We start from the raw sequence: 144,179 nt of genomic DNA on the forward strand, positions 1-144,179 counted from the left end.
TATTAATGAATTATTTTCAAATAAATTTAAATCCGGAGACAAATTTAAAGGTAGTATGGGATGCGAGTAAGGCAGCTATGCTGGGGGGGGCAGTATTCAGCAAAGCGCATAAAAAAAAAGAGTTGAAAGGGCAAGAAATTTTAAAAGAAAGAAAAAGAATCAATAAATTCCCCTTGAAAAGAGATAGTGAAACTGGATATTAAAATATTGCAAACACAGTTTTCAATTATAATAAATCAAAAAATGGACTGGAAAATTAAATATTTAAAACAGAAACAATTCAAACAGGCTAACAAACCAGGGAAATTATTAACATGACAAATAAAGACAAGACAAGAAAAACCCTGTATAAATGAAATTAATAAAGGAAGTAGAGTTGTGGAAACCGTAAAGAAGTAAGAGGTCAATTTGTGAGTTTCTATATAGCAGGCACATCCAACTTCCAAGCGATTGTGATCTACTCCCAGTATAAAAAAACAGGCAGTGATCTACGCATTTTGGGGGGGAGGGATCAACCCGTGATCGACCAGTGGCACCCTGTGATCAACTAGTTGATCGTGATCGACCTGTTGGACATACCTGCTATACAGAATTATATCAAGCTAAATGGAGAAATATAGATGAAATGCAAAAATATCTAGAGGATAGTGGATTATCTAAAATACCAAAAGATAAAATGTGAACCCTGACTGGACCAGTGACAATGATTGAATTACAGCAAGCAATCTCACAGGCAAAACTTGCGAAAGCACCTGAACCTGACAGACTCTCAGCAATATATTATAGTAAGATGCAAGATTACCAAATACAACCATTAAAGGTCATTATGAATATGACTTTAAGTACAGGCGAGCTGCCAGAATCTTGGAAGAATGCTTATATAACTTTGATTCCTAAACAAAATAGAGATCTTGAGCAGCTAAAAAATTATCGCTCTCTATCTGTTGAATAATAATTATAAACTTTTTGCAGATATATTAGCTTTCTCTCTCTCTCTCTCTCTCTCTCTCTCTCTCTCTCTCCCTCTCTCTCTCTCTCTCTCTTTCTCTATACCGTATATATATATATATCCTCATCCCAAACTGCACAGGGCTCTGCACACCAGCTCCAGCAACTTGAATTTGCCTAATTCGCAGCCAGTTAAAATTTTGTGTTAGTGCACTATGCAAGAAATTTTATTAATGTTTACTGTACTTTGAAATGGGAGATATGTCTGTAAAGCATGGTTGGAAATTCCCATGGAGTTGGAATAAAGCCTACTTGGTTAATCATTAATGGAACTGAGCTGGGGCTATACCTCAGTAGGCTTAGTAACAAGATAATCAGCTCCTTGGTCACATGAAAGGAATTATATTTCAGGTGTATGCATATGTCAATTTGCAGGCATCTATGTTTGGTGCAGTGCTCTTTTTGTTCTATACTACTGAAGAGAATGGATGTGTTTATCTCCAGCTACATGGCCTGAGGCTAAAGAAGTTGCAACGGGAAAGAGATGGAGCTCTGCAACCTGAAGCGGCTGAAACCCGAGGTATGACTGTACTATTATTATTTTTCACTGGCGTGTGACACAGAATCCAGATGAACACCATTTTCATTCATTTTGCCTTTTGAGATGTTCTGGTTTGAGCACATGATACAAAATCCAGAGCTGTAGCTACGGGGGGGGGGGGGGGGCTAGCTGGTTTGTGGGTTTTTTGCACCATTGAAGCTCACAGCCTGTGTGTGTTTTAAGTGCCAAACTGGGTCTTTGACTCGGGTGAAATAAAGCCTAATTTCACCCCTGCAAAATAAAGAGGACATAATAAATTGTACGCCCATCCCACCCTCCCAAAAACCCATGAACGGAGATCTGGAAATTGAAATTTTCTCTTAGGTCACAAAGGAATGTTGTTGTTGTTGTTTTTTAAAAAAATACCTTTCCTCCCAATGCAGACATCTTTGTTAAGGTTGACAAAACCCCAACAATTAAAGGCCCGAGTTTAATCAGGCCGTAAATCGCTTCCGAGTTGAAACAAATAACAACATGTGTGAACTAAGCATATCATGAGGATCGATTTTCAGTGTTTTAGGCGCCAGACAAAAAACGTTCCTCTTCAACCTGGCTTTGGGCTGATTTAACATCCTTTAAAACGTGTTAGTGGGAGGAGGTGGGGGGGCATTGCTTTGTTACTGTTGGGGTTTCGTGTTTTTATCTTGTATTTTTATGTATATTTTATATATATTATACCCTGGTCCCAGAAAAAGACATAGCAACCAGGCGCCACCACGGGGCGAGCGTTCCAACGGCCTGGTCCCAGAGGCCATTTTATTCACCGCCTTCCCCACCTCAGGCAGCAGGAGGCGGGCGGGCTCGGCGCTCATAGGCCGCAGGACCCTCGCTGGGCGGGGACGGGCGTTTGGCGCGCTGCTTCGCCGGCCGGAGGGACGAGCGAGCGGGAGCCGAGAGAAAAGGGGCGTCCCTTTCGCGTCGCCGCGCTCCTCTCTTGCTCCTCCTCCTCCGGCGCCGCCGCCGCCATGTCCCGCCAAAGCTCCCTCCTCAGCTTCTTCCCCATGTCGGAGGCCAAGCGCGACGGCGACGGCGGCTGCAGCCCCCACAGCGATGCCGAGCCCGAGGGCGGGCGCATGCTGTCGCCCAGAGGGTCGGGCATCCGAGGGAGGACCAGGGCGCCCCCCACGGACTGGTAAGCCCCCGCGCTGAGGAAACGAAAAGGCGGCGGTTGGCGGGCCAAGAGCGTGGAGCGCGCAGGCGCCGCTTCCATGAGGCGGAGGCGGCGCGCCTCTCTCTCTCTCTCGCATACTAGGCCCGAAAGCGGCTTCTTCTCAGGCCGGGTAGACCCTGAGGGAGAGAGAGAGGGGGGGGGGGAAGGATGGCGCGCGCGATAGCGGAGGGTGGGTTGGCGAGGCGCGCAGGTGAGGTGGAGGGACGGGCTTCAGGTGAGGCGGGGAGAGGCAGCGCGGGAAAGGGCAGGTTTGAGGGGAGGCCCCGCTTCGGGAGGCCGCGCAAGCTCGTGGGGTATCTCCGCGTGGCGGGAGGCGCCCATCTCTTCCGAGCAGAAGCGGCAGGCTGCGCCGCGATGCTGGAAGGGTAGCTGGTGGCATCTGGCATCTTCCTCCTCCTCCTCCGCGAATTTGCCTCTCAGATCTTTCCGAATCCGTGTCCCTCCAGATGGAGGAGAAATCTCCCCTTCGCTCCCCGAAACTGCTTAAAGTTCCCCGATTTGCAGCTTGGCATAAGTGGGTTGGTGGCCTTTTGTGTTCTCCCCTCCCCCCGATATTGTGTTTCCTTCCCCTTTTCATATGGCAGCACACGGTATAGCCCAGTGCTTTGGCACACTTCAAGGAATGCAAGGTTGGGAATCAGCCATGTGCAACGGTTTCACGGTGATGGGATCAATCAATTTCCTTTATTCGACCGATAGTCAGAAATAAAACATTACACAATAATTATAAACTATAACATCATAGGGGTACATAAATAAGGTAGGGTTAGGGTACTAGACCTCTCACAGATAACCCACATCAAAGCATTCAGTTATACGTTTCCGACACTTGAGTGCCAGGAAAAGGAATTTAGCCACTGACAAAGTTATTTTCCCTGAAGACTTATTTAGCAGATATGCTGTCTGCTTTCCTCTTTGTCGGGAACTGAGCTGGGGTAAGTATGGAGTTATAAGGTACTGTCTTAAATCGTTGTAGAAGGGACAGCTCAGTAAGATGTGCTCTGTGGATTCTACCTCACCCAATGCACAGTGGCATAATCTCTGGTCATATGGGACTCCTCCATATCTTCCCTTCAGAACCGCCACGGTGATCGGAAGTTTTGCTTCTGCACATGACTCTGGCAAACCGCTCTAAGCTGAAGCATTCCTTCCTCACCCACCCTAGAATGTTTAGTTCACATTGAGTTCATGAAACATCGTACCCTGACCTGTTCTTAATGCATGGTTGACCACATCTATGGATGAATGCTATATCAATCACTAGTAATAGTTTAATAAGGAGGTTTTCATACCTGTCCAATTCTGTGTTCCCTTTCCCAACCTTTAATCTATTGATGATTAATGCCTATATGCAACCTTTGCATTGTATTTGTGTTAACCAATCAGCAACAAGCACATATGTGGCAATGCTGTAATATTCAATAAAAGGGACTCCCCGAGACATGCTCGAGAGATGCCTCCCATATGACACTTGTCATTCGTCTGTCGTTTATTTCAACCCAACACACGGAATCGTAAATCACTGAATCAGAACGCAAGGAACCGTGGAGGGCAGCTGTTAAGTAAGATTTGGCAGGGACCCCTGAGGATTATCTAGTCCAGGCACCTTCAGCCCTCCAGATGTTTTGGACTACAATTCCCATCATCCTTGACCACTGGTCCTGTTAGCTGGGGATCATGGGAGTTGTAGGCCAAAGCATCTGGAGGGGGCTGCAGGTTGAGGACGCCTGATCTAGTCCAACCCCCTGCAATGAAGGAACCTCAACATGTGACACTGGATCCTGCTTCGCTTTGCAAATGGACTAGGGAGTTTTGTTGCTGCACCATTCCCAAATTAATGTGAAGGAGTGCTGAAAAATATCTATACTTAAGCATACATTAAGTTTGGGCTATACAAGAGGAGTTAAAAGATTCCTGGTTGGCTAGATTTACCACTTGCTGCAGCGGGTTGTAATTGTGATAGAATGTACAAGAAAGCTGTCCACTTATACCAAATTGCAGTCTTTCACTGATTTTTCATGAAGATAGTCTTTGCATATGCTTTTTAACAGTAAAGCCCATATCCATTTGGCCTTCTTTTGGTGACCACACACCCCTTTTAAAAATTCTCTATCGCTAGTGAGTGTTAAAATATGAAAAAGTAGCTGGTTGTGTCTCAGGAAAAGGCCTCACTTGCAGACATGACTTTCTGCTTTCCACGTAACGTGGAGACATCACTTAAATTGCTTAGTGGCGGTAGGGTGTGTGTGTTTTGTGGCATTAGTGTTTTGAATATGCAAGGATGCATATCTTACCAAGTAAAATGGAGTGAATGTGCATAGGATCTAGGTGCAGGATCATTGTTTGAATGGATGGATGAATGAATGAATGCATGCTTGCTTGAGGGCAAGTGCCCTTGAATTCAGTGCAATTTGTTTTTTCAGGCCCAGCTGCATAGATAAGCATGCAGAACTGCAATGTATGTATGTTTTGTTGTTGTTTAGTGTCCGACTTTGTGACCCCATTGGACCAGAGCACGCCAGGCACTCCTGTCTTCCACTGCCACCTGCAGTTTGGTCAAACTCATGTTGGTAGCTTCAAGAACACTGTCCAACCATCTCATTCTCTGTCGTCCCCTTCTCCTTGTGCCCTCCATCTTTCCCAACATCGGGGTCTTTTCCAGGGAGTCTTCTCTCCTCATGAGGTGGCCAAAGTACTGGAGCCTCAGCTTCAGGATCTGTCCTTCCAGTGAGCACTCAGGGCTGATTTCATTCAGAATGCATAGGTTTGATCTTCTTGCAGTCCATGGCACTCTCAAGAGTCTACTCCAGAACCATAATTCAAAAGCATCAATTCTTCGGCGCTCAGCCTTCTTTATGGTCCAGCTCTCACTTCCATACATCACTACTGGGAAAACCATACCTTTAAGTATACGGACCATTGTTGGCAAGGTGATGTCCCTGCTTTTTAAGATGCTGCCTAGGTTTGTCATTGCTTTTCTCTCAAGAAGCAGGCGTCTTTTAATTTTTGACTGCTGTATGTTTGCTCAAATGTAAATTCTGTTTAAGAACATAAGAGAAACCTACTGAGTCAGGGCAATGGGCAATCTAATCCAGCATCCTGTTCTTACAGTGCCTGATCAGATGCCTGTGGGAAGCCTACAAGATAGGCATGGGGGTGGGACTATGAGCCCTTGGTCCAGGTGATGGCATACCCTGCAACATTTCTCCAGTGAAAATAGGGATGTCCTATTTAATAACAGTAACAATAATACCATTATTTATACCCTGCTCATCTAACTGGGTTGCCCCAGCCACTCTGGGCAGCTTCCAACATATATTAAAAACATATTAAAATATTAAACATTAAAAAACTTCCCTATACAGGGCTGCCTTCAGATGTCTTCTAAAGGTTGGCTTAGCTCTGGGGTCACATAACTCCATACCCTCCAACATTTCTCTGATGAAAATAGGGCCATCCTAAGGAAAAGCAGGACATTCTGGGATCAAATCAGAAACCGGGATGACTTCTGTAAATCCAGGACTGTCACTGGAAAATAGGGACGCTTGGAGGGTCTTTGATGGGGGTAAGCTGACTTTAAAGGAAATGAAACTAAAAGTTCCCCAAACCCTTCTCTCAGCCCTGCATAATGGGTACCTGAGCAAAGGGTCATGACTGCTGCTTGTCATCTTGGCGGCATGATTTTCACATTGCAATTTGGTGTAATGTGTAAACTGTTTCCAAAAAGTTAGAAATACGAAAGGGAAGGTGCTTCAATCTCCTAGTGACACTGATAATCAAAACTAGCACTATGCTATGAAAATCACAGGCCTATAGTAAACTGCACCAGCAATGTATTATGAAAACCATAGGCCCTAGGGCAGGACTTAGTCTATTTCAGGCACATCCAACTCCCAAGACACTGCGATCTATTCCCAGTATAAAAAAACTGACGGTGATCTACCCAGAGTTGTTGAGCTTTCCTGAGGGCAGAACAGACCCTGCCTGACATTTTTCCCGTTAACCTGTGACAAAGACTACCTTTTATGTGGTTAAAGGCGCTTTAAATTCCTATGGAATCAGTTGCCACATGCAGGCATGAGGGTCTATACTCCCCCTCTGTATTAGCCGACAGAATATTTATTGATGATTTTTAACATCAAGGAGAGTGAGGTATTTGCTCAGTGTAAGATACTAGCGGTGAAGCTGCAGGTTCAGGATAGCATGGTGAGGTGCTAGTGGATCTTTCTGTATACTTGTATTTTTACAAGGTTTACTTCTAAGGCCAGAAAAAAACCGTATTAACAGTAGATTAGTTCATGATGTAGCAGCATCTATTAAGGGCTAAAATAGCTAATGTGTTAATGCTTGTCTTGTGCTATGAGACATTCAACTTTCTATTCTAAACGGAACTGAGCGGGCAAGGAGTTTTCTTAATGGGAACTCTGGAAAAGGCTCACTACTGCAAAGCAGGAAAACTGAATGTTCTGCTGGAAGATTACTGGAGCTGTGCATACTCTGCTGACCACAATGGCCGAAATGGGTCATATCAACAGATAGTGAGCCCAAATCTTAACAGGTTATGGGCCAACTGACTTCTACAAGTCTCACATCAGCAACTTTTTCTTTTTTCTCACTCAGCAAGTACTATTTATTATTTTTTTAAAAATTGATTTTATTGATACATCAGAACAACAACAAAACAAAAAACAATATACAGCAATAAAAAGAAATTAAAAATTAGGTAACGGCAATAAAAGTTGCAACCAATGGAACTTAAACATTTACACCACATAAATATAAATAACATAAAGTTTTGACTTCAAGTTGAACCTGTTTTTAATGCATCCAAGTACACGTAGTCTCAACTATTCTGGAGACCGCGTAAAGGCTGTGGCCAGATTGGGATTTAGGTTTGGGGCTGCCTGGCGGTCAAAAGGCAACATCACAAGTTTGCAAAAAATAAAATAATTGAAACAGGAAGCTGCTACCCTCTGAGCTCTTCCCTGCTCTTCTTTCAGTTTTTTACTTTGCCTTGCAGAAAGCAATCGTTTCTTCCTGAGACTCTTGGTGTTCTCCTTTCAGATTGGTTATTTCTTTGTCTCTTCTACCTCTAGTTGAATTTCTCTCTGTGTTTAGCCTCATCATTAGTTCTCCTCCATCCCGGCTCTGGTGTTTTTCCACTCATTTTTCAAAGTCTCTTCAGTTGTTGGCTGCCTTCCTTATCTACAGCCTCTTTAGAGACTGCATTGTCCTTGACTTTGCTGATTTCAGCCATAGTAGCCTCCAGATTTCCCCTCCCCCTCCGACTTCTTCCTCAGTGCAGCTAAAGCCTTTCAAAACCAGTCTGTGGGGTGGGTGGGTGTTAGAGAGTTGCCCTGCATTTTTTGTTAGTGATTAACGATCTGCTATAATTCAGAGAGCTGCATTGTCTACACTTAAGTAGAAAGGCACAGAAGAAATCTACACCCGCCTGCAGCTAGTTGCAGCAGCAAAACCACAGCCTGTAAAGACAATAGAAAATTTTACAGCGAACTCTGCTTTTATTCAAGATTTAGTTCCAGTCCTCTCAGGGGCAGCACTTGTCACTTTCAACTGATATGTTAGATCTTCCCAGCTTTCCAGACTCTCTTGCCCGGTTGCTATTCAGAACATCTCAGAGCCAGATTTGGGGGGTGGGGGGTGGACTGCCCTTCTTTTGGCATTCTTCTAACCATGGAGGATGGTTCAATGGAAGGTCAGCAGGGGGCTCTGTTTTGGCTAAGTAAGGAGGCGCAGAGAGGAGGACAATGGAATCTCTCACCAGGGAGAGATTCCATTGTCCTTCTCTCTGCGCCTCCTTACTTAGCCAAAACAGAGCCCCCTGCTGACCTTCCATTGGTGAAGCGGACGGCAAGATCTTCCTCAGCTGAGCTCAAGAGGAATTTCCGCATCCCTTTGAAACCTCTCAGAGCCAAGATATTCATGCAGCTCACCCTAGCATGAATGAAATGTTAGACCTCATTACTCAACAGCAGAAGCAGTCTCTGCTTCAGAATACAGCATTAATCCTGAATTTCATCCATATACTGCACCTCCTAAAGGAAGCTCTACTAGTAGGTCTGGCTGAGGAAGTAATTTGGCCCTCAACTACCTCTCAGTCTCCAAATGTTCTTCATCAACAGTATCTGCTTCCCCTGCTTCTCCCTCCATCTCCAGGAGGTAGTCTAGAGCACAACCTTCATGCAGGGGTTCTCAGTCCTTACCCAGGCACTTGTTTCCCCTGAAGACCTTGACGCAGCCTTAAGTGCTAGCGATCAGAGCCTCTGCCACAGCCCAGTCATTTGCAAAAGTGGCCATTGCATGGGCAATCCTCCTCAAGACCTGAACGGGCCTCACATGTCCTTGTCAAAGATTTCCAGCGCACCGGGAGGCTTGCAACAACTTGGCCTCTGAACCTTTTGTAGGGGGTAAGCTCTTTGGCGAAGAGGCAATAAAGGACATCCTGGTTGAGTATTGACAAGAAAAAAGAGATGACAAATCTTTCGCCACACTTATCGAGGCTCAGGGTCCTTCAGAGGCAGGGATTTTCGGTCCTCCCAGCCTCCTGGAACAGGCAGTACGGAGGGTTGAAAGAAAATCAACAGTCCTATTCCTGCAACACTCAACAGAACAAACCCCATCTCTCTCGGCGTTGTTGCTGTTCCAGTGGGAGGAAAGGTGCCGCGATACACCCATAGTTGGCAGCAGACCGCATCCGACAGATGGGTGCTGGACACTATCCACAAATACTTACAGCCGTCAGTCTCATCAGACCCCTCCAAGAAAAAAGTCTGTTATACTTACATTTTTCCAATAGTTACTCCATCATATTTTTTCTACCAGAGGGTCTCCATGAATTTTTAACGGCAACCTTTCCCATTGAAAGTCATCTCCCATGCGATACTTGTACTGAATCTTGCTTTTTGGCTTGATATTTAAAAACTGAAGAAGGAGCGGGGAGGAGCTAAGATGGCAGCTTCTTGTTTCAATTCTTTATTTTTATATTTCAAACTTGCAATGTTGCTTATTAACCACCAGGTGGCACCAAACCTAAATCCCAATCTGGCAGCAGCTTTTACGGGATCTAGAAATACCTTCCATAGTAGGTATGACAGGCTTTTCTCTTACATTTCCTTAGACCACCTGAATGGAACCTGTAGCTCACAGATAGCCTGGATGTTCTCAATCATATAAAGAGCTCTTTACAACTGAATTATTTCGTCTTTTCAGATAACGTCCCTGTAGAAAACCACATACATGTATTAGTTTTAGTACTAGCATTATTTATTAAATTTGTATACCACCTTTCATCCGAAGATCTCAGGGTGGTTCATAACTGAAAATATAAAATGAGAATACAAAATACATACAAAACCCCCCCAATAATCCCCTCCCCCAACCACATATAAAAAGCTGAAGAATGTTAAGTCAGCCTGGTTGAAGAGACGTTTTTGTCCCCACCCAGTCATGTAGAGGGAGTCCACCTTCTTTAGACCAGTTTGGGAGACAGCTTGCCGCCACAGTGTTGACAGAAATGGGAGAGGCAGGAAGGAGAACAGGAGGAGGAAAATGTGGCAGCAGCTGGAGTGTTCCTGCTGCCGCCTTGTGGGGCGAGATGGTTGTGGAGTTGTGCTAACACTGGGGTGCAGAACCCGCAGGAGCTGTTTAAGAAACAGAACGAGTAGCTCTGCATTTGCAGTACAGTGGAACCTCCGTTTTTGAACATAATCCATTTCGGAAGACAGTTCGCCTTCCGACACTGATTTAGGTTCAAGACTCTGTTTATTAAGGCAAAGCTATTGTGTTGGGGGAAACGCCCTCATCCTCTTCCTCCCAATCAGTAGGGCTTCTGCTTACATCCAGAGCCAACAAGCTTTACAGGGGGGAAAACACGGGCAAAACTTCAGACGTACAGTATCATACATCATTCTTTTACCATCCATTCCATCTTCATATCTTTTAAGATCATACCAGCTGTGCTGCGAACTGGATCTTGTAATACCTACCCTAACAGTGTTAGGATTCGTAGTCTTATTATTCTTTACCCTCTTTTATAATTCCAAGCTATGTTTCTTAATTGTCCCAGGTTTGGGGAACAGGCCTTGACAGTCAGCGAAAAACATAATGCTTTATATTTGGAGGTGGCCATTCTACTTTTAAAAATTAAATAAAAACTTGAGTATCCTTGGGTAAAGTATGAGCTAAATTCTAAGAGAATTGTGTCTGTAACCAATGTAGATAGTCTTTTGACTTCATAGATTGTCAGTAAAAGATCTGTTATAAAGGCTTTCTTTTTTTTCTCTCTTCTTTTTTTTTGTCTTGCAGTGACTGTGAATTTTCACCCGGTGATCTGGTTTGGGCCAAACTCGAAGGCTACCCTTGGTGGCCATGCCTTGTGTACAAGCATCCAACAGAAGGATCACTTTTCAGAGGCAGAGGAAGATCCTCTCGCATCCATGTACAGTTTTTTGACGACGACCCATCAAGGGGTTGGGTTAGCATTAGATATATACGACCATATACAGGTAAGAGTTGATAACTGAATGTAATAGGTGATAACAGAATATACTATATATAAATAAATGAGGGGGGGGTGAAATTAAATGCATGTCACATAGATATTACAAGCAATGCTGCATCACTCTGTAAATTGACCACATACTGAGAGGCTTGGAAGCACTGTTTGGCTATGATGCCCTTTCACCTTCATTTGAGTAGGATGCAGCTCTTCAATTTGACTTGACTTGGCAGTACAAGGGATTAAGGCTGTACTATTTCACCTAACATGCACCTGTCCTGTTATTGTAGGCAACTTGCAGCCCTAAGCCACTCTTGGCAAAAGCCCCACCCATATTGAGTGAGCAGCATTCGTTGCAGAGGGAACTATAGAGTGCCAAAGATGGTTCTGTATTCAGCCCCAACTTTTGATATGCTATTTTGCATCAAAATAATCATGGTGGGATTCTGACTGTGCGAGTTAAACCAAATTTTTCCCTTCCCGCTGCCCCCTGTATTCTAACAGCAGATAAGTAGTAGTTTATGTGGAATGATTTAAAAAGTCATGCAATTTAATATACATAGTAATTGGAGTAGTGGCAGTTCTAAATAATAGTTCTGAAGAGATATGGGAATAAATGCAGAATCTTTAATTTGGGATTGTTACTGTAAGGTTTTTGAATGTTAGATAATCAAAAACTAGGAGAGACCATGAGCGTGTTTTTGCCAAAATCTACTCTCTGACTGATTCCTTTTTATATTACAGGTTCTTCTGGTAGAGATACCAGTAGGGGAGGCATGTTCTACAGTTCAAGACCTGAAATTAGAAGAGCAATGGAATTGGCAGATGCTGCTTTGCAAAAAGAGAAGAGTGAGCGACTTGAGCTGGCAGTGTGTGACAAACCTTCAGAAAGCGAGGAAGAAGACGATGAGGAGATGGAGGTCACTCTTTATAATTCTTGTTTCCAGAAGCAATTAGAAAAACGGGAAAAGAGGATGCTCATGATTTGTAGGACAGTTCTGTATATGTAGATAACTGCCTTTCTCTTTATTGTTTTGGAACTGTAACAAGTATGCATGTCCACACTCACATGTACACACACTAACTAGAGGTTTGGGATCTTTTGGTAGAATTATAACATGTCCATTTTTGAATATGTGTTTGCCTCTGTTCCTGCCTAAATAAAACTCCTGACACCCAATACTTTTTGTTCTGGGCTGGCGATCATTACTACTACTACTACTACTACTACTACTACTACTACTACTGTTAGTAGTAGTAGCAGTAATATGGCCTATACTCATAGATTTCAGGGTGGTTCACAGCATAACAATCTCTTAATTGCCAGATGAGCGGCCCAGTAATTTTCAGAGGCAAATAGCTTTACATTCAGATTCTTGAGGAACACATTAAAAAAACAAAGCTTGGTTTATCATATGAAATGAAAATGACAGAATGCGTAAATGCTGTTTCAGACAGTAAATTACAATTCAGGCAGGTAGCAAATCCTACCATACACACACACCTTGATCTAAAGAGTGTAAGAATCCCTGCCTATTCTCAAAAGCCTGCAGAGGTGAGCCTGACCATTATGCTAGCAAGACTCACACTAATAGTAAGTTATGAAATGGAGGAGGTGGGGAGAATACCTGTCCTTAGGCATGTGTGTGTTCATTCCGTGTGAGTGCAGAATGAAGATCCTTGGAGCTAGGAGAGCCGCTACCTACAGATTTTGGGGTTCCTTTATACCGTTTTCTTTGTGGAGAAAGGAGGGGACTTTTCAGGTGGACAATTCCTATTGTTTCAGTTGCCTTTCCTCGAGAGTTCCTACCCATTTCTCACTTTCCCCATGTTGCAGATTAAGAGTTTGAAAGACTCATCCTAGTGGGCTGTGACTGAACTGGTTATCTTGGTGTGTTCTCTGTCTTTAAGTTATAATAACATTATAGTGATTGTCTCCATCCAGGTGTCAGTGTGCTTGGGAAATTTGCATGTGCTAACCTTTATGCAAAGTGTGAGGAGTTCAGGATGTTGTCTGAATGCCTTTCAGGGCATTATTTTGATAAGGCTGGTTAAGCAAGGCTCAATGTGGGGATTCTCGTGTTATATTTTAAGTTATGTCACTCTTCTTACTAATGCTATGATCTACAGTAATAAACCACAGAATAAGTTCAGACTGACGCACTGCTATTCACAGCAGCACTTTCTTCTGTGGTTATGAGCCAACTTTCCCGGGGTAGAGCATGGTACTCTGTAAGGAAAGCTTGAAAGAGAACACACCCCATCCTTTATGCTTGTCACTTAATTCAAGGCTATGTAAGTGCAAGTTTAATTTGCTGAAATGGATGACTTTCAGGTCGCCTCAGAGCAGAACATAAATTGGGAGTTGCCTATAGGGGCTTTCCTTCACAATTGAAAAAGAAACCTCTTGGTTGTCCTCCTCTTTCAGGATCTTTAGAACTGATACCTGACTGCTGAAGAACTGTGTGTAGGCTTGAACAAAACGGAAGTATTGGAGACAACTCATTCCAGCATTTGATGCAATTGAGCCTAGCTACTGCTCTGCCATAGAACTCCTAATTGCATACCCATTGTTGCGCTAGTCCAAGTGGAGAGGTTGAAACCTCTCACTCACCTATCACAAATCCGATGAGCAGAGGGAGATCACATCCCCATTGTTCACTGTTCATGATGGAGAAGTTGAAATCTCATATCTGCCCAACAGCCTCACCTGCTGCTTAATTTAAAACAACAACGAGAAGAAGACAGCAGCCAAATTGTTGGGTCCCCCATCAGAAAGCTTGCCTTGTCAAAGTTGTAGCATTAGCCTGTCTTTAAAGCATCCGATTTTTTATACTACTTCTTTTTTGTCTTTGGCAGGTGAGCGATGAGGGTGATGATTTTGGCACATCTGAGGAAGTGAAACGTAGAAAAAGGCAAATTGCAAGAAAGCAACATGCTGAGAAATCCAAAAAGAGAAAGATCATGGATTCCGACAGTGAACGCGAGTATTCAGACATGGAGTTTAAACCTGATGAAGCTAGCAGTGATGAAAATAGCGTTGGAGTTGGTGACAGTGATGCTTCTGAATCGGAGGCTGACCCAGGAAAGAAAGTAAAGCGTCCCATTAAAGTCTCCCCTAAACCAGTGCTGGAAAAGGCATCTAAACCTCCCCAGAATAATGTGTCTGTAACGCCTAGCAGAGAAACAAATCTTTCTGCTGAGATAAAGTATAAGTTATCATCTTTTGCAGCTCCTGAATGCTTTGATTTTCAGCCAAGCATTAACGGAGGAGGAACAGGAGCAGGAGCAGGAGCAGGAGCAGATGGCAGTCCAACTTCATGGGAACATGATAAAATTGACTGGCTCCAGGATGGTAAAAGGAAAGATGCTCGTAGGAGACGGCAAAATGATCCAGATTATGATCCAAATACTCTGTTTGTGCCAGAGGACTACCTTAGAAACTGCACTCCGTTAATGCGGAAGTGGTGGGAGATGAAGAGCCAGAATTTTGAGAGCGTGCTTTTCTATAAAGTTGGGAAGTTCTATGAGCTGTTCCACATGGATGCTGTTATTGGTGTTAACAAGATGGGCCTGTCGTTTATGAAAGGCACTTTTGCTCACTCTGGTTTCCCAGAAATAGCATTTGACAGATACTGCACTATATTAGTCCAGAAAGGTTACAAAGTGGTTCGTGTTGAGCAGATTGAGACTCCTGAGATGATGGAAGCACGCTGTAGAGCCTTGGCCCACCCAACAAAATACGACAGAGTTGTGCGCCGAGAAATATGCAGGGTTATTTCCAAGGGGACACAGACCTATGGTATTCTAGATAGTGACGATTTGGACAACTACAACAAATACCTCCTCTGTGTGAAAGAAAAAGTTGACAATTCTGCTGGCCTTCAGCGTACCTATGGAGTATGCTTTGTTGACACGACAGTGGGGAAGTTCTACCTGGGTCAGTTCTCGGATGACCGCCATTGCTCAAGGTTTAGAACTCTCTTGGCTCATCATATTCCTGTGCAGATACTTTTTGAGCGAGGGAACCCCTCTGCAGAAACACAGAAGATATTCAAAGGCTTACTTCCCTCTACTGTGCAAGAAGGTTTGATTGCTGGCTCTCAGTTCTGGGATGCATCCAAAACACTAGAAACATTGATGGAAAAAGGCTACTTCCAGGACAAAGAAAATCCAAGCAGTGAGCCCATCGTGCCGCCAGTAATCAAATCTATGACTGCGGAAACTGACTTACTGGGACTTACCCCTGGGGAAAATGCTGAGCTTGCGCTCTCTGCTCTTGGCTGCTGTGTCTTCTACCTTAAAAAATGCATTATTGACGAGGAACTCTTATCAATGGGGAAATTTGAAGAATACATTCCTGTGGATGTTGATATTGCAAAAGAACAAAACTTAAGCAGCCTGTTTGCTAAAACAAGCCAGAGGATGGTGTTGGATGGGGTCACCCTGGCAAACCTAGAAATTCTGCAGAATGCAACCACTGGGTCAGAAGAAGGCACATTGCTGGAAAATATTGACACTTGTTGTACGCCCTTTGGAAGGAGACTCCTGAAACAGTGGCTCTGTGCACCGTTGTGTAATCCTTCCACCATCAATAACCGCTTGGATGCAGTTGAAGACCTCCTAGCTGAAGCTGCCAAAATGTCAGAAATCCGTGACCTTTTAAGGAAACTCCCAGACCTTGAAAGGCTTTTAAGCAAAATTCACAGTATTGGGTCATCCCTTAAGAACCAGGACCACCCTGGCAACAGGGCTATTTTATATGAGGAGGCCAGATACAGCAAGAAAAAAATTGTAGACTTTTTGTCCGCACTGGAAGGTTTTAAAATAATTATGGAGATTATCTCAATTTTGGAAGATATTGCTGATGGTTTTACATCCAAAACACTAAGGCAGATAGCAATGGTCAAATCTAAGAATCCAGAAGGCCGCTTTCCAGACATTAAAGCAGAACTTGAAAGGTGGGATGCAGCTTTCGATCATAACGTTGCACGAAAGACTGGTGTGGTTAACCCAAAAACTGGGTTTGACACTCAATATGATAAAGCGCTAGAGGATATAAGCAGCATTGAGGAAGGCCTTCGTCAGTATTTGGAAAAGCAGCGCAAACGGCTTGGCATTAAAGCTGTGATGTATTGGGGAGCAGGCAAAAACCGCTACCAGATGGAGATTGCGGAGGGTTCGGTGCCTGCGAGCCTGCCTGACGATTATGTGTTGAAATCTACCAGAAAGGGCTTTAAGCGCTACTGGACTAAAGACCTGGAGAAAATGCTGAACGAGATCATCAACGCTGAAGAACGGAGGGATACGGCACAGAAAGACTGTATGAAGAGGTTATTTTACAACTTTGATAAAAGCAGCGAAGACTGGCACACGGCAGTGGAATGCATTGCGGTTCTAGGTACAAAGACTTCTACCATAGTATATTCAAGTTGAAAATGTACTATTAATTCGTTAGCGTGTGGGCAGCTTGAGAGAGCTGGGGTTCCGTAGTACGGAATATTGCCATCTAATCCCTTGCAAAGAAACCAGTGTGGAGTGCCACTGTGTATATTAGGAATATTAGCAGGGGGTGGGGGCTAAATGTTAGTATACAGAAAAGGATTGTTTTCCTGCTTCTTGCGCAAGGAGTGACTCTTAGCAAAGGCAGTTGATAGCTCCGTGCAGTGATGAGCATAACGATGCATAATCTTGTAACCTGTGTGATTATTATTACAGTTGCAACAGCCGTCGCTGCACTTGCTCGGGGAGAAACTCTATGCACCTCATATCTCTTCAGACTGTTGAGAAGGGTGTGTGTCCTGTCCTGGCATCCAATGAAATGTGTGCATGTCTAAGGAGGCATTTTCAATAAAGGAGAGACTGAGCCAGGGCAGACAGGAACTGAGCAGGAAAAGCAAACAGCCTCTTGTGCATTTGGGGGGGAATATATACTGAGAGCTTCAGTGAGTGCCATAGGAGGAGGTGCTAGTTGGGTACGCTGGTACCTGTGGGTGCCACACTGGCATCCTCTATCGTATCTTATGAGGTGGGCTGTGTCCCACAAAAGATGATGTGGTATAGTTTTTCAGAGCAAGCCTACTTTAAGCAAGAGTACTCGCAATCTAAATCTGTAGGTAAGGAGTCAGCCTGAGTTCTAGAGAAGCTGAGAGCTCAGCAAAGAGATATCTTCAAAACTGTGAAAGTACCATATTTTTCCTTGTACAAGATGACCCCTATTTTTTTTGAACCCAATATTAAGAAAACAAAACCCTAAAATAGATGGGTGGTGGTAGAAGCCAAGCCAAGAACGGCTGGGGTTTGAGGAGGAGGGGGCGGAGAAAGGAAAGGGTGCTCTCCAGTGGTCGTGCTGGTGGGGGCTTCAGGACGCAAGCCAGTCACCAGCGTGCAGCCTGCAGGGGGAGGAAAGGGACAACAGCAGGAGGGACTGCCAAAATCCTGGGGAAAAACCTTGTCTTAAACATGGAAAAATAGGGTATTCCCAGGCTTTCTGTTTAAGATTGCCATCACCTTCTGTTCTTTTTTGTATAGTTTCAGTCTAATCTAATTAATGGAAACTCTATCCCTCAATTATTTTAAAATTTAACAAATTTCAGACTTCCATATTATTTATACTTTCCTAATAATTGTGCGTTAATTGAAATTTCTGTGTTGGATGTTAGCAGTACGTAGTGCAGTAAAAGCTTCTTGTTTGGTGGCGAAGATGGTGAAAGCTTTGTGACTGAAGTACTTGGAAGTAACTGATACAGTGGTACCTCGGGTTACATACGCTTCGGGTTACAGACTCGGCTAACCCAGAAATAGTACCTCGGGTCAAGAACTTTGCTTCAGGATGAGAACAGAAATTGCGCAGCGGCAGCAGCGGGAGGCTCCATTAGCTAAAGTGGTGCTTCAGGTTAACAGTTTCAGGTTAAGAACAGACCTCTGGAACAAATTAAGTACGTAACCAGAGGTACCACTGTATTTTAGGCACCTGTGATATAGCCCAGTGCTCTGAAGACGGAATACAGGAAACGGGAAAACTGACTGGGATTTTCTCTCCCCCCCCCCCCATAGATGTCCTAATGTGCTTTGCACACTATAGCCAGGGATGTGATGGACCGTTGTGCCGACCTGTAATTGTGCTTCCGGATAGCAACACGCTGCCCTTTTTGGAGCTGAAGCATTCCCGCCACCCCTGCATTACAAAAACCTCATTGGACGATGACTTCATCCCTAACGATATCCTCATAGGTGTACAGGATGAAAAGGCAAATCCGGAGAGCAGGACTTGCTGTGTTCTAGTGACTGGTCCAAACATGGGAGGAAAGTCCACACTCCTGAGACAGGTGATCATAGAACAAGACACTTGGAAGCATGGTTTATCTGTGTAATTCCCCTCTTTTTTCTTATTTTTACAGGCTAACTACCCCATTGGGATTGGTTAAGGGGTTTCTTCCCCCAATCGGGGTGCATGTTCTATTCTTTCATTTGCAACATGCAGGCTAGGTATAGGGCGGTACACACACATATATATATATATATATATATATATATATATATATATATATATATATAGAATAGAGTTCCCATTGCAATCTGGATTATGTGAGAAGACTGGAGAGGGGCTGAAAGTTGGGTCAGGTAGGAAGTTGGGCTAGCAGGACTTTGGGACTCAGACATGTACTGTATAAATACATTGACGTGTACTGTATAAATACATATGAATTCCTGTAGGAAAATAACATGCGCAGGACAAATCGTCCAAATGCTTTTAGCAAAGTAGCATTCATTTAAAATGAGGCTAAACCCAATGTTAGTAACATTCCTGCTTACCTAGATCCTACTATTGAAATAATTAGGCAATTGTACTTGGTTCAGTTTTCTTTCATCACCTGTTTGATGTGGAAATGGATAGTATGTAGAACAGCAGGATTCTGTTGTGGAGGGGGAAAAGATGTGCACTTTCCATACATTCAGTGTTTTTAATACCCTAGATTGCCCAATCACAAGAGCTGTTGGCTGGAAGGCTACTCCTTGCCTAAATGTTTGCTCTTACAGAATGAGGATTGGATCATAACGGAGCATTGTGAGAGCACAAGTAGGAAGCGTTTGTAACCAAGATGGCAAAACAGCACAATTGCTTCCTGTCTTTCCACTCTAAATCCAGGGGAACCAGTTTTACATACCTTGGAAGTCGAACGGGTGGTACCTTGGAAGTCGAACGGAATCCTTTCCGGGAGTCGGTTCGACTTCCAAATCGTTCGGAAACCAAAGCTTGGCTTCCGACTGGAGGCTGCAGAAGCTCCGTCAAACGTTTGGGTTCCAAAGAACGTTTGCAAACCGGAACACTCACTTCCGGGATTGCGGTGTTTGGGAGCCAAAACGTCTGAGTACCAAGGCGCTTGGGATCCAAGGTACAGTTGTATTTCCAAAATTTAGTTTTTCCAGAATTCCATTATCTGTTCAACTGATTTCCATTTCCACAGCAGCAATTGGGGTGCTTAAGTATGTTTAAATCCTTGCTGACTGATATCCATTAGGGCTCTGTCAAGCAGTATAGAAACTCTAAAATAAGATGGAATAATTCAGTATTAAACATCGGGTTGGTGTGGCATGCTCTACTGCCAACTCTTATTTGTGGGAATAGATGGGGGTTTGAAGGTGTCAATTTGTACTGGGCAGTCCAAATGCAGACAACTTCATTTTGTTGGAAATAGCATTGGAGGAGGTAATGAACTGAAGCATATCTTCCTTAGCAGGACAAGCAGGTGAAGCGAGTTCTCTAATGCCTATTGGTTTTATTGCTTTGCAGACTGGCCTCGTGGTGATCATGGCCCAGTTGGGATGCTTTGTACCTGCCGAGTCTTGCAGGCTTACTCCTGTCGACAGAATATTCACCAGACTAGGGGCTTCAGATAGAATTATGTCAGGTGAGTTCTGTCCGTTTTGGGGTTTCCGAAAAAAAATTGCTAAAGCAAAACAGGCGACACGGAACTTTTTGTAAAGTGAAGGAGAAGGGTGTGCCCACCTCAAAATACGTGTACAGTGGTACCTCGGGTTACAGACGCTTCAGGTTACAGACTCCACTAACCCAGAAATAGTACCTCGGGTTAAGAACTTTGCTTCAGGATGAGAACAGAAATTGCGTGGCGGCGGCAGCGGGAGGCCCATTAGCTAAAGTGGTACCTCAGGTTAAGAACAGTTTCAGGTTAAGAACGGACCTCCAGAATGAATTAAGTTCTTAACCTGAGGTACCACTGTATATGAAAATGTTTATACGGTGACAAGCACTAGAAATATTTATGGGAAGGGTGGGAATGGTCTGGCCTCTAGACTCTCCTCTCTCCTGACTATCCATACTTACTTAAGACAGATTTATCCTGAGGGAAGGAAGAAGTGAGGAAGCCCAGACCAAGGAGCCCATGACCACCAGTTCTTGAAGGGACCATCAGTAGCCTAAGAGACCTGGCAGCTCTGACCCCTCCCTCCCCTGTAGCCCCTTAAGACCCATGTGCCCTGAGGGAAGGCAGCAGAGAAGAAGCCATAGGTTTGTGCCAGCAGGTCCTGAAGCTGGCCTGAGAAAGAACCGCTTGGTTCCTAGCCAAAACGCTAGTTCTGGGTTACGGCAGTAAGGGCATCAGTGAAGGACATGCCAAAGGTTCCTTAACTAGGGTGGAAAAGGAACTGCTCCTTACAGATGAAGGAACATTTGAAGGGCTCAACTACCAAAAGCGGCTTCCACTGAGGCAAAAGCATCGTTTTCATATTGCTGAGTGAATGAACTGGGCAGAGCTCAAGTGGGCCACTTCACAGACTTCCTCTCGGAGTTAAAGTTAGGTTTTTTAAGCTGCAATCCTACGCAGTTACCGTATTTTTCGCCCCATAGGCCGCACCTAGTTTTTTTTTTGGGGGGGGGGGAATAAAGAAAGAAAAATATATTTCCCCCCCCCCCCAGGCCTGAGCTTCCCCAGCCCCCAGAACAAGCTGCTATCCGCAAGCCTAGGGAGCCCGCCGGGAAGTCGCGCCGGTCTCCCCAGGCTTGCGGATATCTGCCCGAAGCCTGGGGCGCGCCGAGAAGATAGGATACAGGCATCTCTCCACAAGCCTTGGGAGACCGGCGTGACTTCCCGCCGGTCTCCCACGGCTTGCGGATAGCTTCCTAAAGCCTGGAGAGCGAGAGGGGTCGGTGCGCACCGACCCCTCTCGCTCTCCAGGCTTCAGCGAAAGCCTGCATTCGCCCCATAGGACGCACACACATTTCCCCTTCATTTTTGGAGGGGGAAAAGTGCGTCCTATAGGGCGAAAAATACGGTATTTAGAAGTAAACCCAGATTAAATTCAGCGGGGCTTGTGCCTGAGCAGACATTGCACAAGATGGTCTCCAAGGATGACAGCCATAATATTGATCCGTGGTGCAATGGCTTGAAAGCTTAGTTTAGATATGGGAAGCCCAGGTTCAAGTCTCCACCCTGTTGAAAGTTCCCCGAGTCATCTTGGGCCTGGTCTGAAGGCATGAGTCCACCACCTCACTGGAAGTTAAGCAGACCTGGTCAGTATCTGAAACGGATCCTTCCTGGGAATCACACGCATAGCACCTTGGTTTCATGACGAAAGTGGGGTATAAATGCAAGAATATACAAATTGACAGACTGTGATGCCACACGTTCAGCTGCTGCCAAAATGCATGCAGTTTTTCCTGCCTCTGCTCTCATCATCATCACTCATGCTCCACACTTCCGTGGAGGCTCCTTGCGTGATTTAGAAACCTGCAGTGACCAGGATGTTTTTTTTCCTCCACCAGGGGAAAGTACATTCTTTGTTGAGCTGAGTGAGACTTCCAGCATACTACGACATGCAACAGAGCACTCTCTCGTTCTTATGGATGAACTAGGTATGTAATAACTTTTGCAATATCTGTCTCTTTTTTAAAAGACTTGTTTTGTGCCCACTTACAGGTATGTCAAGTTAACAGCCCGATTGGCAGGCTACAGCTGCCTGTACTCAGCCTGTGGCACTGCACAAATTCCCGACTTAAACACTGTGTTGCAGAGCAAGAGCTTGGTTGCGTGACCTTGTATGTACCAGTGCCATTTAAAGCAAGCTCTCAGCAACTATGCCTGCAGCTATCGTGCCAGCACAGCCCTCCTGGGCTATAGATGCTAGGTGTGCTAACAGAGCAAATGAAACAGCCGAGAGCCCAATTTAAACAAGGCACTGGATGCTGGCAACACCATATGGGAAGTTCTTGCCCACACAAATCTTGTTTTTAATTGGACCCAAGATTCTTCTCGTTCTGGTTTCCAAGACGGCTGAATGTGCCTGGGTCGGTCACAGTGACTTTGCTTAAGCAAGCTAAAGTGCACAAATACAGACATCCCGCTTCCACCCCAGCATCTTGACAATCCCATTTAGCATCATACGAGAGAGAGCGGTCAACTATTACTCAAACCAGTCTGCCCAATAGTCTCATTTGATGTGTGGATAGCTGGAAACAGTGTGTGTTGTGCCACTCTTCGTTTGGAATCAAAAGGATCGTTTTCAGTAGCAGGCAAAGACCATTTTATTCAAGGCCATCTAGTTTGCTTGAGATTCTCTGGCTGTCATCGTGTTTTTATTGTTTTTGAAGAAACTTGCCTAGTTGTTTTTTTACCCATACCACTCGTGCACTAGAAAGGGTATTACTGGGGGAAATTAGGTATGTGCGAGACCAAAAGTTCATCGAAGACTGGGGAAGTTTGTAGAATATCTGAAGTGTATGTGATGTGCAAACAACGCTAGTGGGATTTCAAGAAGCACTGTAAAAGTTGAGATGTATTGTTAAAAAGAAATAGAAGGGGAAGGGAAGACAAATGGCAATACAAATGAAGGGAATGTGTACTGAAGAGATAAATATGGATGATTGCCAGAGAAGCTGAAGGAAGTCCAAAAAGAGATAATTTGTTAAAATTTGGATAAAATTGTATAATTGTGTTGGAAAATTAATAAAAAAATTATTTAAAAAAAGAAGAAGAAAGGGTATTACTGGTATTTGAATGTTGCCACTTCCTCCCATACACCATCTTAAGCCATCTGTGACTGCAGCTGGTGAGAGTCTTAACAGACTTTTACAAATTTTCCTGGCCCTTGCATTTTTTTTAACCTGATCAAAAGTTTTGGAGAACTCAAAAGCTTGCTTTTGTAACAATCTGGCTTGCCTAAGGATACCGTCCCAATACAGATTTTGGAATAAATATTTTTATTAGACTAAGTCATTGCTTGCTAAACAAAGTATCTCACAGCAAGTTCGTTTGAAATTCCCAAATAACTTCACCCAATTCTAGTTCTGAATGTTGAGCCAAGGCTGCAGTATATATACATATAATAGAATGATCACAGGAAACCTCCCATTATGGCAGAGGTCATGATTATTCAAGTTTTGGAAGTTCTGTTCTTTTTATAAAAGGGGTCTTGTTTAGGGTCTCACCTGCATGTGATGGTGAAGCCAGGATGGCTGAGCTACTTAGTCATCCTGCTTTAAAAGTGGTTCAAATTCTCAGTATGCTGTTGGTTGTTTCATAATTGTTTGGAGTTTTTTGGAAAAGAAGGGGAAAGATCCAGCCTAGTGCAAGGTTCAGAATGTATTTCAGCCGCTCTGGCAATGCCTTGGAGTTTTAAACTCAGCTTTCTTTACTTTCCAGGTCGAGGTACAGCTACTTTTGATGGAACTGCTATTGCTAGTGCAGTTGTCAAAGAACTTTCAGAGAACATCAAATGCCGCACCATGTTTTCAACACATTACCATTCTTTAGTAGAGGATTATTCTCACACCCCTTCTGTGCGGTTGGGACACATGGTATGTAACACTTCCTTTCCCTTCAAAAGTGGTCTCGCCTGCAGAGGGCTTACGGGCTGGGACTCCCTTTCTTCAACACAGCCATTCTGCTAATGAAATGAACCCCGCTGTTCCATTACTTTGAAGAGTGGTCAGTGGAAACTTGCTGGTAAACAAAGTAGACCATTAAAGGCCTAGATGAGCTGGTAGGATTTGAACCAAGGGCCATTGATCCACTTTCCTTTGTGCTGTTTTTTCTTTTCAGGCATGTATGGTGGAAAATGAAACTGACGATCCTAGCCAAGAAACAATTACATTTCTCTACAAATTCATCAAAGGTGCTTGCCCTAAAAGCTATGGCTTTAATGCAGCAAGGCTTGCTAACATTCCTGAAGAAGTTATTCAGAAAGCTCAAGAAAAGGCAAAAGAGTTTGAGGCAACTACCCTCTCACTACGATTGTTCAGGTAAGATTTTTCACCATGTGCTTTCCTTGCAGGGCGGGGTGATGTTAGTGTCCTTAAACCAGTGGCTTGCTGCGGAGCTGATGTGATTACACATTACTGTTATATACTGTATTGAGCCTAGCTGGAAGAGCCAGCAGTGTCTGAATATATTAAGCTTGGTATTATTTCCTTCTATTCTTTCCCCTAGTTTTAAACATGCATATGTTGATTGTGTGTTTTCCCAGGAAACAGTGCCAGATAGCTGAAGGAGCTCCACTAGCCAGAGATGAGCTTGACAAGCTAGCCGAGCTTCCTGTGTGAGACAACCTGTAATAAGTTTCTACAGCAGTTTTTGAAGGCATTATGCAAACAACAGTGATCTAATAAACTTTATTTTTTAAAAATGACCATTTTCCATTGTATTTCCTAGGAAATTAAACCCTTTTAATTCTTAGCTACCCCTCTACATAATGGTTATTGAATACTCCACAATATATTAAGTCTAGATGTTATGGTACATGCATACACTTTCAGGCTGTTGATTACCCACTGTCACCAATACACATAAATGGAAAAAAAGCTATGAAACTGTATAGGGCTGTCTATATACTTTTGTCTCATCTTCATTAGAGGAGGAAATTGCAATTTTCAGCAGTTCATAAGAGTTAATGTCCAAGACTGTTCAATAAAACTGTGAACAGAGTAAATACAGGATTGTTTTGAGGAGATGTTCTTACAACAGTGTACTTTAAAACATAGTAAAACCTCTTAACTGCAAACTGTTGCCTGCATACTTTGTTTTAATAGTGCATTATCTCCCAGGAAGCCTCATTAAAACATTGTTTCTCAAAGTGATGTGAAGACCATGGGGGGGCGGGGAAGGGGAAAAGGAGGGATATTCTAACTGCAAAGGATACCAGAAAAATTGCTGGATATAATTTAAGATTAGTGTTCTCTTTCATAGAAAGAACGTACATACTGGGACATGAGTACAGTTACAGCAAGTCTAGATGTGCTAACAAAACAGGACACATTCAAGTACAATAAGATTTGCTTGAAATTAAAAACTACATGAGATTAAAGCATTAAAATCATCTCAATCTGAATAAATGTTTTTTAAAAAAATCAAAATAAATGCAGAAGTGCTAGCTCACATTTTTTACCATATTACAAAAAGCAATTGGTACCCATGTCCGTAAAGGCAGCAACAAAGACTGCTGCTAGTCTACAGAATAGTACTACTGCAAATGGGACTGTGTTTCAATGCTACTTGTAGAAACACCAGCCTTTTGGAAGTTGGTATCTGTACAAAGATGCAGCTTATTTTCTTCACATCTGTCCCTTAGTCTTTGTTTACACAGTAATGCTGAAACGCCCAGTTCTGTTATCCTGAGTCAACATATTGCCACTTTCTTTTTGGTAGGTTGAGCTCCATAGTGTCACCACTTTTACACATCCTTTTTTAAGTCTCCCTCTGCAGAAATGGGCAAGTATAACTTCCTCAAAAACAAAATTAACAGTTACGATAGAATGGCAGGACTTTTTTCTTCCTTTCTTTCTCAAAAGTAATTCAGTTGTGCTGCAGCGTATTAGATTCTATAGGAGGAGCAGAGTCATATAGTGTATCTGTATCATGGGTCGGTTCTCCGGCTAATGTACATGGATTGGAGAGTGTTCCAGCACCACAGTCGCAGAAAAACCTGGAAGAGAGAAGTCTTTGAAATACCGGCAGGGGAAAAAGTGGCACTACGTTTTCAGTCAAGGGTTAGTCAACATACCTATCATGCCTAATAAATTCCACATCATGTCCTTGATGGCACTTCTTAATACAGTTTACGCATATGGCGTTGCGGTCTGTGGTGTTGCAAGTGTGACATCTAAAATGCAATGTTAACAACAATTTAAAACTGATCCATTTTTTAAACATGCAAACGTTAAGCTGTGGGAAAAGTAGATCCCATACTTGCTTACCTATAGAAATCATGCATGGGGTAGCTGGTGTAACTTGATATTTTATATAAACATTGGCCTCTACTGACAGCTTTTTCTATGGCATCTTGATTGTTCATTATTTTGTTATCTGCAATAAAACAGTGGTCAGATTTAACAGTTTACTGCGGCATAGTGAGCCATTCTAGAGTTCATGAGCTATAGTTTGACTCTGAAAACCTCCGATCCAACAGCTGGATTTGATCTAAAGTAAGATTACACAATCCCTTTAGGATTTGAGCTTACACACGATGAAGAGTTTTGCAGTACAGTCGTACCTCAGAAGTCGAACAGAATCCCGTTTGACTTCCAAAACGTTCGAAAACCAAATCACAGCTTCTGATTGGCCGCAGGATGCTCCTGTGGCCAATCAGAAGCTGCTGAAGCCCCGTCGGATGTTCAGGTTCCAAAAGAACGTTTGCAAACTGGAACAATCACTTCAGGGTTTGCGACATTTGGGAGCCAAAACATCCGAGTTCCAGGGTGTTCGGGATCTAGGGCACAACTATACAAGTTTTAACACACTACTTACTCTTCACCAATATTGCTGCACCTGCTGTTCACACAAAACAAATACTAAGAGAAAATACATTGCCACTGCTAGGAAGTGTGTATGTCAGACACATTAATAGTTTTGCACGAAAGAGGTTTGTTTAAACTGAGCTACCAAAACGATCACAAATTGCTAATTTAGAAGCTGTCAAAGCAAGTTTCTAAATGTGAGGGTGCTTTGGGGGTTTCATTTTCATTGGGTATCCCTTATAAAGAGTTTCAGGAACTATTTCAGTAACTTACAAATTACAAATGAGCATAATTCAACATACCTTTCATTGTCACATTGACTCCAGAGGCTAGAAATAAACCTCCAAACCGGTTATTGAAAATCTGATTGCCTTCTAAAGTTGCAGTTGCATGATTTGTTATTTCAATACCTTAAATTAGAGGGGAAAAGGTTAGTTTAGCAGAAAATTTGACGTATTTAGCTGTCGCAACAATTTTTTTACTCTTCTGGTACTATCCAAAGAGAAATAGTATACTAGTTAATTAGCAGAAACTGCACTCTTAAAAAAATATTAAAATGCTATTTGCCTCAGTTACTTGCTACTTGAATGATTATAAACTTTGGAGTTTTCATCTAGAGCAGGCTGCATACTAGACGGGAAAACCACCACCTAGGAACGTCTCAGTCTTAGATGAAGCTTCAGTTTATTGGCCCTCAAATCAATTACCACAGACCCTGTATGACCCCACACTCCACAGTTTCATGCAGATGTTTAATAGCATGGGGAACAGAATCAGTTCCCATACTGGAGAATCAGGGGGCCGAACAATCTCCCTCGAGGACCACATTCTGAAACTGGCTGTCCAAGTAGAATCAGAACCACTGCAATATGGTGCCCCCAATCCGCAACTCAGCCGGTTATTCCAGGAGGATTCCAAATCTGATGGTATTGAAAGATGTCAAGATCATTGCATTCTCTGTCTCTCCCAACACAAGTCATCATACAGGGTGGCAACCAAGGCAGTTTCTGAGCCAAAAGTAGGCCTGAATCTTGATTGAACTGGACTTAAAAATGTTGACAACCACCCTCTCAAGGAGACATCTGCCGCTGGCCTAAAACTAAGTCAGGTTTCTTCAAGAATGGTCTTATTGCCACCTCTCAAAGCAAAGCATAAATTATTAGCCTGGCCCTACCCACTGTCTCCTCCTTGCGTGATTTTATAGGCTAACAGTAGCTGCACAAACTGACAAAGCACCCTGTACACGTTCTTGGGCCAAAGCAACTGAAACCCACCCAACAACAGCAGACAAGAAAAGTGTTCCTTACACCTCTGTAGCACCTGCTCCAAAGGTGGAGTCCAGATCGCAGCAGATCCAAGCAATTTTATGCTCGTAACACCTCGCTAGAGCCTGTAAGTGTATAGGCCCATGGCTATTTGGAACAACTCCACTGAATGACAAACAGAGGAAGCAATGGAGGTGAAGTACGCTTTCTTCACTCAGATCCGGCAGTGAACCCATGTTTGACTGCATTTGTTGGGGAGTTTTTCTCCCCCTGTGCTCATCACCTCGCAAGCTTGCTTCATTGTTACAGCTCCAGGATATATCATGGAGCTGTTTGTATTGTGGCATGTTACTCCATGTTGTCTCTGCCTAGCAAAGACGCTTTTTTCTTTAAGATTTGACATGAGTGAGGAAGCAAAGATGCATTGTCAGCATGCTTACAGTGGCCAGTTATTCCTTGAATGGTTAAAATAATAATAAAATTATTACATCTGAAGGCAGCCCTGTATCAGGAAGTTTTTAATGCTTGATGTTTTACTATGTTTTTATATATGCTGTAAACTCCCCAGAGTGGCTGTGGAAACCCAGCCAGATGGGTGGGGTATAAAATTATTATTATTATTATTATTATTATTATTATTATTATTATTATTATGCTGCCACAGAGGGCTGTGCAAAGTGATGACTGAAAATGCATCAAACAATAATTAATGAGAGTGCTTGGGCAGATACTACGGTCCTATGAGAAATTACAGGCTGCCTTGAAGTGATCACCAAAGTAAATCCTTCCTAAAAATTCTGCTTTTCTATGGCCCTTAACCACTGGTATAAAATAAATGATAATGCACAGTGAAAAAATGAAATGTAACTAACAAGGCCTATGCATTATTTACAAACGCTTGACATGGTTTAAGGTGGGAGGAGGAAGAAATACGCTGAATGTATGAAAAGTTATAACTTTTAAAGAAAAATAGACACAAAGCTTTACATTTTTATGAAAGTTTTGAAATATAAAGGAGCTTCCAAAATGATTTAAATAAAGTCCAAATCTCCAACAGTGAAAGAAAAGAGTTGCCTATTAAATTACTAATTCAGGAATTCACTTCTGGCAAAATATGGTCTCTCTTCCTCCTGTCTAAAATGTTGGCCATTTAAAACATGGGTGGCCTGGCTAACCAGTAGTTTTTAAGGGAGAAAAAAGAAAACCACCGCTGATATTTTGGACAATACAAAAGTTCACTGGTGATTTTAAGACATTATGAAATATCAGAGTATTTGCAAATGACTGAAACACTTCTAGATCTGATGTCTTAACACTATTCTGAGATAAAGACAATATAAATCAAATACAAACCAGCAGCAAATCCATCAAATATTCTATTTTTTCTTAACACAGGATGACTATTTGTGCTGATAAGGACCCCAGCTTGTGCATTCCTAAAGATATCATTCTCTTCAAGGAGACCTAAGACAGAACAAAAATAATCAGTCTGAAATTTGTTTTGTTTACAAGCACAGAAAATAAATAAATACTGAGTACAGTAATTGTGCGGGGCGATGGTAGATATATTGCTTTTTAACACTTGGAATATAGACATATTCAAATACTAACATAAATGTTTTCTGCAGAAAGTGGGAATTAGCTGAACTCCAACAGCTATTTGAATTAGTAAAATGTAGCTTGGTTATCTGAACAGGAAGAAAGGGTTTTACATATTCTTCAGCCACAATTTGGAACTCTCTCAGAAAAGGCCACAGTTTAGCTAGTGAAATTTTGATCCTGCAATGCAGACATATTCTTGGTGGCTAAATAGAGAATTACAGCTCCTTTTTATATTATATATGACTAAACAGCTTCTCAAAGGATCAAAATATGGTCACAGTGACAGTTGATTAAAGAGAACAAAGACTTCATTTTATTTTTAAAAGGCATCACTCTGGCTAAAAATAAACATTATAAAAGTGAGTGGACTAGTACCTCTGCCCCCATTAAATATACAGATGCCTCCATCTCTTCCATCATGGATTTTGTTTCTTCTTAATGTGGGATTGCTGTCTGTCTTAATCCAAACTCCAGCCATTGCGTTATCAAAAATTTCATTGTCTTCTATAAAGCCGAGCCCTTTCAAACATAAAATAAAACATCAATATTTTGCATTAGGGTGAAACAGCCTCATATTTTAAATTATAAGAATGAAGTAGAGGGGAAGCTTACCAGAATTATAAACAAGAATCCCACCATTCTGGCCTCCCCAAATTTTGTTGCGCCTGATTTTGGGGTTGCTTCCAGTTCTGTACATAAGCAAACAAAGAGGTTACTCAGAAATAGCTTATTATTTTGTACAGGTGACGTGAACTACATTTGATGATTTAAAAAGCACTATCAGCATTGTACAATCAAGAAAGATTTAAGTACCTGCATGATAAGCCTAGAGTACGTTAGGCACTCATACATTTCTTCCTATATACCTTCCCCTCTCAGCATGTATAGAAAACAATCCCATAGACCACGAGATCCCCGTTTAGCTGAATGCAGAATCTCTCCTATGTTATGAACCAAATCCAGACTCACAAAGTAATGTTCTGGCAGATAAAGGTTCTGAAAGTACATGGCTGCACCAGATGTTCTCTTCTTTTTATTTTATTTTTTAAATAGTGAAGGGGCAGCTTAAATTCTTAATTAAGGTGCAATTCTTTTGGCTAGCATTCCCACACCCTTATAATATTACCCACTCCTTTTCAATATTACTGGAAATAATTGTGAACACCCTCACCCCCACTCTTTTAGTCTCAGCCCTCGTGTACATCTGAACACATCTAGTATATCTTTATACTGTAGTATAAAGAACAATGGATATAATGGGGCTTATATGTCTACAATTAATTTTTTATGGCACCTCTCATGTTCTAAAGTGACTCTATACCACACCCTGAAAAGTTGAGAAACTGAAGAGTATTTTTAGCTATGGAAAAAATCTTTCAAGTATGCTCTATGATGAAAGTTAAGAAACTGCTTGTGTGCACGAAAGGACTTTGCCATTCTTTTTCATCAGCCTGCAACTCTTCACTGTGTTTAAAAGGGAAGGGAAAATATAATTCATATGGCACACTTGGTGAACTAAGTGTGTTTTAATTTTTTGATGAAAACCAAGAACTCTGCAAAATGAACTCCTATTTTGCAGATAGAAAAATGAGGATAAAAGACAGGGACTTACTCTGAGGTCATCCAATAAAGCTTTGACAAATGTTAGATCAGAACAGGGGTTGCTAACCTCCTTGGCTTGAGGCTGCACTCACTCATGGCCAGCTCTCTAGGTGTGACCACCCAACATTCATTCTCTCTTATATGCCCACAGAGGTAGCTTAATTATCACACCATCCCTTCTCATCAAATGATTATTCTGATGACCAGGAACAGGGTGATTTGTATCCTCACCAGGACACTGGACTCTAGCCACTCCAGTGCTGGCATCTTAGGAGTTCAGAGGAAATTGCTTTTCCACTCCTGGAACAGAATCTGTCTCCCAGGCCAAATACAAAACTAGTCATTGAAAGACATGGGTCTGACACTTCCAACAATTTCAAGCCCAAGATAAGAGCTACTACCACATAACAATCTTGCCAGTGGACAGGAAAGGAAAACAGCCAAATCTAAAGTAACATATGTAGTGCAATTGTTAAGATGGTGAGAAAAGTTGACAATTCACTGACTGGTTTATATATTAAAAACATTTTGAAGCAAAACAAATGAAGATATGCTTTACCTGATTTGAACCCCTGAGTACATATGGTTATAGATATCATTGTCCTCCAGCACTCCATGTCCATTGTCATAGAAATAAACACCAACCTGGAGCATTAAAGAGACATTGGGAAATGGTAAATTAATTTTTATATCATGGCAATTTAAAGCCATGATTTAAACCAGGAAGAAAAGAGGTTGATTAAATCAAGTATCTCACTAATACTACTTCATGTATTTCCTAAACAATAGTGTAAATCTGACTACTAGTAAAACAGGTAAAATAGTTTTATTTACACTTTTATTTTTATAACCAAGCCTCACATTTTTGTTACTCTGTATACATTTTGCATGCTTTCCCTTTTTTTAACCTGTAGAGAGATTGTACTTAAAATATCCCTATACAGGATCTTTCATAATTATGACCAGCATCCCATACATAAGACTTGGTAAAGTTAAATATGGGAATATAGGAACCAACACACTGGGGATTTTCTTTTCTTTTCTTGTTCCCAGTGTTGCTCCTTTCTGCTTATTGAGCAAACAAGAACAGTTTGTTTTCATCAGGTAAAAATGAAATGCCTGTGTTTGGGAGGCATAGTGTAAATATTCATATCTGAGAAATGATCAAACTGGTTTTTCAATTAGAAAGAAAAGCCTCATTCAACATGAATCTAATACAGACACCAATTCAGTTTAGATTGTGATTAACTGTAGAGCTAACATGCTTACATCCACATTGCTTAACAGTGGCTTAAGAGAATACTGGGTTGTATTGTTATATCTATTCATATACTGCTGAATGCCAAAATGGTTTCTAAACCGTTTACAAAACAAAAATAACCTACTGTACAACACTGTTAAAATACAGAATTGAAAATACACCACATTTAAAATACACAAACAATGCCATTAAACAAAATAAATGTCCATGATTGAAATATGCAATGAAACAATCCCAAACAGCTGCATCTTCTGGAGCCAGAATGCCAACACAGATGGGGCCAACCACATTTCAGCAGAGTGTGCATTCCATAACACTGCGGCCACCTGTGAAATAGCCCCCTCTGCGTCACCACAAGCCAATCACCAGGGTGCGTCGGGAATAGGAGGATTCCACACCTGTTGAATTTAATGCCCTTTCTGGGCAATGGAGGGGAAGCCAGTCTTTCTGGGTGACCTGGTCCAGAGTCTTTAAAGGTTTTATATCTAAGTAACAAGAGCTTAAAACTTGTTCAGTGGCTAATATGCAGACAGGGCAAAGTCCCTTAGCACTGGCATGGTATGTGCCTGGTAAGCAGCCCCACTCACCAGGTGGGCTACAGCATCCTGCATCAGCTGCAGCCTCCACACCGGTTGTAAGAGGAGCTCCACACAGGGCATGACAGGAGCATAAATGTTAGGCTACCAGTGCATTAGTCACAGAGGCCAAGCTATCTATGTCTAGGAAAGGGCACAGTTGACATACCAACCAAGGCTGGTGATAGGTGCTCTTCACAATGGAGACTGATGCAGATGGTTCCAAGAGGCCTTCTAAACAATGTGCCTGTTCTTTCAGAGGGAGTGCAAATATATCTAGAGCAGGTTAAGCCCCAATACTTGGACCTGGGAACCACTTGCCCACAGTGTCTCTGTCTAATATCCAATTAAGTCAAACTCAAGACAAAAGTCCACCAAAACAAATCGACTTGACTAACTCAAGAACATTTATTTCAATGGGTCTACTCTAAGTAGGACTTAAGTGGATGCAACCGATAGTATTTTCACTTTTTAAGAAACCATGCAATTTGGAATGCAAAAAATCCAAATGTTATTTCTTTAAATTTCACATTTTTTAAAAATCCAGCCATACGGTAAAGAGTTTGAAATCAGTATTACTGCCAACCACATAGTAAGGTGGGACGTACCTGTTTACCACTATGTATTCTATTTCTTCTCAGCACTGGCGTGCTTCCCGTTGTCACCCAGACTCCAGCCAAGGTATTACTGTAAACTTCGTTTTCTTCAATCACACCTTGGCCTTTTTCATGCTGAAAGCAAAACAAAAACTGGTAAACAAAAGCAAGACCTGCAAAAAAAAGGTTTATTTTTAAATGTTCCTACTTCCTTTTGTTAGCTGCAGCCCCGTCCTTCAACTCTCTTTGTAGCCAGTTAATTTTTCTTTTCCAACTGTAACTCACCATTTGGTGGTTACTGAGCATGCATAGTCCTCACTGGGGTGTTTGGGGATCACCCAGTAATTTTTTAAAAAGTTATGTTTGTTTTTTTACTTTTGCAACCCTCAAAGTTATACCAAGCATGCAGGTATTTCCCACTAGTTCCTTAACGACATGTTTTTGCCTACAATCTCAGCAGCACTCCACATCTTAGTTCACTATTAGAAAGAGTGAATCTGCTTCAATGCTTTAATTTATCAAGGTCACAGTTAGCCAATGTTGGGAAATATGAATGCAAGAGCCACCCTGCTGGATCAGACCGAAAGCCCATCTGGCCCAGGATCCTGTTCTCATAGAAGCCATAGCCAGATGCTAGGTGAAGCCTGCAAGCAGGTCCCAAGTGAAACACTCTCTCCTCATCAGCACCTCCCAGCAACTGATATAGAGGCATATTGCCTCTGACAGTGGAGGTAGAATATAGCCTTACCCTCCATGAATTTTTAAAACCCTCTTTTAAATGCTTTCATATTTTCATATCTTTCATATTTTCATATCTTTCATAAGAAAGAAAAGTGCATTATCAACAATCTAACTTATGCAGGTTGACAATCAGGCCCTAACCTAAATCTGTGGCCTAATTATGACTTCTTCATTTTGAAACAAAACAACAACAAAAAAATTCCTTCCAGTAGCACCTTAAAGACCAACTAAGTTAGTTCTTGGTATGAGCTTTCGTGTGCATGCACACTTCTTCAGATACCACTTCTTCATTTTGGTGAGACTTAAAGTGTCCCAGTAACACAAGACAAGTTTTCAAACGTTTAGGGGTTAAAGATGCCAAACTGCCAACACTTTCAAGCAAACATTTTTTAAAAGCCCTTCCAGATTAATATGTTTAACAAGCTTTCCCTTCCAGGTTCTTTCCCCAACCACACGTTTACATTCCACATTTTGAATGCCTGAAAAGGGCTCCAGCGAAAATATTTCTGAGTTCACATCAAAACCACACAGAGATGCTCACCACATAAATACCGCCATGTTGGCCATCGTGAATCTTGTTGTGTCGAACAATGGGACAGCTGTTAGTCCGAATCTGTATCCCTGCTAATGCATTTCCTGTTAAAAGAGGTTAAGTATGAAGAAAAATGTGGCACAAGGACACAAGGAGTATCAAATGCAGCAAAGCAAATATTCATTTTTTTACCATATATGTCATTTCCTTCAATAAGGCCTCTTCCATCACCAAATATGTAGACTCCACCTTGATTCCCATTGAAAATTGCATTACCCCTAAGGTGCAAAAGCCAGAGAAAACAGAATTTGTCAAGCACCACATAATCTAAACGTACATAGGCTGTACAGTATACAAAGAACTGTGGCTTCTAAAGACTAATTAATTTTTATTACACATAACACTGCTCTTCACTCTAACAGCTTAGAATGGTTTCTATGACGTTCCCAGGTAGTCCCCATCTAGAAAGCTTACGGGGCTGGACTTGCATGATGGCTTAGAAATCAGATGATCCTCAAATATCAGTGGCAATGCACACTACAATGCCATCCATGTTTCCTTTGATGAGCCTCTGATATTTCCTCTGAATGCAGTACTTGCATTTGGTGCCTTCTAAATTTGATTCCAAATGCAGGACCTACTGGAATAGGGTCAGAGCTCTCAAGTGGAACCAATCCCCAGCAAAAAATAAGGCTTGAATTCTTCTTTTGGCTGGAATCTTCGGTAGCCACAGCTTGAATTCAAGCTGGGGCTACAGAAGAAGAAATGAAGAATCCAGAGAGCACTTAAAGAGTGCACTGCTGATTCTTCAATTGAAGTCGAATTACCTGATGTCATATGATACCAGGTGACTGACAGGTGGTGACGCTACCCATTTGTCAAAAATGGCCCACAGAGGGTGGGCCAGTCCCCACTTCTGTCCAAGGGCTTGAGAATCTAGGCCAAAATACAGACAGGTACCTTATTGTTGGGTCACTGTTTGAAGTAATCCATACACCTGCAAAATTGTTTGCATAGATCTTATTTTCTATAAATTGTCCTCTTCCTTTTTCATGAACATAGATTCCTCCAGTTTGACCATGGTGGATTTCACAACGAACTACTGTAGGGTTGGCATAAGCTTTCACTTCAAAACCTGCTATTCTATTTCTATGTATGTTGCAGCTTTCAAAATAACCCTGAAAACAAGGAAGAAAATGGGGAGTGGTAAGGAAATATAATTGGTTGGGTTTTTCCCCCCCTCCCAGCTACCTGACATTATAATAAAGATGGTACTGCGCAAAAATGCATTTAGACTGTTCTATTATTTCTTTAAAACTGCAAGTGCTCATGTTGGCTTACAGAGTAATTTTTAAGAGACAGGACCACATGCTCCATCTGAACAACTGTAAAAGCACTTCAAGTATTGCACTAGAAAACAGGCCCATTTCTTTGGTTGCAAAGTTGGACATAACAATAGCACATTGTTTCAGTGTAACATAACCACAAACTATGATTTAGCACAGACTTTTCCAACCTCATGTCCCCAGTTGTTTTTTGTATAACCCATCATGCCTGATCGTTGGCCATGTTAGCTGCAAACGGTGTGAGTTATATGGCTCACATGCTACCCCGTCTGTAACAACTATGGGATAAGAAGGCTTTAGACTGAAGTTGCGTGCTTTTCAAACCCTAAAGGTAAAGGTACCCCTGCCTGTACGGGCCAGTCTTGACAGACTCTAGGGTTGTGCGCTCATCTCACACTAGAGGCCGGGAGCCAGCGCTGTCCGCAGACACTTCCGGGTCACGTGGCCAGTGTGACGAAGCTGCTCTGGAGAACCGGCACCAGAGCAGCACACGGAAACGCTGTTTACCTTCCCGCTATAAAGCGGTACCTATTTATCTACTTGCACTTAAGGGTGCTTTTGAACCGCTAGGTGGGCAGGAGCTGGGACCGAACGACGGGAGCTCACCCCGCCGCGGGGATTCGAACCGCCGACCATGCGATCGGCAAGTCCTAGGCGCTGAGGTTTTACCCACAGCACCACCCGCGTCCCTACTTTCAAACCCTACACTGTGGTTAATCTTCCCTATAGTTAATAAAAGCAAGCCAGTTTAATGAGCTGTGGCTTTATTTTGCCTTATTTCTACTAGCCATAGATTAACCAGAGAATCATAGAATTGTAGTTGGAAGGAGGATCATCTGAGGATCATCTAGTCCAACCCCATGCAATGCAGGAATATGCAGCTGCCCCATATGAGGATCAAACCTGCAGCCTTGGCATTATTAGCATCACACTCTAACCATCTGAGCTATCCAGGTGTCTCTGGTCTTAGACCACACAGCAATAGGAGGTTAATCTAAAATGGGAGTGAAAGCTTTTGAATTATTGTGGTTGGTTTGAAGCAGGAGGGGACGGAAGACTCACCAAGGTTCATCCTCATAATCCGAAACTATGGCTTAGTGTTAAATCTGAACCAGCCTAGAGTCTTGCAGAGAATTGTCAATGCCAAGGCCACATTCTCACATTAAAGTTCAGTGTTACAAAGTCAACACCTGGTGATTTTGCCACATTGATGCCTCATGGCAAACATCTTCTTTCATATGGGGCAATTGCCCTTGTACACAGATCCGAGGCGGAGCTTTCTAAAACCCGTTTGTACAGGAAAGTGGCTGCTGAGTAACAACAATGCTGTAGTGACACATAAGAGGTCTTTTTGGCTCTGGTGGCAAAAAAGGAGCTGTAAATTGTAAGGAGAATTCAGAGGACTAAATTGAAACTCAGTTAGTGTAGCCATGGTGGTTCCTCTGTTATCGCCTCTCTCATAATTTCTAGTTACTATTTTTATTTGAAGTTGTTTGTGTTATATTTTATACAGTATGTGATTGTATGGATTTGTCATGGCCTTTGGCTAGTAAAATAAACTTTAACAAAACTAAAACAAATAATAATATGTCAAGTATATCCTGCAAATGTAAATCAGCCCTAACAAGTACTAACGCAAACACTGGAAAACAATAATTTCAGAACAAAGCAGCAGGTGAAGGGCAAGCTGAAAATAAAACATCAAGAATCTCTGCATAATTGGAATTCTGTTCCCAGTTTTTGAAATATGTTGTGGAAAGGAGCTGAATGTAATGCACCAACCAAAGATTGAGGGAGGTCTCCAAAGAAAAATGATCTTGTGATCATCATTGTTGAAGATGTATGAAGAGACAAGTGATGGATAGAAGACACTTTTCCCTATCAATCCTACACCTAACCTCCAAATCCAATTACAAAACCTAGCCTGCGGGGCGGGAGGTGGCATGAATGTCAGAATTTCGGTGGCCTGCTTTTGAGGAGGTATCGTCCTTCTACTTTAGTACCAATTTTTTGGTACCTAGTGTGCCAAGCGGCTGACATACACGAAGCAACTGAAACACCCATTCTAAACCCTGGTTTAAAAAGTAATGGTAGCCAGCACTTGTGAAGATGTAGCACTTCGCCAAAGATTATGCTAGTAAGGCAATGGAGGCAGGCATTCACATGGATGAGGGAACCTGCTACACATTCCCAGTCTTCTAACCAGGCATTACTTCTGCTCTGGGTCCAATAGTCTCCAATGTACATTATTTACTTGAGGGCCATGCAAAAGAGAAACCATCAACACTGGAAACAGGTGGACAAAAACAAGCTGCTTTAACACTCACTTTCCCCACAGAAATATGCACACCCCACAAGCTCCCCTCAAAAGGAAAAGTATACATTACCATGCCGTGGTCAAACGTGAAAACACCAACATCGCGCCCATGGTGAATATGATTCCTTCTAATAATAGGGTTTCCGTGGTTTTTGACCCAAATCCCAGCTAATGCATTATTGGAGATCTCATTGTCCTCATATATTCCCTAAAATATCAGAAAATAGTGTGAATTGAAGATGGATCAGGCAATTTTATTTTTGCAAGGTGGAAAAAAATGGGGGGGGGATGGGAAAGGGTGTTCACCTGTGCGTGATCTGTAATGTAGAGACCAACATTTTCACAATCACTGATGTTGCAATGCTTGATAGTGGGACAAGCTCCTTGACCACTAACACAGACTGCAGAACCAACTGAAGAGGAAACAACATTTACATTTTAAAACTGGAATTAGATCTGCCTTCTTAAGAGACCTACAACTTGCATCATCCATTAAAAATAATAAAAGAAAATGAAGTAACATGGAAACACTGAATAAACTTGGCTAGGTTCTTGCCAATTATCTTGGCTTAAGCTTTCAGGATAAACTAGATAGTAGGGGCATGAAATGGCTTCAGATGAATCCTGAGCCAAAGCAGAGGGCTTAGGATGGGTTGTGTGGCCAGTGCATGCCCTTGGCCAAGCCAGCTAATTCATTACCTCGCTTGCTCACAGCTACACCATGTGAACAGACCCACAGAGAAACAAGGAGTTGGGGAGCGGGGGCTGAGTTTGCACCATCCTGGTCCTTGCCTTATTTGCTCTTCAAGTGTGTGTGTGTCATCTGTGTGTGAGCACGTTACAACAGCTGTTTGTCCCGTGTATCATCTAGCTGCAGGTAGGAGTGTTTGTGTGGATGCAGGTGTGGTCTAGGGCCTCTGGAGTTCTTCCTTAGTGGAAGAACAGGGGGAGAGGCAGAGGGAGGAGAGTAGCTAGGAGATTTAACATCTACTTCTGATGGTGTGGGACATGTGTAGTACTGGGTCTTAGTTTACTAATCTGTGGCCCAATCCCCTAGCTGCATATTGGGTGAATGGCGGTGGGTTAATGATTCTGGGAGGGCAGGTAGAAGGGTGTGGTCAAGATGCCTCCCAATTCCAGTAGTGATGGGCAGGAGAAGGCACGGCTGGATGGCTGATCACGATCGGGGGCAGATGCCTAGTTGTTTGGTCTCCAGCCCTTGTGCATCTTGTACACCTGCTACTTCATGACAGTTTTAACAGAGAAATTACTAACCTGTACAAGTACTTCGAATAATACAATGGTCTATTATTGGGCTGCAGTTAACTGTAATCTCTAAGCAGTGGTGAGCATTGTGATGTTGTGCAGATTTATCATCAGGGTTAAACTGAAAGTAAATACAATAAAACTCATTACAAGCCATCCATTTCTTTCAACTCAAGTAATTTCAACTTAAGTGCTTGCTCCCATGTTTCTTACCCTGATTGTCATATAACCAACGTAAGCATCCTCAGATCCCTCCATGAAGACAAAGGTTGAATCTCTTGTGTTTTCTATAATGACCTTATCTGCCACTTTCCCGGGTGCTGGCGGGGGAAACAATAATAAAGCTGATGGTTGAAAATGCACAGCATATTTCCAATACAACCTACAATTACGTTGTTCCAGCAATAAGCTTTATACTTCCATTGTGACTCAGGATAACAGCTCTGGCTCTTTAAGTACAGACATTCAGTCTCAGATTCATTCAGTAAGTTCATTTTACAAGAAATAGAAGGATCTTTCTGTTAAGTTTTCTCAAAGTCAGACCAACTCCCAACAGACCAACTCTTCTCAACAGACCAACTCCCAGGTTTTAGATGGAAACATTTCTTCAGTTAAAAGCTAACAGAATTAATAAAGTGTCAACTGTGATTTCTAGAACAATCATTATGTATTTACTGAAGAATCTGCTTTAATGCTATACTTTAAATTAGACTCATAGAATTATGGAGTGGGAAGGGACCTTGGTGAGAGCGCCAAATCCTGACCACTAAACCAGGGGTTGGCAACCTAAGGCCCATGGGCCACAAGCAGCCCACGGGGGTTGTTTAACTGGCCCACAAATTGAGCCACCCACTTGGTGAGTCCCCGCGCGCTGCAGTAAACCAGAATAGCGGGGCAGGGACTTGCTTCCGCGGTGCCGGAAATTGCATCTGCGCATGCGCAAAAGCCGGAAATCGTGGGAACATGCGCTTACAATCCAGCCCTCAGAGGGATCTCCACTGAGTGATCCGGCCCAGGCGAGGTAAACCATGCCGACTCCTGCACTAGACCATCAGGGATGTGCAGGGAAGGGACCTTGGTGGTCATCTAGTCCAATCCCTGCTCAGTGCAGAATACTACTAAAGCATCCCTCACAGACAACAGATCCCTGTTTCTATTTATAACTATGAAGCTAAAATATTAGCTTTATTGAATAAACTGCAAGACATTTAATGCTAGTTAATGGCTCTTTATTTCTCCAAAACCTTTTTACACACTTCTTCATTACTTTTTTAAAAGGCAGTTTACAACAAATGAACACCAACATTTACTAGTATCCAAATTAGTGTAAACCAATATACAGTCGTACCGAGGTTGCTGAACACCTCGGAACTCGTACATTTCGTCTCCCGAATGATCAAAAACCGGAAGTGAGTATTCCGGATTTCAAATGATTTTCAGGTGCTGAATGTCTGGCATGGCTGCAGTCAAACGGACTTCCGGAATGCATTCTGTTCCAGAACCAAGGCACGACTGTATTGAGTTGGTTGAAGAAGTCAGATGTTTTTTCAAGAACACGTGTGCTATTCTTAAGAAGCCAGCAGGGGGAGCAGAAAGCCACAATCCAACATTCTCATTTTGATGGCGGAAGTGCAAGTTTGCAACTTAAGTATCTGTCAGAATGAAAGGACCTACAAGCTAGATTCAGTATAGAAAATATTTATTTCATGCAGCTTTAGAATTTCTCCTCTTAATACTTGTGAGCAAAGTGGTTATAGTCAATCCAAACAAGATGTAAATACTGTTGATTGCCCCAGATGAGTGGTATCCAACTTGTTTTGGAGGGGGCTGAACTTCCCCCAAGAGACAAACAAAATTTGGACATAATTTGTTTACAGGAAACCCACATTACAAGATTACACAAAAAAATTTAATAAATAAAAGATTGGGCCAAGAATTTATTTCTTCTGACAAAGTCAAAAAAAGAGGAGTGGTTTTCTATGTCAAAGATAAACGGAATCCAAAATTTGCTTTCAAAGATGAGGAAGGAAGATATATCGCAGTTGAAATTTCAGCACAAGGCGAGAAATTTTTGGTATTAGGAATCTATGCTCCTAATGATGGCAAAGCGGAATTTTTTAAGAACCTGGAAGCAAGTCTGCTGGAATACTTGGATTATAAAATTATTTTGATGGGGGATTTGAATGGCGTTGCATCTACATTGATGGACAGAACTCAGAGATCAAAGGTTACGAGCTTGCAGCCTGTATTGTTGCTGAAAGGGTATGTGGTCTCAAAGCACCTCGCATCATCTTAGGGTGACCTACCAACTGCATCTTGTAACAACTTGCTTGGTTTACTGTGGCTGCACTGCCTCTGAACATGGTCCAGAAAGTTCAGATTATCAGACACAGAGCAGGAAAGCTGCTCAATACGCTCATCTTACACAACTACTTCGTCGTTTGCACTGGCTTCCAGTTCATTTCTGGGCCAAATACAAAGTTATGGGGTTACCTCTGCTCACAAATACCTGCACAGATCCCAAGACCATCTTCAGAGGCCCTTGTTGAAGTGTCCCTGCTGCTCAAGACAAGGCACATGGCTAGCAAAGAGAACTTTTCAGTGGAAGCTCACCTGACAGTGTGATCTTTTTGGTGTGTGGTGAAGGCATTTTTATTTCGCTAGGCACCATTTGAATGATTTTAGACCTTGGGCCCTACTGGCTTTATTCTGACATTGTTTTAATCAGTGTTTTTCTGCTCATGTTACGATTATTTTTATTTTATGGTTTAAAAATATTGTGCACACTTTCTAGAAAAATGCTGCAAATAAATAAAGCAGAACAAGCTAACTACTTTAAATAGCTGGTTAAAAGGGAATAGGCATGCACACCACACAGACACCAACTAATAGGAAAAAAGAAATCAAATACCAGAGTTCTCTCTCAAGGAAGGAGCTCTTTAACTGACAAGCTAAGAGAGAAGTGAGCAAAGATACCTGCCATTCTCCACCTACCCCTTATTTCTGGGCAGCATGGCTGGGCTCCAGATTTGTGGAGAATCAGGGCCCTGCTGCCACAGTAGTTAGTTCCTGTACGCCTGCTGTCATCTAACTGAGAGAGTATTTTCTTTTGATTAACATTGTTTGTCTGCAAGTAATCGCTCTAGTAATTATATATCTTTCTACAGCATTAGATACACACCTTATGTATCATCACCACAGACAGAAGAACAAACACATTCATTAGCTGTAGATTGGCATTCATTCTGTTTGGGCAATTGTTCTGTAGTTTGTGACCTTTACCTAAGCAGAAACAAGTCAGCTGCACCATTCAGGGCTGAGAGCGAGTTTTCGCCATGATCTTTGGGGCTAAACAAGTTGAGGCTAACCTGCTGGGAGCCGGAAGGGATCTGCCCTGCCTCTTTCCACCTGGCTTGGGGCAGGGCCTGACTGGCTCCATAAAGGACTGTTGCTGCTGCTGCTCGATAGAGGGGGCTCCTTTTTAAAATAGTTTTTATTTTTTATGTCCTTTAAAATTGAATTTTTCCCCCCATTTGGTTGTGTACCTTTTGATGTGTTTTATTTATTGTTTATGACTTTTGTTATGTTGGTAATTATGTAAATCTTGTCATGTTGTAAGCCGCCTTGAGAATTGTTCTAACTATGGAAAGGCAGCATACAAATAAAATGATGATGATGATGAAGAAGAACTACAGCATGACATAAAGGAAGTCCCATAAGTTGATACGCAAAGTGATAGGCAGTATAATAATAATAATAATAATAATAATAATAATAATAATAATAATTTATTTATTTATTTATACCCCGCCCATCTGGCTAGGTTTACCCAGCCACTCTGAGCAGCTTCCAACAAAATATTAAAATACCATAGTCTATTAAACATTAAAAGCATCCCTAAACAGGGCTGCCTTCAGATGTCTTCTAAAAGTCTGGTAGCTGTTTTTCTCTTTGACATCTGGTGGGAGGGCGTTGGGCGGGTGCCACTACCGAGAAGGCCCTCTGCCTGGTTCCCTGTAACTTGCCTTCTCGCAGCGAGGGAACCACCAGAAGGCCCTCGGCACTGGACCTCAAGTGTCCTGGCAGAATGATGGGGGTGGAGACGCTCCTTCAGGTATACTGGACCAAAGCTATTTAGGGCTTTAAAGGTCAGACCAACACTTTGAATTGTGCTCGGAAACGTACTGGGAGCCAATGTAGGTCTTTTAAGACTGGTGTTATGTGGTCTCGGCGGCCGCTCCCAGTCCACCAGTCTAGCTGCCGCATTCTGGATTAGTTGTAGTTTCCGGGTCACCTTCAAAGGTAGCCCCACATAGAGCACATTGCAGTAATCCAAGCGGGAGATAACTAGGGCATGCACCACTCTGGCGAGACAGTCTGCGGGCAGGTAGGGTCTCAGCCTGTGTATCAGATGGAGCTGATCCAGCTGCCCTGGACATAGAATTTACCTGTGCCTCCATGGACAGCTTTGAGTCCAAAATGACTCCTGGGCTGCGCACCTGGTCCTTCAGGGCCACAGTTATCCCATTCAGGACCAGGGAGATCTAATACAGATCTTGGGAGATTATATATTTTTATTTGGGCAGTAGGTAATTTGAAGATGCTCTTCCCCTCCCTCCAAAAAATCCAATAAAAAGTGCTCTGTGAAACAATGGAGTCACATCATCCATGCTTCCTTTTCTTTCCCTGCTATCCAGAAACATTCAAGAGAGAACAGAACTTTATATACTGAAACTGGGATGCCTTTCAAATTAAATACCTGCACCAATCATGGTGATTGGAGATTCAATGTATATCCACTCGTCCGTGTATATGCCAGAATGAACAAAGATAAGTCCATCAAAGTGAGCTTCTTGAACCCCACCTAATGCATCTTCAATTGTGTCATAATACTAGAAGAAAACAAGAAGTAGTTGTAAGACAAATAGCCACAGGAGAGGCATGTCAATATTCACTTGAAGTGATTCAGAAAAACTTACCAACATGTTTTCTCTTCCTTTATATCTTGCTGGGTTACTGTAGAAATGTTCAGCAAATCCTGGCTTTACGTGAGCTCCTTTATACTGAAAATGGAGGGGGAAAGCATTTTGAGGTAAGCCTACAATGAAGCACGACCTATGGGTTACATTTTAAAAGAGAGAGACAGACAGCACGCACAAGTGTAGCATTGCAAAGCTCCTCAAAAGAGTTCAGAGCACTGATATTAACCATGCTCAGTAGGTGGATCTGGAGTCCAAGATCTGTCGCTTGCTTCAGGTACAACTGAAAAAGCTGCACTTTTGCCAACAGAAGGGAAACTGAATCTTATTGAAGACTTTGTCTTCCAATCAAATCTGTAACTCTGAGCTAAGTTATTTCCCTCAGTTTCTACACCTCATTCTAGACGATGACAAACATCCAGGAACTACATTGCTAAAAAGCAGGATGGGGCGTACACAACACAGGGAAAATGTAGATCCACCATGTTTTGTAGATTACAAGATTGCAGCAATCTTGGCACATCCTCATTTTCCTTCAGATACTTTGTTGTACTTGATTCAACACTCATCTCCTCATTCAGTGATTTAAATGACTTCTGTCCCTGAAATTACGCTTTCTGGTCTTGATTGTAATTATAGACAAACTTAGTTACAGTCTGTATTCTGTCTCACCTTCCCGAAATGACTCTGGACAGTGGTGGCAGTGTCTGAACCACTCATGGTGCTAAGTCAGACAGCACAAGTCGGCCTCTTGCTTGTTTCATCCGCAGTACAGTTGCACCAGGAGTGCCCCAGAAACTTTTGACCAGGATGCAATTCATTTACATAAAACCATAGTTTGTTTTTAAACTATGTTTACTATGACATGAGAATCAGGCCAATGCCTCATTCATGCGGAGAAATCTTGCTAAAGACAGTTGCACTGCTGAAGCATGAGGAGTCTTATGGCAGAAGAATAACAAAGTGGAAGAACAAGGGAAGATGAATTTGTATGGGAGAATTAAGGTCAGATTAGAATGAGGAAGTATAGTTGGCACAGAGAGCTGGGGAACCTTAAATGTAAATAATTTGAGGTGCTGATTTTTAAGCAGAGACTGAACTGAGATCTCAGTGAAGACACTCTAACTGAAGTGGGAAAAGATTCCGAAAAAAAGGAGAAGTCCAAATGCTCACCAGGCCATAAGGAGGAAAAGGGGGAATTACCACATACCTCCCCCCTCCACCCCCTTCAGCATTTGAAACATTCTAAAACAACATGAAATACAATGAGGAAGCTTTTAAAAAGGCATTCATACCAGTTGCTGAAAGCTTTCCTTCCAGGGATTTGGGTGTTCATACTCTTCTGGATTTATCTGATAAAATTTACCAGGTTCAGGGTGCATCATTGGACGTGTATACTCAAATACTTCCATGTAGAGTCGTTTCCTAAACAAAGACACCCAGAATACAGAAGTGTGAATAGACTTTAACAAAACAAAGGTATAAACCGGATGGATCAAAAATTACATTAAAAAAATGGAAACTTGAAAGTGGTACTTTCAGCAATGTTCATGCTGTTGCTAACTGTCTATTTCCCATTGAACACAGCAGACAAGCAAGAGAGCTGCCTATTTTAGACAAGTTTGGGAATTATCACTTAAGATAAAAACATAGTAATTAAGAGTAACAATGTTTCCAGATGTGCACTGTTATTTGGGTAAGTGTCTAGGTGTGAGCAAAGTTTTAAACATGTGCTTAACAGCATAGAAGGATTTTGCTGAACAGCGTCAAATTTAGCACCATTTCTCACTCTGTGACTTTTTAACAGGAATAACAACATCCTTATATAAAAACGAGCGATGTGCTCCATCTGGCATCCTTAACTGTATCCAGAGATACTTGACCAAGCCATGTACTAGGGATGGGGCATCAGTTGCCCTCCAGATATAGTTTGACTCCAACTCCCATCAGCTTCAGCCAACATGGTCCATGGTTAAGGAAGATGGGGGCTGTAGTCCAGCAACATCTGGAGTGCCATAAGTTCCCCATCGCTGCCATATATTAAGCACACATATAATGGTATATGAAGGAGTGCGTTCTGCAAGAATAAATGCCTAGGCATGCTCCTTAGCTGCTATTTGGAACCTACCCACCTCCTGCAATCAAGGTCTGAACAGCAGCCCCAACTTGGCATTCTATCCCACATGTGGCCTGGCTTGCTATGTGCTGGGATTCCTTAAGCTTGTAAGACAGGTACCTTTCTTACCATTTTAGGTACAAGGTGAAATCTGTCTTATTACCCCAGGCTTTTAGAGGCTTCTGATCTATGTTTTAATCTGCTCACCATTTTTGTGTTTTGTTTTAATGGCCCCTGGTTTGTTAATTTTATCTTTATCCTCCCTGTTGCTGTTTTTATTATGCTGCTTTATTCAATTCTTAGTTACCTCGAACCATTCATAAATTGGAGGATGTAAATCCTAAGACAAGTGTTTCTTTGATGAGATAAGCAGGCTTTGACTGTTAGGTGGGAGGTGTCCCATTTTTAGACTTTTCTATTCATCAACCCGTCTCCATCAGTAAAATCCAAGTGTTAAAGAGATTGATGTATTTTAAATTTACTTGAACAAACATGCCTGATTCTAGAGCTTTTAGAGGGAAGAAGTTGGCAAGGAGTTGCATGGTAGCAGTAAGAAACGTAAAGCATATATATGGCTGGTATTATTTACAAGGCTTGGAGCATAATTGGGGGTACGGAAAAACCTGAGCCAAGCAAAACAAACAAGCAAAAATCCACTTTGTGAATGGGAACATATGGCAAACAACATCTGCATATTTTTAAGTGTATTTCAACAATTATGCAGGCACAAATCAATTGTGCCACCTGCAAGCAAGAGAAGACTTGCCTCCATTATGGGCCGAGTGAATTTCACCTGCTCATCCTCAAAGGGTGAAGGGCAAGACCAAGGCTGACCAAGGACAGGGGCAGGGAATATCACCTTTATAATCCTGGCACCAGAGGGACACCACGCTATTTCTGTTCCTGATGCCAGGCTTGAACTGTAACTTTTATTACATCTTTTGTAAGATGTTTTGAGAGCCTCTTCAGACTTTAATGTAGGATGTAAAGTATTCTAAATAAACAATTTTTGTTGTAAGATGGCAGATTGCAAGAAGAACCCTATATAACCAGAATCCAAACAGGAGGCATGAGCTACAGAAAAATAATAGTGCAACTTCAGGTGAGTGCAACAGAAATGTAATTCAAGTACCTGCTTTCGTTCAAAATAATTAGAAAACATATTCATGAATTCAATTTTTCTATTGTGTATGGCATATATAACATACTTCAGGATAATCAAAAATACCTTTTCACTTACCACAAAATTGGATCATTAGCCAGCTCACTGAAGCGCTTACATACACAAGCTGCTCTACAAAGATCTTGCTCCAGCAAGTATGAGAAGATTTTCAGAACCACTTCATCGGGCAACTTCTCTTGAAGATATTGTTCTGCAGGTGCTGCTATTAAATATAAAACATGAATAACATGACTGATGTTCACAACCTGTCTGGGGTATTTCCACCAAAATAGATCATGGACTTTCTGTCTCTCAAAAATCAAGTGAATTACCTAAAACAGATTTACTTAGGCAGAAGTTTGACAAAAATCAATGTTATTCAAGTTTTCCATTTAAATAATACACATTTCATTTTCTAAAGAAAGTTAGGTTCGCAAGCTTTAATCAGTTTGGTAAATCAATCAATAAAAGTTTAACAGCACATTTCTATCCTTTCGTTACTGCAACTGGATAAGGATGTGCCAGAACATATCACTGCTGTAGTAGATTTACACTTGTATGGAGATGCTACTGCAGAACGCTATACTAACATATACAGGCAATGAATGATACACGTCTGATTGACACGTGACCGCTACATCACGTATCACAACGACCTGGAAATTGCTGGCAAAGAGGGCAGAACGGGTTGGAGCAGGCTTATGTGCACTCAGCCAATGCATGTGGGGATCAGAAACATAACTACCATGCAAACCGGTCATTGCCTATACTTATGTCAGTGGAACACTGCTGTCGCAAGAGGCAAAAATAAGAAGTAGGATGAACATAAAAATTTAAGAGGAGTCTGCTGGATCAGGTCAGTGGTCCAGCATCCTGTTCTCACAGTGGTCAATCATATGGCTATAGGAAACCTGCCTAGCAGGACCTGAGCACAAGAGGACTCTCCCCTCCTGCAGTTTCCAGCAAATGGTATCAGCTAGGAGCCACTGATAGCCCTCTCCTCCACAAATGTTGAATCCTCTTTTAAAGCCATCCTACTTAGTTGCCATCAATGCTTCCTGTGTTAAGTGAATTCCACAGTTTAACTATGGGCTGTGCGGAAAAGTTTTTTGTCTGTCCTAAACCCTCCAATACTCAGCTTCATTGGAAGCCCCTGTTTGGCATCTGTCCGTCTTGGGAAGCAATGGGAGAGTCTACCTTTGGGGGTGAAGTTCACACTTTATTTTAAGGACAGCTTCATTTCCTGACTTTGGATAAACATTTCCCCAATAAAACAACAAAACTGATTTAACTTTATGTACACTGTGCTGGGTACAATTACAGATGCAAATTAGAATTCACGTTAGCTTTTCTATCCCTCAGTTCACTCCTTCTCAACATCTGCAAACAGGTCAAGAGACTGGGCTAAAAAACAATGAGGGTATGCTGTGATGTCTAGGCTGATATTTAGTGAGCCTAGATGAATGTAAAAAACTTAGCACGGGTCAAATCTGACCATTTTGCCTATTCAATTTCCAATATGTATGTGCAAATGATTCAGAAACTACTAAGATGCAGAATGGAAGTGAAAGGGCAGTATTGTGTATTTTGGCCTTACACTCTAGCTTACGTTTCCTCAAACGTGGCCCTCCAGATGTTTTTGGCCTACAACTCCCATGATCCCTAGCTAGTGGTCAGGGATGATGGGAATTGTAGTCTCAAAACATCTGGATGGCCAAGTTTGAGGAAGCCTGCTCTAGCTACTCCCTGAAGTCTAGCATGAAGTCTCTCAACTGTGATCTCTCCCTCTTTTTTTAAAAAAATAATACATGTTAGCCTTCACAGTGGGATGTTTCCTGTCTCCATAGCAACTGAAGGTAGACAGGTTCTACAGCCTGAAGGATAGACTAAAGAACTGTTCCTTATGAAGAACGTCACTTTTTTCTAACTACATATATTTACACGTAAACTCAAGGAAACTGAGTTTAAAAGAAATTATATAGATACAAGTAGGACCTATTGTTCCTATTATTTAATGAAAAGAATATGCTTTGCAGGAGGATTGCAAATTCTAATCATCACCATCCTAGTTAGCAATATGCTTTCAAGGAGTTCTTGGCATGGCTGTCAGGAATACACAATATTAAGTACTTCTGAGGGTGGGAAAGAAAATCACAAATATGGCAAGAATTTGGTTATTCATAGAAGTACTCATTACAGGAGTGTGATTGAGATACAACTTTTAATAATTTACCTCCACTGTAGAATTCTACTTAATTTTTCAAATGCCATTTATTTTAGCTGAACACTAACTAATTCACACGTGTAAGAAAAGAATATCACTGTGTCCCTCTGCTATACTTGCAGCAGCAACCATCAGATCAGTGTTAGAAACTGAGATATGAAAGCCAGGAGCTAAATGGCACCTTAGACCACCCCCCTAATATTTTTAAGAGTGTCTCTTCTCCAGTCTTCAGAGAGTGGCTGGAAGTGGGGAAGCAGAAAAAGGTCCTCCTTTCCTTCCACTCTGCAGACAAGCCCTGGATTCTTCCCACACAACTTTCCTTCATATAAATATATCTTTCCGGCACCACAAATTAACACGTATTACAGGCCTATACAACTGATGGCAGAGACACCGTGAGTGTCCAGTTCGCAAACAAATTTTGGAGTGCAATCACTGAAGGCCACTGAAACCTTCAAAGACCCCACTCCAAAATTTGTTTCGATTTTAAGCATCACTGTGAGAGTCTGAGGTAGGCAACAAGCACTACTTAAACCATCATAACTAACTGGCTAGTATATTTCAAATTAAAAGCACATCATACGTTAAACAAGACGACTAAAACCTAAACAAAACATGTAGAGTTTAAAAGAATACAAAGAAAGTTTTCAGGTCCCCAACCCATGCACGTTTTACTTGGGAAGAAACCCCATTGAACTTGGTTGGGATTTAATTCCAAGTAACAGACAGATCCAGATCAGGGTTGAAAGCAAAGATTTTTTCCTAAACAATGCCCAAATAGCTTCTTTTGTGCTTATATATTGCATTTTATTGTATTGCAGTTTGAATTTCTTAACACTGTAAAGCACAGTGCATTACAGTTGCTAAACAGACAGAAAAATCATTAAGTGGTCCACCAAGATGCTCAGCAGTTTTCAAATGGACTCTGGATGGGAAGTTCTCCTTCCATATCCCATATGTGTGAAATTCCACCCAAGGTTTAAACTCTCCTTACCCAGCCCCTTATTGGAGCCTCCCCTTCTGCACTGAAGATGAGAGAGAAATGCAAAAACAAACAGGCTATCACACTGCATGCTCTCTCTCTCTGCAAGCAGCCACCGGATTTCTCCTCTTTTTCTCCTCCTCTCCGGATACCCTCCTCCTTTGCAGAGTGTCCCTGACATTTTCAGAATCTGCTCCAGGAGCAGACAAGCCCATTCCTCCAGCAGTTTCAAGGAGGACTGACAGGGATGGGAGGGAGTGTTTCACAACTCACTTGAGGAAAGAGCCAGGCAAGGCAGTGTGAACTTTGCTCCCTGTCCGTTTTCAGTGGATGAGATGATGATGGGAACGGGATGGAGGGAAAAGATAGCTGCATTCCTAGCCTAAGGGCAGCCGATCTGAGGGAAACGCTGCCTTTCTGCAAGGCCAGCTGAGAGGCAGCACCTAATAGCTTGCCGGATGCTGCAGCGATCTCTTGGAACTCTAGTGGGAAGGAATTTCTCCTCCCACACCCTCAGTGCCAGTTTCAATCTTAAATCTTAGGCGCAGTACTGCACTCAGAAACTGCTAGCACTAATGAAATTTCCTGTCACAAAACGTGCCTAGAACAAAGGGAGTTTCAAACGTTGCTTTAGATGTTCTGCAAGACTTATCCTTTCCCCAGGCTTTCTCTGACCAGCAAGGCCAGGTCCTGTTTTATATGCCAGAATCCCCCGAATCCCTGTTTTATTTGTTTTTATATGCCTTTATGCTGCTGTTTTATTGGTTTTAGGTTGTGTTTTATTTTTATTTTTTTTAAAAAAAAATATTGTACACAGCTTACAGCTTTTTAAATATTAAGCTGTTTATAAATGCTTTCAAATAAATAAAGATTATTACCACCTCAGATTGCAGAGGGAGTATCATGTTTGGTCACTCTCCTACATAAATCAACTCACTCACTACAAGTCAAAAGTAAGTATGTCAAGGCAGTGGCCAGACTAAAACATTTCACCTCAACACACTAGTTTTCCATGTGTAAGGATTTTCCTCACAAAGGAGTTCCCTGACAACCTGCAGTGTCAAACAGCACAATTCACCTTTATTTTAGTGTGACAGCCGCCTGAACTCAGGCCTCTTTCCTAACCCTGAGTTACATACAGAGTCAAGCTATGTAGTTTCCCTTCCAAAACTAAGGCCAGCTGTGGGCAGATGGACATGGCTTGGGAAAAAGTGTCTTGCGGGTCAAATTAGGACCCCTGCCAGATCAAATAAGGCTAGTGAGCCTGAGATCCTATAGCTTATAAACACTCCCTGTTAGAGACAAGTAAAGCATTTAAATATCATCAAACCTCTTAGCATAATCCAAAATGTTTCTGATCATCCAAACAGGGACAAAGTTATTTGTGAAGGTGCAGTGGAATACAGTAACTGATCAAAGGACCACAGGTAAAATCACACATGCCAGAAACACTTGCAGAGGGACACCATGTAAAATAATGACAGAATGGAGGAGCTGAAAAGCTCAGTCAGATGGGTGGGGTATAAATAATAAAATAATTTATTATTATTATCATCAACATCATCATTGTCTCTAAGGAACAAGATATAATGGTCATAACACAAATCTTGTATATTTCATTCATTCATTCATTGCATTTATCGTCCACCTTTTTCTCTGAGGCGCTCAAGGTGGCATACATGGTTCTCCCAATCCTTATCTATTCCCACATAACAACCCTGTGAGCAATACATATCGTATTGGAAGGGGTAATCTCTGAGTCACACAGTACAGGTTGTGGAAGGTTTTACAAGTCACCAGCCCCTTGAACGGGTCCACCTACCCAGAAGTGTGCAGGCAGGAAAAGTAGCTACCCAAAGACACCACTTTTAATGGTGTGTAGAAATGGGACTACCATTTTCCTATCTAGTTCAAAGTCATTGTTAGGTTTCTCCTGCCTACAGCTGGTGCCTCCCCTGATCTAGCCCCAGGTGTCAATTAAAAACCCCTCTCCTCTTCTGCAAGGTGAAATGGAAATAAGCCTGTACATACATCCATACACCCACTGCCTCCTCAAGTAGCACAACAACATGACGTATTCTTCAATGAAACCATTTCTGATAAAAATCTTTTTGAGACCATAAAATTCACTTATGAAAGTCAAATGACAGTAGACAAGGAAATAAGATTACCATTACCATCCCAATTACTTTCTTAAGTTAAAAACTGTTCAATTAAAATTAAAATAGAAAGTTGGGAGACTTTCTTTGCCCTCTCCCTCAAACAAAAAAAGACATTACCTGACAAATCCTGTGATTTTCCAGATACTCTAGCACGTTTTGCTCGATGACCAAAGTTCTCTGTAGCTGAAGTAGAGGCACCCTGAAAAGTTTTAGAAAAGTAAATTTAGATTACACAAAGTTCTTCTAATGCATATTGCACATGGTCAATCCTTACTCCTTTCCGCTTGTGCTAACCCCACATAAAGAATCCTCCACGGCCACCACTGGCCTTCTCCCCATGAACTGTATTGTGCCTGTTGTGCTAGGCAATTACTTCAGAAGGGAAAGCATGATTATTAATTTTTAAATACCTCCATACTGCTCTTTGTAGGGCAAGCTGTTCTTTTAGGTAAAAGAGTTTTTCTGCGAAGTTGGTATGGACTATTTTGTGCACCAGGACCAGATTCTTCTGCAACCATATCTGCAGGTACATCATCATCTATCAAGAAACAAAAAAAGAAAAAACTGTTACAAGATTGCAACTGACACACACACAATTTCATTCAAGTCACATCAAGCCAAAAAGGCACAGTGAAAACTTTATATACATCTTGGTGAAATATGCTATATAATTACATTGCTATATATTATTTTGTTGTCAGGATCATTTTAAATTTTCCCAAATTCTTATGTAAGTATGCTTTACACATTAACTGTGAAATGGTTCTCATAAATACAATGAAGATCATTTAGTGGAAAAAAACAATCTCCAGAATTTATAAGTACTACATACTAGGCTTGCCTTTTCCATCAAACTCAAGGTAATTGTGCAACATAAAAACACAAACCTTCCCCCATGGTGTCTTTAAAATACTGACAGCTATATTTTGCAGCAAGTGCAGCACAAGTCAAGAATAGCGACAAGATAGAGCCACTCTAATATATTGTACACAGTATGTGTTGCCAACATGGCACCTGCAGCTGCCATGGCAGCCATGAGGACTTCCCCTGGTGTCTCTGAATCCTCTAAGCTCCCACCGTCTCATTTTCCCCTTCTCTGTGAAGAAGCTGATGAAGATAGCTACTGTTTCCCCCCTTGAAAAGAATATAGTAATGAAGGAGTAAGCTGGAGCACTGATAACTCTCCTGCACTTCGTCCAGATCTATGTCCTTTTCAGAATTCAGATCAGCAGCTAAAAAGAAAGAGCAACTAAGAAAGTAGAAGGAAAAGGGGGGTGATATGGAAGGAGGAAAACAGATTGGCTAAGAGGGAGAAATTAGGATGGAACAGGATCAGTGAAATGGAGAGGGATAATGTGAAAGAGAAGGTAGGTGCACACACAGTTGGATCCAGTAAAGTTGATTGTCTTGAAACTGCATCATTTATTCACAGACTCCTCACCCTATAAACACCATCAAATCACAGATCACACCTAAGTCCTCTGAATTGACCATAAAATCATGACCTGGTGCATTCCACAGTTGCTATGGAACAAAAGCATGGATGAAGGATATTTATGGACCTTTCTAGTTTTTATCACCATAAAATTATGGGTAATCTTGGTGTCCATGATGTGTTCTGTGAATTGTCAGTGGTTCTGTTGTCATTCTATGTAGAAATTATGAAAATCCATGAAGATGTGTGTGCCAGGACAACATTTTTGTATTACTGGCAAGAACTGAAATCTAGGGTTGTTGTTTTTTACTGTGCCGTCTGCCACTGCAAGTTTTAAATTGATGGGGCTTTTTGGGGAATCCCATGTAAAGTCATGCTAATTCAAATAATCCATTTTAATTCTACTGGATCAGAACTTTACCTAGACTCCTTAGAAAAGTGAAGCATGTATGTGTGTGAGAGGGCTCTTTGCTGGGTGGGAGAGATTGATGAGGCGGGGGGAAGCAAACAGAGGACAATGCCCACAGACCTCCCCCCCAAATTTCAAGTGTTCCTACGGGCCCAAAAAAGTTGCTGACCCCTCCACTACTGAGCTGGCAAGCATGCAGGAGCACAAATTTTTATTGCTCACATCCACATGTGCTACAAGTCCCTGGTGTCTTTCAACATTTGTGGGGAACATACTACAATTTACTGCTTCTGCCTTAAAATTAAATAACATTAATTTAAAGATAATTGGCCTTCTAGCTATTTGCACGACATACCTTCTCCCAAGAAAAGAATGAAAATGAGGGAAACAATTAACTTTTCTTGACGGTGAGATAAAGGTATCTACAGTTAGTTGCTATACTAAAGATCAATAGCTCTAGAATAGGTACAAATCTCTGAAAAAAACAACATAGCATTTGACTTAAAATTAGCAAGCTTCCCAACTGAAATGCTTTATCTAACAATCTTTCTATATTGAATTTCAGTACCTATTCTTTCGAGTACAAGTTTCATATGTGTACTCTTTTCTTAAAATCATAAAAACTACCAATCTATTTGTGCAGCAAGCTAATCATAATAAAATTAATACCTAATGAAGCTTTAACAGTCATTTATGCATCTTAAATGACTGAACAATATATTACTTTTCAGTAGTTATACCTGTTCTGCATGGCCTATTAAATCATCTAGGTTATCAATTATCAAGTTCAAACCTTTGTTCAATCTCCCACATACATTTACTTAGCAGCAAATGCATGTGTGTCACTAAATGCATCGCAGAACAGCCAATCTCAGTGCCCAAGTAGTGATTTAATTTTTCAAACATGTTATCTGCATTCATATTTTGCATTAGATATATTATGTAAATACAATGCATTTCATAAGTACATATAAGAACTCCAGTATATTATGACTAAGTCCTTTGAGAAGGGGTCTGAACATTACACTAATGTACAGCAGGTAACAGAAGACTCACAGTCCAGGCAAGCACACAATCAACATTTCCAGCACTCTCCACTCCAGGACTGGGATGTGTGTAGGTGGGAAAATATCTCTGCTATCCTGAACTCATGTTTATCTATTTCTCTTAACAAGAACCAGTGCTGAAAAGAGCCAAGCTTCTAATTCTGAACTTTGAAGCTCAAAATCATGGACTTCATAAAATAGAAGGTTTAAGTAAACTATAAAAAGCTTCTTAATTGTATGTATTTTCAAGCATTCATCAAATTTATTTTATTTAGCAAAGACAACAGAGGAATCCAGGGCAAATGAGAAGAAAGGATTCGGTGGGCTTGTCACCGCACTGGAGGATAAATATGCTTGGCATACTCCCAGATAACCCATGAAGATGTTCTGAAATCTGCAACATTTGGAAATACTTTTCTACCATCAAGCCCTAAGAGTGGGTCTTCTGTAGCAGTAACTAGCTAAATGTAGTAGCAATGCTATCATCACTAAAATTACTACCTTTGAATCTTTGTGAATTGGCATTAAGAATATTATTTTAAAACAGAGTTTATTTTTAAAATGAAGCATTTCACATATTTTGAAAGACAATATATTTATTAAGAGGTCTGTCACTTTCCCTCATAATTGCCCATTTTCCCTGCTATTTTTAAAGTTCTTTCTCACAAGTTAGCCTGGGGGAGAAATAGGGCATTCACATATCTGTGTATGCTATAATAAACTTCCATTACATCATCCAGAACTGGCCATTGTACAAAGCCAGAAAATACTTTGGTGGAATGGGAAGGGTGGAGCAAGAGAGGATTCTTCTCTGTTAAGTTTTTCCAGATTCAGCAGAGGCATAACATGAAACACAGGCTAGCCAGAGTTCGCATTTAAAATCTGCTGTAAACCAGAGAGGCAAGGATTTGGGAGAAGACAGGCACTATGTCTAGACTAGAACCAGGGGACCAGCTGAACACAGGATTCCCAATCCTGCGGGGTTGCCTGTAACATGAAAAGCAGAGGCTGGAATACATTTGCAAGGATATATCTCTCATTGGTATTTTCCCTTTGAAATCTCTCATTTGGCTCCTTTCACCTATTAGCTGCAGAGAAAGGGTTGCAGAAGAAAACCAAAAGGCAGGAGAAGCAGCTAATACTACCTCCACAGTTCCCTACAGAAAATGTTCTGCTACACTGGAGGTAACCAGGTGACAGGGAATCCCAAGTTGTCTGCCAAACGTATCCTTCTGCCTTCATATCCCTTGCCCAGAGTCAAATAATTTTGTGCTGATAAGCCTTTTGATTAAACCAGGTGCCTTAATGATTATGTGTGTTTTTAAAAAATAGTATTTTCATATTATAGGCACACATGACCTAACAGATTTGTGATTTTTAACCCTGCAGATAGCACAAAGTTGCCAGGTTAGAAGCCTTCAACGGTGCTGTTGATAAGAGTATTGGATTCAGTTTTAAGAGTGTTTAAGTATGTTGGTTTAAATCTTTTTTTAAAAAATGCATGTTCACTATCATTCATTTTCTTTTAAACAGAATTAAAATTTTGATATATAATATATATATATATATATGCACACTTTGTGTTTAGAACAGTTATCATTACCTGGTTATCAGCACTCCTTATAAGCATGCATTGAGGGATGGGGGGATATCAGTTTTTATTATTTTCATTTGAATACCACAGAGGTCTTAGCATGTTATCTAATATACATACTAATATTCGTCCAGTTACCATGAGATGACTAGCTATCTTTTACATGTGGGTTACATGTGGGTGTGCTGCAGGTTGTGTTCTGGGGTTGTGACTTTAAAACATGACCCAGTGTTGCTGCTATTTTATATTGGAGGGGATGTCTTCTACGTAAGCAAGGCCCATAAGAAGGAATTGTCATTGTACACGATGGGCTGTAGATGACTGAGAATATGTATGAGTGGTTTTCGCTAGGAGCTATAGGCAACATCAAGTAATGTTCTTTCACTGCAAGTCTGGTCTGTTCCATAACAGATTACTTCTGAGCACCAGTCTGTCTTTGATAACATGCTGCTTCACTTACACTGGGTAGGTATTTTAGTGTAAGAAATGGCTTGTACAAACCCTTAAATTGTAAGTATGTCTGATGCATTTGAACAGATGTGGTTGTATGGCTTGACCAAAGACTGGGGATTAGGAACCTGTTACCTTCCAGATATTTGACTACATTCCCATCATTCCTGCCCACTGGCCATCCAGGCTGGAACTGATGGGAGTTGGGAGCCCAATAACCTCTGAAGGACTGCAGGTTCCCTATTCCTGTTATACGACAATGGATTTTGTGGCGTGTTCTCTATGAGAGCTGGAAACATGCAAGCTATCTGCAGGTGGTGTTTACATATCCATTATGTATATGAACAGTCATCTCAAGAAAATGAACCTGCAGCATGGCCTGGTCTAGGCTCGGACTGATGGCACGGTGAAAGTTACTGAAGTCCCGGTGGAAGTTTTAAGGAACCTCCATCCATGCATCCAGAGGATATGGGTATCATAAATGTATCTCAGGTGGAAGACATTTAAGGGACAGACCCAGCAGAGCAACTCAGAATTGCAGAGGATTGTTTCTAATCTTCAAATTGAAGTTTAGGATAATATTCTGGTCACAATCTCCCTCTGTCTCCCTTAAGGCCAGCAACTAGAAGACACCTTGCAATAAATTAAAGAGTTTGCTGCTGGAATACAGAAGTTTTGGAAGCACTAGGTACATGAGGTTCTCTTTCAAAAGAAGAAAAACATATATTTGAAGAGGAGAAAACAAGGTTTCCATGTTGTAAAATTTACTAATTGTTACCTATAGCAATATGTGATATAGAGTATCAAAATGGAATAAGCAAGCAATGTAGTAGGCCTCTAGGCCTCCTGTCTAAGTTTTAATTTTAACTGATTTCTAAAAACCTTGGGGAGGCAAGCGTCCTTCTCAGAGGCATTCTTAGAATAGGACAGAAAGAGGACAAGGCAGCTAGAACTACGACTCTACTTTCCAGGGTGCCAAGCTAAGCTGCCTATTGTGAGTGTGAATATGGCTTGTTATTTTTAACAGATAAGCAGAAGGAGAAATAGGGGGGCACAGTTGTCTTATAAGGTTTTGTGGTGTTTTGTTTTGTTTTGTTTTGAAGGGGGGAATGTTGCCTAGGTTGGTTATGTTTTTTTGAGAAGAGGAAGGAATGCCCATGACAGTTTCTTTAAGTTCAAAATGTGCCTATAGGGCCAAAAATGTTAGTGACACCTGAACTGGATATGAAGTTGGCTTTTAGCAACTTAGACCACTGGTCATTTAGCACTACCCATCCCAACTGTCAGCAGCTCCCAAGGTACACCCCAGAGCTCAAAATAATTTTAAAAACCCTTCCCTTCTCTTTTAAGCATGAAATATTTTTTCCTATTTTCCTTTAGAGGTTTGATGCATTTAAAAGCTGCATGATAGGTATAGATGACTTCCAATTAATTTGCATGAGGATTCCCACTTATATATTTAACTGTTTTTATCACATTTTGTACATCTCCTTGATGTGTGGAAGGCAATTAAATAATAATAATGTTATTAATATTATTATGCTCCTAAAGGCTTATAAGATCTATGTTTCATGCCTTGCAGTAGACACAGTGGACTTTGAAAGATGCAAGGATATGGTATCAAGCAGCACAAAAATATACTTGATAGAGGAGGTATAAGTATACCCCTGTTTGCTAGAGTAGAAAGACCCAACTAACCCTATGAGTGGTATACCCACTCAAATTAATGAGAGGGTATCTGCCCATCACACAGCTTTTAAAGGCATCAAGGTTCTGTAAGGTCAAAAGTGATAAAATGGAGGCAAAGAGGGACAAAAAATTATATGTAGCACAGAAATTTAAAAACAGATTTTGCATGAACAACGTTACAGAAATCAAGGATGGAATTTTTAATCAGATTTATGGTAATCAGGAAATAGAAGTCTATGCTACAGAATCAATAAGTGCTTTGATTCCCCACAACTTATCTCCCTCTTCCCTTGCCTGGCTTTATATTATTTCAAACAATATTTTATATTTAGAATGACTGTTAAATGTGCTGGTACAGGTAAAAAAAAATTAATTATTGTCTGAGGTGGAATGTGTATTGTATTATATACTAATATGTAGACCATGAATATACTTATTATTAACTCTGCTAACCTTAAAGTTTAATTAGTCGCAAAATTCAGCGCTGATAAATAATAATAAAGTGTAGGTTAATGAATGAACAGTCTTTAAGTTATGAGTATGTAGGTGCTAAAGTTGAAAATAATCTTTTACCTTTGAAAGCCCGTTTTCGAAGTCTAGATCTAACACTCCAGCCTTAAGGTCATTTACACCCTAATGCTATGCATATTTCTTCCGATATTAAGTCCTACAAGACAACAGGGTTTAGTTCTAGGCACAAAATTGCTGCCCTACCTGGGCATAAGTAAGTATCATGGAAATAAATAACAAACTTATTATTATCAATTTATAATGGGGTGGAAGGTTCGCAGGCTAGCAAGGACTTGCTCACAAATTTATTGACAACTGCACAAATTACTATAGCCAGGAAGTGGAAGAGGCAAGGTGAATATAAAATGGAAGAATGGTATAAAGAGGTGTGGGATATAGGGGTTAATGATAAATTAACATGTGCAATTAAGGTAGGACAGGGAATATGCAGAAGAAATGCTTTTGAGGAGATACAGAAGTATTTGTAGAATTTGTACTGTTAAAATGGAAAGGGGTCAAACCATTGCAAGAGGTGTTGAAATTTTGGGAATTTTAAATTTATTTATTTATTTATTATTACTACCTTTTTAAAATAAAAATAAAAATTGGAAGAAAAAGCTTTTAGTAGTAAGATACCAAGCCAGCTCTTTTGTTGCCAAGAACACAAAGACCAGAACTGCTGCAAAGCAGTGCTCCAGAATAAAAATCTGTGCTCAATGGCATCAAAAGTTGCTGAGAGGTCAAGGAGAATTAACAGGGATGTATTTCTCCTGTCTCTCTCCTGACAAAGGTAATCATACACAGCAGCCAAAGCAGTTTCTGTGCCAAAACCAGTCCTAAGACCCGAGGACTTCCGGGTCAGCTCCATCGGCAATGGCGGAATTCCTCTGACTCAGAGGAACCCGCTCCGTGAAAATCGGGTCTTGCCGCCGCGGCGAAGGCGGAGACCCTTTAAAAATCCCAGGCGGAGGAAGCCTGGGAACGTGGGATTCGGCTGACACCAGGAGCGCCTCCCCTACTTGCAGGGAAACCCCTTTTTTGGGGATCCGAAGCGACGTGGGGTGAGCAGCGCGGTGTCTTGAATCGACCGCTATTCTTACAGAGTGAAGCCACACAGCCGTTGCCGGAGAGCGCTGACTTTTTCCTGTGGACAACTGGACTCTAAACAAGTACCCATGAGTAGAACGGAAAATTGGATTAAGAAACACTTTAATTTGGCATTGAAGCGGGAAGGTCTAAACAGGAAGTCCGCCTCCCGCTTTTTGAATATAGACTGAAGCAAAAATTGTGCAAGCCAAAGTCTGGAGAGTTGTATATAAAGATCTAAATTTCCCTCATTTTTAACCATCAAAACCCCTCTTGGAAGCAGGGGAAAAGAGGGGGAATTTAGATTGTTTAAGCCTGCGGAGAGAGGATAAAGAAAGATAAATTTCCACCGTCTCAAACCTGGGAACGGGGTGTCAGAGACAGAAACCTTTGGGGAAGCCCATCAACTGTGAATGGAATGTTTTTCGACAGATAGTTAAAGAAGAGAAACAAACTGATTCCAAAGTTACCTTTTGCACTTAAAAGAAACGAAATTTGAAAAATGAAAGTAACTTTTTTTTGCTGGACTTGCCTTCAAAAGATGGATACAAATGGAAATTGTTCCCTCTAGAGGGAGCTTGTTAAATTGTTGCTGGAGTCGGTCTGGGGATTTCACAGCTGTGAAGATTAGGATCGTGAGACCAGACTCTGACCTTGAACAAAAATGGATATAGAAGAAGTTTTGGTGCTTGCTTTTTGCAAGACAAACGCTTTGCTGGAGCAGATGCATGAGAAGATGAATCTGATGACTGTTGCAATTCAAAATTTTGGACAAACAGTGAATTCTTATATAGAATCCACTCAGGACCCAACCCAGGAACCTGTTTTGACAGGGCAAGTGCAAATGCAGAAGACAATGGAGGAGGTTGCTGTTGAACCTCAAGCAACACAAATGGATAGAACCGAGGTCCTGCAGGAGCACAAGCCGCTGTTTTTGAAGATTGAACCTGGAATGGGCCAGGGGGGGTCTGGAGTTGTGGGGGTCCTTAATTTTGGAGGGACTTTGAAACATGCATTTAAATATTTTCTGGACTACCCAGTTGACTGTGGGGAATGGGACTGTGGGGAATGGGCTGATCTGATGAGGGGAGAGGGAGATATTTTTGGGTTGGAGTTTCCCCGAGACCTACTCCTCAATGAGAAAGGAAAGAAATTAAGAAAGAGACTAATAAAAGACAAGGCAAAGGGCTGGTATAAACAAGAAGAAGAACTGCAGAAGGGACATGGAAAAGACTTAAGAGCCTCGGACATAAGGCTACCAGGTTGATGGACTAGATGGAAAAGACAGTAAGGTCTGACATAACCCGAGACCAGGAAGAAGGGACGTTGGATGAAGATTGGAAGAAAGTTTTAAAAATTTATTTTGGGAATTAGGGTAAAATCTATTTTGGGAATTAGGAAAAATGGTGGAATGAAATTATTTGGCTTTAGCAGAAATGATATTAGGAGATATGTATAAATTAGTATTAAGTTCTAGGATTTAAGGTATTTTATCGTAAGATAAGGTTAAAATAAATTAAGGTAAATTGAATGATAGAATATTCTGAAGGATGAAAAGGATTTGTTGAGTTAATTGATAGGCTAGACTGTTAAGATAAATTATCCAATAAAAATTGAGAAAGATGGAAAGAATTTGCTGAAATAATTAAATTAGAATACAAAAAGGGAGGTGTGAGGAGGTCGATGAAACAAGTAAATGAAAGACAAAGAGATGGAATATTGGATGTGTGTTTTATTTTTTCTCTTTTTATTGTTATTGCTGTATTTTTCTTTCTATTTTTACTTTTTTCTTTTTTCTATCTATTTTTTTTAATATATTGTAATGTATATGTTGTTAATTTTTTGCTGTTTGTTTTTTGTTTCTCTTTTTTTGTAATCTTTAAACTCTTAATAAATATTATTTTTTTAAAAAAACCTGTCCTAAGACCCAACTGAAATGGATCTAAAAAATCAGTTTCCTCCAAGAGCACCTGGATCTGGTACTTTAAGGATGTCATCTGAACTGATGTGTTATCCCAGTACCAAAAAAAAAAAAAATGCTTAGTGTACAGGTGTTTTATTCCACTGAATCCTGTTTTACAACTAGGCTTTCTGAGTTCAGAAATGAACAATTAACATTCTATGATCAATTCAAGAGTGAAAGAACACCATAAGAGGAGAATTACAGCCACTCTCACATTGGATTATTATTTATGAGATATCAATAACAAGCAGATAATAGAAACCACAATACAGTAAATACTTCTTTACATTTTATCCCATGCATAACCCAGCTTTCCTATTTGTGTTTTCCTATATCTGCTGTACATCAGGAGTACAAACTATCTGGGATGAGTATCAACCACCCTAGGCAACCACCCTAGCATGTGAAAAGCTCACAAGCAAGGTATGAGTTTACCTTCATCTACTATCAGAGGTCTACTGCCCCATTCCATTTTCAGCTACCTCTCCCCTCTCGCCGCAAGTTCTTCATTAAGCAGTCCTTCCAATCATGAAATTTGATATGAATCATATAGATATATTTAATATTAAATAAAAATGGCTGCAGAAAAACTCATTTCATTTACCATTGCGAACCTTTTTGTCTCTTTGACTGTGGTTTCATGCTTCTAGCTGCAGTGGCTTCCCAACTCTAGCCCAGAGCTTTCCAAACTTTTCATGTTGGTGACATGCTTTTTAGACATGCATCATTTCATGACACAGTAATTCAGTTTTACTAGCAAACCAGAGGTTAAATTAACCCCTTCCCAGCCCCAGGAGCAGCATGGGGAGCTTTCATGCGACACACTTACACACCGTAGCTGACACAGTAGCATGTCACGACACAGAGTTTGGCAAGCTCTGCTCTAGCCCCTTCTCCTTCAACTACACCCTGCAAGGATTATCACTGATATTCATCTTCAGCACATGCAGTCAAGCACAGAACATACAACAATCACTTGAAACTCATTTATATCCTGAGGGGACTTCCAGTTTTTATATCTGGATCATATTTTCAAAAGATAAACTCATCGTTTAGGAAATGCCTTTGAGGATCAGCAACACCAGGGATATCCTTGCAGAGAATGCAGCTACAAATTAAAGAAGGCAGTTTCAGAATCCCAAATTTGGAATTATATTACTATGCTTACCTACTGTCAAGTACTAAATATTGGAATCCCACTGCTGGCCCCAATTTTCCAGTGTGGGCAACCCTAGAATATATGTACATAGCATCTTTGGTTGGTTGGACCAAAGGATCAAAGTATTTGAAATCTCAGGTGACTCTGGAAACAATTAAATCATTTAGAAGAACATGGAATATATTGGCTAATAGAAACAAATCTGATCCATTTTCACATACTAAACTTACTCTGTGGGGAAACCCCATACTAAGAATTGCAAAAAAGATGATGATATGGAAAAATTAGATAGAAGCAGGTGTATTGACATTAGACCAACTGATAGATGGGGAAGATGAATTTTATACTTTTGCTGTTTTAAGACAAAAATACCATCTATCAGATGCAGCCCAATGGCAGTAACTTCAATTACAACATCTCCTAACAAGTGTGTTTGGGCCATCAGCCCTTTCAGCTTGCGAGATAACAGAGATATTTGAGCAATTGGACAACTCATTCAAAAATAAAAAGCCAGCAATTATTTTTATAGATATCTATTAACAATACACAAGTTCAATATGCAGACGGTAAGAGATGATTGGAATAAAGAATTGGAACTTTCAATATTCCCCAGACAGTGGGAAAATGTATTCGCTTCAATAGCTAAGGTGTCACTAGATTTAAAATTAAGACTAATACAACAGAAAATAATATTTAGAGTTTATTGGACTCCTTTATGGTTGAATAAGAAAGGATTAGCTAAGATAGCTCAGTGTTGGAGATGTGGCAAGGACAATGCCTCTCTGAAACATATGTTTGTACAGTGTTCTTTACTTAACAAGTTTTGGGAGAAAGTGTTCGACAGTGTAACTATGACTCTGCAGAAAAAGTTAAATCTTTCAGCGGAGAATATTTTACTGAACTTTAAACCTGCAGTATGGAAATTATCAATGGGATAACGGAAATGGATTTTCCAGGCCCTAATGGTGGCCAAGAGATTGATATTGAGCAACAGGAAAAATAAAGATACAATACTCTTCAATCAATGGACTGATATGACATCAATCACAATTTAGGAACAGACTGCTTACAGACATAGATTCTGCATGGATAAAAACGTTAACACTTGGAATGAGTTTATGCAAAATGTAACAGGATATTAACATTTACATAAGCACTAGGACAGTAACACCATACCAATTTATACAAGAATGTATCGGAATATTGTATATTGCTCTCTTTTTTTGCATATTTTCGCTTTTATATGTATCTTTGTTGCTGTTGTTTTTCTCCCTCTCACTTTTCCTTCTTTTTTCCTGTATTACTTTATTTCTTTTATCTAAAATCACCTTAATAAAATATAATTATTATTTTTTAAGTATCTCATCTGTTGCCCACTTATTCCCCAACTCTCTCCTTCTGGCAGCTTCAGGCAATTCAGAAACAGAAAAATGCTACTGCACTCATGCCCAGGTTGTGGTTTTCCCAGAGGCATCTGGTTAGTGCCTGTGAAAACGGAATACTGAACTACATGGATCTCTGGTTTGCTCCAGCAGAGCTCTTCCTATGTTCTTAATGGCAATTAACTGTTCTTAGCTGCTGACCACTTGTGATTTAGGCATCACTGGCTCCCCCATATTGTGTTTCCGGCCCTTTCATTCAAAGAGAAAGAAAATTGAGACTCTGAGCAAGGCTGCCCTCGGATAAATAGGTGAGGAGTGCCCCCCCATGGTTAGTTTTGTAATGTTGACAAGTTTTGTGGCTTATGCGGGTTAGAAAAACCAAACAATGATAGTGGCCAACCGCATTTAGACTTTCCAAGCAAAGTTCATAAAAGGGGCCCTAGTGCTACCTCTCTAATTCAGGGTGAACAGACTTCAGGCTTGTGGGGTCAACTTTGGTTTTTACTAGAACCCCGATACCCAACACCCAGTTAGAATTAAAGAATTCCGAAATACAGTTAGAATTAAAGAATTCCGAACAACGTAATTTGTTCAAAGTACCAGAACTGAATTGAGTACACCGTCCTTCCACACAAAAATCCACTCCTTTTCCTTCCTAGGTTTCATTAGTTTTGGCTGGTAAATCTTGCACAGTGGCGGTGGCGGTGGGGTGTACTGCTATTATTAAACAATGGAGAGCAAAAAAACTACACTGATCTACTGGAAGTCACACTAGAGCAGGGGTGTGATGAAGGTATATCAGCATCAATGGGTAGATTTGCTGCTTTGCTACCACAGAATGCTTTGTTACATGGTTCTGGACAAATTATTTGTATTTTTGATTTTGAAAATATAAATACAACATTATCCAGTTTTGAAACTTGACCTTTCATTGCCTCAGTATCAAGCTGTGTTCGGCTGATTTCTATCTAGAACAAATGACGAAGTAAAAACTGAGAAAGAAAAGTTAAAGGCATGCTACTGCATTTTTGCTTGCTTTGCCCTGGCTCACTTTAGATGGTACACGCAACACCAAGCTTAGCTCAGTGTCCCCTTCATTTCAACATGTGAGACAGCTGCCTACACTACCACCCCTAAGGCCAGCCTAGATTCTGAGTGTATGAACAAATCTCTTAGCAGCACAAATATACATTAAATGATTTGGAGCAGACATTCCATTATGAAATTAAGGTTTAAAATCCCATCTTATATTTTAGAAAAGCAGCATAACAGTGCAATTCTAACTAGGCAAACCAATGTAAAACCACTATATAAGATCTTTAAATATGATTTTTCAGCTTTAATATGTAACCAAAATCAAGGGTCAGTCCCTAAAAACCATAGTTAAGGAAGCAGGCCATTGAACTATGTGCTTCCTGGCCACCGCCCTAAACCATGGTTAATAGTTATGCCTAGCATACAGTAGTACCTTGGGTTACAGACGTTTCAGGTTACAGACTCCACTAACCCAGAAATAGTACCTCAGGTTAAGAACTTTGCTTCAGGATGAGAACAGAAATTGTGCAGAAGCAGCAGCGCAGAAGCAGCGAGAGGTCCCATTAGCTAAAGTGGTACCTCAGATTAAGAACAGTTTCAGGTTAAGAACGGACCTCCAGAATGAATTAAGTTCTTAACCCGAGGTCCCACTGTATTGACAAACTGTCAACATTTTCATTGTCAAAAAATGTCACACATTTTAAAGCATCAGCACTATGTAAACAAGTTAATCAAATTGGTTTGCTATTATGAAACAACACTGACCTGAATGTGTGACCAGGGTTCATATGTACCCCACCAATATTTGATCAGTCAATTAACCAGAATGATAATTCAAGTTATTTCTGCACCAGTCTCAAGCACATTCACTTCTAAACTGGATTTGCAATTAGCTTGGGTGGCATTAACGAAGCTGGTATAATCCTTGATCAGGCACGCTTTTGCTACCCTTGTCATATTTCAGAAATAATGCAAGTCCCCCCCCCCTTTAACTTGTTACTTTATCTTACAATGGGTTTTGTTATGGTTCCTTTGGGAAGTGTAGAAAGCTTTACATGGAACTCCCAGATAGTCTCCAATATAGGCATGATTAGGCAAAGACATTGTTGGCTTTAACAGTACTGTATAATAATATCACTTGACCCCAGATGATTCTCTTTCCAGATCAACTGAGACAATTTCTACACTAAAAAGTTTCTCCATTGAGAAGATAATCTGGACTATACCAACTGTACAGTTTGCTGTAGCAGACTGCACAAACAACAACCAGCCTAGATGGATCCATTGTAGGCTATAAAGAAGCAATGTGGGAACAAGGATAGTTTCATTAAAGTCAGCTAGCAAGTAAATATTAGGAAGGGATTATCAGTTTAATGCATAGTAATTACTTAGAGGTGCTATGTCATTCTTAGTCAGTTTGGATACCTAGGCATCGGCAAAGGTCTACAGCGCACCCTCAGAGGTAATACCAAGACAAAAAGAAATGTTTCTAGTGTTTTCTACCTATAGCTGTGCACAGTGCTTTTTCTTCCTAAAAAAATGTTTAGGGGTACTCTCATTTTCCTACTCATATTGAAATACTGCCCCTCAATGAGGCCAAACTTAGATTCACAAAATGTTTAGGGGTATGCATACCTCTGCATCGTCGTCCCCCCCAAGAAAAAAACACTGCCTGTGCACATGAATGACAAAAGATGCTTGAGTGGGAGGAAGGATTCCATTCCTTTAGGCTTCTAAAGCATATAATATGTGAATGATGCTACAATTTAGTAAATTTGGAAAGTTAGTGTTCATAAATTCAAACCTTAGGTATTATAAAACAGAAGTGACACGTTCCAATATTCAGAATTTCACAGCTGTGCTTTAACTTTTTACTGTTCAGTTTAGAAGTTTGATATAAAAATACCAATGCTTTATAATCATAAAACTGTAGCCAGACAGCCAAAAGAGGGAAGGCAATAATACAGAAATGAGGCAAAAATATAATTGATTCAACCCAATGTGTTTCAAATACACTCTTTGTTAGGGGCACTAGGAAAACTAAGTAACACTTTATTTTCTATGTGCTGTAGTACACAGTGATTCAAAGTGACATTGATACAGTAGTACCTCAGGTTAAGAACTTAATTCATTCTGGAGGTCCATTCTTAATCTGAAACTGTTCTTAACCTGAGGTACCACTTTAGCTAATGGGGCCTCCCACTGCCGCCACCATGCAATTTCTGTTCTCATCCTGAAGCAAAGTTCTTAACCCAAGGTACTATTTCTGGGTTAGCGGAGTCTGTAACCTGAAGCATCTGTACCACTGTACTGCACATGAAGGTTGGGTTGAATACATTTTATTTTGGTGTATCTACAAGGTTCTCTCATCTCATTTCAGGTATTAGTCTTGACATGTATCTGATTTAAGTTTCCACTAATACCACCATGCTCTTTATTTAAAATTATACTTTTACATGGGAACATATTTAACACTCTGCTCTTATTTCTCTAATTAGCCGACCAGGCTCCTCTCCCCAGCACCACACCAGTAAAAATGCCTAACTATGCTCAGACAGCAAGTGTTCCTTCTCCAGTCCTCAAGCAGAATAGCTGAAAACCAAGTCTCCATCTACATTCCACATACAATTTGGCCTGTATGCTAATTCCTATAAAGTACATGGGCAAGTGCAAAAGCTGTAGGTAGGTGAATTAAAGGCTTTATGGCACAGCAGCACATAGGTCATACTGAATCAACATCAGAGCAAGATTTAAACCACAAACTGTGTTTGTACAGAACATTAAAATATCATGTGTAAAAGTACACGCATGAGCTGGAATAAGACCAATGAAGTTGAGCCTCCCCTCATCTAGGGGGACTTCCTCAAAACTTAAGTTTCCTTTTAACAAAATAATGGCTTGTAAAGAATGAACCAGAGATCACGTTTTTAAAAACCTTTAGTAAATTTGTTAAAACAAACTCTGGTTAGTTTAACAAACCTAGTTTTAAGCAGCTTGTTTTGAAACTGTCCAGAGACTCTTAAAAACCAAGGTCTCTGCATTCATAAGCCACGATTCTGTAAAAGCGAATCTTCATCCTAGTAAAATACTTTTCCTAGCCATGCAGAAAAGAGAATGAACCAGTGGCGACCACATGAGTGCAACGCTTCACTCAGGATCATTCCAGTTCATGTATTTAGCACTAAACCATGGTACTTTAGCATTACTGTACATGCTAAGTGGACCAACTTGTCTTTAAGGGCCAAACCAGACACAAAAGTGTTTATTAAAAACAACACTCTCACTAGTTCAGCAATAAGAGGGGGTGGACACTCCTTTTAGGATTATAAATCAGTCTTTGCACACCTATTTTATAGCTGAACCATCAAACACATGTTTTGACACCACACAAATGCACACCTTGTTTGGCCCTAACTTTTAATTCTAAGAGAGACTGCAGGAGCCTCCTGTAAAGCAGTAGAAGCATGAACAAAAACATGCTTTGAAGAGATCTGTTAGCACATTCCAATATCCTCCATGGACAACGCCAGACCACGCTCACTGGATTAATAGTAGATCAAACCTTTTTCACAGGAGTCAGGTGACATGATTCATTCAATGTCCCATGTATAGCAACGCAAACACCCAACCAGGGAGGTGGGGGGGGAGGCATAGTAACAGGGAAATCCATGACTAAAACAGCACATGTAAGAGAAGGATGCAGTAAGAAGACACTGGATTATCTACAAAGTTTTTAGTTGCAAATTAATTTTAAAAACAATTGCACTTCAATAATTTTTATGTTTTTATAAGCCATCCTAGGCACTTTTTAGTGGAATGTAAGGAATGTTCTGAAAGCACATAAATTTAAGGCAAACTAAGGACTCTGCTAAACAGCTGGAAATAAAACGTTTTAAGTGTGTTGTAAAGTGCAATACAAATGTGACACTAGATGGCAATGGCGAGCTATGGCAAATTCAATATATATATATTTGTGTGTGTGTAGATTCCACCTAGGTCTGGTCCAGCCTGGATGGAAAATCGCTTAGGATGCTTCTATATGCATGTGTGTTGTGTGCATGCATGTATACTATACACACACATATATATTTGTATATGTTGCATATAAGAATTTCTTATTCCAGCCTCTGTCATTCTTGACCCCAGATCAGGTAACAAATGCATAATGTAAATCTAATACTAGATCAAACCTCATCATAATAAGCATAAGGAGCAGATCAGTTAATTAATTTAAATGCTTCAGAACAACAAATACTGTTTATCGTACATCATACAATCTCAATGGGATACCAGGAAAATAAAATTCACAGAATCTAAGTTGGAAGGGGTCATGAGGATCATCTAGTCCATGCCCCCTGCAATGCAGGAATATGCAGCTGTCCAAAATGGGAATCATACCTGCAATCTTGGTGTTATCAGCACCATGCTTTAACCACATGAGCTACCCATGTTTTGCCCTCAAAGGTTAACACTGTAGATGCCAGCCAAACCTCTGAGAGGAAGATACTTCACATTCAGGGCCCACCACTGAGAAAGCCAGTTCTCAAGTCATCACATAATGCACTAGCCCTTAATGTAGGACACAGAATGACCTCTCCTTCAGATCTTAACATCCTTAACAACCTGACAGGACAATACTGGGAGAAAAGCTCCTGAATTGTGCAGCGTTTTATAAATCAACAGTAGCACATTGACTCTGGAGCCACTGAAAATCCCATACAATTGCAGTAATATGATTCCAGGTGTCTGACTCACTTATCAAGATTGCCACTGTGTTGTTCACTAAAGCTTTCAAACCAAACTGTGGCCAGGTCTGACCTCAAGAACTGGAAGCTGGGCAACTTGGTTTACAGCAGTGGTTCCCAATTAGCTAATTACTGAGGAGCCCCTATTTTTCAAAAGCCAAGTCACAGACCCCCCTGCTTTTGAAAATTTTGATATCTTTATGGTAGTTACCTGTGCAAAGCAATTCTTTGAAGAAAATGTGGGGTGGCCCCTAATAAGCAAAGGATTTTAGGTATACTGCACTAAAAAACAAACCATAAAATTTGTGATATTATCACAAAGTGCCTATCTCCAGACAGTAGGAAAAACTTGTCTCCATTGCTCCACTACAACTGAATTAAAAAAAAAGAAATTGTGCCCCTAACTTCCAAGTGCTCTATATGCAAAGGCTTTTTATGAGAGAGAGTATTCAAACATGCTATTCCTTACTTGTAATCTGTTATGGTACATCTTAGCAAAGCTTTGCAGCATATGGTTCTGCTGAGGGATCTTGCACCTTCAAGACATAGGTGAAGGCTTGGTCAGGGCTTGTATTGGTGAAGACTGAAAACAGCTGGGATTTTGTAATGTTGATAATAGTAGTAGTAGTAATTTATTATTATTTAGTCCTCCTGTGCCCAGGTTTAATATTTGGCTTAAAGAGATTAGTTAAATACAGTACTTATATGGAGTGAGGTTTTTATTTTTGCAGATTGCCCAATAGGAACAACCAACTTCTGAATTTATTAGGCTTCTGCCTTACATCTGTTTCCACCCACCCCAAAATGTATCCACATAGCTTTCCACAGAAAACAAGGGGGGGGGACAACACAGGCTGCCTTTTGCACTAAATAGGCCTGGGCGATGTATTGATAAATTCCTCAAGTGAAACCATCACACCCTTGTCTCTCTACAGCTGGTGCTGGTAGGAGAGGAAAGGGTGGATAAAAATCAATGGGTTTTTAAATAAATAAATAAAATAGGATTTTTAAAAAAATTTAAATTGGATTTTAAAAATACAGTAAAATGCTTTTGAAGAAAAAAATCTTTCTAAAGATTGTTTTCTGTTTAAGTTACGTTATAGTCCAAAGGCTAATCATCAGGAAATAAGGTTTTAAGTTTTCCATGTGTTCTAGAACTCAAGCCTAAGTTTTTTTTAATTGTTTCACCACATCAGTTAACGAACATGGATACATAGAGGAAAGTCAGCTTGCAGGAGCAAACTATAAATATACAATGTAATATAAAAATATATGTATTTGAAGTATGAAGTATATAAAACTAATAAAGATTGTAGTAAAAAAACACAAAGATGGATACATATGCTATGTTATTGTTTTAGTTAAATGAATTGTTTAAATTGTTATTAAGGAAATGATTAAAATACAGCAGAAAAGTTGTCCAAATATGCACATTTAACTTATTAAACATCACAATAATTTCATAATTATCGGTCTAATAGTATAACCAAATCAGTAATTTTTTATATAACTGTAAAAACTACTCTGAAAATTTATTATTCAAAAAATGAAACCTTCCTCTGGTTGTCAATATTAAGATTATACCAGCAAGAATGCGTCTTTCTGTTAAAAAATGATTTAAATCAAGTCTTACTGACTAGTGATTTAAACCGTGAATTAAATCGTGATTTAAATCGATTTGATTTAAATCAAATTCACCCTGGCAGAGGGACTCAGGAGCAGCAGCAGTTTCGCCAGCGATATAGCGCTGAGTGAAGCCGCCATCCCACTCTGCCCTCATACCAGCAGAGGGAGAAACAAGCTGTATTGACGAGGCGCTGATACAGCTTGTTCCTCCCTCTGCTTCTTTAAACTCCTTGGCTGAGGAGCGCATGGCTGCCCTTACCTCAGCCAACCAGTTTTATGGAGCCCCTGCCAAGCTGGTGGCAGGGTGGAGGCTCCATGAAACTGCTCCGCTGAGGGGTGTGCAGTTGCTGTTCCCCTCAACCAAGCAGTTAACGGAGCCCCCAGTCCACTGCTGGCTTGTGTGAGCCGGTGGTGGGGTGGAGGCTCTGCTAAAGTGCTCCCACCTGCCCACCCCATTTGTAGGGAGCCCCGATGCTTCTCCTGCTCATGTGCAAACCAGAGAAGCATTGGGGCTCCTCAGCTGGAAAGCAGGGTGCCTTCTAAGGCATCAGAGCTGTTCAGCTGGGGCGGCGGAAGGCCTCTTTAACTCTCCTCCAGCTGAGCAGTTCAGCGAAGCCCCACTTGAGCCCGAAAGGCATCAGGACTCACTATGTAGGGCTGGGCCATATACTGGTATTTCGCTGCTGAGATATCACAATGTTGAAAACAAAGTATTGCCCAGCTCTAGCACTAAACTAAATCATCAGAGGGTGATCTGTTGTGCTAATCACAGTGGTTATTTGCTTAGCTATTTCCCCGTTGGACTTCCAAGATGAGACACGAATCCCAAACTCAAAGGCAAGATTCACTGAAAACCCTACCACAAGCAGTGGGAGAGTCCTCTTAACTTGATAGTCCTTGAAAGCAATTAGAAGTTCTTTTCAGTTAAAAAGCAGAGGGCAAGGGAAAGGGATCCCTTACCATTTTTGTGAACCTGCCCCATGGAGCAAGCTGTTTGCACTCTGTCTCTGTGCCCCCTCTAATCGTAGGAGCCCTAAGAAACTGTGTCAGAGGTTTTTGCCCAATCCCAGTTCACTTGCAATCCAGCAACTCTTTCACAAATTTTGCCCCTGCCAGCAAGCAGGCCTTGGTCGCAAGCAGAGGATCATCTTTGTGGCTTTCACTGTGCAATTAACAAGATAAGTGAGTCTCTGGCAGGGGATGGTGCCACGGACCCCCTGGGTGTGTTCCGTGGATCCCCAGGGGTCCCTGGACCCCTAATTGGGAACCAATGGTTTAAAGGTTTTACAAAGGATTTTGCATTCAAGCAGCATGATGTCTGAATTAAATGATAAACTGTTTAATCATATCTGTCAAACTTATCTGTTTTTCTTCTTATCCAACAAAAGATGCATCTCAATCCTTGTATTAAGAAGAAAAAGTAGAGAAGTAAACCTCAAAGCAGCACATGAAGGAATGTTAACTGGTGCAACTACCTTTCCCAGTACAATTTTACAAGTCACCTTTAGGGACATTTACCAGTTCTTATTTCAGATCATGCTTCCTCACAGTTCTAACTCACAGCCTCACACTCAAACTCTGCCAAGGTGGAAGAAGCAAAAAGAGGGTCAATCTCTCTTGGACCTGGTTCTCACTAACAGGGAGGAACTGATCAAGAAAGTGAAAGTACAGAAACATTGGGAAGAAAAGATCATGTCGTCTTCAGTTTCACTATTCACAGGCAAGGGAAAGCGGAGTGTAGTCGGACATGCTCTCTGGACTTTAAGAAGGCTGATTTAAAAACAGCTTAAGGAACAACTGGGTAGTTTTAACCCATTCATGCATTAATTAGACTTACACATGTTGGTTATATGAGGCTGGTTATCCCACACATTTATGGAGTAAGAAGCATGTTCTACACCATGATGTCAACTTGAATAAAATATTGGGGGGCCAAGGTTAAGCCCCAACCTGCATATTCGATCACAAGACATGGCACACACACACCATTTGATTGGCAATGCTCATCAACTTTTTGGGGAAGCCCCCTCAAATATTTTATGGGGGGAAGAGATCTCAGCCCTAGGAGTTGGCTTCTACATTATATACAATGTGGATCAAGTGCAATGTGGTTCACTTTGCTGAATAAGTCTGCTGAGGCAAAAGTGGGGGGAAATGTTCAGTCAAAGGTTAAGCTATTGGATAATTTGCAGTAAGATAACTGTCAACTTGAAACATTCCAAATTATGATCAGTGAAGTTTTCTGTCCAGGAAACTTCAGTATTACTGTTATGAGTATGGTTTCTATTATGAACAAATATTGGCTGGAACTCCAAAGGTTCTAATATTGTTTACTAGCTCTCCTCTCCTATTGCTTTAACCTCATCTACTGAAAATAATTCAAATAAAAATATTCTTAGAGCAATTCTGAAAAATGCTTAGGTTCAGCCTTTGGTGACCATCAAAAACTTTGTTAACCACAAAGTAGCCACAGAAGACACCTCTCTACAGAATTATAAGTACTTAGGGTATGGTATTGTCAACACTGTTGACTCAACAGGATGCTCCTAATTTATCTTTTGAGGTCACAATGGAACATAGAGAGGTAGCAATTACTGTGATAAATAGGGCAAAAGGACTGAGCACACAAGACCAGTACACTGAACTCCACAAAAAGAATTTCACATGGCTGAACATTTCAAAATTGTAGGAACTGTGTAGCTTTGTAGCCTCTCTCATGCAAATGCATTGCCTGAATTGTCAATACTGTATTGCATTGCTTTGCTTGGATTTAAGGAAGCAAATGGCCTGAATATCGTTGTCTATCCCAAACACCAACTAAACTACCAAACTAGCCCTGTGCCCCAAAATAAAATAAAAATCCCTTAGGTACTAGTTATGGTTTCTTCAAGATTAGCTCTTATAAAAATCAAGAATAATCAGCTCTGACCAATCTTTTCACTGAAGGCTACAAAAGGCAATATTATGTGGTCTTTCCCACAGGACAGTCTAACAGATATATTCATTTTTTGCTAAATGCTGTGCATTAAATGTTTATGCAATAAACATTTAACTAAATATGAATACATGGAACTTCATATACATTAGAAACTGTATGTTGAAGAATTATCTAGAGCAGTGATTATCAACCAGTGTGCCGTGGCACCCTAGGGTGCCTTGAATGATAGGGGTGCCGCGGGTTCATGTTCACCTTTGACCAGTCTCTGCTGGGCCAATAAGAATGGGGGCATCCTCTTCGCAGGCCCCTGGGGGGCAGTGTGAGCAGGCACCTCTCTTTGGGGCAGGGGGGTGGCTCAGAGATTGAGGTGGTGGCTGCGATGCCCTGATGGCTCCCAAGAAGACAGGAGAGGAGAAGACGCTGAAGGAACACTCCACAAGGGAGGGGCATTTGAAAAGGGGTGAGAGGCTGCTGGCTCTGCAGGCAACGGGTGACATAACCAGGCTTCTGAGGCTTGGAGTATGTTTCCCCACAAGGGAGCTACAGAAGGAACGTAGTTGGTGAAGGGAGCTATGGACTCAAAAAGGTTGAAAACTTCTGATCTAGAGATTCTAATTTAGACAGTGAATATATATCACTATTATTATTATTATTATTATTATTATTATTATTATTATTATTATTATTATTATTTTATTTTTACCTGTCCATCTGGCTGGGTTTCCCTAGCCACTCTGGGCAGCTCCCAACAGAGGACTAAAAACAGAATAAAACTTCAAACATTAAAAGCTTTCCTGAACAGGGCTGCCTTCAGATGTCTCCATCAGTTATTATCCCAATTCTACCTAGAAACTCCTACTTTCATCTTAGGCACCAGGCAATTTTTTTACGTAGTGCACACACACATTGTGATTCGCAGTACAGTGGTACCTCGGGTTAAGTACTTAATTCGTTCTGGAGGTCCGTTCTTAACCTGAAACTGTTCTTAACCTGAAGTACCACTTTAGCTAATGGGGCCTCCTGCTGCTGCCGTGCCGCCGGAGTATGATTTCTGTTCTCATCCTGAAGCAAAGTTCTTTTTTTTTTTTGGATAATATTTATTCAGAATTTTGAAGATTACAAAGAGAAAAAAGAAAAAAGGTAAAAAAGACAGAAAAAGTACAATCATTTTTAAAAAGAGAAAAACAAAAAACAAAAAAAACAGATTAAACCTTTACATAACTTTCTTCCTTTACTTATTTCCTTGACCTCCTCACACCTCCCATTTTTGTATTCTAATTCAAATTGTTATTTCAGCAAATCATTCCAACCTTGTTTTTATCTTAATAATTTGATTTAATATATTGTAGTTTTATGTTCACTCTTTCGTCAATTCATTTTTACTTAATCCTTTATATCATTTCTACCAAAGCCATATAATTTTCTTTTTCCAACATCTTTCTAACAATCCTTAATTTTACAATGTTTTTGAAGATATACTTTTAATTTTTTCCACTCTTCTTCCACCGACTCTTCTCCTTGGTCCCGGATTCTGCCAGTCATCTCAGCCAATTCCATGTATTCCATCACTTTCGTCTGCCATTCTTCCCGGGTGGGTAGATCTTGTGTCTTCCAATACTTTGCGATGAGTATTCTTGCTGCTGTTGTGGCGTACATAAAAAAAGTTCTATCCTCCCTTCGCACCAATTGGCCAACCATGCCCAGGAGAAAGGCCTCTGGTTTCTTCAGGAAAGTATATTTAAATACTTTTTTCATTTCATTATAGATCATCTCCCAGAAAGCCTTAATCCTTGGGCACGTCCACCAAAGGTGGAAGAATGTACTTTCATTTTCTTTACATTTCCAACATTTATTACCGGGCAAATTATAGATTTTTGCAAGCTTGACTGGTGTCATGTACCACCTATATATCATTTTCATAATATTCTCTCTTAAGGCATTACATCCCGTAAATTTCAAGCCTGTGGTCCATAACTTTTCCCAGTCAGCCATCATAATGTCATGTCCAACATCTTGTGCCCATTTAATCATAGCAGATTTAACCATTTCATCTTGTGTATTCCATTTCAACAGCAAGTTATACATTCTTGATAAATTCTTAGTTTTAGGATCTAACAATTCTGTTTCCAATTTTGATTTTTCCACCTGAAAACCAATTTTCTTGTCCAGATTGTAAACCTCCCTTATTTGATCATAGTGAAGCCAGTCTCGTACTTTATTTTTTAAACTGTCAAAGCTCTGCAATTTCAATTTATCTCCCTCTTGTTCCAAAATTTCCCAATATTTCGGCCATTTGGCCTCCATATTGAGTTTTTTCAGAGCCTTAGCCTCCATTGGCGACAGCCACCTTGGCGTTTTACTTTCAAGCAAGTCCTTATATCTCATCCAGACATTAAACAGTGCTTTCCTGACAATATAGTTTTTAAAGGCTTTATGTGCTTTAACCTTGTCATACCACAAGTATGCATGCCATCCAAAAACATTATTAAAACCTTCTAAATCCAAAATGTCCGTGTTTTCAAGAAGCAGCCAATCTTTCAGCCAGCAAAATGCGGCTGATTCATAATAGAGTTTAAGGTCTGGCAGGGCAAATCCACCTCTTTCTTTAGCATCAGTTAAAATCTTAAATTTTATTCGAGGTTTCTTGCCCTGCCAGACAAATCTAGAAACATCTCTCTGCCATTTCTTGAAACAGTCCATCTTGTCCAAAATTTGCAATGTTTGAAACAAAAACAGCATCCTAGGCAATACATTCATCTTTATCGCAGCAATTCGGCCCAGCAGTGATAACTTCAGTTTTGACCATATTTCTAAATCCTTTTTCACTTCCATCCAACATTTTTCATAGTTATCTTTAAATAAATTCACATTTTTAGCAGTCATATGGACCCCTAGATTTCCAATTGCACTACCTTAGCTTCCACAGCGGCAGTTTTTTCCTGGGTCAAGGTCGATTCTTGCAATAATTTCTGAATAGATTCTGCATTGCTGTTGACCTTTTTCCCCAGACTGTCTAATGTTTCTGTATTTAAATCAATTTTTTTATTTGCAGTATCAACCTTCCTATTGGTCTCTTCGACCCTCTGAAGCAAAGTTCTTAATCCGAGGTACTATTTCTGGGTTAGCGGAGTCTGAAACCTGAAGTGTATGTAACCTGAAGTGTATGTAACCCGAGGTACCACTGTATATTGCCACGTCGAATATTATGGAACCGTTACCATGATGCTGACATCAAACCAGTTTTGGACAATGTATTGATACATCACCCAGCCCAATTATAAAGACGAAGTTCCACACAAAACAGAACAAAAATCCAAAATAATAATAATCAGCAAATACTAAATTGCAGTTCAAGATTGAAAGGAAGTTCTTCACTCTGAGTAAGGACCGGTCACACTGCTACTCACTCTTTTGCTATGCCACCTTAAGATGTAACTGTAAAGGTGGAGTTAAATGCATTGATTAGAAAGGTTGGCCCACTACTGCCATATACTTCTCTGCTTCACAGATTTGTAATGCAATGCTTTCTGCGCATACACTGAGTTCTATGAAGCTTACTCCCATATAAGCAAGTATAAGACTGGAGTCTAATATGGAAATTTGAAACATGCAGTTAAGTGGCCATTTCTCAGCAACACAAAAAACACAGAAAAGTGACAACAAACAGCAAATCCTAAGTAGTACTAAGTAGTGTTAGAAACTGGGATAGAAAAGCCAGGAGCCGAATGGCTTCTGGGACCTGGGTTGTGGGCGCCAAAACAGAATGTCTAGTCACCACGGGAGGTGAGGGGTCGGCAATACTTTTTATTTATTATTTTGATAAGCCTTAACTAATACGCAATTCACTCATGTGACACATTGTTAATATCACATTTTTAGCAGAAATTGATAATATATGTTTAATTAGGTGTTTACAATAAAAATGTTGGTACTATACTTCAGTTTTCAAAACACTCTATTGTTAAACTCTTTAACATATTGTCTATCCTTAACGTATACTTTGAGGCATCAAAGAACATACATTCCAGGAATCCTTGAGTGTCAACCAGGCACAAAAAATGGCACCCAGACTTTTTGAGGCGCTCGCGAATGGAGAATCTTTTGGCGAAAAATGTGCCTAGCGCCCTGCTAACTGAGTAGTACCATTCCTTCTCATGTTTCTGATGAATGCCCAAACACCAAAATGGATAATATACTACTGTCATCAGCCATGGACTCACTCATCCATTTTGCAGCATTTGTTCAAGTTAGCAAACCACAACTTCAAGTCTAAAAATGTTGAGCCCAACAAGTAATGCCCATGGTTACAAAACATCACTGTAAGTACTTCCAGAGTTCCTAAATGTAAGATGGTGCACATAAGCTATATTTTTATTTCAGAAAAGGGACACTTTCAAAATAAATCAAATAAAGGTTCCTAACAGGTTTATAAGAGATTTGAAGTAAGAAGAGATTGTTTAATTTTCTTTGTAAATTTGAAGCAGCCCAGGGAACTGTAGAGGCCACAACACACTCAACTGAGCTGGTTTCATGGGTTCTGATTTAAATAATGTTATTTTAAGCATTGTTTTTAACCTGCTGTGCATACCATGTTAATTTTGTTAATCCTGTACAACCTATCAATCCCTGCAGCCAGGCACTGCCACAATTCCAACTGCATGTTCAGAGATACAAATATATTAACTACATAAACATCTGAGACCAAAAATATATGCTATACAGAAGGCATCTCTCTCTTTGGTTAAATACACTGAGACTTTAGTCTGAAACACGCTTTCTGTTGTGTATTCCCCAGGCATAGCCAACATGGTGCCCTCTAGATGTGTTGGACTCCAACCCCCATCAGTCCCAGCCAGCACTGCCAATGGTAGAAGATTATGGGAGAAGTAGTTCAAAACACCTGGAGGGATGCAGGTTCCCCAGTATACCCCACTGAACACAGCAGCCCTAACTCTGAAAAGTCAAGCATTGTTATTCTGCAAAACATTTTAACTAAGCATAATCTCTAGAATCTTCCTTCATAATTAAGGAGCACACTAGAATTATTTAAGAAAGTATATTGACAACCTTCTCTGTTTTTTGTTGCTCATACCTTCGTAAGTCATCCATCAACGCCCATTCACAAATGCTGAAATTTAACTGCGCAGAAGTTTGTGTTTTTCCATGAACTGGAGAGTACATTTCCATGGACGTAATGGAACCAAATACCCATTATTAGAGATCTAGACGAATCAGTTCTCCAGGAAAAGAACTATGCAAAAATCATTATTTCTTTTACAATCTGAGCTTTAGGGAAACACACATTTGCCTCAGCAGGCAGTGAAAAGACAGTTTCCAGCAACATCTCCCATAATCAGTCCTTCTGAGACGGAACCCTACCATCACAAGAGTGTTACTAAAGTCATTTGCGATGCAATCATTTTTTGCCTGCCACAGAAAAACTACAAGTTTCTAAAAAGCATATGAAGAACAGACTTCCAAGTTCAGAATATAATCAATACACAAAAACAATCCAATTAGACCCCCTCCCCCCATAATAAAGACAGTTCAGTGCTGCGATACATTGCCATAAAAAATGTGCTTTCATAAAAATCAGAGTCTGAGGGGGCTTTCTGACGATCTGTTGCAGCCTTCCCCAACAGAGGATCCCAGATGCTGTTGCATTACAAGAACCATTGGCTAGGACTGACTGGGACACTGCAACCCAATACCATCAGTGCCCAAGACTGAGGAAGCCTAGTCCTATTCCTGATGGAAACAGGAAAACCAGAATTTCAAATGGACTTTTTAAAACCATGATGTCCAACTTATTCAGTAATTTACATGTCAATACTGAAAATAATGAAACTTCTCCAACTCTAAAATATAATTCTACCTTAGCATAAATCTGTTCACGTTTAACACATTTATATCCAATACAAAATTTGGGCAACAAAACTGTTCAAAGCTGTTCTATAAAACATTGCTCAAAGGCACAAGTCTACAACAGAATGAAAGACTATGAGAACATGCACTCCTAGATGCTGCTGCCCAATGGGAAATGGAGCACTTTTAGGAAGCAGAATCCAGTGCTCCTTCCCCATCTTTCCTGAGGGAAGGTCAGGTTGGGAAGGTCAAAGGGATGGAAAGCACCTTTGGATGGCTCATATAACATGTTTCCCTGCTCACCTTTCCAAGTCTTACATAGGAAAGGCCAGCAGGTGGAAAGAGGTTACCAGTTTTGCCCTGCACAGACAAGGCTCTTTGAGGACCTTCACTGTGCAACTGCAAAACAATCCCTATCCTTTCTCCAAACTTTGGAGTTGAAAGGCTCTTTATGTGCTTCCCACAGGCACCTGGTTGTCTACTGTGAGAACAGAATGCTGGATTAGATGAGCCACTGGCCTGATCCAGCAGGGCTCTTCTTAAGTTAATATGACTGCATGACAGATTCAAAATATGCATTGAGTTTTTCCAGTCTCTGTTGACAAAAAAGTCTGTGCTCCTGGAAAGTAGCTCTTGAAGGGTAACCTCTCCATACAAGAACATCATTTAGGGCAACGTGAGAGGTTACAGGTAGAAAAGGAAACCTAGAAACTCATGCTCCTCTGGTATAAGCACTTCCCATTTGTAAACAGAGTGGGAGAATACTTTGCCAACCCTATTCTTTGAGTTGAAAATGCTCAGTTAGAAGACAAGCCTGTTAAGTTTTAAATTTCTTGATAAAAATCAAAGCACTTTACACAAGTTTCCATATTGATGCAGTCTGGTAAACTTAAACATGTAAAGGTTTCTAAACAGCTGAAATTAGCTGAAACTTGTACAACAGTCTATACTCAAAAGGAACAAGCAACTCAACTACTATTAATGACTAGAGTATCTAATTGCTATGATTATATTGGCTACAGTCAGTCTTGCCCCATCTGAGCTACTAATTATGACAGATTTAATTCAACCAGTCATCACCACTCTCTTAATATTCATCTGTATGCTACAATTCTATTCGTTACAATAAATCAGTGGCAAAAGGAGACTAAGTGAAGGGGATATTGATCTCAAGAATTGTCATTGTTAGATTACATTGCTTGTCACTGTTGCAGTAACTAAAGTTTCCAAGGCCACATTCTGGCTTGGATAACAGCATGTTCATGGTTCCTCATGTTATGCTGCCTTGGAAGCAATACATGTTGAATCAACATAGCTAAGAACAATTAACAGTAATACAAGATATCTCAAGCCATACATTTACTAACTCCTCCCAAGCCTCTCTTGGCATAGCACCAGTAGTTTCATGGTTACATTCCTGTAACCCAGTATTGATTTGTTAAGTACAATTTGGCTGCTTTACTCAGACCAACTAAGTCATGATTCCACTCACTATAATCATGAGTTATAACAAATCGTCACAGGCAGCAGAAGAGTAAGTATTTTCAATACCAAAAGCATGCATTTTTAAATTTGAAAATATATCAACTGCATTATTACATTTATATAGCTATAAGCCTCAATTACTTTCTTCTATCTCTATATTTTTAGCAGCTTTAAGTAACATCTAGAACAGCTTAAATAGATAATGTCAAATCAACCAAATCTACGAAAAGAAACATACAGCACTGCTCTGACACAATACACAGCACTGAAGGTTACTGGCTTCTTTAATTTATGCACTGCTTCACATTATCATTCCAGCATTCAAGTCTGTACATGTGATATTGCACCCATGGCTCATGCACACTCCCCCACTGCACTTAGAAACTTCTTAAACTGGAGTCTATGCATGTAACTCCCTATGTGAGTAGGCATTACAGTGGTACTTTGGTTTACGAACTTAATCCATTCCGGAAGTCCGTTCTTAAACCAAAGCATTCTGAAACCAAGGCGTGCTTTCCCATAGCAGCGGCGGACTCAATTTACAGATGGAACACACTCAACAGGAAGCGAAACACATTCTTATTCCAAGGCAAAGTTCACAAACCAAAAGACCTACTTCGGGTTTGCAGCGTACTTAATCCAAGTTGTTCATAAACTAAGCTGTTCTTAAACCAAGGTACCACAATACTCATATGGTCCTCCAAGTTTTCTCCACAATGGACAGAAAGGTCAAATAGCTAGTGGAAGTATGTTACGAAGGCAGAACATTACAATAGGATATCACTATTGTACTTTAATGAGCTAAAATCATTCCAGTTATACCAGCATGATTAAAATACGCTTTAATAACACAAAATGCACCTACCATTTCATTTTATACTATGTTTTTATAGTACTATTAATGAAGTGCTGTATGTGACCAGTTTATGTTTATTCCTACTGTATATCAATATTATAACCTGTTGATTCCCCCCCCCCCAATATTCTCCTGTGGAGAAAGAATACATCCATTTTTAAATATGGTACCTCCTATGCCTGAAAAAAGAACACATCAATTCTTCCCTACTACAGCAAATTATCCACTTTTCCAACACAATCCTACTCAACCTGTCTGTCATCCTGAGTACAGTACCTTTATATTGATGCTGGGCTAGTATTCTATTTGTTCATTTGTTCCCTCTGTGGTTCCCAGTGAGTTCTGTTGCTGCTTGGTTGCCATGTTTGTAGACCTGCTCTGACATCTTGCCATGGAAACAGTTCATAGGATGCAGACTCAGGCAGAGAGTTGCATCAGGGGATGGGGGTACTTTCTTCATAAGCATACAAAGGGATGTATTGAGGGGGGCAACTGTCTGTCTCTCACACAAATTTTCTCATTCTCATTTTGTGTGTGTGTGTGTGTGTGTACAGGCAGAGAAATGCAGTATGAGAAATTATTGTGAATTCAAGTTGACATCCCAAACTTGACCATAACTGCTAACATTGCCTCTACCAATGTCCCTCCCAAACCATGTTCTATTTCAGCCTCTGCAAGATCTTTGTAGGTAGAACCTTACACAGGTGGTACAATCAGGGCTCAATAAAACACAGCCAAAAATGTTGCATAATATAGAAATTTCACTGTGTTCAAAGCACATTTAGTATTGCAGCCAAAGTCTAACATATACAGAACTAGCAAAATGTATATGATGGTGAAACATCTAGCCTACTTCCGAAGGTAATTCTAAAAATGGTTCTTTCCTATTAAGCCTACATGCAGTTGTTTTCCATATGGAAATCTCTAATCCTAGACTAATAATAATAATTATAATTATACTCTGCAGATCTGGCTGGGTTTCCCCAGCCACTCTGGGCAGCTTACAACGTATATAAAAATGTATTGTACTTTCTATACAAGACTGAATTCTCAAAACATCTGATAAGCTGCTGGTAAAAATAAATAAAGAACTACTACACAAATGAAACCTGTATAATTACTTTCAAAGCATTGCACAAGAGCTAATCTTAACTGGTTACAAATTTGAAGTACTGGATTCATTCATGAGAGTCAAGAACCCTGTTTTCTTTTAAAACCCACACCTCATCTTGTTCACTGAGACACAAATAGACAAAAAACTTGTTTCTTAAAAATAAAACTTTTCAAAAAGATCAGCTTCCTATGTGAGGGCACCTTTAAAAACAAATTGGAAACCTTTCAATCAATCAAGCTGGTCAATCAACTAGACACTGCGGCTCTAACTTTATCATCTTCTTTCTCCTTTTAACAAAAGTACAAACTTGCCCAGAATTTCAACTAAACAGAACAGTAGTTTTCAAATTATGTTCCAGGAAACCTTGGAGTTCCTTAGAAACTTTTCAGAGATCCTACCTACAAGATGATCCCTAGTGGTATAAAAGCTTCTCCAAAAGACTGCCTAATACTGCTGCTATCTTTCTCTACAATGTGTAAATGCAGGAGTGTGTTTCTGAGCACACACTCAAGAGCAGTTTGTACACAGACCTAACCAGTAACCTAACTGAACTAAATGTACACCCAAGAATATGATAATAGTCAACAGGTGAGAACTCCCAAGAGGCAAAGTGTCTGGAATCTACTGGAGTAGAAGACTGCATCCCGAGACTAACAGAAGCTAGTTCAAGTGCTACAAGTGCACATTACCATGTACTAGGAAAAACTGACCACATCAATAAATCCAAAAACCTGTCATCATAGTATCTTCCTGCAACTCCAATATACCATGATTTTAACATTGTATAAGCGCAATATAATATTCCACATCCTATACTAAGTTAGCTTAGTCCAACCACTATTTGCTAGTTCAGCAAATATTGGAAACAGGCTGAAAGACTATAAAATATTAAAGATACATTTAAAAATATCTACCTAATGGAATCCAACACCCTTATATTGACAGCTTTACCTTTCAAAAGTAATATACAAAATCCTGGTTCTGCTGATGATAAGGACATTTCAGCAGAAACAGGACTGCATCCCCAACCTGTAACTGTTCTGAATTAAAGTTTATCCTCTCGGTTCACATTTTTGCTCTATGCCACTGTATTTATTCATTGTTCCACCTGGCATGTTGGAAGTCCTCTTTAAAACATAACTATATTTAAAATTAAATGTGTGGTAAAAAAAATATGCAGTTTGTCTACATATATTTGAGAATGATATGTGAGTACAAGCAGTATCACCGGGTTATATATTAAAGACATACCTCATAAAATCAAACAGAAAACAGTCAATATTTGTTTCGAAAATAAGCAAGTAGTGTCTCACCATCAAGGACACAGGCAGCAAACTTCACCACTTTCCAGCTTTTCTGTAGCTAAAACTAAGCAGATATGACCACAGCTACTTTACAGAGGTCATCCCAGTTTATGAGATGCCATGATGTCACACAGCACAGTGTCAATCTATCAAACAAAATGGTCAGTGCTAGGAGACAAAAATATCTACAAACCAGCACATGCCACACATTGTATAGGCACACAAAAAAAACAAGCAGTGAGCAGCAAAGTGGCCTCATAAATTTCCAACTCAGGATCAGGTATATAAAATTATAAAAATATAAAATTTGGTGGACGTGCCCAAGGATTAAGGCTTTCTGGGAGATGATATATAATGAAATGAAAAAGGTATTTAAATATACCTTCTTGAAGAAACCAGAGGCCTTTCTCCTGGGCATGGTCGGCCAATTGGTGTTAAAGAAGGACAGAACTTTTTTTATGTACGCCACAACAGCAGCGAGAATACTTATTGCAAGGTATTGGAAGACACAGGATTTACCCACTCTGGAAGAATGGCAGATGAAAGTGATGGACTATATGGAATTGGCGGAAATGACTGGCAGAATCCGAGACCAGGGAGAAGAGTCGGTGGAAGAAGATTGGAAGAAATTTAAGGACTATTTACAGAAACACTGCAAAATTAACGAATGTTAAAATGATGCTGGAATGAAACGAAGTGGTTTTAGTAACAATGTTAAAAAGGAGTATGTAAAAATGATTTATTAAATAGATGAAATTATAAGGTTACAATATGTCAAGATAAAGAACTAAGATAAAAACAAAGAGGGAAAGGATTTGCTGAATTAACCATTCGAAATGGAATACAAAAAAGGGAGGTGTGAGGAGGTCAGGGAAACAAGTGAATGAAAAATAAGACATTGAAAGATGGACTTATTTTTTTACTGTTTTTTATTTTCTTTTTCTTTTTTTCTTTCTATTCTGTATTTTTTTATTGTTTCTATTTTTTCTGTATTATTTTATTATTTTTGTAAACTCTTTCTCGAAATTTGAATAAAATATCATTTTTTTAAAAAAAATTATCAGGATAGATATGGGATCTAGACCCATGACAAATGCTTTAATTAGAACTAAGTCCATGGAGTTTCTTGAATGTGAGGAAGACATTTCCATATGTGCAAATGTGGACCTCCTATATCTGCCAGTTCTCTCATACAACATTCTGGAGTGTCTCCGTAGGCTCAACTCTTTGGCAGGATTGAGCAGTTGCAGTAGGAAGGGTGTAGGAATTTACAATACTTTGAATACAAACTTTCATTAATGCAGCTTTCTTAATTTAAAAATGTTTCCAAAAAAAATGAAAATCAGTATTATATTATGAGGAATAGAATGACATACCTATAACTGCCTTAGGCAGTTGAATGAAATACACCTTAGTTTTAAGTCACATGTTGATTAGTTCTGCACAAGGCCTGCTGCCTATAATAATTTTAAAAGTGCCAGTATTGTGTTTTTCACCTTTTTAAAAAACATGTAGTCAATAAATCTGGTGGGATGAAGAGAGATTATGCAATTTAGCATGGGCAATACAGATATAGAAGCAGATTTCTGTGCTTAGTTCTTGGAAACACTGTTTGCAGGAGATTGTGAGGTTTTCTGGTAAAGTTTGGAAACCAAACAAAATTTGCCTTTACCTCCCCTGCAGTGACTGGAACAGAAGACACAAGCTTTACATGCCAGTGGCTACTGGGAATCTGGATTCTTGCACACTTACATACAAACGAGTGCTGTGTGTGGTCTCCTGTAGCTGGATCATAATAGCGGCACTCAACACACATCTGGTTCTAGCCACTGGATCAAGTCCACATGTATAGCACAAGATGGTCACCTTTTCTACAGTATGTGGAAGCATGTCTTCACCTAAACAGGTTATTGCTGTTGGGATAGCTCGGTTGGTACAGCATGAAACTCAATCTCAAGGTTGTGGGTTCAAGTCCCACATTGGGCAAAAGATTCCTGCATTGCAGGGGGTTGGACAAGATGACCCTCACGGTCCCTTCCAACTCTACAGTTCTATGATTCTATTATAAAGGTGACAGCACTAACTAATATGATTAGTAAACTACCCTGCCATAAACAAGCAGCATTAACCATGCATAGTGGAGAAGGTGTATCTAGCAATCTGGCACACAGTCTTAAGTAGACTTCAACTTCAAATACATTGTTGATGTCAGCATTCAGCACATGCCTTCTCATTAATTAACTCTGGATTCATGTCTGATGTGTGGTAAATGTAACATATATGAAAGGCAAGGATGAATATTTCTGACCTTCAGTAAAGTCCACCACATATCTGCACTATTTACAAATTAGTCCACATGAACTCAACTATACAGTAGAAGCAACAGTGAACAAGGTGCATCAGGCCAGACTATCCCACATATCCTTACACAACTAAAGACAATTAGCAAGTTACTGTTATATTGAGACATACAATTCATACAAAGAGTTTGTGTTTTTTACTAGATCATTTGCTTAGTTGTCCAAAAGCAATTCTTGAAGTCTATACTCATTGTAAATAACATGCTTGATGGTATAATTACATAAGAATCAATTTTAAGAAATTAACCAGAGAAGTCAGATCACACAACTGTTTTTAAATCAATGTTAAAAGGCCTAATTTAAAAATCAATCCATATTCTATTCCCAATATCACCCTAATTCAGCTGAACGGATCCATGTGTGGAAGCAAGATCCTGAATGTATATTGCTTGCTGGATCAGGAACTATGAACACAAAAGTCCACAACAGAATGTGCATCCATCTACCCCCACTGCATTGCTTGCAATGTTATTACATTATTTTGTAACAAGTTATATATAAAAACTGCTTAAGTCACAACTAGGTCTGAATTAGGTAGAATACATAGACTGGGATTCAGCAGGTATCATTTGCCAATTTAAATTATTGTCATGATAATGCTTTTACTATAAATCCCTAAAATGGAATTCTACAATATACTACAGGAGACAAAACTATGTACAGTGGTACCTCAGGTTAAGCACTTAATTCCTTCCGGAGGTCTGTACTTAACCTGAAACTGTTCTTAACCTGAAGAACCACTTTAGCTAATGGGGCCTCCTGCTGCCGCTGCACCGCCTCTGCACGATTTCTGTTCTCATCCTGAAGCAAAGTTCTTAACCTGAGGTACTATTTCTAGGTTAGCAGAGTATGTAACCCAAGGTACCACTGTATATTAACTTGAACATATTTCCAAGAGATAAAACATCTAGCATTCAGTCTAAGAGCCATATTTCTAGGATAGCACTAGAAAGCACCATAGTCAGGATACAAATATACAGACAATACTGATGGCTAAATAACTGGGTCTGGTGACTAACACCTGGGTTATTTCACTAAGCAGTGAGTTTCTCTTCCAAATTGGCTCCTAAATGTTGCCCTCCCTCAAAAAAGAAGTTCATCTTGTAGTAAAACATTGTAGCACTCCAACTGGAAAGCCAGAACCTTTTTAGAAATATCATAAAACTAATTTGAAAATAACTCAGCTGAAGTGAATAGCACAGATAGATATAAATTCAGTACTGCACGATTCACTTCCTGTTTTGTACAGTACTGAGGATTGATTCACACAACTGCATTTTCCCCAATACTTGTAGACTTTTCTTGTCTGCTCTGATTGCATGCTTACACAAATTTGTTCACCATGTGCACAAACCACTGGCATTTCTACAATGAACAGTGCATGTATAAGCACACCTCATCACAGAGATGCTTGGAAGCAGTGCTCTTGTTGAAGAAATACACATTACAATTTGAACATTCAAATCAAGCATGCAAAAAGTATACAGATCTTAAACAAGTCTAAATTTGTTATCATATGACTTATCCCTAGAATTCACATTTTTAAACCTAGAGTGCTATTATACTCATTGCCTCATCTAATAGGTCTCTACTGTACTTCTGTTTATCTTTCTAAAGTAATTCCTAGCATCTTACATATGAACGGACTTATTTTCTCAATTGTTTTATAAGGTTTCTTCTAAATACAAAATAGATACATATTGCAAAGAGCAGATATACCCTTGGTACCTTAAAGTCTTGTTTGTTTGGTTGACCTGCCTTTGTGACCATGGAAGGCCAATGACTTTGGGTCTTCAATCTTAAACACTTAGAATTAATACTCTTCTCTTAGTGCCATTTACTTCTGAATAATCAGGCTTATTATCCCAATTTAAAAGATACTTGAATCTTAGAACACCCAGAAGAGATCCAAAATTAAGGAAGAACAGATGAATATATATTTTTTAAATGGTCAATTTATTAAGATCACATTGAGGAAAGATATTACCACTGACCTTTAAAAGTCTGAGTAAAAAAACTCAAGCACACCTTCATAAATATACTTTCCTTGGTGTTTCACATGAGTATAGAACTGGAGGAAATTTTCAGGCCCAAAAATCTGTCAGCCACCCTAATAATTCTTATATTTAATATGTAAACACGAAAGGGCTTATCATTTATTTGGCTGCAGAACATCTCCTGCTGAGATTAACTATATATCTTCTTAGTTGTCAAGTGAATATTTATATTATGCACAAACATCTCAATCCTAAAATTTTGTATTAAAATGAATGATATCCAGAGGTAAGAAATTAGTACTAGCAGAATAATTAAGCCTGGACTGGTGGTTAACACTGAGAACATTTATGTTGTTTTCTTTTCATGTTTTACATTTATAAGCCACTTCTGATGGACATTGCCCCCAAAGCAGCCTAGAAATATTTTAAAATGAAAACTTCCAGTTCAGTAATTAATAGAAGTATTCAACAGCAATCTTCCCTTTACATTTTCCTCACCTGTCACAAAACCTTGCTCAACTATGTAGAAATTGTCAACACATAAGCTCGTAATTAAAAAACCTCCATGCACATGTAACACAAGAGGGCAAAAATGTACAATACAGTACATACAAAAGGAGGAAGTGAACTCCTTAAAAAAAAAAGCATGATCAGTAATTATGTAAGTGATGTGAGAAAGATTTTTAATGGTTTACACAAAAGCCATAATTGGGCATAGGACATCACATCCTCTGAAAATACACAGCTATGTGGTTTGGGCAACATTCTTGTGTTGACCAATTGGGTGGGGGGAGGAAAGCCATGGAGGAAAGAAAGAATTAAAAGCGTTTCAGCAGGTTACTGTCCCTTTGTTTAATGAGTTAATGGAAGCCCGTTTTATCTTTTTTTAAAAAAACCAAAAACTCTTTGAGTTTCAATGCAGTTCTTAAGACTACAACATTTTCCCCTCTAACGTATTATCCCCACACTCTCAAACAAAAGACAACAACGGCTATGGGTGTTTTTGTTAAACGTCTTAACCACCGTACCACAGGTCATTCTCCTTTTATCATGCGATAGGTGCGACACCGGCGCATAAAAAATAAAAAAAATCCAACCCACCAGATAATAAATGCAAAATGTCTCCTTCGATCCCACCCCTGTTCTCCTTTAGAAAATAACCCTGCGACGACAGCACACCAACACAGGGAGAGAACCCCAGCCAATTAATATGGCAACAGTTATGCAGCTGAGCGAGCGATCACCCTCCCCGCCGCGGGCCGCCCAGTAATAGAAACCCCCAAGACCCTGTTTTTATTTATTTGCACGATGAACGTTTAAAGCCTCCATTACGGGAAAAGGAAGGAAAGAAAACAGGGGAGGAGGGGAGGAGGAATAAGAAGAAGAAGAGGAGGAGGATTCCCTACCACGACTACATTCCCAGTTCTTTCAGACAATGGTGCTTCCCTGACTACCTCCAATCTGACAACATTTTTACACTAGGCCCAGGACCAGCACGCACAGGCAGGGAAGCGAAACCTTCGCACGCGCGAGAAAAGGAGAAGGCTCCTCGGCTGCCAGCCGCAGCAGCCTGACACCAGGAGCAAATATTTGTGGGTTTTTATTTAGGGCGGTGGGTGAACTGGGTGGTGGTGGTGGAGGGGAGAGAACAGGCGGAGGGGGGCGGGTGGAGGAGACAGGAGGCAGATAAATAAATGGCCGATGATCTACCCGGACAGAAAACGGTCTGCGATCCCTCTCCTCGGTGCTGTGCTACCCCACCGAACAACACCCCCTCCGCACACACACAAACCCTCCCGATCTCGCTCGCTCTCTCTCTTTTTTCCTCCGGGCCCCGGGTAACCAAAGCCACACTGAATGCAAACTGCGCAGCAAAAACACTGGGGCAGGGCGAGGGAGGGAGGGAGAGGAAGAGGAGGAGGGGGGGGAGAAAGAGCAGTTCTTGTCTCCATGAGACACCATTACAAAAAGAGGGAGAGAAAAGAGGGGGAAAGAGGGAGGGAGGCAAGCAGGGGGTGGGGGCTGAGAGGAAGAGTTGGGAGGGGACGGAGAGAATAAAAGGAAAGGTGTCAACACAAGTTACTGGGATACACGCCGTGTCCCGGACACGGGGGGGGGGAGGAAGGGAAGTGGTCTCCCCACCCTGTGGCCAAAAGAGAGAGAGAGAGATCCTGGGCCTCTCTTCTCTCCCCCCTCCCTCAGAGGGGAACCGAAAGGGGGCGCTATGCTCTCGGACCCCCCCCCCCCACTTCCCTACCTGAGAGGAACCCACAACGAGCTTATTTTTTTAAAAGGCACCCAGCCCACCCACAAACCCCCAATAGGGCCCGAGCCAAACAAAGCGCGGCCTGTACGCCTTGAAAGGAGAGGGAAGGGTGGGGGAAACAGCGTTGCCTCGCAGTTATATGAGGGGGGACCCCCCCACCCGGTTCGCCTCCCCCCACACACCCGCTGCCCCCCTCCCACGGTACCCACCCCCGGCCTCTTACCCCTTTCCCCAGCGGCGACGGCGGCGGCTGCGGCAGCAGCGGCGGCGGCGTTGTTGTTCCTCTCCGGCGGTGGCGGCGGCGGCGGCGGCAGTTGCAGTGGCTGCTGCTGCTGCTGCTGAGGCGGCTGAGCGGGAGGAGGCGGCGGCGGAGGCGGCGGCGGCGGCTGCTGCACCGGGCGCGGCCTGGACACTCGCCTGGGTCTCCTGTTGGCGGCTCGGACCGAGTTCATTTGCCGGCTCGGGCGGGGGGAGGAGAGGGGGTCGCTCCTCCGGGCTCCGGTACTCGGGGTGGGTAGGGGGGGAGGAGAGGGGGTAGGAGGGGGGAGAGGAAAGGAAGGGACGAGGGAGCCCCCCCCGCCGGCTGAGGGGAACCGGCCCGACTGAGAGCTCGCTCTCTCTCGGTGGAAAAGAAGGAGCCTCCTCCTTGCTTCTCCTCAGTCGCCGCTCAGGTCGCTCCTCCGCCGGCGGCGGTTAACGAGGTTGCGAGAGGGGGGGGAGATGCTCGTGCCGCTGGTGACCCCCCCTTCTCCTCCTTCCTCCTCCTCCTCCTCGTTCCCCTCACGAGCGCGCGCTTTCCCCTCCCTCCCCCTTCCCCCAGCCTCAAATATCGCCGCTTTCGTGCCCCCCCGTCTCTCTCTCTCTCGAGGGAGTCGCCCACAGCTCCCCCTGGCCCGGCTTCGGCTTAAGCCCGTCGCCGCTCCGTGGCAGGAGGAGCCATTGACACTGCCAGGGAGAGAGAGAGAAGGAGGGAGGGGGGAAAAAAGGCAGGCAAGCAAGGCAAGGCAAACTCCCCCCCACCCTCAACCCCGGCGCGCGCGCGCCTTCCTCCTCTCTCTGCTCCCCCTCCCTTATTCCCTTCTCTCCTCACTCACCACACATTATACACACACACATACAACTCGCTCTCGCTCTCGCTACGGGCAAGGCGGGCCTCGTCGTCCTCCTCCTCCCACCCTCACCCAATCCTCGCCTCCCGCATGGAAGGAGCGACGCGGCTCGGCCAATGGCGCCCTAGCTTGCATGCCGCGTCCGAGGGGCGGTGGGTCCTGAGGAGGTGGAGAAAGGGGGGGGAAAGGCTGCCGCTTGGTGGGAGGGGAGATGGCGGGGCGGGGTGGCAGGAGGAGGAGGCCGCATAAAGGGACGTACATATAAAGGGCCGAGGCTAGAAGGAGGGAGGATCAGCCGAGGGACAGGGAAGCGTTGGGAAGAAGAAAGGGGGGGGGTGCGCGCTTGGCTTCAGTTTACCTCAGAGATTAAAGATTTGAAACGCGCCTGCCTTTGGGTTGTCAGTTGGCGGCGGTTTGACGGGGAGGGGTCCATAAAGGATTTTCGAAAGTTATTAAACGCTCCTGTAAGGATTCGAGTTGCCTCACGTCGGAAGTGCCCAGCGTCTCTGAGGGAACAGGGGACTTGCTGGACTAGATGGGCCGCTGGCCTGATCCAGCCGGGCCTGCATTCTTATGCATTGCGATAAAGGGCCTTTATCCCAGAGAAAGATTGGGGAGGGGGTTAAAAAGAGAGAGAGAGAGAAAGGGTTCTTCTCTTCTCCCCCCGTCCCCGCTTAGGTAGGAGGGAAATTTAAGGAGAAGGGGTGAGAAACGGGGCGGGAATAATATTAGCATAAATTATTACGACCGGTGATCTCATGGAGAGAAAATGATTAATCTGTTCCTGGGGCGCGCGGGGGAGGGGGCTGGAGGAAAGACACGGATCTAGTCAGGCACGCACGTGCGCACCGCGGGTCAGTTCTGCAAGGGGAAGAGCGGACCCGACAGCTCGGCCCTTCTAAGGAGAGCCCGATTTTTGCTCCTCATGCTGGCTGTGTGGCATGTGGGAGCGGAAACCTCTGGCTCGTGTGGGCACCAACCAACTGTGGAAGCAGCTGCAGAGTAGAAAGAAAACCTTGGTGGAAACCAGGCTGAAGAGCGCGCACGCAGGGCGCGCGGAAGGGTAGGTAGGTGTGGAGCCATTTTTGGAAGCGCATTGTTGCATTGCTCCAGATCCATACATGTTGTGGTCGCCCCTGCTGCTCCTTACCCTTCTGTGCAGTTTCTCGCTCCTCTCTGTTGCCTCGCTGCTGCTTCAGAGTGAAGAGGTGTGGGGTTCTTTTCTTGCTTCTGTGGAGGGAAATGCTATGCTTTCCTCTTTTGATGCTACACTCCATACATAGGGTTGTGGTGGTTTCTACGATCAGCAGTAGTTCCTATAGTCTTGACAGCAGATACTGTCATCTCATAGAGTAATATAATGTGAAGGTGGCTGAAATTGAATCAAAACCTAAAACCTAGAGTCTAATTGGAGGGGGGTATTCCTGAAACGTTCCCTAAATGACTCAAACTTACTCTGAAAGCCTTGTCCTGAAACAGGATTCAGTGGACTAAAACCACCTGTACATTCCAAGAATTTGTTCGTACTGCGATGACACATCAGATGACATCCATGAAATTGCCTCATGTTTCTTGTGAGTATATAATATTTGTTGCTAAAACCCACTGTGGTTCCAAAGATCTGCTCTGGGGAATGAAATTATTTTGCATACCACTTGGAACTAGCAGCTGTTGTACAAAATTAGGATCTGGCTCTTGAAAAAATGGCAGATTATTATTATTATTATTATTATTATTATTATTATTATTATTATATGTTGCCTATCTGACTGGGTTGGACGCGGGTGGCGCTGTGGGTAAAACCTCAGCGCCTAGGACTTGCCGATCGCATGGTCGGTGGTTCGAATCCCTGCAACGGGGTGAGCTCCCGTCGTTTGATCCCAGCTCCTGCCCACCTAGCAGTTCGAAAGCACCCTTAAGTGCAAGTAGATAAATAGGTACCGCTTTATAGCGGGAAGGTAAACAGCGTTTCCGTGTGCTGCTCTGGTGCTGGTCACCGGAGCAGCTTTGTCACACTGGCCACGTGACCCGGAAGTGTCTGCGGACAGCGCTGGCTCCCGGCCTCTAAGTGAGATGAGCGCACAACCCTAGACTGTCAAGACTGGCCCGTACGGGCAGGGGTACCTTTACCTTTACCTTTATCTGACTGGGTTGCCCCAACAAGTTACTATAATTTTATTGTTTCGTAGTGATGTGGCCAGATACTTTCAAGTTACCTTTATTATGAGGACTAGAAACATTTCTGTAGCGAGAACTCAGATTCTTGGGCAAAAGCTGGAAAAGAGCTGGAAACTAAAGTAAGTTTTCCATTGTCAATTAATATGCTTCCGGAACAAATTTGTATAGTCTTTGGCTTCAAGTGTCCAAAATTTTCCAGAAGCAAAGGGTAGTGTTTACTGTGTTTTCTATACGAGATTGAAAACAAATGTCCATGTTGCTTGGTTGATAGTCATAATATTGAAAACTTTACAGAGCTCAGGTAATTGGAATACATAAAATAGGGGTACTAAATCACCACATGAACTCCAAATAATGTTGTGTGGTACACAATGGTATCTCCTGGATTTTAGCACCTATGATGAAATACTAGTCCCTGGATCCAGGAAGAAGCATGCTTTAATAAATATAAGACATAACATGGTTATTTCCAGCAGGCCATATACTTCTCAGGACCAGGTTACAGTATTCCTTATACACCTAGTAGATCGCAATGGTCTGTAGGAGAGTTTCTCCTCCCAGTTTCCAAGATTTCAGAAGCGTACTCTGCAGTAACTCAAGAGCAAGGCTTTTAGTGTGGCTGCTCCTATTCTGCAGAATAGCATTCCTGTCAAGATAGGTAGGACAAGCACTATTTGCCCTTTCTGGGAAAGATTGAAAAAGACATTTTTGTTCTGACAGGCTTTCCCAGCTGGATAAATGGGTATTTACCCTGACTGTCCACTTGTTAAGAGATTTAGTCTTATTTTAATTGTACTTGCTTTTGTGTTTTTTAACTGTTTTTAATTATGTATAAATTGAAACGGTAGTTTACAAGGTGATTATACTGATAATACTAATAATCCTCTGTACACTACTTTGCTTGGTGTTTGTTTTTATTTCTGCTGACTGCTTATATGCTGCTCTGCTGTATCATGATGTAGGAATGTTTTTGTTTTAATAGTCTTACTGTAATTCTTTAATCTTTCTGTAAGTTGCCCAGGTAAGCTGTTAAAGGATGGGATGTAAATCAAATAAATACAATGCAATACAATATGTTTGTTTATTTTATTTTCTTCCTCCAGGGAGCTGATGGTTGTATACACAACCCCAACATTTTTTCCCTTAAAAAAACCCTTATGTGATGGGTTTGGCTGAATGGTACTGATTTTCCCAAGGACATAGCCCATGCAACCCTATACTTAACCTACTACACCAGATCTGGAGATGTGGAAAGGGCACCAAATTGTAAACATGCTCAGCCTGGGAGGGGAGCAGTTTTTAAAGTCTTTCCCTTCCAGTAAAAGTCAACAGGAGGGAAATCCCTTACAGTGGGTCTGGGGGCTGGGGTAATGTTGCACCATCGCTGAAGGTTGGCCATAGCTTGAAGGGTATCAGATTTGTTATGTGTATGCTCTTCCCCTGTGCAGCCCACACCTCCACTCCATGTCATCTGCTGGTGTATGGGAGGATTTTACCAGCTATCTTGTCATACTGGCGGCATATCTCAAGTTCTGCCACTGTAACAGCTTCCTCTGATTCCTGTGGGCCATTCATCAGATCTCAATAACGTTGCTTATGGTGAGTTCCATGGCAGAGGTGATTGCTGAGCTCTCTAGTCAAAATCCTATACACTCTCCACCATAACATGGAGTGGTGTTGCACTGGTTATTTGTTTCAGCGCAGTGGCAGTGTCATTAGCATTGTTCTCTGTCCTCAGGGTTAACCCTACTGCAAGGGGTACACCTGTTCATAGGTATTACAACATAAATAAAAATAAGAGAGAAACCTTCAAAGTAAATGGGGGGGGGGGAATGTCAGAATATTGCTGGGACGGGGTATCTCATACTTTTCCCATCACTACCTGCACCCTCCATGCTGAAAGATATATGTAGTAGAAAAGTGCTCAAAACTTCTAAAGTTGCTAAAAGAATAAGTTATTTTTAAAAAAAACAACAAAATTATGCAAGCAGAGGTTGTTGAATTGCTTACTACCAGTTGTGTCAATAGCACTTTACACAGAACTCCAAAGTGTAATAGGTCTTCCAGTTGTGAATGTGGACATGGAATTTACACTTTCTTAATGACAAAGTGCTGTGGCTTGATAAATGGGGCAGTGTGACAGTTCCTACAAAAGACCCTATCTTGAAAGAGATCTGGGTTCCCAGCAACAGGTGAATAACCAATATGCACTTATTTTAGAATGTATTTATCTTTATTGTTAATCGCTTCAGGATGTTTCACAGGAAGTGATGCATAAATTAAATAGTAATAGAAGCTGTAAAGCGCTTAATAAAAAGAACCCCTATGTAGCATGCATAAAAACAACGCAAAACAATTATCAGTAATATACACATTAAATCAGAAAGTTTTAAAAACCAAGTGCATAGTTAATTAGATTATGTCCTGGTAGACTTACCAGACCAATTAATTTTTTAACAGGCATCTGAAGCACTACAACAAGGGTGCCTGCCTCATGTTAATAGGCAGGGAGTTCCAAAGCACACTGGAAGTTCAACTCACAGCTGTGGAGTGAATATCATATGGCATTTTTAAAAGCTCTAGTTGACAAAGCTGGATCCAGGAGCACCCACACACTGAGTGTTAAGATCAGAAGAGGGAACCCTCTTGGTAGTTCCACCACCCTCAGAGGTTTGGGGAATGGTAATGCAGGAGAGGTCATTCTGTGTGGCAGATCCAACATTGTCAAATTCCCTCCCCACAGAAGTAGTGTCCTGTACTTTCATTCTATGGCTGAGGCTGTAGCCCACCCTGGAACTTTCTGATGAAGAGTAGGTAACAAACAAACAAACGCCTTCAGAAAGGAGCACAGTCCCATCCAAGACTAGCACTTGGCCTGTTTTTTTGACACAAGAGCCGGTCACCCACTCCACTGGGATTTAAGCTCAGTTTAGTTGCCCTCATCTAGAAATGGTTAAAAAAAAAAAATCTAGAACAACCATGGTGTCCAGGCACTGGTGCATAGCCTACAGAGTCAGTGTAGGAGAATGCCATGGTCATTGCTATCAAAAGCTGAAGTGACACTGAAGGAGCAAGACTGCACTGTCCCTTTTCTGCTCTCGATAGAGGTCATCCATAGGGTAACCAAGGGCAATTCGGTCCCATAGCAAGGCCTGAACCCAGATGGGTTCTAGAAGGAATGTGTCTAGAATGATAACAAGTAGCAGCAAAGCAAGTGGAATTTGCAATTGACTGGTAGGTGGTCCAAACCAATGCGTGTAGGGCTGGCGTTTTTAGGACTGGCCACACCATTGCCTCTTTCAAGGTGGCAGAGACTGACAGGCATCAAGAGGGTATGTAGTCAATCAGAGAATAATGCATTTTATTTGTGTCACAAGAGTGCATAAACTGAAAGGGATCCTACAGGGCATTGCAAGAAATGGCATTAGGCACTTCAGTTGGAACTGCAACAACTGCGGAGTCAAGGTCTCTCTCCAAAGCCGAGCAATTTTATTCTAAAAATATGCAGTTAGTTGGTTACAGCAGGTTCTTGAAGGCTCCAGGGGTCCCTCCTCCACAGCAACCTCTGAATACTCGAAAGAGCTTAGCTTGCTGGCTGCTAGAGGATGCAGTACAGGTTACAAAGTATGCTTCTTTTGCTGCCTATATTTTCACATGGCACACACAGTTCTGTGCCCTAACCAGTGTTCAGCTGACCTTAGAACAAGCCTTGAGCTTTTCCTTGCAATTAATGAATATTGATCACTGGTATAATACAGTCTGGCAAACAGCCTTAATGGAAAAGTTGTACAAACTGAAGAGGGCAAGGGGAGAGAAAAAAACAAGGTAATTTTACACAGTTTGAGTATGATTTTATTAAATATACAAAGGGAGCAATACGTGGATGAGAAATACCTACAGCATATATTGCAATATGGCATAGATAAGCAGGGACTACTCATTAGCTCATTCCTATTCCTGTGTGTTTTCCAAGTTGATTTATTGAAGAGTTCATTGGACTGGTATACTGTAATCACCTCAGTAATATGTACTGTAAAATAATATGTTTAGTATTTTACACACACACCCCGTGACTCGCTTTTTGTCAGTCGTGTCATGTCTTGTTATTTAAAGGTAAAGGTACCCCTGCCCGTACGGGCCAGTCGTGTCCAACTCTAGGGTTGTGCGCTCATCTCACTTAAGAGGCCGGGGGCCAGCGCTGTCCGGAGACACTTCCGGGTCACGTGGCCAGCGTGACGAAGCTGCTCTGGCGAGGCAGCACCAGCGCAGCACACGGAAACGCCATTTACCTTCCCGCTATAAAGCGGTACCTATTTATCTACTTGCACTTAGGGGTGCTTTCGAACTGCTAGGTGGGCAGCAGCTGGGACCGAAAGATGGGAGCTCACCCCGCCGCGGGGATTCGAACTGCCGACCATACGATCGGCAAGTCCTAGGCACTGAGGTTTTACCCACAGCGCCACCCGCATCCCTGTCTTGTTATTTAGGTGTGTACAATTTTGTAACAGAAAGAATAAATATATTAGAACTATAGAACAAGATCTCTAGTCTACATCCATATTACTTCACAGTCCGTAATTGGTTCAGCTCTACAACACTGAAGAGGAAGCCCAGGAGCAATTGTGCCAACTACCTGTCTTATCTGAGCAGTAATAATAATAATAATAATAATAATAATAATTTTTTAATAGCCCTCCCATCTGGCTGGGTTGCCCCTGCCACTTTGGTTGGCTATGAAGCATGGTGTCAAATTGGCTGGAAAAAGACCATGGCCTATCTCAGTATAAGGCATCTTGTAACATGATTACACACTAGATTATAATTTGGATTGTGTTGTTTTTCCACTGTTCCTTCAATGAGGTGAGAGTGATATATGTGGTTCTTCCTGCGGTACTTTATCCCAACGTTCCTGTGAGGTAAGTTAAGCTGAGATGTAGTTATAGCTCAAGATAACCCAATGAGTTTTATGACTGCCTGAGTAGAGATTTGAAACCAGCTCTCCCAAATCCAGCACTCCCAACTGCCATGCCATACTGACTCTGGCTCATGTATTTGGCTGTTTGCTGATATCTGCCTGTTTCTCCATGTTATGGGAGTGTGAACTAGTTACAAGCCAGTATTAACTGGATACACATATACATAGATAGGAAAACATTACTTTCTCTGCCTGTCATAGGAAAACATTAATTTCTCAGCAGATGAAGATGATGGATTTTATGGCGCTGGCTGATCTCACTGGGAGAATCCGCGACCAGAAAGAAGAGGAATATCAAGAAGACTGGAAGAAATTTAAATATTATTTGAATAAATATTGTAATATTAAAGATTAGTAGTTACTTGAAGGTAATAAATAGGCCTAGGTCTAAATTAGGATTAAATAAATAAATGTGACAGAGAATGTTAAGAAATTTGATTATAATCGGAATACTGTTTTTTGAATAATGATATTGGAAAACTGCTATATTCAGTTACAAGGAAATTCAGATGGAAGAGATTAGAGAAAGTCAAGTAATATGTTTATGAAGTTGGAAGTTTAATTCATTAATTAATTTTTATTGTCTTTGTGTTGGTGGTTATCATTTGCGATATCTGTTTTATTTCTTTTTTTCTTCTTTTTTGTTTCATTGATTGTGTAGTTTGTGTTGTATTTGTATGAAATTTAATAAATATTATTGGGGGGGGGGAGAAAACATTAATTTCTCTGCCTGTCATAGTCTTGCCATTCTCCAAATTTAGCAGATGTATACCTCTAACCAGCAGATACTGGGCATAAACGGGAACGGCTGTTGCACTTTTTTCCTGCGGTATTTGATTGGCCTCTTTTGGAATAGCAGATGGAGAAAGACACTTCCCCCCTGAAATATACTCAGAGTCGCAAAGTGATTTCATGCTCTTTATTCAGCTCATAGTGGTGAGGAGGAATGAATGAAAGTCCCCTCAAAGCATCTGCTTTATATACATTATTTACACATAATTGGCTAATTCCGGAATTCTACTGTAAGCCAATCAGGTTGTGGATTCACTTCTATCTGGAGCACGATTGGGTGGTTCCTGCCAACCAATCATACTGCTGCATTGTTCTAGGACCAATCAGACTGCTGCATTCTGAATCCTATTGTTCTAAGACCAATCAGACTGCTGCAGTTTGGATCCTATTGTTCTAGGACCAATCAGACTGCTGCAGTTTGGATCCTATTCAACTCAGTACATAACACCCCCTAACCATATCACACTGGTGTGAGGATGAATGGGGAACATTGCCTAGTGCATTGAACGTTGACGAAAGCACATTGATTCTTGACACAAACTATTGCTTTTGTAGCTCAAGAACTAAAAGAAGCAAAGGAATTCCTGTCCCCCTATGATATAAGAATGTTGTGACTCGTATTCAACAAGGGAAAAAAATTAGGACTTGTGAGTATTACTTCGTCAAGATGATTATCCTAGCCTGCATGGCCCAGCAAGTGGTGTGAAGGAGCTCCATGATACAATTCAGCAACTAAATCTAAGAAAATGTAACCCTGAGCAATGCCTGGAAGGGGAAACCACCTTGAATCTATATATAAGCTGCTCTGTGCTCCTGAGAGGAAATGTGTGTAAGTGTAAGTGTAAATGTAATTAATGCACTATTTGTTGGGTTGATAGCCAATCATGTATTGATACCAACGCTTTTGAAATGTGGCCTCATCGTCTGATGAAATCTGATTAGGCTCACCCATAATATAGTTGCTTCTCTCATTGCCACTCACAAAATGTCAAATTGTGGGATCCACTTTTCCCTTTCGGAATCGGTGTAATAGCTAGGAATGCTGGAAGAAGTTCACCAAATCCAAGTCTCTTATCTGCCCCTTGAAATGGAGTTTCCTCAAGGAGCTTACTCTGCTTTCCAGGGTGAATTTGGATTCTGTGTACCGGTACTTGTTCGTCGAAGGATCACTTGGTCCAAGTATAAAGCCATATTTTTAGTGGTATGTATTCGGCAGTGAGAGATTTTACTTTCTTGGGCTCCATGATCACTGCAGATGGTGACAGCAGTCACGAAATTAAAAGACGCCTGCTTCTTGGGAGGAAAGCAATGACAAACCTAGACAGCATCTTAAAAAGCAGAGACATCACCTTGCCAACAAAGGTCCGTATAGTTAAAGCTATGGTTTTCCCAGTAGTGATGTATGGAAGTGAAAGCTGGACCATAAAGAAGGCTGAATGCTGAAGAATTGATGCTTTTGAATTATGGTGTTGGAGGAGACTCTTGAGAGTCCCATGGACTGCAGGAAGATCAAACCTATCCATTCTGAAGGAAATCAGCCCTGAGTGCTCACTGGAAGGACAGATCCTGAAGCTGAGGCTCCAATACTTTGGCCACCTCATAAGAAGAGAAGACTCCCTGGAAAAGACCCTGATGTTGGGAAAGATGGAGGGCACAAGGAGAAGGGGACGACAGAGGACGAGATGGTTGGACAGTGTTCTCGAAGCTACCAACATGAGTTTGACCAAACTGCGGGAAGCAGTGGAAGACAGGAGTGCCTGGCATGCTCTGGTCCATGGGTTCAAGAAGAGTCGGACACGACTAAACGACTAAACAACAACAATTCAGTTTTATGTTTACAGTGCTTTCTTATCTAGACACACATGACTTGCACCAAAAAACAGACTCCCTTTTATTTGTTTCTACCTGCCTCATTTATGTTTTCTGTGGGTAGCTTGCAGAAATAATACTCTGTCACCAGTAGTAAGCAGTAGGGTGGGATGCAGACACTGACCTTACTCCTAGCAGGTGAGTCGATACTGCTTCCTGGGAGGGAGGGCGGTGTGATGCAAATATGAGCCACTGAATTTGTTCCACTAGAGCATTTTCATTGTAAAACAATGTGAAACTTCAAAACTGAATACAAGTAGTCTAAAAAACTTGAAGTTATTTAATTTATTTTATAAATCTGTGCCTATGCAGATTTTTAAGGGGAAATCCTTTAAAACCTATGCAGAAGCATCAAGGTAAAAAATAAACTACCTTTGAGGCAGTGCTGCTTCTGTTCTTGTAAAAGCTACTTATTGCCTTTTAAAAAGTCCAAATATAGATCGTCCTGCTGCCCACAGCCTGGTGTGGCTACTGCACGAGACTCCTTGCTGCCACACAATTTGACTGCATCACTCTCAGGGAGAATTTTATGGAAAAAACACAGCTGCCTCCATGTAAAAACTCGGGGCAACCTCATGAAGGGATCGTCAGACTGCAGATTCTGAAATGGACGCGTGATCTGATCTGATCCACCCAGATCAAATCAGGCAAGTTTGCTTTTGAATCCAAGTTTGACAGGTCCTTTTCTCATCCCTGCACAACATTTACCCCAGTCAGTGCCTTGGCTCTCATTGGCTAAAATACTGAAACGTGAACATTTGGGCAGAGATACCTTTAACATTCATAAGTAAAAAGGGTTACAGCCTTTTTAAATTTGTGATAATTGAGACTCCAGGGAGGAGTCTTATAATATCTTTCAAACGCATGATCCATTGTGAAACCCTCTTCACAATCTATCAATTAATTACAGCTAGATGATTGTTAGCCTTTATTAATCAGAAATATACTTTGGTTGAGAAATTGGACTAATCACTAAGATGATGCCTCTGTAGCAAAGTGAATTGATTTAAATCAAGTTTTTCATTGATTCTTATATTTCCTAAACAATGGTGCAAATCTGACCACTAATCCACAACTAAATAGAGTATTAGTTACATTGTCACAGTCTTATAATGAAGCATTGCATCTGACAGACCATACAATTTGCATGAGCTTCTCCCACCCTTTTCCCTGCTATAGAGGGAAGGTGTTTAAAATATTTCCAAATAGGGTAATTCTTATGACCAGCAACTATGACGGTGTTACCACATTTGGGCACCATACTAACCACAGTTTAGTGTTGCATGAGCAAGCCAAAATGGGCAGCAGTGAGCCTCTTGCTTGTGCAAGCCCTCTCTTCCCTTCTCTCCCATGTAGTTGGGAGGAGGAAGTCAGAAGTTTTCACTTCGCCTTTTGCTTAACTGTGGTTTGTGATTTTGTCCACACCAACCAACTATAGCTAGCATTAACTCATTTATTTCTAAGAAGCTAGCTTTAAAGCTGTAGTCTCTTTCCCTGGACAAGTCATATATCTGAGAATTAAGATCTTCCTTCCTTTCATGAGATCGTGAAATGCCAAGAGCACAGAACCAGCAAAGGAGTGTTATATAGTTCCTGTGGGTCTTCCCACTCCTACAGAAGATGTTTTATGACCTATTACTCCCGTGACTCAATCTGGAAATCAGATCCTTTGTCTCCTCACTAAATTATTTCTACTTAGCTTTTTGGAGACCATGTATGTTATTTTTGGGAGAAGCCTTTCATATACATATATCTTATTACTTCTGTGTATAAAACAAATGATGATTTATGCCTTAGCTTCTCCAAAGTCAGGAATTTTCTCTAGAATTTTACAGTCTGCTAAACTTGTATTTAGATTTCTTCCATTTTGAAAAAAATATGAATAAATTGCAAAGCAATTAGCACATAAACCACCAGATTACCTGTATTTTCCTGTGTATAAGACTATATTTTCCCCCAAATTTTTAAAGTTTAAAATTGGAGGTCGTCTTCTACATGGAATGTTGCAATTATTTATTTCTTAATGTTGGGCTCAAAAAATAAGGGTCGTCTTATACATGGGGTGTCTTATACACGGAAAAAATACGATAATTTTCATAAAGCAGGTGAAAATACTTAATGTTAAAATACCATCTTGTCACTAAATGCCAGTCAAAGTAAAAGAGACTTGCAATGTTTCCAGATTTCCAGTTAGAAAATGAGCATGTCTCTTGGGCAACAGAACTGTCACCTAGCAGTAAGAACTTCCCAGGCAATTTATGTTGACTGTGCACACACCATACATGTGTCTTAATGCACTTTATTTGATTGTATCCTTACCGGTTCCTGGAAGAAATTGCTGTATATAAGAATGTGAAGTACTGGGTGTGTGGGGGTGTGCTTTTTTAATATTTTTAAATTTTATTTCTTAATAAATGATACAGAAAATGAAAATAAACAAACAATGCTGATTAAAACAAATACATACACTCCCTGCACTGTAAACATAGACCCTACAAATACAGAAAACAACTTCTTTACTAAATTTGTCAACTTCCAAAATAATTTTCCAAGCTGAAATTAATGTGGTTTCCACTTAATCTTTAATTCCCAATTTTGCCACATTAGATCAAAGGTGTCTTAGAAGACACGAAAAAAATACAATCCTATAAATTTAATAACAACAACAAAAATTACCATTGTACATTGATGGTGCTATATAAACAGTCCATCTTCTTTTGCCATTCTAGCCTAAAACAATTAACAGTTTAGTGGACCCACAAGAATCTCAGTGAGACACTTAAACACAATTGCGACAGATCTGTGCAAACGTTACAACTTCTTAGCAACGGTATCTGGAGAGGGGGACCTCGGACATATACTCAGATCCTAGAACTTCCTGAAATTGTGATTTGTTTGAGCTGGAGCTTGAAATTCCCTTCCTTGGAAATATTAATTGGAAAGAATAATTAAGGGAACTAGACTACCTTAATTAACATGAGTTCCCAAGCCAACATTTACCCAGGTAACACCAATACAGGATTTGAAGGAATATCTATAGATAAGTAGGTGACGTATAAATGCCAGGCCAGACCTTTTGTTCCTTAGCCAAAGTTGCTTCCAGTTTTTGAGCCTAGGAAAAATATTGCAATTGACTTGAACAGAGGGCATTTGCAGGTAAGAACTGGTGGTTTGGAAAGGCTTGAGCACTCCACTCCTGTCTGTTGACTGTCCCCTGCAAGTATCCTTGCATTTGTGTACTTCTGTCCTAAGAGAGCAACTCTGAAACAATCAAATGGGAAGTTTTGGAACAGTTTAAATTCACTGATGGGTCAGTCATCTGATACATAGTGGACAGTCACGCCTCTCAACTTCTACAGAATCCCCAAAGTTGTATGCCATGTGGTAGCTCAACAGCGCAAAATATTGAGATGCCTCTCTAAGTAATACAGTCATACCTCGGGATAAATACGCTTCAGATTGAGCGCTTTTGGGTTGCGCTCCGCGGTGACCCAGAAGTAACGGAGCACGTTACTTCCAGGTTTTGCCACTCGCAAATGCGCAGACGGTCAAAATGACGTCACACGCATGCGCGGAAGCGGTGACACGCCAGACGCACTGTCGCATCTTACATTCTGTTTGGGATGCGAATGGGGCTCCAGAACGGATCCCATTCGCATCCCGAGGTACCACTGTATACACAAATAATAAAAGTATTCCTGCAACCTAAAAGCAGAGGAAGGGAGGGAAACATTCTATCTCTATGATGATGTATAATCTAGAACAGAGGTAGGCAACCTAAGGCCCGTGGGCCAGATGAGGCCCAATCGCGGAATCAGCGTGTTTTTACATGAGTAGAATGTGTGCTTTTATTTAAAATGCATATTTTGGTTACTTGTGGGGCATAGGATTTCGTTCATTCCCCCCCCCCAAAAAAAAATATAGTCCGGCCCCCCACAAGGTCTGAGGGACGATGGACCGGCCCACAGCTGAAAAAGGTTGCTGACCCCTGATCTAGAACACAGCATATAAGAAGAGTTAACCCTTTCTTCTCCTGCCAGTAGCCCTATTAATTCCCTCTCTAGCAGTTGCTATTAGTTCTTGGAGGGAAGCGATATTAACTTGCAGCAGGGAAAAGCAATAATAACTGAGGCCATGACATGGGGGGGGGCGTGTTTAATCCCTCAACCCCCACAGTCCTTATTCTGATCTCTCCCCCTGTTACTTAAGATGTTAAAACTAGACAAAATGCAATCACACCCTTAATGTCTCATCGAGTTTGGCTCTTGCTCTGCTTTAAAATAAAACAGCAGGGCTGCCCTTATGTTCTTCTAAGAGACAAGGAGATGTGCCTAGCTGCTGAGTATGAACAGGAATAGTACTTTATTTGCCCCTGGTTTTTGCTTGTAACATACCACTGTTTGAATATCATGAGGTGATTTAAAATTGGCGGGGGGGGTCTTGTCTCAGGATGGAGGACTAAATTACATGAGCCATGCAGTCCAATCTTGTGCTTGTTTACATGGAAGAAAGTCCCACCATATTCCCACTGTATTACTCTCAGACAAGTGTCCGCAGGATTGCCTTCATCTTTGCACTGATGTGCCTTAGGAGCCAGACATCCCAGCACTGTGCTATCATGTTACACAGAGCTTCATAAGTAATTTCCTGAGACACCCTCTGAATACCTCCTCTTTTTATTCCCTGCTTCCTTTTTCAGATGCAGACTGCAACATGGCTGCATTTAACTCTCCTGTTCCATTTTTGGCTGTGCAGAAGAAGCCGCTCTGCTCCTTGTCATCATTTTTTAATTCGTCAGGAAAGCGTGGGGAGCAGTGAGTAACTTCAAGATCATTCTGCACCTTTGATCTTAATTTCCAAATCCTGTAATTTCTTTAAAGTACACACACTTTTCTCCCTCTCGCCACCAAACACACAGACTTATTTGAGTGTTAAACAGGATTTTAATGAGTCCCGCAAGAGAGTGGGAAAAGCAGCTGTTCAAGTTAGTTTCTATAAATAATTCTATATGATCGTTGCTAAACTTTTAAGAGCCACTGCTGGAGCTCGCCTGTTTCCCCTCATATCCTTTGGAAAGCAGGAGTGTGCGACTTTTCGCCCAAGATCTTGCACATATATTAATCACAAGGAAAACGCTGTACTGTGTATCACACGATGCTCTCAATTTAATTATGTTAGACACAAAGTATTTCTGAGTGTGAATACCAACTAGGCATATCTGCATGGTGCTTAAAAATATATATATGTATTTTAGTGAAAAATGAGTATACAACAAAACACATCAATGCTGTATTCAAGACTGGACCTTCCTACGCCCAGTTCATTCTTTCAATAGATGATTGAGCCACAGTTATCCATTCTATTTTAGTGTATTCTTTAGATAATTTAGTAACACCCAAGCTAGACTGTAATGTATTGTATATAAACCTGCCTCTGAAATGCAACCACAACTTCTATTGGTGCAGAATGGGATGGCCAGTTCATTAAATGTCAACACATTGAATGCAACTACAACACTACTCTGTGTTTAAAGCATTAGTTATGCAGCAAAATGGGCACCCCTCCCATTTAACTCACAATTAGGGAGTTTGAGAGGCATGGGCGTAGCCTGGGGGGTGCAGGGGTGCAGCTGCTCCCCCCCATCAAGTAAATATAAATACTTAACTAACTGACCAATTGTGTTGCAGAAAACTTGGTTCTGCCCCCCCCCCCCAAGTCTGGCTGTGCCCACGTTCAGAGGTGGCTTTAGGGCAGCTGCACTGGTCAATTGAACTCAACAGCAGGCGGCGGCGGCAGATTTTTGCCTCGCACAGGGCGCCACTGAAAATTGAAAGGCCAAAATCTGCCCTGGCAAGTTCCGTAGTTGATCAAAGGCTCAAAAACCTGAGAAGTTCTCCTGCACAAGCCCTGCTGAAATTAACTGGAGCCATGCAGGAGATGTTTCGATGGGGCTTGTGCAGTAGACATCTCATAGAGTTGTTGTTGTTTAGTCGTTTAGTCGTGTCCGACTCTTAGTGATCCCATGGACCAGAGCACGCCAGGCACTCCTGTCTTCCACTGCCTTCCGCAGTTTGGTCAAACTCATGCTGGTAGCGTCGAGAACACTGTCCAACCATCTCATCCTCTGTCGTCCCCTTCTCCTTGTGCCCTCCATCTTTCCCAACATCAGGGTCTTTTCCAGAGAGTCTTCTCTTCCTTCTCATGAGGTAGCCAAAGTATTGGAGCCTCAGCTTCAGGATCTGTCCTTCCAGTGAGCACTCAGGGCTGATTTAGAACACTATAAAAATGAAGAGCTTTCACACGTGGGTGAGGCCACATGGATGCTTTGTGCAATGCATATTTGTTCATTTAGGCCTGCGTTCTCCAACCTAGTGCTCTCCAGATGTTCAGCATAGACTGGTGGAGGGTACCAGGTTGTGGGAAACTGATTACAGGATCTAAAAAAAAGGTAAAGGACCCCTGACAGTTAAGTACAGTCACGAACGACTCTGGGGTTGCGGCGCTCATCTCGCTTTACTGGTCGAGGGAGCCGACGTTTGTCCGCAGACAGTTTTTCCGGGTCATGTGGCCAGCATGACTAAGCCGCTTCTGGCAAAACCAGAGCAGTGCACGGAAACGCCATTTACCTTCCCACCGGAGTGGTACCTATTTATCTACTTGCACTTTGACGTGCTTTCGAACTGCTAGGTTGGCAGGAGCTGGGACCGAGCAGCGGGAGCTCACCCTGTTGCGGGGATTCGAACCGCTGACCTTCCGATTGGCAAGCCCAGCTTGGTTTACACCACAGTGCCACCTGCGTCCCCTTGATTACAGGATCTACTACCGTACTAAAAATGTTGTGAGCCAGAATATCAAGGGTCCATTCACCTGCTTGTCTTCCACTGATATGTTCCACCCCTGGCCTGTTACATTCCTGCTCTGTCCCCTTTCAGCACCAAAGAAGCACATATCTTCACAAGAATATTACGGGGGTCTTTGTCAAACGCCTTCTTGTTAAAAGACAAAAACAAGAACCATCGTTCTAAAAGGTGATGCATGCCAGTTCATCCTACTGTGCCCTTGGGTAATGAGAAAATTTTGTCCGTAATTATTACACATGCCTGATCATTTTCATATCGTTTATTTATCAAGTGTGCATATCACTCAGGATGTTACGGTACTCTGAATTATCCTCACAATGCAGGATGAGAGATTCTTAGAAGACTGGAGTAAATATACAAACTATTTGAAAAGTAATTGTAATGAACAGATTACACTAGTAGGATTGCAATAAGTTTTGTAAGGATGATTATTTGAAATGTTGCAAGAAAGACTATGAGGAGAATTATTGGTTAATGATAATTAAGAGTAATAGAGAAATTAAGAAATGCAGAATAAGTGATAAAGAATGGAAAATCATCAGAGGTGTTGACGGAAGTCTAAAATATTGTATAAGATAAGAAGTTATGTTATATGATTGTTGGAAATGATATGTTAAAAAAACCAATAAAAATGTATAATAATAAAAAAGAATAATTATCCTCACAACGACTCTGCGTGGGAGGTTAGGCTGGGATGGCAGTCTGCTCACCCAAGTCTCCCCAGTGCTAGTCTAGCACTTTGTCCATTAAAACTGCACACTTTCCTTTACATATTTAATTGAACTTAAAAAAAAAAAAAGTCCCAGGGGCTCAGGCAACTGGCTCTGATAAATGGATCTCAAGGTCAGGTCTGGCCCCAAGGGTCAGCAAGGTTGGGCACTGACTGAGGGTCCCAAGGCCTTGATTACACTGATTATAGTGTTGGTAGGGACCACGAGGGTCATCTAGTCCAACCCCCTGCAATGCAGGAATTTCAACAAAGGCATCCATGACAGGTGGCCATCCAACCTGTGCTTAAAAACCTCCAAGGAAGGAGAGTCCACCAGCTCCCAAGGGAGTCCGTTCCACTGACAAACAGCTCATACTGTCAGAAAGTTCCTCCTGGTGTTTAGTCGGAATGGGGTCTAGCCTCCAGAGCAGGAGAAAACAAGCTTGCTCCATCTCCCATGGGACAACCCTTGAGATACTTGAAGATGGCTATTGTATCTCCTCTCAATCTTCTCTTTTCTAGGCTAAGCATACCAAGCTCTCTCAATTCTTCCTCATAAGCCTTGGTTTCCAGATCCTTGATAATCTTGAATGCCCTCCTCTGTGCACTTTCTATCTTGTCAATATCCTTCTTAAATTGTGATGCCCGGAACCTGACATAGTACTCCAGGTGTGGTCTGACCAAGGCAGAATAAAGTGGTACTCTTTTACTTCCCTTGACCTGGACATTATCCTTCTGTTGATGCATCCTCAGCATTCTGTGAGGTAGGTCAGTTATTATAATACCCACTCGGAACCGGAGGAGTCTCAGTCTGCATCGGATCCTTTGCCTAAGGCATCATCTGAACCAAGTCTGGGGCCTGACCCTGAAGTGTTCCAGTCTGCACAGGTTCCCCTGCAACAAACACCAGCTGGGCCGAGTCAGGGGCCTGAGCCTGCCCTGGCTCCAGATGTGGGGATTAACTTGTTGCCTTCAGCTGGGCCATCACTTACAGCTGCTCCACTACCGGTTGGGTCAGGGGAGGCTGAGGCGGCCCTTGGGTCTAGTAACCCACCGACGTCTCCCGAGATGCAGAGACTAAGATCTGAGAGAAGGAGAGACTGAGTACTCGCAGGAGGAGTGCTCGCCTTCGGGCAAAACAGGGAGGTGAGTCGCCAGGGGATCAGGACTGGCCGTTACCCCAACAAAGGTAAAAGGCTGTCGGACCCTGCCCCAGGTTGCGGGAGCAACATTGCTGTATGCCAGATCCTGTACCTGTCCTTTCCTGGTTTCCTGCCTCGTGTCCTGCCTTGGCCTTGTCGGACTGACTCCTAGCGGAACCTTCGGATTCTGGACTGGTCCTGGACCGCGTTTCACGGGTTACCCCCGGGCCTAGCACACTAGCTAAGCATATATCTATCATCTTCTTCGGCGATCACTTGTAGCTGAGTAAGATGAACACGGTCTTAACAGTGAGTCTGTAAGTGACTGTGGAGGCCAATTCTGGATCCACACGTCCTTCCACAGTGGGGACATAGGTTTCAGGGAGGGAGTTGATCACGGTGAGGGTTTGCAAAATATGCCTTCCTCTTAGCTCGTGTTTTTCCTTATCACCATGAGTTTGTGCTTCTTCAAAGTCCATGACACTTTTGATAAAGGCTGTTCTCCAGTTGGAGCACCAGCAGGCCAGTGTTTCCCAGTTATCAGTGCTTAAGTTACATTTTTTAAAAATTGCCTTGTGAGCATCTTTAAACCTCTTTTGTTGTCTACTGGTATTTCGCTTTCCATTCTTGAGTTGGGAATATAGTAGTTGCTTTGGAAGACGATAATCAGGCATCCGAACAACACATCCAGTCCAACAAAGTTGGTGTTGAAGAATCATTGCTTCAACACTGGTGATCTTTGCTTCTTCCAGTACACTGACATATCTAGTTCTAGATCAACATCTATCTATCTATATGTTGGTGGGTATAATGTGACTTGGCGCAGGAGCTTCTCTGCACAGACTCCGAAACAATATGTCCCATCAGCTCCTGTCTCCAGCACATGGTTGAAATTTCCAAGGAGAGAGCAAAAACATTGTGGGAAGGAAGTCCTCTGCCGGAAGATGTTCTGTATTCGAAGGAGGCCTCTATTGGAAGGGCCCTCCGGTAAAAGTCTAGTTTCAGACAGTAAACATCTTGATAGCAGGCAGAGCAGGCACACAAGCCTCCCTAATGAAGGTGAAGTGCATTACCTTTCTGTTTAAATTATAATAATATTTTCCAAATAATTATAATGAATAATGATGATGAATAAGAAGTCCTAAGTTTGCATCTGTACATGGAAAATTAACACATGCACATTTCATGCAGATCTTGAGCCCTTTTTTGGAGTGATGCACTTTCTCTCTTTCAGCAATGCGCTAAACGACCTCCCCAGCACCTGTGCAGATTAACAGAGTGCAGCTTCCAAGACTGGGCTTGGCAACTGGAGCCTCGACTTGCGTTTACGAGCCTCTGTAAAGCAACTGCACAGAGACATCCAGTGGACAATTGAGAGCAGTGCTTGGCGAAAGGCAGGGAAAAGTTGACACAGGCCTGTCCTACAAAACGAAAAAAGCTTGTGTTCCTCGCTTATCTAATGTCCTCTATACAGTGGTACCTCGGGTTACAGACACTTAAGGTTACAGACTCCGCTAACCCAGAAATAGTACCTCAGGTTAAGAACTTTGCTTCAGGATGAGAACAGAAATTGTGTGGTGGCCGTACGGTGGCAGCGGAAGGCCCCATTAGCTAAAGTGGTACCTCAGGTTAAGAATGGAGCTCCAGAATGAATTAAGTTCTTAACCAGCTTTTGCCAACCTGGTGCCCTCTGCCAAGAGACCAAGGCCTCCTACCTGAGCTTTTGTTCCCTAGAAAGTGGGAGCCACCAACTCCACTAGCTTGCAAATTCCCAAGGGTAATTAAAGCTAATACTTGGAGCACGATGGCTCTATAAATAAAAAGCATTGCTAAGATCATTAAAAGCAGGGTAAGGTAAAGGTAAAGGGACCCCTGACCATTAGGTCCAGTCGTGACTGACTCTAGGTACATCCTCCTTATTTTAGCCTTTTACTGTAAACATATTTTTCTTGTATATTAATAAAACAGGATGGATCAAACGCCAATAGTCCATACAAATATAATATTTTCTCTTCTCTCCTAACGTTCCAATATCGTAATATTAAAGCAGGCAGGCAGATAGCCATAGCACTGGGACATGTTCTCTGTCTTCGTCCAGTCTGATATCTTAAACCATTCTGTCTCTCTCCCCCACCCCACTTCATAGCTATGGACCTTGGTTACTTGGCTACTATCTCACTCAGGAACTCAAGCATGCCAGCAAGGCAAGGCTAAGCTGGTGGTTCTCACAACAGGTGCCAGGATATCACTTGAGCTTGGCAACCTCCCCAACTTTCCCATAAGATCCGCATTGTTCACAGAGGGCACCAAAATTGCTTTTCCTCTGGACCGTCCTTGGAGACCTCAGTGCTCTGTTAAATGACAGGATGGAAAGGTGGACAGTCAGACCTCCAGCTGCTTTGGACCACAGAACCCAACAGCTGGTGGACACCAGGTTGGCAGAGAGGCTGATCCGCACCAGGAGCACCTGATGACATGTCTGTGCATCAAAGAGCCTCATGTCCTTGGTTTTAGGGCCTACCGTTTATTTCAAGATGACTTTTTATGAATAGAAATTACATGTGCAACTCTATGAAGATTCATTTCCTCTAGTCCGTGATGACCATAGTAACCTTGACACTGAATACGTCTTGTCGTTCTCATCTGTAATATCGTTCAAGCCCCTTGTGGTCATTGCTCTTCAGAAGGGAACCTGGGTTAGATGTGGATCCTTAATTATTTAATATTGATTTTTTAAAAATGCAAATATATTGAAGAAAAAAGGGGGAAGGGAGAAAAGGGGGGAACAAGGGAAAAAAGACCAATAGTCACCTTGTTAGCAGATGCCGTAACTCTCCAACAGTTTGATTTCCTCCCCGAAGGGTGCAATCTTCAATTGCCTCCCAAGACAGATGGATGCCAAACCTAAATCCATCTTATTATACACACACAGATCAACATATGCTGTCCTAATAGGTACCCAGGCAAAGTTTAAAAAGTACATACAAATAGAGTACAACAAGGGCATTAAGGTCCTCTTCTAAATTACATTCTTGGTGACTTCAAGGGTGCTGATTTTTGCTTCCTCCTCTCCCAGACCCTGAGAGCAGTATTGGCAAATGGATTTTTGATTCTCCTCTAAGCCAAAGGTGTCAGTCTGCAGAATGGCAAAACTCTCAACTGCAAGGGACTTTGCCCTAGTTCCGTAGATGTTCCAAATGACTTCTAAACTACAGTACCTCTTAGGCTCTGCGTCAACTGCTTGATCTGGCAAGAGTTGTCAGACAACTGAAGATTTGGAGCCTCCAAGCCCTCCTCCGCCTTATTCCCGGACAGCATGTCTCTGTGAATTTCCCTCCTTATATAAAACTATTTAAGAACTTCTGCCAGCTGGCAGCGGGCTCTTTTCCCACCCAAATTGGTAGTGCTTGATGCTTTTATGACTACTGCTCCAACAAGTAGTTAGATGTGCCTTGCAGGGAGATTTTAATTTCCATAGATTTTTAATTTCCAGTTTCCTTTTTCCCCTCAGAACTGTTGCATAAGAAGAAGAAGAGAGTTTTGCCTCCCCCAAGCGGACTTTCTAGTCAATTGCATCTAGGAGCTGAATTGTAGTGTTTTGATTCATTGTAAGCTGTTTTATCTTCTTTGTTTGAAATAATGAAAAAACTTTAAAGGCAAATAAAACCCCAATCTCCATTAAAAAAAAAAACGACATGTTTCCCCCACAGACTGTTTTTATAATTAATTTTTTTTAGTTAAGCACTGGTGTTTAGAAAAAGATAATGGAAAAGCTTATTATGTCAAAGAAGATAAAGGAAAAGCTTATTAAATATATTATATATATTCAATGTTTTATTAGGAAGTTAAAATAAGAATCCAGTAAGGAATATAAAGTAAAATAAATTTAAAAAGAAAGAAAGGAAAAGGGGAGAGGACCAAATAAACCAGGTTTCACAGCCATTAACTCATAGAATGTTTGTTTGATAAATATGTATACCACTTGAAGGGGGGTGGGGGAACCCTCAAAGGGATTTACAAAAAGGTAAACCAGAAAATCAGAAACAAACAACGCAATACATAAAGTACATTCTCAACAGGCCCACAATGAATTAGACGTTACCACAGGAATCGTGACTCAATGCAGAAAGAGTACAAAACCAATGTTATTAATACCAAATAAAGCCATATTTCATCAGGATTGCCTTCCCTGTGATTGGCCTGTCATACAAGCAACAAATGGCTGTCAGATGGGAAGGTGATGCTCCTTCAAAGACTAGTATCCCATGCCTTGCTCAACGGGTATATTATAATATCATAATGTATATTTATTTTTATTTATGAATCGCTTTACACAAGGCATCCCAAAGTGGTTTACAATACAACAAAAACCATACAAGTAACAACTGCACATAGACATAAGATAGATTTCTTAACACCACCTACATAAAACCAGTTCAGATTCTGTACAAATACCAACTGGGATAAAGGTCTCCGCTTGGAAGGTTGTGCAAATAAATATATTATGAAAGGCACACAAAAACCTCTGATCTTTTCTCACAAGGAAACTGGTCTAGCAAGGCCTGCTTCTGGAACTCTGTTACTAGAAAAAATGGGCAGCTTGAAACCCTGATATTTATTTTCTATTATTATTATTATTATTATTATTATTATTATTATTATTATTGATCATCTATCTATTAGGGGTGCCAACTTGAATAAAATAGGGGGGCAGGTAAGCCCCACCCCACATAATCATAAGACACAGTACATACAAACCATTTGAATGGCAACGCCCATTAACTTTGGGGGGCTGCCCCCCCATATTTTATTGGGATAGCCGAAGGGACCTTGTCCCCTAGGAATTGGCTCCTATGCTATCTATCTACATCTGCCCCATATGAGGCGATCTCTAGGCAGCTCACAAATACATTGTTTAATTTATATCTAGTTTATTATAGTTTTGATGTTTACAAATGAGAAAGTGTTGGAAAATCTATTGCAGAAGATCCCAGGTCTGACCATAGAAATGTGAAAGCAAACTAGGCAACTGTGGCCTTTCCTCTCCAGATATCCAAATGGAAAATAAATGCACCAAGGAGCTGCTCTGTAGATGGCTCTAGATGAGGCACATCATGGATAATAACATGACGGTTAGGAACAGGAGCTACGTTCTCTCTCCCCTGTCAGAGGCAGTGTGCCTCCAAACACCAGTCACTTGGAATCAGTAGGGAAAGTTCTGCTGCACATGGTTCCTGCTCAAGGGGTTTGCAGTGGCATCTAGTTGGTGACCATGAGAACATGATTCTGGACTAGATGAGTCTTTGGGGTGGTCCAGCAGAGCTCAACTTCTTGTTCTTCTTTTTCCAGACCAAGTGTTCATCTTTCCGCTAGATGGCAACCTCTTATTTAAGATGATTCAGAGTATGTGGTTCTCTTTTTTTACTCCAGCCTTACGTCAGGGATAAGTGAATGTCCTCAGCCATTGTGCAGTGCATCGTACTGTCCGGCCTGCCAGCCACCAAGTACAGACTTTTGCCCCTGCTCAACCAGGCTGGTAGTCAACCCAGGGAGTGGGCAGTCAGTTGAGTAATTTTGGAAGACGTCCATGAGTGACAAATTGCTGAGATGTGAAAGACAAAGCCTGGGACAGGTGCTTTGCTGGAGCAGATAGCAGGTACCCCTGTGGCCGCTTGAGGTCATTTGACCCCTACAGAGCCGGTAGCTGCAATACCACCTTCTGTTGAGTCTGAGCAATGGTTCATCTAGTTCAGCCTTGCCTACACTGGCAACAACTCCTCATGGTTTCAGTTGTAGGACATTCCCAACCCTACCTAAGACTCCTTCCACATTACACAGGTCTCTCTTCAAAGACAGAAGTGTGATTATTCAGTCCTAAGTGACATTGACTGGTTGAACGCAGAGGAATAGAGGGAGGAACCAGCTGGGGAACCACCAAGGGAAGAAGGCTCGGAGCCAGGGAGTGGTGGTGGGAGAACAATGAGTGTTCAGAGGGAGAAGACTGGGAGGAGAAGATGTCGGATGCTGAAGAAGCAACAGGACTTAGTGAGCTGGGGAAGTCTCACTAAGTCCAGAATCAGAGTCAGAAGCTGAAGCAGGTGAGTGAGGGGAGGGAGGTCAAGAGGCAGAGATGAGACAGGATGGTGAAGACTCGTGGGTTTCTCCCCCTCCTGCTGCGACAGGATCCCCTCCCCCTCGGGCTCCCAGAACCAGGAGAGGAGCAAAGACAGGTTACATTCAGGCTCAGGCTCCGATTGTTTGGGAAAAGCCCTAGAGAGGAGGAGACACAGATGGCTGCGGGGAGGCAGGGACCTTTAGTCTCGACAACTGCTTTCATGGTGAAAGACCTATGGGGAATGAGCTGCTGCCCTCATTAGGCCTGACCCTCAGCAAGTCTGTGTAGATAGTGTTTTTGATAATAAATAGTTAACTCCGATTTTGAACTGTGTGTGGTTTACTGGCTGGCTCGCTATGGCACTAAAGGCCTTTGCTCACCCAACGCTTCAAGCAGCTCATTTGTTGAATGGTTGTATTTGTTTCTCAGTTAAGACAAGAGGGGGTAACTTTTTCCAGGCCAACGGCTGCATTCCCTCCTACAGGGTCTGCATGCCAGTGGTGGGTGGGACCAGAAGCAAAAGTGGATGGAGTCATTTCCAGCACACACACACACACACACACACACACACCCGCTGTACCTCTGTCTCTTAGCATCTGCCTAGGTCATCTCACCTCCCACCTGGGCCCCAAACCAGGCAGTGCCACCCACTTTGGGAGCCACTAAAGCAATGATGGCGAACTTGCACCTCCTGGCAAACAGAAGGGGAAGAAATGGAGGCAGTGAGAGATTTTACTTTCTTGGGCTCCATGATCACTGCAGATGGTGACAGCAGCCACGAAATTACAGTAAAAGACGCCTGCTTCTTGGGAGAAAAGCAATGACCAACCTGGTCAGCATCTTAAAAAGCAGAGACATCACCTTGCCAACAAAGGTCCGTATAGTAAAAGCTATGGTTTTCCCAGTAGTGATGTATGGAAGTGAGAGCTGGACCATAAAGAAGGCTGATCGCCGAAGAATTGATGCTTTTGAATTATGGTGCTGGAGGAGACTCTTGAGAGTCCCAGGAACTGCAAGAACTCCTATCCATTCTTAAGGAAATCAGCCCTGAGTGCTCACTGGAAGGACAGATCCTGAAGCTGAAGCTCCAATACTTTGGCCACCTCATGACAAGGAAGAGAAGACTCCCTGGAAAAGACCCTGATGTTGGGAAAGATGGAGGGCACAAGGAGAAGGGGACGACAGAGGACGAGATGGTTGGACAGTGTTTGTTATGTACTGAGTTGAATAGGATCCAAACTGCAGCAGTCTGATTGGTCCTAGAACAATAGGATCCAAAAGGCAGCAGTCTGATTGGTCCTAGAACAATAGGATTCAGAATGCAGCAGTCTGATTGGTCCTAGAACAATGCAGCAGTATGATTGGTTGGCAGGAACCACCCAATCATGCTCCAGATAGAAGTGAATCCACAACCTGATTGGCTTACAGTAGAATTCCAGAATTAGCCAATCATGTGCAGCCCATTGTGTAAATCATGTATATAAAGCAGATACTTTGAAGGGACTTTCATTCATTCCTCCTCACCACTATGAGCTGAATAAAGAGCATGAAATCACTTTATGACTCTGAGTATATTTCACTGGCGACGAAGGTGGGATCCCGCTGAGCTGACTGCCACACACAGCACAGCAGCACCGCCACCTGCCGCACCGCTGCCTCGCACCGTGTATCCAGGCTTCAGCTCCAGGACACAAGGAACTCAGAATGGCAACCGACAGCAGCTTCTCGCCGTTCAACCCAGCATCTGGAGACTGGGAAGCGTACGCCTCCCATTTCACCTTCCTCCTAGAAGCCAAAGGAGTCACCGATGAAGAAGACGCCAAGAAGAGGGCAATATTCTTCAGCGTCTGCGGAGAGGAGACGTTTGAAATCGCCCAGGCTCTCCTTGCGCCTGAAGACGTTGCTACTGTTCCATACAAAACAATAATGGAACAGCTGAAGGGGCACTTTTCGCTACAGCCCTCAGTGGTGGCTTGTCGAAATGCCTTCTACGCCAAGCGGCAAGCCCCTGGGGAAACCATAACTGGGTTTGTGACCTCTCTCCGCCAAGCTGCCCGGTTCTGCAACTTCTCAGAGCTGGAGAACATGCTTCGTGACCGCCTCGTTGGTGGCCTGAAGGATGAGAAGCTGCAACGACGCCTCTACGCTAAGAAGAACCTAACGTTCCAGGTCGCTCTAGAGGAGGCCCTGGCAACGGAAGCTGCCGAGAGGTCGACGCAAGAGGAACGGCCGAGTCAGCCGTCCCAACCGAGGGTCCACCACGAAGACCTCACCGATGACTCAGGATCCAACAGGGAGGAGGTGCACCGAGTACAGCAGCGCACTCAAGCAGCCCACATACCACAGCTGCCTCGACGAGAAGGAGGGAACTGCGCAAGCTGTGGAGAAAGTCATGAGAGGAGGACCTGCCGTTTCCGCAACGCAGAGTGCAGGCAGTGCAGAAAATTGGGACACATCGCCCGGGTGTGTCGGGCTCGGCCCACCCGACGCCAGGCATCAGATTACCAATCCAAGAGCCCCAGGTCCCGGGGCCCAACGCACCAAGGCAACTCGACGGAGCTCACGGACTTCCAGGTATACCAGTTGCCCCACCCCAACGTAGAGAAAATTTATGTAGAGGTACAGATAGAGGGGGCCCCATGCTGCATGGAGCTTGACACGGGTTCAACTCTATCCATAATCTTGGCAAGGACCTTAAGGAAACTGTGTCCTACTGGGGGTCCCAAACTCAGGCCAGCCCCATTCACCCTCCGGGACTTCCAGAAACGTAAGGTCCCCACAATGGGGGTGGGGACCTTCAGGGTGCAATACCGAGGGCGGACGCGTCAACAGGACTTGCTTGTGGTCAAGGGCCCCTACATTAGCTTACTGGGATTGGCATGGTTTGGACCACTGGGGCTAGCCGTCACCGGGGTGAACCACACGAGCTTACAAGTGGACGTGGACGCCATATGCAAGGAATTTCCGGGGGGTTTTGATGGGAAATTGGGACAGTATACGGGCCCCCCCTTTGCTCTACAGCTTGACCCCGCAGTACGACCGGTCAGGCTCAAGGCCCGCCGGGTCCCGTTCGCTCTGAAACCCCGTATAGACGAGGAATTGGACCGACTCGTGGAGCAAGGAGTGCTGGAGCCGGTGCCTAATGCCCCCTGGGAAACCCCAATCGTCACACCCGTCAAGCCTAATGGTTCGGTCCGCATCTGCGCAGACTACAAATGTACCATAAACAAGGCCCTCACGGCCCATGCATACCCAGTGCCAGTGGTCAGCCATGTCCTTGCCACCCTGGCTGGGTCGAAAATTTTTGGCAAGCTGAACTTGGCCCAAGCATATCAACACCTGCCAGTAGATGAGGCCACAGCAGAGGCACAGACGATTGTGATGCACAGAGGAGCGTTCAGGGTAAAGCGGCTGCAATTCGGTGTCAGCGTGGCACCAGGCATATTCCAGAATCTAATGGACTCTCTTCTTAAAGGGATTCCTGGTGTCACCCCCTTCTTCGATGATGTGTTGATTGCCGGGCCCACACCAGAGGAGTTTGAGGACCGCCTCTGCACCGTTCTGCACCGTTTCCAGATGGTGGGTCTCAAGGTGAAGCGGGAAAAATGTCTACTAGGAGTGCCTCAGGTGGACTTTCTGGGATTTATGGTGGACGCAGAAGGGGTCCACACGACTGGGGACAAGGTACGGGCCATTTGTGATGCCCCAGCACCCAAGAATAAGACTGAACTTCAGGCCTTCTTGGGACTATTGAACTTTTACCATTCCTTCCTTCCCCACAAGGCAGCGGTAGCGGAGCCCCTACACAGACTCCTGGACAAGCGGGCCCCTTGGGTATGGGGCCAGCGCCAGGAGGCCGCATTCCAGGCAGTCAAGGACTTCCTTGTCTCAAACTCGGTCTTGGCACATTTCGACGAGAGGCTGCCGGTGGTGCTAGCATGCGATGCCTCGCCCTATGGCATTGGCGCTGTCCTGGGACACCAACTCCCGGATGGAAGAGAGGTACCGGTGGCATACTTTTCCCAGACACTCAACGCAACCGAGCGGAACTACTTGCAAATCGACAAGGAGGGTCTGGCAATTGTGAAGGGAGTAAAAAAATTCCATGATTTCTTGTACGGGCGGCCCTTCACCGTGGTGACTGACCACAAGCCGTTGCTTGGCTTGTTTGCCCCCGAAAAGCAGACCCCCCAAGTGCTGTCTCCTCGCATCCTCAGGTGGTCAATTTTCCTTGCCAGCTACCAGTATGCACTGATTCACCGCCCTGGGAAGGCAATGGGCCATGCGGACGCCCTCAGCAGGCTACCACTACTGGAAACAGGCCCTGACCCAGCACCTGCACAAGAGGTTATGAGCCTGGAGCTGCTTCCCGACTGCCCCATTCAGGCACAAGAAGTTGCACACCATTCCAAGAAAGATAGGGTCATCTCCCGGGTCCTGGACTGGGTGTGGAGGGGATGGCCCAGCAGCAGCCCCGGGCCAGAATTCGTCGGCTACACGACCCGCAAACATGAACTGTCGGCCCACAAGGGGTGCCTGTTATGGGGAAGCAGGGTCGTTGTTCCCCAGCCCCTCCGCAAAAGGGTCCTCACAGCCCTACACGAGACACACCCAGGGGTAGTAAGAATGAAGGCCCTTGCCAGGAGTTATGTGTGGTGGCCGGGGATCGACGGAGAGATAGAGGCCTGGGTCAAATACTGCCAGGCCTGCCAAGAATCCCGCCCAGATCCCCCAAGGGCCCTAGTCCAGTCCTGGGAGTCCGCCCGAGCACCATGGTCACGCCTGCATGTGGACTTCGCTGGCCCCTTTCAGGGGAAAACATTCTTCATAGTGGTGGACTCCTACACCAAATGGCTGGAAGCCGCACTGGTACCGTCCACTTCTAAGTCCGTAGTCATCCGGGTACTACGCAGGCTGTTTGCAACCCACAGGCTCCCTGACACTCTCGTCTCAGACAACGGGACTGCATTTACGTCAGGAGAATTCCAAACCTTCACAGCGCAGAACGCCATCCGCCACATCCGTTCGGCGCCATTCCACCCTGCCACCAATGGCCAAGCAGAACGCATGGTGCGGACCACCAAGGACACCCTTCGCCGCATGATGCAAAGGGATTGGGAGTACCGCCTTGCCACATTCCTTCTAGCACAGCACCCCCAGCTCAACGACTGGCCGGAGCCCCGCTGAACTACTAATGGGTTGGCGCCTTGCAATCAGATTGGACCGCCCTCACCCCGTTAGAGCTCAGGATGAGGTAGTGGTGGGGGAAGGCAGGAACCCCCGGACCTTCGAGGCCCAGGACCCAGTGTACGCAAAGAATTTTGGGGCAGGCCCTGCATGGGTACCCGCCACAGTCACCAGGGTCACTGGCCCCGTGTCGTACGAGGTGCTAACAGATGGGGGGCAATGCTGGTGCCGCCACTGCGACCAGATACGGCGACGATTCCCGGGAGAAAACCAGGAGGAGGAGGACAGGTCAGAGGAGTCGCAAGGGAACAGTGGGGCAGTGAGGCCCATAGAGCAGCAGGGGCAAGCAGGAGAGGCAGAATCAGTAAATACAGAGAGGACCCGTGAGGCCGAAAGCACACCGGAACCAGAACCACGACTGAGTGAGCCGGTTGCGCCAGACCAAACAGCCCCATCACAGCCAGCATCCTTGGAACACGAGCCAGAACCTGAACCCCAGACCTGGGAACACCCCAGGCCGCAACGCATACGTAGGCCGCCGGCGTACCTTGAGGGCTATGAATGCGACCTCCCGGGCAGGACTGGAACTTAGAGGGGAGGGGTGTTATGTACTGAGTTGAATAGGATCCAAACTGCAGCAGTCTGATTGGTCCTAGAACAATAGGATCCAAAAGGCAGCAGTCTGATTGGTCCTAGAACAATGCAGCAGTATGATTGGTTGGCAGGAACCACCCAATCATGCTCCAGATAGAAGTGAATCCACAACCTGATTGGCTTACAGTAGAATTCCGGAATTAGCCAATCATGTGCAGCCCATTGTGTAAATAATGTATATAAAGCAGATACTTTGAGGGGACATTCATTCATTCCTCCTCACCACTATGAGCTAAATAAAGAGCATGAAATCACTTTGCGACTCTGAGTATATTTCAGTGTTCTTGAAGCTACCAGCATGAGTTTGACCAAACTGCGGGAGGCAGTGGAAGACAGGAGTGCCTGGTGTGCTCTGGTCCATGGGGTCACGAAGAGTCGGACATGACTAAACGACTAAACAACAACAACATGTTGCTGGACTTCCATCAACCCCAGCCTGTATGTCTGATGGTGAGGGATGATGAGAGTTTGAATCCAACAGTTGGAGAGCCACTAGTTCCCCATCCCTGATCTAAAACTCCCTCAGAAGGATGCCGTGAAGTGTCAAAGCAGCGTCAGCGTCACAGCGATTTCATTTTTTTTTTAAATACATATTTATTAAAGTTTTAGAAAACAAAGAATTCATCATTTCAAAATGTATCATTTCCATACATAAAGCTCAAGAAAAACAACAATATGTGACAGAAAAAAGAAAAAAATGAAAGAAGAAAAATAAAAAAACAGAAAAAAGAAAAACACTCTTTCTTAAATTTGTAAAGTTCCATGCCCCTCTGTCTTGACCTCCTCACATCCCCCTTTTTTGTGTTCCACTTTACTCCAATCAGATTCAGCAAATTCAAAACCTTGTTTCAACCATACTTAATGTTATATTCTAATTATTATGTCCCCATTTTCCATTTTTTTTTAATCCGTACCTCATCTTATAAAATATGACATAATATTGTTCTGTTCATAACCCCTTATCCTTTTTTTTCTTAGATTCTTCTTTTCACACACCTTTGGCCAAGGTCACACAAACCCTGTTACTTTTACTTCCCACATCCTATTGACACTCAAAGATTTTACAGTATTTTTGTAGATAGTCCTTAAACTTTTTCCAGTCCTGTTCCATCGATTCTTCTCCCTGGTCGTCACAGCGATTTCAAAGGTTCTGTGACTTAGTACTGTATTCCTAAAGCTCATGTCAACACCAAAATACACATTTTTTTCCAGCTAATGTTCAGAAGGGAGTTGTATAATTTCCTTTTTCCCGCCCCACTTTTTTTTTTTTAGTGAGGCAGCAATTCTCATTCATAAAAAGAGCAATTTGCCTTTGATGATACTCTTCCAGTGTTCTCTACAGGTTAATTACATGCTGATCAGGGGGAAATGTTTTGCTTACATCCTGCGTCTTCCATGCTCTTCATTCCCGGCTACAAATCATAGTGCCACGATTACTGTCTGACTCAGAGTCCACAGCACACACCTCTGCATCGCCTCCATGCACACAGTATGCACAGCCAGTGGAGTAGTGTGAGGAGGGCCACATGGGCAGTTGCCTTGGCACAAAATCCATCGCTTCCATCACTGGGCTCCATTAAAACAGCTTTGCCATGTGAACCAGGAACTGACCTCTTCGGACAACAGATCAACTCTTCTTCTTTTCTTATCTCGGTGGCTGCAATCTCCTGGGTGATGCAGAATCCATTAGGCAGTTGAATGCACATGCGTACTCCATCCATTTCCCTCCCTCCCACACACATGGCTCCGGACACTGGCAACCCACGCTACGCCACTGTGCATAGTGACGCCAGGCAAGGCGTAAGTGTAAGTGGTCAGAGGACATTGCCTGCATGTGGCCATATGAGACTGAGTGTCTCCCCTGAGCGTGGTATAGACAACGATGGCTCTACTCTGCCTCCACGGTCGAAGGCAGCTATGCTTCTGAATACCTGTTGCTGGAAACCACAGCAGGGGGAAAAGCTGTTGTGCTTGGGTCTTGCTTATGGGTTTCATAGAGGCATCTGGTTGGCCATTGTGAGAACAGGATGCTGGACTAGATGGGCCATTAGAGTAATCCAGCAGGCCCTTCTTATGTTCTTAGATGGATTCTGGAAGTGTAATGTTGGAATTGCCTGGCTGATACATACGGTGTGGGCATATTTGGCCTGATTCAGCAGGTTTGTCTTACATTACAATGCTCTTAGCAGCTGCTTCTTGCTGCTGTTACTGGGAGACCCAGAGTGTTAGAGCAGCACAGGGCAGACAAAAGCGCAACAGCCAGGGGTGAGGGGCCAGTGGCATCCCACGTACTGTTGGACTTCAACCCCAGCATGGCCAATGATCAGAGAGGATGGGCATTGTCATTCAGTGTGTTGTCCAAAGGGCACCAGGTGTCCCCTCCCTGACATAGGGGAAGGCTGAAGACATGGAAGACAACTGCAGTTACTTCCCCTTACTGCAGGTTTCCTCCAGGTGTTTTAGACTAGCGCTGTCACCAGCCCCAGACAGCATGGGTGGCCAATGGCCAGGGATGATGGGAGAGAGAATCCAAAACTCTGGAGGGCACCACGTTGCGGGGGAGGGGTGTATTAAAGCACATGTCACCCCCCCTTCTTCATGGAGTGTTCTGTCCTGACATCCCCAATGTCAGGAGTGCGTGCAGGAGCCAGGCCCTGTGACCAGTAGAGCTTCGCAGGACTAGGGCCTTCCTAAGTTTGTTCTGGAGAGGCAAGGTGTGGCTGCACAGGTGAGGCCACTTGGTAACTCACTGCACCTGGTGGCAAGAGCCGGGAAGGGATATAAGGTCAGCATTCCCCTTCGGCTCTTTGCCACAGCAACACGTTTCCTGCCTTGCTGCGTTTGACTCCTTGCGTCCTGTTCCTCAGACCTTGGCTCCTTGACTCCTTGCTTCTCGACCCTTGGACCCCTGGCTTCTGGACTCTCGTTCCTCCTCCCACCCTGCCCCCTGTCCTGACGTCCTCAGCCAGGACTTCGATTGCCCGTAGACCGGACCATGACACCTAACTAGAATCGGAGAATGCAGAGCTGGTGCAAAACAACTTGAAAACGACTCTGGTGCCAAAGAAGGACAGAACTTTTTTTATGTACGCTACAACAGCAGCAAGAATACTTATTGCAAAGTATTGGAAGACACAAGATTTACCCACTTTGGAAGAATGGCAGATGAAGATGATGGACTATATGGGACTGGCAGAAATGACTGGCAGAATCCGGGACCAGGGAGAAGAGGCGGTGGAAGAAGATTGGAAGAAATTTAAAGACTAACTACAGAAATACTGCAAAATTAATGAATGTTAGAATGATGTTGGATAGAAATTAAGTGGTTTCCAGCTGTAATGCTTTAAGAATATGGAAGAAGGGTATAAATAGGTAAAAAAAATAACTAAAATGCTGTTGGATTGGAAATAAGTGGTATTGGCAACAAAGTTAATAAGAATATGCAAAAATGAATTGATAATGGATGAAAATACTGAGTTATAAAATGTGAAGTTATAGAGATAAGATAAATGAAAGAGGGTAAGGATTTGCTGATTTGATTATTTAAATGGGAATACAAGAAGGGGAGGTGTGAGGAAGTCAAAGAAACAAGCAAATGAGTTTTAAGTTATGAAAAATAATTGTTTTTAAATTTTCTTGTTTTTTCTGTATGTTTTACTTATTTTTTATTTTTTATTTTTATTATTATGTGTTTTTGTATATTTGTCTTTGTAAAATCTTAATAAATATTTCTTAAAAAAAAAAAGAAAACGACTCTGCAGACTGCCCATTGTCGTTTCTCCTTCACCAGAGCTCCCCTTGGCAACCTTGGCAACCTGAGACCAGAGAGATATAGCCCTATGCTCTGTGCTCCCCCATCTACCATCTCCCTGTGCAGGGCTTCTATACTGCCAGCAGTTTGCAACTCAGCCAGGATGAGACTCCCTCCCTCCCAGCCAGCCGCCGTATTAATTTGATCAGACGAAGTAAGAAAGGTACTCGAAGGAAGAGCAAAAAATGTTTTTGTTTTTTGTTTTTAAAGGCGGGGAGGGCGGGAGAACTGGCAAAAACCCCGCAAAAAACCCACAGCACAAAAGACCTGGATTTCAGACCCCCCCCTGAAGTCCATGTCTTTCTCATAATTTCCTCTGATGTCATAAATTCCTCTGTCCAGATTACTTGAGGCTCTATAAGGTGTGAGCCATTTTTCACCTTCAGAAAAGTCCACCTTGTAATTCCCTATTTGCATTGACAATGCAACAAAAGGCCAAGAAGTCTAGTCGGGGAACTCCTGGTAACCTAAGAACCCACCCCCCAAAAACCCACATTGATATCCTAGCACATCTAGGCATAAATCTAGAACCTAGACCTTTTCGTTTCTGTGCCGTTAGCTTGAATTGCAGCTCATTAGCTGTCTTGGTGGCAATGTTTGCAAACTTCCGCAAGCTTATTTAAGCATCTATGCATCCATATGTTTTTTAATACATTTTTAAAAATGCATTGAGGGGGGTTGAGGGATGGGGGGTGGGGAGAACGTGTTCCTAACAATATGTTTCTAAATCTATTTGTATCAAGGTTCAGCAGCAAAACAAAACCCATACATAAATAGTAGCAAACCTTCAGCATCTTGTTGTCATGACAATGTCCTACTTATAGTGCATTAAGCTGATTCAGGTCTTTTACCACCTCGCTGTTCACAAATTATGGTCGCTGATGTGAACGAAACCAGCTGGAAGACTTTGCAACAACAAGTCACAAATTATTTTGCCACCTGACATGGGCACCCTCGCTGGAGAAAGCTCCCCATGTAGAAAATAGTGCAATGCACTTTGTTTCTTGTTGATGTTGTGGTTTTTAATCGGCACCAGTGGCATAAAGTACAAAGCAGTAAGAGACAAGAGTCCTCAATCTGCTGCTCCTTTGGAAGCCAACTTGGATGGAGGACAGAACTGACCACTGGGATAAAAAAATAAATATTTTTCCTGTAATGGAATACAGGTTAGTGCAGCTCTGGGAATTTTTCAGAGCAGGGTTGATCCGTGTCATCTGCTGAAGCACTAAGATTAGTTGATGGACCCTCCTGGCTCTGGCAAGTGAATGAGGAGATAACAAGGCTTTCAAGTTTTACTGTTGCTCATGATGTATATTCTGCGGCCGTCAGCTGATCCTAATAACTTGAGTGTTGTGCTAAGTACTTCTGTTTTTTGATGCACGCCTTGCAGTGTTGGAGAAGCAAAGCTCATCAGCAAGGATAGGACAGGAAATGGAGGTCGTACTCTTGGGGTGGGGGCAAAGGGACTAGAGCAGGAGCAGTCAACATGGCTCCTGTTTATGTATGTATGTAGTGCCCTTCAGATGTTGGACTACAACTCCCATCAGCCCCAGTCAGCATGGGCATTGGTCGGAGATGATGGCAGCTTCTAAGGGGCACCAGATTGGCTACCTCTGAGTTAGAGCATTTTAAAGATAAGCAGAAAGTGCTATGGGCTCTTGCTAGTGATGCCACTAAAGTCCATATTTAATTGACTAGAAATATAAATTTGTCCAGCTCGTAGTGCTTGGCTGCATTGTGAATTGAGCACCAATATAAAACGCCTCCCCATTTTGGAGTTTATACTTTATCTCATCCAGAGCTACCCCCCCCCCCAGCTGGAACTTGCCGGAACTCAGTTTCGCCACCTGTCAGATGGGCACCATTGCCATTCCAAGAGAATGAGGGAGGTGTTCATGGTGAGTTTTTTTCCCTAGAAAATAGCCGCTCTGGTTCGCCAGAAGCGGCTTAGTCATGCTGGCCACATGACCCGGAAGCTGTACGCCGGCTCCCTCGGCCAGTAAAGCGAGATGAGCGCCACAACCCCAGAGTCGGCCACGACTGGACCTAATGGTCAGGGGTCCCTTTACCTTTACCATCAACAGCAGAGTTCTCATTGAAGGCCTCTCTGTGAGAGGCCCCCTGTTCCTCTTTGAACGGCACCATAAAAACTGCAATGGCTGCACTCTGGGTACCAATGACTGTGGGAAATACTGTTAGCTATTTGTGATAAAATAGATGCCTTACACAAAACTTGAAGAAAAATCTTTACTTGGCAGGTTGCAAGAGTTGAAGAACTCTCTCTCTCTCTCTCTCTCTCTCTCTCTCTCTCTCTCTCTCTCTCACACACACACACACACACACACACTTTGTTTCTCTCCCTTGAGCCCAAGAGAGAGTTTAGTCCTTTTTTGTTTTCAAAACTCCTTCATAGCAGTGCCTATGTTATTAATCTGTCTGCTTGAAGTCACCACACTCTCACGTTCTCAGTCAAAGAATCAACTAACAGAATAGCCTGCCAACAGCCACCTCCTTTCCTCAGTACCATTTATTCTTCGTGAAATGCATTTACAATAGGGTTACCAGATGCCCCTGGTTCCTGGGGACAGTCCCTGGATTTGCAAATCTGTCCCCGGACAAATGCCGGCCCCGGAACGTCCCCAGATTTGCAAATCTGTCCCCGGGAAACATGGCAGCGGCAGCCTCAGCAGCCCGGAGCCAGCCTGGTAGTGCAGTTGGCTCTGGCTGGCTTCAGGAGCTGCCTGCTGCCGTGGTGCCCGCCATTTGTCCTTGCTGGAACTTCCGGCGAGGAAAAATGGCAGGTGCCACGGCAGCAAGCAGCTCCTGAAGCCAGCCAGAGCCAACTGCACTACCAGGCTGGCTCCGGGCTGCTGAATGCCGCTGCCGCCGCCACTGCCAAAGGGGAACCGGGGATGTCTGGCGGTACAGATATCCTGCCCCCTTCCCCCTTTGTTTTGATTGATTGGGGGAGGCTTGGGAGTTGCGGGCGGGCGGCCATTGCCCAGTTTTTTAAAAAAACTCTGCACATTTACGTTTCACAGGGTGTGAAAGAAGGGCTTTGCACCTTTATACAATATGCATGTGTGCTTGGGCCCAGGGGCTTTTGCCTCACCATCCCTACTACTGACTCCCTGTTGCTACTCAGCTTCAAAAAAAGGGGGGGGGTCCCCAGATTCATTGAAAAAAATCTGGTAACCATAATTTACAATGCAAATACAATACAAATGCTAACAAATCTAGTTTCTCAGGAACCCTGAATGTGGCTGTTGGGCACCTCAGAAACTTCACATTGCCGGACCACTGGTGGACCCCATCATGTTGTGGGAACGCAACAGAATTTCAGAAGTTGACTTTAAAAGAGAGAGATTGAGGATGATGTTTTGATCTGATCTTTTTAATCCGCTGCAGTGCCTCTTCCTAGCTTGGCCTAGCAGAATGGTGAAGGCATGAAGGAAGGAGGCAGAGGTGTTTGGAATCAGGCGGAGGAAGTTGATGCATCCGGAGAAGCCGTATTAGATCGCTGCCTGCTTCCCGGAATGCAGTTTTCCCCTCCCACCCCTTAGAGACCCCTTCCTTGGGCTTTCCTGTGCCTGATCATCTCTGCTATACTCTCTGCTTTCTTTCAGTAAATAGTAAATGGAAGCCATTAAAGGCAAGGCAAGGAGAGAGGAGGGAGGGGAGGGGAAAAAATCAATGCACTCAGCTGAATGGCACTTAACTCAATGATTTCGGACTTACCAGTAAAAGCTCATTTTATGGAAAGCATTTTGAAGTTCTTGTCTCCGATTGCAGGAATATTGAATTACTGTAGTTTCTGTATTATCTCAGTAATGCCATAGTATGTTGTTGCTTTGGGTTGCTCATATTGATTTTCAATTGTAGTTTTGTCTTGTTTTTTAAAAAATAAGAATGTAAAAAGAGTCTCCTTGATCAGGCCAGTGGCCCATCTAGTTCAGTGTCCTCTTCCCATAGATGACATCCAGATGCCTGTGGGAAACCTTCAAGGAGGACCCAGGTACAATATCCCTCTCCCCTCTTGTGGTTCTATGTTGTGAACTGCCCTGAGATCTACCAGTGTAGGGAGGTATACAAATTTTAACAACAGTGAAATATACTCGGAGTCGAGAGTGGATTTCATGCTCTTTATTCAGCTCATAGTGGCGAGGAGGAATGGAAGTTCCCCAAGAATGTCTGCTTTATATACATTATTTACACAATGAGCCCCACGTGATTGGCTAATTCCGGGATTCACCAGTAGGCCAATCTGGTTGCGGATTCACTTCCACCTGGAGCTGGATTGGGTGGCTCCTGTGGACCAATCAGACTGCTGCATTCTGGACCCTATTGCTCTAGGACCAATCAGACTGCTGCATTCTGAATTCTATTGTTCTAGGACCAATCAGACTGCTGCATTCTGAATTCTATTGTTCTAGGACCAATCAGACTGCTGCATTCTGAATCCTATTATTCTAGGACCAATCAAACTGCTGCCTTTTGGATCCTATTCAATTCAGTACATAACAAACAACAACAACAATTTATTATTTATACCCCACCCATCTGGCTGGGTTTCCCCAGCCACTCTGGGCGGCTTCCAACAAAATATTAAAATACAATAGGTGGTCAAACATTAAAGGCTTCCCTAAACAGGGCTGCCTTCAAATGTCTTCTAAAAGTCTGGTAGTTGTTTTTCTCTTTAACATCTGGTGGGAGGGCGTTCCACAGGGCAGGTGCTACCACCGAGAAGGCCCTCTGCCTGGTTCCCTGTAACTTGGCTTCTCGCAGCGAGGGAACTGCCAGAAGGCTCTCAGCACTGGACCTCAGTGTCCGGACAGAACGATGGGGATGGAGACGCTCCTTCAGATATACTGGACTGAGGCCATTTAGGGCTTTAAAGGTCAGCACCAACACTTTGAATAGTGCTTGGAAACATACTGGGGGCCAATGTAGGTCTTTCAAGACCAGTGTTATGTGGTCTCGGCGGCCTCTCCCAGTCACCAGTCTAGCTGCTGCATTCTGGATTAGTTGTAGTTTCTGGGTCACCTTCAAAGGTAGCCCCACGTAGAGCGCATTGCAGTAGTCCAAATGGGAGATAACCAGAGCATACAGCACTCGGGCGAGACAGTCTGCAGGCAGGTAGGGTCTCAGCCTGCGTACCAGATGGAGCTGATAAACAGCTGCCCTGGACACAGAATTCACCTGCGCCTCCATGGACAGCCGTGAGTCCAAAATGACTCCCAGGCTGAGCACCTGGTCCTTCAGGGGCACAGTTACCCCATTCAGGACCAGGGAGTCCTCCACACCTGCCCGCCTCCTGTCCCCCCAAAACAGTACTTCTGTCTTGTCAGGATTCAACCTCAATCTGTTGGCTGCCATCCATCCAACAACAACAGCAACAGGTATTCAGAAGCATTACTGCCTCCAACCACTGCAGCTGGTCACAAAAAGAGGAAACTTCTGTGGCATTCAAATTCTGTGGCAGAGCTTCCCAAACTTTTCACGTTGGTGACACACTTTTTAGACCTGCACTTTTTAGACCTGTTTTGCAACACAGTAATTCAGTTTTACTAGCAAACTGGAAGTTAAACGAACCCCTTTCCAGCCCCAGGGGGAGTGATGGGGGGAGCGTTCGCACGACACAACCCACACACTGCAGCCAACACACAAATATGTCGTGACACAAGTCTGGAAAGCTCTGTTCTATGGAATTCAAATTGTAGCATCAGAAAATACAATAAGAAATAAAAGAAGCAATTAAATGCAATGAAAAACTACACATAATCTAGCACTGTGCATCACGATGGCTACAACAGGATAAATGTGAATGAATGAATGAATGAAATGTTCCGTCAAGACCCTCCACAATTTTCAAGGGGTCCATGGAAGGGGAGAAGAAAGTTTGGGTACCCATGCTACACAGTCATACTTCGAGTTGAATGTGCTTCGGGTTGAGTGCGTTCGAGTTGCGCTCCGTGGCAACCCAGAAGTAACAGAGTGTGTTACTTCTGGGTTTCGCCGCTCGCGCATGCGCAGATGCTCAAAATGACATCACGCGCATGCGTGGAAGTGGCAAAATGCAACCCGTGCACATGCAGACGCACCGTCGCAGCTTGCGTTGCGTTCAGGATGCGAACGGGGCTCCGGAACGGATCCTGTTCGCCTCCCGAGGTACCACTGTAATTTATTTCATTTCATGAAATGTATACACCACTTGACTGTAAAAAAAAGAGAGAAAAGAATAAAAGAGAAAACCCTCTCCAAGCAGTTTAGAATAAGTCCCAGTGAGTTCAAGTAATTGTAGCGATGTCATAGTTCCTCTGCCACAGATCTTCTTTAGCAGTTTTGAACTGCTGGTTGCCCCCCTTCCAATGAATGGGGTTGCTTCTCACTTGCCAGAGTCGAGCTCTGGGTCCTACGGTGGTCACCCTCCCCGTGGATTTTGCCAGGCTGGCAGATGGCAAATTACCATAAATGGGATAGGGGCTGCAGGGAAGGCTGAGAGCACAGCCAGGCATAACTAAACAGCAGCATCTGCAACCGAGCAAGCAGGGTCTTTTATCGCCTCGCCCGATTCTGACACTTTTGACGGTGCTGTTGCTTGGGGCAGATGGTCAGCGTGGCGTCGTTACAAGGGACTGTGTTTGGCCCTTATGCCCTCAGTCTAGGTGGAATTTCCTAGTCCTGTGACTTTCAATGGCTCTCCTAAGCAAACTTTCTGAGCACTGCTTGCTGCCTTGAACCAGGGATACCAACTGATCACAGCGGGGGAAGGAAACAAGCAATGTCCCTGGCCACTGGCTGAAAAGCAAGAGGCAAACCTATTCCCCCCTTCTCTGTTGTTGTTGTTTTTTAAGGAGGGCACTTTAGCTCAACCTTACCCACTCTGGTCTCCCTTCAGATGTTATTGGATTCCTCAGCCCCAGCCATGATGGCCGATGGGGAATGGATGATGGGAGTTGTAGACCACAATACCTGGTTGCCACCAGATAGTGGAAGGCTGCTTTAGATTAATAGGCAGCTTTTGCTCCTGGCTCTGTGCCCCGGACTACAAACCAAACAATCCCAGACCTTCCAGGTATCCTTATTTTCCAGGGACAGTCCCAGATTTACAGAAGCCATCCTGGTTTCTGATCTGATCCTGGAATGTCCCACTTTCCCTTAGGACGTCCCTATTTTCATCAGAGAAATGTTGAAGGCTATGGAGTTATGTGACCCTCGAGCCAAGGAGATAAGTAACTCTACAACGTTCAGAAGACATCTGAAGGCAGCCCTGTAGAGGGATTTTTTAAAAAAAAATTTAATGTTTTATTATGTTTTTATATACAGTGGTACCTCTGGATACGAAGGGGATCCGTTCTGGAGCCCTGTTTGCATCTAGAAGCAAACGTCTGCGCACGCACGCGTCGCTTTTTGCCGCTTCTGCGCATGCGCGTGATGTCATTTTGTGCATCTGCACATGCGCAAGCGGTAAAACCCGGAAGTAACGCGCTCCGTTACTTCTGGGTTGCCGCGGAGCGCAACTCGAACGTGCTCAACCCAAAGCACATTCAACTCAAAGTATGACTGTATGTTGGAAGCTGCCCAGAGTGGCTGCGGCAACCAAGTCATATGGGTGGGGTATAAATAAAATACGACATTTTTTATTGGAGAAATGTTGGAGGGTATGCAATTCCATTCCAGGCCTGTTTGCTGACAGTCCTTCATAATAGTGCACTGTCTTCTGCAAGTAGGACAGACTATCACACTAACTGAATGTATGGACAAGCTAAGAAGTCGCTAAAGACTCCTCCGAAATCTCAGCAGTCATGGAATAATAAGGGAACGGGATAGTTCTCATGGTGGGTGGGTGGAAGATCTACAGTGATCTGTACTGGGATTGGTGCCTTTTAATGTATTCATATTTGACCTGGAAGCATGCAGCTGGCCAAATTCACCAAATTATTGTGAGGCACTCCAGAAGGATCTCTCTAAACTGGGTGAAAGGGCGTTGAAAGTTTAAAGTCACTGGGGCAAAGAATATATACACCAATAAAATATGTGAGGGAGTTAAAGGTAAAGGACCCCTGACAGTAAGTCCAGTCGCAAATGACTCGGGTTGCGGCGCTCATCTCGCTTTACTGGCCAAGGGAGCTGACGTTTGTCCATAGAGTTTTTTTGGGTCATGTGGCCAGCATGACTAAGCTGTTCTGGCGAAACCAGAGCAACGCACAGAAATGCCGTTTACCTTCCCACCGGAGCTGTACCTATTTATCTACTTGCACTTTGATGTGCTTTCGAACTGCTAGGCTGGCAGGAGCTGGGACAGAGCAACGGGAGCTCACCCCGTCGTGGGGATTCGAACCGCCAACCTTCCGATTGGCAGGCCCTAGGCTCAGTGGTTTAGACCACAGCGCCACTTGCGTTAGGCCCCTGCAAAATTAATGGGATTGTTATTCAAATCCTGTCCATGCCCTGCATCATGTGATTGATTATGCAGGGTGGGGCTTACTTGGGTCCCCACCCCCAATATTTTATTCAAGTTGTCACTCCTGGTGCTGGCTGAGTGGGCGACAGTTGTAAACAAGGCAAAATCCACCACTAGAGTATAAGACTCTTGATCTCAGAGCCGTGGGTTTGAGCCCCACGTTGGGCAAAAGATTGGACTAGATGGTCCTCGTGGTACAGTTCTATGATTCTACATACAAGGAAACTGACTTTACTGCAGTGCCCCAGTTAGACCTGCAGCAATCCCTCGTCACAGGAATCAGGATGGGCTTACCATACCCCTCAACGTGGACACAAACATTCTCTGCATCATTGCAGTGGTGCACATCTTGCAGAATTAGGCAGCGTTTCATCTCCATTTGGCCCTTGCAGAGATGCTTACACTACGCAGTAAAGAAAGCCAAGGCTGGATCTGATGAAACTGCCAGTAAAGCTGTGTGTGCTCAAAACTTCATAATAATAGGCCAAAAAAATTGTATCACACACACACGCACACAGAGAGAGAGAGAGAGAGAGACAGAGAGAGAGAGAGAGAGAGAGAGAGAGAGAGAGAGAGACAGACAGACAGACAGACAGACAGACATATACAGTACAGTGGTACCTCGGGTTACATACGCTTCAGGTTACATACGCTTCAGGTTACGGACTCCGCTAACCCAGAAATAGTGCTTCAGGTTAAAAACTTTGCTTCAGAATGAGAACAGAAATTGTGCTCCGGCGGCGCGGCGGCAGCAGGAGGCCCCATTAGCTAAAGTGGTGCTTCAGGTTAAGAACAGTTTCAGGTTAAGAACGGACCTCCGGAACGAATTAAGTACTTAACCCGAGGTACCACTGTACATACATTTATGCACACACTTCCAGCTCATTACAATTCCGTGTCACTTTTGTGCTTTAAAATCAAATCCCGCTGTGCTACTCCTTCCTTTCTGCCTCCCTCTCCACCCAAACTTGCTGTGATTTTTTATTTATTTAAAGCAAACAATGGGAAGGGACGAGGCCAAATGGCTGTCCTGGCCACAAAAAGCGAATTGTCTCAAAACAACGGATCTTTCAGTCCCCCCTGGGAGGCGAAGCACCATGACAGCAGCATGAATGTACAAAAGAGCTTCCTGTTAAGGCCGTGCCGCTGAAGTGCTCAAATTCGAACGACTTTCGCTGGTTGGGGGTGCATGTTTGCAGAAAGAACATCTACAAAAGACTGCCAGTGTCTTTATGTAAATTTGCACAGGCTCTTGACTTCTGCAAAGTTGTTGGGGCTGCACCATAGAACTTGACGGAGTGTGCAACAACAAGAGCAAAGTTTTTCTCTTGTGCGTGCGTTGAATTTTAGACCTTGGAAAGTAGTTGCCATGCATTGTCTTCCACTTTCTGATTGTGGGCTCGGCCTTCGACTGGGGACTTCTGTTATTTTTGGATTTTTGCCTTGGCTCAGAGAGGCCGCAACCATGGGGGAAGGAGCATGGTCGGCGAGCTAAAAATAAATGCGGGGTGGAATACTGCTGAATTGCAATAGCAGCTGTAAGATGCTGGGAGCAATTGTGCCCTTGGACAATGCAGGCGAAAGGAGAAGAGACACTTCCCACCTGTGCCGTGTGATCCCGGTGTTCTGCAGAGAAACTGGTACAAGGTGTGGAATGCAGCACACCTCAGGATGTCAGATTGCACAGAGAGAGAGAGAGAGAGAGAGAGAGAGAGAGAGAGAGAGAGAGAGAGAGAGGCCTTATCTCTTAAAGATCTGAGATGGGAGGATGGGTGGCAGTAGCCTTGCCACTTCGATCCCCTCCAAAAGGACATCTGTCTCTCCCAGAGCAAACGTGCTCAACGAGAAAAAAGGCACAGAGGGGCACAGGATAGTGCCTAAATCTGACACACTACCCCAGAGATGTCTTGGGCTAGAAAACAGCCTGGGGTGGGGGGAACAGCCCCATTCCCTTACTCCCAAATCCCCATTATCTCCCTCCCTGTATCACTTCCTGCTAATTTGGTTTGGTTCCCTCTGTAGACAGTATAAGAAATCACTTTCCCTTACACCTTTGCTCTTTCTCTTTGCTGGAATGCCTTCCTTGTTTTGTGTTATACAATGGCAGGGATGGGATTTCCCCTGCGTGCAAAGACGAGCAGGGGGGTGGGACAAGACCAATACTGGGTCCAACATGTGCTGTAGAGGGAAGTGAGGAGCTGATGGGGCTCATCAACTGGGGGAGGTAGCCCATCTAGGAGAAGGAAAACTCTGATCCTAAACCTCTGCTGCCTTGGGGGGGTATTTTCAGGAGACAGAAAAGGCTAAGGAGTAAACCTTAAACAAATTTTGAGCGGAGTCTCTATGACAGTTTGCCTTGCAACCCCTAAAGCCAAGCTGGTGCTAAATGTATTGCTCTGCTTTCCCTCAATCCACATTAGTGAGGCCGAGAGCGCGGCCCAGTGTCGGATTTACATATAAGCTAAACAAGCTATAGCTTAGGGCCCCACTCTTTTGGGGCCCCCAAAAAACTTTAAAGGAAAAAAACTGGATGTACATTTCCAAAATACAGTCATACCTCGGGTTAAAGTAGCTTCAGGTTGAGCGTTTTCAGGTTGTGTTCTGTGGCGACCCGGAAGTAATGGAACGGGTTACTTCTGGGTTTTGCTGCTTGCGCATGCACAGACGCTCAAAATGATGTCACACGCATGCGCAGAAGCGGCGCATCACGACCCGCGCAGATGCGGGTTGCGTTCTACTCAGGATGCGAATGGGGCTCCAGAACGGATCCCGTTCGCATCCAGAGGCACTACTGTATAAGATAAAAAATAAAATAAAATAAAACCTACAAACAGCAACAGTGTTTTGTGTTGTATAGGATCCTATGGTGTAAGTAATGGGCCCCGCCTGCTAGCCTGCTCCCTAAAATATCACTGGTTACATACCTATTAGTTCCATAAATTACCATATAGCATATATTCAACACAAAAAACAGCGATTATTTGTTGTTGACAAAGGACAGTTGGACATGTAAAGGGCCCCATTACCTTCAGTAGCTTAGGGCCTCATCACTTAACCCCAACCAATTAAGTACTTAACCCGAGGTACCACTGTACAACCATCCCTGAGAGACATTTAGCATTCTGCGTTCACAGAAATTCTCAGTTTGCATTGCACTGCTGCTGGTGGCGGAGTGTTCCTCTGATCACGCTGATATCTCCTCCTTGTTTCTCAGTAGTCCGTTTGGGCTCCATGGTCAACATATCCCAGCACCTGTTTTCACAGTTAATATTTATGTTGCTGATGAAGAAATTGTACTATTAGTTACAGCAGTCATTGATTTAAAGCTGCAAGGACTCATATAATATAAGTTCACTGGTGCTTCTTGATTAAAAACAAAACAGCTAATTAGCCAATGTTTAGTCATTGCTGAAAAGTGAAATATTTGGAAACTGAAAAAAAGAACTTATTTATATTGTGAAACGCACACATTCTGGGCTGGTGCTGAAATATTTTTCAGATACTTGTAAGACACTACTTCAGAGATGAAAATTTGGAATGCTTCTATTAACTGGATGCCAAAGAACTTACTTTGCACGTGAAAATAATAAATATAATTCAGAATTATGGCTAGGCTGTCTAATATATTTTCCAAGAAGCACCTTTGTTATGCAACAAACTTTATTAATAGCACACACATTTTATTCTAGAATCAGTAGAGACTGAGTACAATGGTACCTCGGTTTTCAAACAGCTTAGTTCCTGAACAACTTAGAACTTGAACACTGCAAACCCGGAAGTCAGTATTCCGGTTTGCGAACTTTGCTTCAGAAGCCAAACGTGCTCCTGAGCTTCCATTTTCACTCTTGCACTGCATATTAGTGCCCCCCATTGTAATCAAAGCCTTCCATTTCCAGTGTTCTGAGGTGATATTTGGAGCTTATATTTGGTGCTTCTGTTTTTGCTACTTTTTTGCGTTTTTGTTTGTGTGGCTTTTCCATTTTTGTGAGTGTGGCTTGTTATTCGTTTTATGATTGATTGATTGTGTGACTGCGGAAATGGATAAAAGTCCCCCTTCCAAACAATGACTATCATCAGTGCAGGTAAGAAAAAAAAATAATTTTAATTTTTATAATCTATAATACTGTCTTATTTATTTTATATTACAGTACATTGATTATTGCTTTCATTTTATGGATCAGTGGTCTTTTTAGATAGAAAAATTCACGTTAAATTGCTGTTTTAGGGGTTGTTTTTAAAAGTCTGGAATGGATTAATCCATTTTGCATTACTTTCTATGGTAAAGCGCGCCTTGGTTGTGGAACGCTTTGGTTTTGGAACGGACTTCTGGAACGGATTAAGTTTGAGAACCAAGGTACCAGTGTAGTAGTGGGGTGGTTTATATGTAGTCTGCAAACGATCTAGATATACTGCATATTTTTTGCCGCTGAAAAAGCACTTATGGAGAAACTGGTTTCAACTCCAAAATAAAAGCTCATCGCAGATCGATTCTGCATTAACCCCTCCTGTGTCCGTTTGAAAATGGGTGGAGGAGGTCCCAGTAATGGAGGATAGGGTGTAGCCACACCTGCCCCATGATGTTGTGGGTGATGTATGTCAAGATCACAATAATCCCTTCCTTCTTCCTTCACCTGTGCAGGGTTCCACAGTTACTGTACACTGTGTCAACATCTTCACTGAGCTATCCACTACAACCCCAAGGTCTTGTTCCTGGTCACTCACCACCAGTTCTGGTCTGGTGAGCGTATATGTGAAATCAACTTTATTTTTTTATTTTTGCCCCAACGCATATCATTTTGATTACATTTCAAGGCATTTGCCATTTTGCTGCCCATGCACACAGTTTGGAGAGATGCTTTCGGAAATCTGTGCCGTTCATTTCTTCTTTCAACTCCATTCAACAATTTGGAATCGTCACTGAACCTGGCTACCTTACAGCTCACCTCTAACACTAGGTAAAAGGACCCCTGACCATTAGGTCCAGTCGGGGCCGACTCTAGGGTTGCGGCGCTCATCTCGCTTTATTGGCCGAGGGAGCTGGCATACAGCTTGCGGGTCATGTGGCCAGCATGACTAAGCCGCTTCTGGCAAACCAGAGCAGCGCATGGAAATGCCGTTTACCTTCCCGCCGGAGCGGTACCTATCGTATTTATCTTCTTGCACTTTGACGTGCTTTCGAACTGCTAGGTTGGCAGGAGCAGGGACCAAGCAATGGGAGCTCACCCCGTTGCGGGGATTCGAACCACCAACCTTCTGATCGGCAAGTCCTAGGCTCTGTGGCTTGACCCACAGCGCCACCCGCGTCCCCTCTAACACTAGGTAAAGGGACCCCTGACCATTAGGTCCAGTCGTGGCCGACTCTGGGGTTGCGGCGCTCATCTCGCTTTATTGGCTGAGGGAGCCGGTGTACAGTTTCTGGGTCATGTGGCCAGCATGACTAAGCCGCTTCTGGCAAACCAGAGCAGCGCACTAGCTAGCAGAGTGCTAAACAGTGACAGTTCATAAAAGGAAGCCTGCAGTGTGTGTCAACTCCTTACCTGAATCTCAAGAACACGTTGCGCAAGAAGCTCATTGACTGGATGCACCAGAGAGATCTGAGAATCGAAACCCACAACTCTCAGAGGTAAGGCAGCTCTGTTCCCCAGCAGCAACGGTTATGAGTTATTAGAGACCCTCCCTTTGTGACTCATGGCACCAGCATGTAACCCCCTGGTGTTTCATTCTCCACTGTCTTCCAACGGTTTGATGTGCTAATGGATTGTTACAAGCTACCTTAATTATCTGAAATGACTAGATGATACCCATTGCCAATCAAGCAGTGCTTGCCTGAATGCTGCCTGAAGAATAGATTTTTGAGACATGGCTGTTTCTCCAAGTGGCTCCAATGCTAGAGCAGCTACGTTAGCAATGATAACTGCAACCTCTGAGAGCAGATGAGACCACTGCTGACAGAATGGTACGAGATAAAATTCATGTTGTCAATGCTACTACAGTGGTACCTCGGGTTAAGAACTTAATTCGTTCTGGAGGTCTGTACTTAACCTGAAACTGTTCTTAACCTGAAGCACCACTTTGGCTAATGGGGCCTCCCGCTGCCGCTGCGCCGCTGGAGCATGATTTCTATTTTCATCCTGAAGCAAAGTTCTTAACCCAAGGTAATATTTCTGGGTTAGCGGAGTCTGTAACCTGAAGCGTATGTAACCTGAAGCGTATGTAACCCGAGGTACCACTGTACATAAATCCCTGAAAGGGAGCAGGTGGCACTGTGGTCTAAACCACGGAGCCT

At 42.6% G+C, this 144,179-nt stretch overlaps 3 protein-coding genes across 16 annotated transcripts; 2 read left to right on the top strand and 1 right to left on the bottom strand.

Moving 5' to 3' along the window:
• Nucleotides 1-2,319: 2,319 nt before the first annotated feature.
• On the top strand, nt 2,320-24,882 carry MSH6 (mutS homolog 6; the record flags this gene model as incomplete). Of its 3 annotated transcripts, XR_014545800.1 has the most annotated exons (11): nt 2,400-2,681; nt 11,046-11,245; nt 11,983-12,158; nt 14,098-16,639; nt 16,957-17,030; nt 18,295-18,566; nt 20,033-20,150; nt 22,022-22,111; nt 23,898-24,052; nt 24,297-24,496; nt 24,721-24,882. XR_014545800.1 is itself a non-coding variant. In XM_083604882.1 (10 exons), exons 1-10 carry the CDS (start codon nt 2,515-2,517, stop codon nt 24,794-24,796), a joined length of 3,996 nt encoding a protein of 1,331 aa, XP_083461008.1. In that variant the 5' UTR covers nt 2,320-2,514. The 3 variants fall into 3 exon arrangements, 2 of the variants coding, with proteins under 2 accessions (XP_083461008.1, XP_083461009.1); XM_083604882.1 differs by lacking the exon at nt 16,957-17,030 and having other exon boundaries at nt 2,320-2,681; XM_083604883.1 differs by lacking the exons at nt 16,957-17,030; nt 24,721-24,882 and having other exon boundaries at nt 2,412-2,681; nt 24,297-24,500.
• On the bottom strand, nt 24,851-95,320 carry FBXO11 (F-box protein 11). Of its 5 annotated transcripts, none has more exons than XM_083605050.1 (23): nt 94,252-95,320; nt 54,125-54,252; nt 53,832-53,913; nt 48,425-48,569; nt 46,364-46,493; nt 45,069-45,152; nt 44,849-44,981; nt 40,303-40,409; nt 40,099-40,210; nt 39,130-39,236; nt 38,894-39,031; nt 36,121-36,338; nt 35,353-35,438; nt 35,170-35,264; nt 33,900-34,022; nt 32,015-32,100; nt 30,466-30,542; nt 30,229-30,372; nt 29,605-29,715; nt 27,289-27,396; nt 26,447-26,555; nt 26,254-26,352; nt 24,851-26,175 (listed from the first exon to the last, which is right to left on the bottom strand). In XM_083605050.1, exons 1-23 carry the CDS (start codon nt 94,478-94,480, stop codon nt 26,046-26,048), a joined length of 2,781 nt encoding a protein of 926 aa, XP_083461176.1. In that variant the 5' UTR covers nt 94,481-95,320; the 3' UTR covers nt 24,851-26,045. The 5 variants fall into 5 exon arrangements, with proteins under 5 accessions (XP_083461176.1, XP_083461177.1, XP_083461180.1 ...); XM_083605051.1 differs by having other exon boundaries at nt 48,425-48,566; nt 94,252-95,131; XM_083605054.1 differs by lacking the exon at nt 94,252-95,320 and adding an exon at nt 93,473-93,636.
• A 730-nt stretch (nt 95,321-96,050) lies between these two features.
• LOC310758752 (uncharacterized protein) lies at nt 96,051-117,837 on the top strand. 8 transcript variants are annotated; one of them, XR_014545867.1, is made up of 9 exons: nt 96,051-96,204; nt 96,617-96,711; nt 97,327-97,434; nt 98,764-98,914; nt 103,638-103,911; nt 109,651-109,765; nt 114,897-115,138; nt 115,321-115,511; nt 115,568-117,837. XR_014545867.1 is itself a non-coding variant. In XM_083605682.1 (6 exons), the coding sequence occupies exons 1-4, from the start codon at nt 96,079-96,081 to the stop codon at nt 114,934-114,936; spliced, it is 372 nt and encodes a 123-aa protein (XP_083461808.1). In that variant the 5' UTR covers nt 96,068-96,078; the 3' UTR covers nt 114,937-115,138; nt 115,321-115,511; nt 115,568-117,353. The 8 variants fall into 8 exon arrangements, 1 of the variants encoding a protein (XP_083461808.1); XR_014545868.1 differs by lacking the exons at nt 96,051-96,204; nt 98,764-98,914 and having other exon boundaries at nt 96,446-96,711; XM_083605682.1 differs by lacking the exons at nt 97,327-97,434; nt 98,764-98,914; nt 103,638-103,911 and having other exon boundaries at nt 96,068-96,200; nt 115,568-117,353.
• Nucleotides 117,838-144,179: the final 26,342 nt, after the last annotated feature.

Source organism: Podarcis filfolensis (assembly GCF_964270895.1).
Source record: "Podarcis filfolensis genome assembly, chromosome: 3".
NCBI lineage: Eukaryota > Metazoa > Chordata > Lepidosauria > Squamata > Lacertidae > Podarcis > Podarcis filfolensis.

What these genes read in the sequence shown, in the direction of transcription:
- FBXO11 (XM_083605050.1), bottom strand. Translation starts at nt 94,480, where the DNA reads ATGAACTCGGTCCGAGCCGCCAACAGGAGACCCAGGCGAGTGTCCAGG. An exon ending in TGAAGGAAATGACATATATG is followed by an intron (nt 35,265 to 35,352) that starts GTAAAAAAATGA and finishes CTCTTTTAACAG; the next exon opens with GAAATGCATTAGCAGGGATA. An exon ending in ATTTGATGGATTTGCTGCTG is followed by an intron (nt 27,397 to 29,604) that starts GTTTGTATTTGA and finishes CTCTAATTTAAG; the next exon opens with GTATTGAAATAACAAATCAT.
- LOC310758752 (XM_083605682.1), top strand. Translation starts at nt 96,079, where the DNA reads ATGTGGGAGCGGAAACCTCTGGCTCGTGTGGGCACCAACCAACTGTGG. An exon ending in GAAATTGCCTCATGTTTCTT is followed by an intron (nt 96,712 to 109,650) that starts GTGAGTATATAA and finishes TTCCTTTTTCAG; the next exon opens with ATGCAGACTGCAACATGGCT. An exon ending in TCAGGAAAGCGTGGGGAGCA is followed by an intron (nt 109,766 to 114,896) that starts GTGAGTAACTTC and finishes TCTCTCTTTCAG; the next exon opens with CAATGCGCTAAACGACCTCC.